Here is a 144,179-nt window from a genome sequence, read left to right on the forward strand (position 1 = left end):
CAAGACCTGCGAATTATCTTCGAACTACATTGGCACCAAACAGCAATAATTGAAATAGAGCACACAATATCCGAATATATACAAATCCTAAGAGGAGTGCGACAGGGTTGAGTCTTATCCCCGCTATTGTTTAATCTGTATTCGGAGTCTATATTCAGAGAAGCATGAGACGAGGACCAATGTGGAATTAAGATTAACGGAACCAGCATAGACAACATCAGGTACTCGGGGGTACAAAAAGCGAAGGCCTACGTTCATTTATGGGCGAAATAGGCTATAAATAGATAGATAATGGTTTTTGTAATGTATTTCCTTTAGTTTTTGGACTACAATATATCCTTGTTTCAGTTTTTTGATAAATTGTTATGCATTTCGTGTTTTGTTTTCTCTAAAGTGTGTTCCCATTTCCATTAATTTTTTGTTTTCTTTTTTTTTTGTCTACAAAGTTTATCAGCTATTCGTCTTTTATTTTCAAATACTATTTTTTTCTCTAGGTCGTGTAGTCCAGTATATGCGCTAAAGAAACTCGTACTGAGGAAAATTTTAATTATTTATTTTAATCATCTAAAATCGTCTATTTTTAAAAATTTACATACGGACAAAAACTAATGGCATCGTAAATAATTTTTTCTACGAGCGTGCAAAAATGTCTACTTTCGCGCCCGCATTTTAGTTTAGAAAGTTTTACTTTTCCGCACGCGTTTTATAGTCCGTTCTTTAACGGTAAAATATTGCAAAACCTCTAAATTTTAAAGAACCGCTTGGATTGACATGAAATTTGGCAACCATATTGCTAACAAGTCAAAGAAAAAAAGTGATATTGTGCCGATATGTGCTTTTGCCCTGGGGGTGGTTTTCACCCCTTCTTGGGGCTGAAAAAATATTCGTGCAAAGAAAGTCAGGAAATGGATAAACTGGCTAATTTTAAGTAACTTTTGTTCTATAGAGTTTTTTCACTAAGTCAATACTTTTCGAGTTATTTGGCAGTGAATATGTTCATTTTTTCAACAAAATAATCACGCTTTTAGACGGTTTTTCGCAAATAACTCAAATAGTAAGTATTTTGTCGAAAAAACATTCTTAGAAAACATATAGCCTGTAAAAAATTTAAAACAATGGTGTATACGTCATATCTCTACACCCCTACACCTCTCTACACCTAGTAGAAGCAGATATATACCTAATGAAAATAGGTTCATATTCGTCAAATTCCAAATGGAATACTTTAACGTGAAATAACCAAAAATGAAGCATATTTCGGGGAAAACTCATTACAACGTATTTAAAGTGTTTAAAAAAAGCTTCATTTTTGTTTTATAAAAAAAATTTCTAGCATCAAAATTAAACAAGTTACGCTCAAAATAAAGTTAGTCCCTTTTGGTTTTGGTAAAAAAATCGAGAGGATCACCCCTTAATTAGTATCTTAAATGAACTTAATCGTTATGACTTCACAAGTTTCTTGACTCGTGTATATATTGTTAATATGATCTGTAAGTTTCATCGGTTCAAAATCCTTATTATTGAAAGGGCTGTAGTTAAAAGGGGTTGAACGAGTCACTGATCACGAATGTATGCAAATTTAGAAACACCAAATCTTAATCAATTTTTGTCTAACAGAAAAACAAAAAAATACATGATATTCAGAAAAGCAAATCTGACTTTTTTTGTTCTTCGAGATTTTTGGTATCTCTAACAATTTTTAAGTTATTTTGAAAAAAAAACATATTTTTCAAAATTTTAATTTTTAGAAATTTTACTTTGAAACCAAATTTTTTCAAAAATAAGCACTTTGAATCGATGGAACTTACAGATCATAATATAAACACAGCATAAGTAAAATAATTTCTGGACCGGTAACGATTAATTTCATTTAAGTTGCTAATTAGGGGTTGGTCTTCCCGATTTTTTTTTGCAAAAACAAAAGGGACCAACTTTATTTTGAGCGCATATAACTGGCTTAAATTTAATGCTAGAAACTTTTTGTAAAAACAGAAATAAAGCTTTTTTTTAACACTTGAAAAAAGTTATAATTGGTTTTCCCCAAAAAGTGCTTAATTTTTTAGATATTTCACGTCGAAATATTCTATTTGAAATGTGGTGAATATGAATTTATTTTTCATTGGCTATAACTCTGGTTCTACAAGATCCAGAGACCTAACGCGTACACCATTTTTTTTTACTTTTTTATAAGCTATATTTTTGCTAAGAACGTTTTTTCGACAAAATACTTACTTTTTGAGTTATTTGCGAAAAATCGTCTAAAAATGTGGTTATTTTGTTGAAAAATAAACATATTAACTCGCAAATAACTCAAAAAGTGTTGACTTGGCGAAAAAGCTCTATAGAAAAAAAGTTACTTAAAATTAGTCACTTTACCCATTTCCGGACTTATTTTGGACATATATTTTTTCACCCCCAAGAGGGGATGAAAGTCACCCCAGGGCAAAAGCACACATCGGCACAATATCACTTTTTTTCTTTGACATGTGAGCTATAGGCATGCCAAATTTCATGTCAATCCAAGCGGTTTTTTAAAATTTAGAGCAAAAGCCGTGAAAGAATGGACTATTACTTTTCAGCACGCGTTTTACTTTTCCGCACGCGTGTTAATTTATATATGTTAATATGGCCTTAAAGTTATTATAATACATGCAATAAACTAATATTTAGATATTATTTACTAATTTAATTCAAATATATTTTATTGTGTTCATGTTTTAATGACGCCCGCTTCGCGTCGTTCGGCAAACTGCAGTCGCGTGCGGAAAAGTATGACTTTCTGCACTTGTTAGGAAAATAACTATTGTAAATAACTACATTATATCCGTACCTAAATATTTGCAATTATAGTCAAATATAAATTAAATAAAAACATTTAAAATTTTAGTTCTTTTCGCTTCATTATTAGTTTCAGGGTATAAAAATCTGTCAAATCTAAATATTATTTATATACTAAATATTATTTTCATATTTTTGTTTTTAATTTTTATTATAATTATATTTATACAGGGTGGGGCATTAGTGTGACAACGTCCAATTACTCGTTTGTCGTAAGAGATACGAAAAAAGTTATTTAAATAAAAGTTGGGGTACAGAGAGGACCATAACATGAAAATATTTTAAAATATACAGGGCCACCCGTACTGACAGGGTGACACAAACTTATGTTTTTCAAATAGAACACCCTGTATATATTTACATTTTTGGATTCTCCTCGGTACTTTCTTTTAAAAAATATAAGGTTTTATGATATTATACGAGGTAGTTTAAAAGATAATTAGTTTTTTTTAATTTCCTAGTAATATTCACACCCTGTAGAATTGTAGTGATTTGACATCAAAAGTTCTAGTTATTTTCAAACGATTTTTAATATAGTCTACTATTGTAAAACATTATTAATATAGCAAAACGTTTAATTTTAGTATACAGGGTTGGTCGAAACTCGGAATGAATATTTTCTAAGTTTTGTTAAATGGAACACCCTGTACTTTAGTATTGTAATGAATTGATATATTGTGGTACTTTTTTCTTTCTTAAGCATTCCCTATAGCTAGGTGCTTTAGTTTGTGAGTTATTCGTGACTCTTTAAGCCTAACATTCATCATCATCACTGGCTCGACAACCCTTTCTGGGTCTTGGCCTGTTCCAGGATTCTTCTCCATTCTGATCTGTTTCGTGCTTTTTTTCTCCAGTTTTTTATTTTTAAGATTATTATATCATTTTCTATTTTTTCTAAATATCTCAGCTTCGGTCTTCCTCTTGTTCTTTTTCCTACTGGTATCTGTTTGAATATTTTGTTTGGTATTTCGCCTTCTTCCATTGTTTCTACGTGTCCCATCCAACGCAGCCGTCCTATTTTAATGAATGTTATGATATCCGGATCCTGGTATATTTTGTATAGTTCAAAGTTGTACCTTCTTCGCCAAATTCCGTTTTCTTTTGTGCCCTTATATAGGTGTCGCAAGATTTTTATTTCAAAGGTGGCTAGCAATGTTTCCCCTCTTTTTTACCCCAAGCCTAACAATAAAAATTACGTGAAATTTTATTAGGTGGCCGTGAAAATATTCAATCAAAAATAATTACTCGAAAAAAATTCAGATTAATCTAGACTATTCCTTAATTTAATATTATTGGATGAGATATGAAAGTACCTACGTAGTTACGCTTGTTGATGCGTAAAATATTAATAAAAAGATACAATATTCTATCTAGTTGGGTATGGCACTAAATTTGCTTAAACATTTGACATTATGCTAGTTTTATCGTTCCAGTTGCTTTATTATCATTAACTAATATGAATTGTTCTCATGGTTTTAACGAAGTGTCTAGTCCGTTGAGACCGTTATAGTAAACTTTTAAAAGTTTCTCTTTTTTGTTGTCATCTGTCAGGGAGTTGCTGAAGATAAATTCTCATTGCTAGTAGCACATTTTTATTATACAGTTCTAGTACAAAAACCATATAATCAGATCATAGAACCCATAGTTGTTCTCAGTAGAAAAATTAATTCAGGAAAAATTATAGAGGAAACTTTACAGATACAAGTAGGGATTAAATCAGCTCTTAAGATAGTAGACAGAACATATCTGCTGCTGCTAGAAAATCAAGAAGAAAAAGAGAAGTTAATAAGAAATAAAAAAAACTAAGACTATAAATAAGAAAGGATTAACACAGACGATTATTTGACAATAATGGAGAAAATAATTTAAGAGCAAATAAAGGAAAATACACAATAAGCACGAAGAGAAGGTAAAACAGTAAAAAGGGGGTTTCGGAAGGTTACAATAGATGGCAGAGTATGGAGATGGAGCCGACCAAAAGGAAAGCTACACCCGCCAGCAAACTAGAGCTCAGCAGCATGGATGGATCAAGTGATGGTGAAAATATGACAATGAATGAGGACACGGAGAGATTATTAATTGAGGAAGCAGAAAAAGTAACTTAGACCAGTAAGGATCTGTGAAAAAACGTCCATTTTTGGATGTGAGAGGTGGCATTCGGATTTTTGCAGATAAAGTTAGGTGACACCTTCAGTAATAATAATTGACTTAGGCTCCTTCTCAAATATGCCCGGAATATTAATAAAAAAATTCAAATATTTAAAAATTTCAAAAAACGTCGATTTTTTCTGCTTTGTTTGCTTATAACCTTAAAACGATTCGTTTTGGACCAAAGTCGTAGAGAAATAAAATAAAGATAATTAAATTTTGTATGATATACAACTGGTCAAAAATGTCTTAACGTATTACCTTTTCTGCAATATAGCAATAAATACAAAATAAGGGGGCAAAATACGCCTGTTGTTATTCAATGTTTTTAGCCACTTTGGTGGCACTTAGAACCTTAGTAATTCACTTAGGAAATTCTTTGTAACATACTTAAATCGTGTAGTAAATTTAATTAAAATCGACCTAATAGATTTTGCATAATAAATTTGCAATCTAAATGTTTTTAAAAAAGTTCAAATTTTTTAAAATCTTTCTGAACAAAAAGTAGACCATTTAAAAGTTGGCTAATTTTTTTACATATAAAGAGGTGCTCTACCTATCCTATCTAATACACCTTACAGAATTAAAATCGGATTATTTAAGGGGCCTCAGCAATGTTTTAAACTTAGAAACAATTTTTTGGCTTATAAACAAATAGCTTTGTTTAATAAAAAAAAATCATTTTTAGCAATGCAAATAATTAAAACCGGTATAATTTGACTTAAACTTTCAAATGCTGTCAGCAGAATTGCTATTTTATTTTTTAATCAAAGTTATTCGCGTTCAAAAATTAAAATTTTTCGATTTTTTGAAAGTTCCACTGCGTTTATCTCGAAAACTATGCATCCTACGAAAAAACTTGGAAGAACATTTTTTGCTTAGAATTACCCAAGAAATACAAAAAAATGTTTTATTTTTCGAAAAATCGATGTTATGTAATTCCTCAAGTTCTTTGTTTATAAAAATCTTATCGACATCCGGATCAACTGTTACCCAAAAAATCGTGTTCTACGGGTCAAAAAATATATAAAAATCTTGGGTAAGTCCATCTAAATAAAGGAGCGCGTAGCACCCCCTCCTGGCCACAGCACTAATTTGTTTATAAGCCAAAAAATTGTTTATAACTTTAAAACATTGCTGAGGCTGCTTAAATAATCCGATTTGAATTCTGTACAGTGCATTAGATAGGTGGAGTGCTTCTTTATATGTAAAAAATTGACAAATCTTTGTACGTTCTGGTTTTTGTTGTGCAAGATTTTAAAATTTTAATTTTTTAAAAAAAGTTTGATTGCAAAATTATTATTCAAAATCTAGTGAGTCAATTTTAATAAAATTTGTTGTACGGTTTTAGCACATTACAAAAATTTTCTAGGCGAATTAGGAAGATTCCAAGTGTAACCTAAGTGATGGAAAATCATTGAATAATGACAGGCTTGTTTTGCCCCCTTATTTTATATTTATTGCTATTTTTCAGCAAGGGTGATAAATTAAGACATTTTTAACCAATCGCATCTGATAGAAAATTTAATTTTATTCTTATACGACTTTGTTCCAAAATGAATCGTTTTAAAGTTATAAAAAAATAGAAAAAAATCGATGTTATTCGAAATTTTTAAATATTTGAATTTTTTTATTAATGTTCCGGGCATATTTGAGAAGGAGCATAAGTCAATTATTATTAACGAAGTTATCACCTAACTTTATCCGCAAAAATCTGAATGCCACCTCTCACATCCACCTAAAAACAGATCCTTACTCGTCTAACTAGAAATATAGATCATCTAAACTCAGTCCGAATAGGTACCTGGAAAGTGACGAGAACGTGTAACAAACCTGGAAACAATCGGGATAATAAATTAAAGAACTGCGGTCATGAACAGAAGAAAATGAAGGAAAACAATGGAGAAATTCCAAGCCATGGGCCTTTAAGCCTTTAAGATAATGCAGACAATTCAGTTATTTTAAGTGATGACCTGAATAGATTACAATGCCTTTTAAATGCCATTAATACAGTGGTAAGAGAGTTTGGCCTAAATATAAACTGTTAAAAAACAAAGTACCTACATGGTGTTTAGCACATCAAGATTGACGGATATTTGTTGATGGTCATATAATTCAAAGAGTTCCCAGTTTTAAATATCTTTGGTGTCATATTACTGAACAACTAGATCAAGATAAAGAGATAAAATATAGAACCGAGATAGGCCGCACAACATTTTTAAAAATGAGGTAGATCTTCTGTAAGGATAACTTGAAACTTGAACTTCAATCTACTAAATCTTCAAACTTCAGAACTTCAAACAAAACTACAATCAACTATTTTCAATGGGAAATAAGCTACAATTTTACCAAAAGAATGATTTTATTAACAAAAAATACAAGATCCTTTGTAAAAGGTATATTTAAAAGACCCCACTAAGGGTTACATCACAAAACAAAACGTTTTCGGATTAATAGGTAATCCATCATCAGTATTAAGCCCTAAAATAGTAAGTATAACCTAATTAATAACAGACAATATTATAAAAGTTGACTAAGGTTAAGAATTGACAGAGGCCATAACTTACAATAGCATGCATGCGTGAGCCACCAAAAAGTTATGGATGAAAACCCTTTAAAAGTTTCAAGATTTTAAATGATACTACATTATTATTATTACAGATGGATGTTGCAAATATTCCTGGACATAACCCAGGGCAACACAGGACTCTAACCCACGTGGATGTGATATGCAAGGAATGAACCTCACATATTGAAAATTGAGTGTCAACTGAACTGAAAGGTGAAAGGTGAAAGAGCTTGAGAAATATGTCAGTGACAGATTGTCAATGCGACGTTATGAACTATTTTGTTACTTCAGCCAATGAATTTAAAGTTTATGTTGATGTTAAAAATAAAACATTATCAAATATCCATATATTGGTGTTAGAAATATTCGAACATAAATATAAAATTGTGAAATATAATGTGATCATTAAATATATGAACATGACCAATGATAAATAGGTACTAGGAGTTATGCAGTCAGCAACACATTAATTAGGATCTTACAGAAGTGGTAATATACTTAGAATTGTTAAAATGCCTTTTACTAAATGCGTCTAGAATCTAGAATATCAGAATTTGTTTAATATGTACATAAATGTACAATTCTAAGTTATTGATTAACGTGCGAGTGTTTTGATGACATAATTTAATCTAATTTGTTGATTATCTATAATACTGGTGGTTATACTTACTATTTTAGAGTTTTGTGATGTAACCCTTATTGGGGTCTTTAAAATATACCTTTTACAAAGGATCTTGTATTTTTTGTGATTTATGATATACAGCCAGCTACAGGAATTTTATTTTCCTCTCGGAATTTTATGATTTTATTAACGTCTCGACTCCCAAGTCGGGTGTCGTTGTCAAAATACAAAATAATATTTTGACAACGACACCCGACTTGGGCGTCGAAATGTTAATAAAATTATTTTTTGGTAAAATAATGGCTTATTTCCCATTGAAAATAGTTGATTATGAAAATGCCACAAGGAAATAGTTTCAGAACAACATTAAATGTTGCATTTGGTCAGTCCTCTTATACGGTATCGAAGCATTGACATTACAAATATCTACCATTATTCGTTTGGATGCCTTTGAAATGTGGCTGCACAGACGTACACTAAAAATGCCATGGACGGCTATGCTGAAAATGTGGCAGTCCTTAAGAGAGCAAACGCTGCTCGTGAGCTGATTGATACTATAAAATGTAGAAAGATGTCCTGTTTTGGATACGTAGTAAGGGGAGACCGATATAATATTCTTCAACTTATGATGATGGGTAAAATCGAAGAAAGCAAAGAAATTGATAGAAATAGTACATTCCTTCACGGTTTTTGCGGTAAATTTTAAAGAACCGCTTGAATTGAGGTCCGTGAATTTAGCCCGAAAAAGTCGGGAAAAAAATGTGATAAATGCTATTCAATTGACCATAGATTGTCCACGTTTGTCCACCATGTTATTTTGTTAGTCCACCCATCAATTTTTTTTTTTATAAACAAAATTTTTTTTTCGGGCTTACTTCACAAATCCACAAATTTTCGAAAATTTAAAAAAACTCTCGCTATATTGTTTGTCCATCGTTTGTCCATGTTTGTCCACCACATAATTTTTTTGTCCACCGACTGATATTTTTAAAATAATTTTTTTTATATAATATATTGCTTACGGATCATAGGACAGTACCGCTGAAAAAGTACTTCAGACATTAGAATGAATGTTTATGCGGGATCAGAATTTCAACTACCCATTTGTCCACACCCTCGCAGCGTTTGTCCAACCCCTTAAAGTGCAAAACAACCCCCTTAAAGACTTTAATTTATTTTTTTTAATTCTCAACCCGGGTCAAACTCACGTCCGCTTAAAAACGCATTTAAACGTTATTTCGGGTTCAGAATCCCAACTACCCGTTTGTCTATTCCTCCGCTGCGTTTATACAACCATGCGAGACGACCTCCCTGGAGATTATAATTATTTTTTTTTATTCTCAATTCGGGCTAATTTCACATCCGTCTAAATGCGTATTTAAACGTTAATTCGGGGACAGAATCCCAACTACACGTTTGTCCACCCCTTCGCAGCGTTTGTCCAATCCCTTAAAGTGCGAAACGACCCCCCGCAGATTTTAATTATTTTTTTATTTCTTAATTCGGGCTAAATTCACGTCCGCTTAAAAACATATTTACATGTTATTTCAGGTTCAGAATCCCAACTATCCGTTTGTCCACTCCTTCGCAGCGTTTGTCCAACCCCTTAAAGTGCGAAACCACTCCCCTGTTATTTGTAATTATTTTTTTTATTTCTTAATTCGGGGTAACTTCACGACCGCTTAAATGCGTATTTATTCGTTAATTCGGGGACAGAATCCCAACTACCCGTCTGTCCAACCCTTCGCAACGTTTGTCCAACCCCTTAAAGTGCGAAACCACCCTCCTGCAGATTTTAATTATTTTTTTATTTCTTAATTCGGGCTAACTTCACGTCTGCTTTAATGCGTATTTAAATGTTAATTCGGGTGCAGAATCACAATTGCCCGTTTGTCCAACCCCTTAAAGTGCGAAACCACCCCTTGTTAATTGTAATTTTTTTTATTTCTTAATTCGGGCAAACTTCACGTCCGAATTAAATGCGTAATTAAACGTTAATTCGGGGACAGAATCCCAACTTCCCGTTTGTCCACCCCTTCGCAACGTTTGTCCTACTCCTTAAAGTGCGAAACCACCTTCTTGCAGATTATAATTATTTTTTTATGTCTTAATTCGGGCTAACTTCATGTCCGTATTAATGCGTATTTAAACGTTAATTCGGGTGCAGATTCACAACTACCCGTTTGTCCAGCCCCTTAAAGTGAGAAACCACCCTCCTGCAGATTGTAATTATTTTTTTATTTTTTAATTCGGGCTACATTCACGTCCGCTTAAATCGGCATTTTAACGTTAATTCGGGTGCAGAATCACAACTATCCGTTTGTCCAATCATTCACAGCGTTAGTCCAACCGCTCAAAGTGCGAAACCACCCCTTGTTAATTGTAATTATTTTTTTTATTTCTTAATTCGGGCTAACTTCAGGTCCGCTTAAATGCGTATTTTAACGTTAATTCTGTTGCAGAATCACAACTACCCGTTTGTCCAACCCTTCACAGCGTCTGTCCAACCACTTAAAGTGCGAAACCACCCCTTGTTAATTGTAATTATTTTTTTTTATTGCTTAATTCGGGCTAAATTCACGTCCGCTTAAATGCGTATTTTAACTTAAATTCGGGGGCAGAATCCCAACTACACGTTTGTCCACACCTTCAGAGCGTTTGTCTAACCCCTTAAAGTGCGAAACCACCCCGTGTTAATTGTAATTATTTTTTTAATTTTTTAATTCGGACTAAATTCACGTCCGCTTAAATGCCTATTTTAACGTTAATTCGGGGGCAGAATTCCATCTACACGTTTGTCCACACCTTCACAGCGTTTGTCCAACCGCTTAAAGTGCGAAACAACCCCCCTGGAGATTGTAATTATTTTTTAATTTTTTAATTCGGGCTAATTTCACGGCCTCTTAAATGCATATTTAAACGTTAATTCGGGGGCAGAATTTCAACTACACGTTTGTCCACCCCTTCACAGCGTTTGTCTAACCCCTTAAAGTGCGAAACGACCCCCTGGAGATTGTAATTATTTTTTTATTTCTTAATTCGGGCTAACTTCACGTCCGCTTAAATGCGCATTTAAACGTTAATTCGTGGACACAGTCCCAACTTACCGTTTGTCCACACCTTCACCATCTTTGTCCAACCCCTTAAACTGCAAAACGACCCCCGTTGAGATTGTAATTTTTATTGTAATTCTCAATTCGAGCTAACTTCACGTCCGCTTAAAAACACATTTACATCTTATTTAAGGTTATGAATCCGAACTATCCGTTTGTCCACCCTTTCGCAACGTTTGTCCAACCCCTTTAAGTGCCAAACCACCCTCCTGCAGATTGTAATTATTTTTTTATTTCTTAATTCGGGCTACTTTCACGTCCGCTTAAATGTGTATTTTAACGCTAATTTGGGTGCAGAATCATAACTACCCGTTTGTCCAACCCTTCACAGCGTTAGTCCAACCCTTTAAATTGCGAGACCACCCCTTGTTACTTGTAATTATTTTTTTTATTTCTTAATTCGGGCTAACTCCACGTCCGCTTAAATGCGTATTTTAACGCTAATTCTGGTGCACAATCACAACTACCCGTCTGTCCAACCCTTTAAAGCGTTGGTCCAACCCCTTAAAATGCGAAACCACCCCTTGTTAATTGTAATTTTTTTTTGTTTCTTAATTCGGGCTAACTTTACGTCCTCTTAAATGCGTATTTAAACGTTAATTCGGGGGCAGAATTCCAACTACACGTTTGTCCACCCCTTCACAGCGTTTGTCCAATCCCCTAAAGTGCGAAACGGCCCCCCTGGAGATTGTAATTATTGTTTTATTTCTTAATTCTGGCTAACTTCACGTCCGCTTAAAAACACATTTACATGTTATTTACACATAACACACAGCGTTTGTCCAACCCCTTAAAGTGCGAAACCACCCCTCTGTTATTTGTAATTACTTTTTTAATTTCTTAATTCGGGCTAACGTCACGTCCTCTTAAATGCGCATTTAAACGTGAATTCTGGGACAGAATCCCAACTACTCGTTTGTCCACACCCCCGAAGCGTTTGTCCAACCCCTTAAAGTGCGAAACGACCCCCTGGAGATTGTAATTATTTTTTTTAATTCTCAATTAAGGCTAACTTCGCGTCCGCTTTTAAATGCTTATTTAAACGTTTATTCGGGGGCAGAATGTCAACTACCCTTTTGTTTACCCCCTCGCAGTGTTTGTCCAACCTCTTAAAGTACAAACCCACCCCCTTGGAGACTTTTTTTTTAATTCTTAACACGGGCTGCTCGTCCGTCCCCTTAAGGGGAACGGAGCGAGATGCAAAATTCTGTCGCATGTCAGAATTTTCAATGTGTTTTAAATGTATTCATTTTTTTTCGAATCTTGGAAAACTAATAAGTATTTTTTTTAAATTTAAACGCAGAATAAAAGATTACTTTTCTTAACGAGGCAGGGCCGAAAGTCCCTTAGAATAAATAAAAAGATTCTTTTGAATGAAATATTTGGAATTAAAAATCACACTAAATTTTCTCTTTTATTTTCACCCCTCTAACTTAGCGGAAGTGAAGTTAGCCCGAATTCAGAATTAAAAAAAATAATTACAAATTCCAGGGGGGTCGTTTTGCAGTTTACGGGGTTGGACAAACGTTGTGACGGGGTGGACAAACGGGTAGTTGGAAGTCTGGTCCCCGAATTAACGTTTAAATACGCATTTAAGCGGACGTGAAGTTAGCCCGAATTAAGAATTAAAAAAATAATTACAATCTCCACGGGGGTCGTTTCGCACTTTAAGGGGTTGGACAAACGCTTCGGAGGGGTGGACAAACGAGTAGTTGGGATTCTGTCCCCGAATTAACGTTTATATACGCATTTAAGCGGACGCGAAGTTAGCCCGAATTAAGAAATAAAAAAAAATAATACAATCTGCGGGAGGGTCGTTTTGCACTTTAAGGGGTTGGACAAACGCTGCGAAGGGGTGGACAAACGGGTAGTTGGGATTCTGTCCCCGAATTCACGTTTAAATACGCATTTAAGCGGACGTGAAGTTAGCCCGAATTAAGCAAATAAAAAAAATAAATACAAATAACAGGGGGTGGTTTCGCACTTTAAGGGGTTGGACAAACGCTGCGAAGGAGTGGACAAAGGGATAGTTGGAATTCTAAACCTGAAATAACATGTAAATGTGTTTTTAAGCGGACGTGAAGTTAGCTTGAATTGAGAAATAAAAAAAAATTACAATCTGCAGCAGGGTGATCTCGCACTTTAAGGGGTTGGACAAACGTTGCGAAAGGGTGGACAAACGGGTAGTTGGGATTCTGCCCCCGAATTAACGATTAAATACGCATTTAAGCGGACGTGAATTTAGCCCGAATTAAGAAATAAAAAAATAATTACAATCTGCCGGAGTGTGGTTTCGCACATTAAGGGGTTGGACAAATGTTGCGAAGGAGTGGACAAACGGGTAGTTGGGATTCTGTCCCCGAATTAACGTTTAAATACGCATTTAAGCGGACGTCAAGTTAGCCCGAATTGAGCAATAAAAAAATAATTACAATCTGCGGGGGGTCGTTTCGCACTTTAAGGGGTTGGACAAACCCTGCGAAGGGGTGGACAAACGGGTGGTTGTGATTCTGCACCCGAATTAACGTTTAAATACGCATTTAAGCGGGCGTGAAGTTAGCCTGAATTAAGAAATAAAAAAATAATTACAATCTGCGTGGTCGTTTCGCACTTTAAGGGGTTGGACAAACGCTGCGAAGGGGTGGACAAATGGGTAGTTGGGATTCTGTCCCCTAATTCACGTTTACATACGCATTTAAGAGGACGTGAAGTTAGCCCGAATTAAGAAATAAAAAAAAATAATTACAAATAACAGGGGGGTGGTTTCGCACTTTACGGGGTTGGACAAACGCTCCGAAGGAGTGGAGAAACGGATTCTGAACCTGAAATAACATGTAAATATGTTTTTAAGCGGATGTGAATATAGCCCGAATTAAGAAATAAAAAAAATAATTACAATTAACGAGGAGTGGTGTCGCACTTTAAGGGGTTGGGCAAACGCTGTGAAGGGTTGGACAAACGGGTAGTTGTGATTCTGCACCCGAATTACGTTAAAATATGCATTTAAGCGGACGTGACGTTAGCCCGAATTAAGAAATAAAAAAAATAAATTAACAAGGGGTGGTTTCGCACTTCAAGGGGTTGGACAAATGGGTAGTTGTGATTCTGCACCCGAAATAACGTTTATATACGCATTAAAACGGACGTGAAATTAGCCCGAATAAAGAAATAAAAAAGAATTACAATCTCCAGGGGGGTCGTTTCGCACTTTAAGGGGTTGGACACAAGCGTTGAAGGAGTGGACAAACGCGTACTTGGGATTCTGAACCTGAAATAACGTTTAAATGCGTTTTTAAGGGGACGTGGATTTGGCCCGAATTGAGAATTAAAAAAAAATAATTATAATCTCCAGGGAGGTCGTCTCGCACTTTAATTGGTTGTATAAACGCAGCGGAGGAATAGACAAACGGGTAGTTGGGATTTGAACCCTAAATAACGTTTAAATGCGTTTTTAAGCGGACGTGAGTTTGACCCGGGTTGAGAATTAAAAAAAATAAATTAAAGTCTTTAAGGGGGTTGTTTTGCACTTTAAGGGGTTGGACAAATATAGCGGGAGTTATTTTAAATTTTCGAAAATTTTTGGATTTGTGAAGTAAGCCCGAAAAAAAATTTTTGTTTATAAAAAAAATTGATGGGTGGACTAACGAAATAACATGGTGGACAAACGTGTACTATCAATGGATAATCGAATGGCATTGATCACATTTTTTTCCCGCCTTTTTCGGGCTAAGTTCACGGACCTCTTGAATTGACATGAAATTTTGCATACGTATAGCTAACATGTCAAAGATAAAAAGTGATATGGTGCCGATATGTGCTTTTGCCTTTGGGGTGAGTTTCACCCCATCTCGAAGGTGAAAAAATATGTGTCCAAGATAAGTCTCGAAATGGATAAACTGACTAATTTTAAGCAACTTTTGTTCTATAGCGGTTTTTCACGAAATCAAAATTTTTCGAGTTATTTGCAAATGAATAGTTCATTTTTCAACAAAATAACAACGTTTTTAGACGGTTTTTCGCAAATAACTCAAAACTTAAGCATTTTGTCGAAAAAAATATTCTTAGCAAAACTATAGCCTATCAAAAAGTGAAAAAAACGGCAAATTATGAAGCATTCTTGGGACATTACAACATTTTTAAAGTGTTTAAAAAAAAAGCTTTATTTCTGTTTTTATAAAAAAAATTCTAGCATCAAATGTAAGCAAGTTACGCTTAAAATAAAGTTGGTCCCTTTTGTTTTGGCAAAAAAAAATCAGAAAAATCACCTCCCAATAATTGGGAGTTGCTAATTATTAGCAACTTAAATGAAATTAATCGTTACCGCTTCACAAGTTATTTTACTTATGTTGTATTTATATGATCTGTAAGTTTCATCGATTGAAAGTGCTTTTTTTTTAATTTGGTTTTAAAATAAAATTTTAAAAAAATTTTATTTTGAAAAAAATGCTTTTTTAAAACTTAGAAATTGTTAGAGATACCCAAAAACTTAAACAATAAAAAAGTCAGCTTTACTTTTCTGAATATTTTTTATTTTTCTGTTTTTCTGTAAGACAAAAATTGGTTAAGATTCGGTGTTTCTAAATTTGCATACACTCGTGATAAGTGACACGTTCAAGCCCTTTTAACTACAGCTCTTTCAAAAATAAGGACTTTAAACCGATGAAAATTACAGATCATATGATCAATACGTACGCGAGTAAAAAACTTGTGAAGTAGTAACAATTAAGTTCATTTGAAATGCTAATTAGGGGGTGATTTTCGCAATTTCTTACCAAAAAGAAGGGACCAACTTTATTTTGAGCGTAACTTGTTTACTTTTGATGCTTAAAAATTTTTTTAATAAACAAAAATAAGCATTTTTTTAAACACTTTAAAAAAGTTAAAATGAGTTTTCCCCAAGAAAGTGCTTCGTTTTTTTGGTTATGGCACGTTATAATATTCGATTTGGAATTTGACGAATATGAACCTATTTTTCATTAGCTATACCCCTGTTTTTACTAGGTATAGTGACGTAATATATACACCATGTTTTTCACTTTTGTACGTGCTATATTTTTGATAGGAATTTTTTTCTAGGCCAAATACTTACTTTTTGAGTTATTTGCGAGAAACCGTCTGAAGACGTGGTTATTTTGTAGAAAAATGAACATATTCACTCGCAAATAACTCGAAAAGTATTATTTTGGTGAAAAAACTGTATAGAACAAAAGTTGCTTAGAATTAGTCATTTTATCCATTTCCGGACTTATTTCGAACATTTGCATAGGGCAAAAGCACACATCGGCACAATATTATTACTTTTTTTCTTTGACCTGTTAGCTATGTGTATGCCAAATTTCATGTCAATCCAAGCGGTTCTTTAAAATTTAGAGGTTTTGCAATATTTTACCTTTAAAGAACGTACTGAAAACAGGCCTTTTGGTTGAAGAATATCAGTGGACAGGAATAAAGAAAGCAGAGCAACTGTTTATAATAGTTCGAGACAAAGACAGTTTTGTCATGTTAATTGCCAACTTTAAGCGTACTTGATAGGGCACGTTGAGAATTAAGTTCCTTACTGTAATTTTTTAGTTGCGATTAAACAAAACTTTTTTGAATGATTAAACGTTTCCGTATTTTAAGTTTATCTATTAAAATTCTTATTGATAAGTAAATAATAATAATAGTGTATTTTACTAACGAATGTACCTACTTAAATATGACATGCATAGTATCAGTGGACTGACGATGTTTCTATAGATAATATCATTGAAGAATATTTAAAATTTCGGTTGACTTAAAATGTTTCTAAACATATTAAGAAATGTGATCTACGTGAGTATATTTCTGCTTATTGTAGGTAAGTGAAAAAAAGTTTGTAGTTACCTATATTTCCTGATTAGAAATTTAAGAATATTTTATTTAGCTAGTTAGTTCACCCATAATAATTTGTACTCAAGAATGAGTTTTCTCATCTTTCTATATATTATTTCTGGTTTTATTATTTTTAAAAACGTTTTCTAGGAATCGCTTCGTTCTTGTTTCATATTTTTCTACTTGGAAAGCAGTGTGCTCTTCCGGCTCAGAGCCGGAGTACCTCAAGGAAGTGTCTTGGGACCGATATTGTACTGCAGTCATAGAATCCATCCTGACACATAGACATCCAGTCAAACAAACCTAGAAATAGTGCAGAGATTTCAGAACAAATTCCGTATAACAATGCTGAATGCCCCCTTGGTACGTGCCAAACTATGTGATAGAGCAAGACCTCAATGTTCCATCCATAAAAACAGTAATAACAGAATATTACAAAAAATATTCCAAAAGACTAGAATCTCATCAAAACGAGTTAGCCAGCTACCTCACTGATGATCATAATGATGTACGATGCTTGAAGAGATTTAAAATATTGGACCTAGCAAGAAGATTCGAATAGCATGTGATAGTGATAACTAAACTTTTACTAACTTTTTGTTCAGTTTAATTTATGTAAAGAGGGTGATCACTGGATCTCCCTCTACGGGTCAAATTTTCAATTTCTGTCAAATCATTTACCTATGGTTCTTAGTTAAGGCCAGATTGTAAACATTACAAAAATTTTAAAAAAATTATCCAGATTACTTTTTTTGTCGGAAACTTTTACGATATTTTATTGGGTATTCTGCTATTTGGGGTTGAACCGAATCCAAGAATCCATACATATATCATTAAAATCGGTACAAACGTTCTTGAGTTCTAAGTGGTGTAACTATAACTTTATAATAGTCACTCTAAATTTTCCTGTTATTAAACATTAAATAAATTATCAAATATGTTTCAGGGCTATCTTTGATTAAACAACTAGCGGAAGAAATTTTTATAACAAATAAAAGTATTGGATCAAGAAACTCATACGGCTATTATCAAAAGAAAATATCGTTCCTTGATGATGATGGAAAAGTAGCTTATGGACTCTTCGAATCTAATCATTCAATACTAGATCATTTAGAAATGGCTGTCTTTGATTTCAATAGAAAATTTCCGGCTGTAATAAATATGACATTTTCAAGTGGTTTAGGAAAAATGGTTTTTGGATTCCGTAGGTCAAATATGGTATTTACTCTTTACACAAGGTAAGAAGTTATCTTATAAGTTTAAGGATATACGTTATACAGTGTGGAAGGCACTTATGGAATAAAATTATTTCTGTCTTTGCCTTAAACAATTATAGAAAACGCTGAGACCCGTCGATTTTTATATATAAATGTGCGCTTTTTAGATATAAATTGGACCCCGTTATGCAACAAGGAAACAATTGACATTAAGTTAGTTTGGAGATATTCAAGAAAAACGTTTTATTTGTGTAAATAAATTATTTGGATATAACAATAATAATAAACGACACAAAAATAAACACTTTTATTATAACTTATGGCTATTAATGCAATAATAAAATAAATAACTGAAAAATTAACTCCTATGGTAGAAAAAAAAATCAGTTGGTTCTTTGTTGTTATATGTTACAGTAACAATCCACGTCAGGTTCGAAATCTGTATTTCTGTTTAATCCATTTATATCCTCGATTACAGTATTATCTGCTATACAATTTGTATAAGAATCATGGTGTCCTGAAATAAATAAACATAACTTGTATAGTTTGTCAGTTTCTGAAGTTTTTCTTCGGAAACTGACTTTCCTTTAAGCCGCAATGGTTCTAAATACGTGACAAACTGTGACCCAGTTGAAGGTTCTCTTCCTGTTCCCTTTTTATGTTTACCTCTTTATTGTCTTTATACTCGTCATTGTCTCGGTATATACGTCGCGTCGTCTTAAAAAATAAGGCTTACCTTACATAATTTAATTTCTTTGGTTTTAAACCAACTTATTGTGTCGTTGCTCCTACCCTTTTTTTAACAAGACCCCACTTCTTGAGCTTCACGGCCTGCCTTTCTACGAGCTGTAAATGAAAATTTGATTTCTTGCTTACCTGCGTACCTATATTTCGCAATCATATACGCATAAGGAAGCGGTTTTTGTCTTCTGTTGCTTTGGTTAAATCAAGTTTCATTTGTTTTCTTCGTGATTCACCTTGTTCCAAATGAAATCGCTGTTTTCTAACAACATCCTATTTTTCATTGTCTTTATTAATCTCTATTTTTATTTTAATGGCATAAAGACATTTATTTCCGGTGTCTTTTTTGGTCTTTGATCTACAACAAGGAACCAAAGTTACTTGGTTCGCCATTGAAAACCTGTACAACCGAATTTATTAATCTGCAATATTATGGTTCTATCGTCCAGTAGATGGCTGTGAGGTAACAGAACATTTGGTTCTTTATTGCAGAACGTGAATCGTATTTATTTACAGTCTGTACGAACCAATAACTCCATTTTCGAAAAAATGTTAGGTGGTTCCTTGTTTCATAACGAGTTCCAATTATATGTACGCAAGCCTAGCATAGTACATAAGCTTTATTTTTAATGGAACACCCTGTAAGGTTTTATATTTTTAAAAGCTGCTTAACAAGCTGATTTCAATGTAGTTTTAGTATGAATAATTTATTTAAAAAGTTCAACAGGCTTTGGAGGCATAGGGCTAAAAATACAATGGATATAATAAAATAGTACAATAATATAATATTGTATAAATAATATAAATAGTCTGTGGGAATTTTTTGTCGATTCTTCTATCAGGCGCGGCCCCCTATGAATGGGGGATGCTTTCTGGGTATTCGTAGCGCCAATACCCAGAGGGTAGCAGGGATACTTGCCGTGGAACGAAAACTGACACCTGGCAGTAGGTATAAAATGCACACCCATTAATATAGAGAATTTTGATTTATGTTTAGGATCGCTGCCTGGGGATCGCCAGGGCCCGTCTGGAGCCGGCGCTGGACGTGACAGCATGCGGGACGTCGGTGGCAGGGTATTCAGGAGGCGGGCCCCTGTCATACAATCAGCTACAGCCCAACCACAACCACAACCACAAACGAGCCAAATAACAACAAGAGATCCACCCGCCGAAGGTGCTGCGCTGGACTATCAGCAGGCGCTCACTCAAGCGGGACGACTGAGGCAGCGCATGAAATAGACTGCGCCCATTAACGAAAACATTTTGCGCTTCTATTACAAGGTGACAAACCTCGGTCAAGAAACAATTGGCTACCGACAACAGCTGTATGCCGAATTTTGCAGGACGTACCCAGATATTCAAGTATCGGATCAACGAGTATCAGACCAATACCGGGTAATTCTAAGAAACAACCTAATCCCAGAGACCAGACACAATGCCATCAGAAGCGAAGTCGAACGAGAGATTCATATCCAGGGGCTAATGAGACCCGTGATGAGCAGATTCCTGAGCTTCCCATCCCAGAAACTCAACCTGATGATATACAGCAGGAAAACAACGAGTTGCGCGGTACAAGAAATTAATGGAACAAACCCACTTAGCAGACCACCACTACCACGAATAAACTCTTGTAAGAAACTAGGTGCGCTGTTACAAATTGTGAACACTGAAGTCCTACCCAACTATGTCGTAGAAGCTCACACGTTAGAATATGTGCACATGCTAATCTACTGTGCAGCAACAGCAATTGCTAATGTAATGGGCGTTAAGATCAGAACACGACGGGGTACTAATAACGAAAGAACTGGTAACAGAATTGCACCCTGGGAAAAAAGACTGCTCGGAAAGATTAAACTAATACGTAGGGATATTGGTATAGTCACAGAATACATACGAGTTGTAACAAGCAGAAAAGTCATCAGGAGAGATAAAAAATAATGCTGACTACCGCAAGACACTCAAGATATGATCCAGAAAACAACACAGCCCATCAGTGTCTGTATACATTAAAACAAAAACTCTCCGTTTATTCAGGACGACCAAGGAGGTACAAAGTTAGTAACAACCGCAAAAGCGACAATACTCTTTTTGAGAGTTCTGAGAAGGCGTTCTATCGAAAACTCAATTCCACTGTAGAACGTGTCGATAAGACTTACCCAAGTCAAGAAGAAATTCATGAGTTTTGGGGAAATTAACTTTCCGCACTGCTCTTAACAATAATGCTGGATGGATAGAAGATACGACACAGAACTGCCAGCACTACATTACTCCCCTTTACGAACTCTTTGCTACTGAAGAAGTCTCAAATATCAGCAAAGAGCTTCATAACTGGAAATCTCCTGGACCAGACGAAGTTCAAAACTTTTGGCTTAAAAAGTTTTGGAGTGTTCATGAATGCTTATCAACACTAATTAATCATGTTTTTCAATATTTCAAATACGCAGGATATACCATCATTCCTAACTCAGGGAACCACTTATTTAATACCGAAGGATCAAAATAACACCCAAGATCCAGACAAATACGGCCCAATTACCTGTCTTCCAACTGTGTATAAATTGGTCACATCCTGTGTTGCCCGGCGTATCTACCAACACTGTGCTCTGAACCATATCATAGAGCCTCAACAGAAATGATGCGCTAAGGGTTCCATGGGTTGCAAAGAACAACTCATCATCGACTCAGTCATTTCTAACCAGGCATATTCCAAAAAGAGGAATCTTTTTACTGCCTTCATTGATTACAAGAAAGCCTTTGACTCAGTTCCGCATGAATGGCTTATAGATACATTGAGAATATATAAAGTCGATGATAATATAGTGACCTTTTTAGAGTATATAATGACAGAGTGGAAGACTAGAATTCACCTTCAAATACCTGGTGAAAATAACATCGAAACTGAAAATATCGCAATCAGGAGGTTCGTTGAGTCCTCTATGGTTCTGTCTAGCTATGAACCCACTATCTCAGCTATTGAACTCCACAGGCGCAGGTTTTAGCATCAAAAATAACAACAATGTCGTGGCGAAGCTTAATCATTTATTGTATATGGATGATATGAAATTAATGGCTTCCACTCGAAACCAACTCGATGAGATACTAAAAACTGTTGTAGAAACTTTTTCTAATGATATTAGTATGCAATTCAGACTAGACAAGTGCCGTATTTTAAATAAAGTCAGAGGATAAGTACAGCCCGGAGGATTCGATATGCAAAATGACCAGAACATCGAGGCCATGGGTGAAAACGATATGTATAAATATCTTGGAGTACATAGAAAATCTTCAGCGAAAAGTAATAACGCACCTCACAAAGGCACAAAAACACCATCCCAAAAGAGCAGTAGAAAGAACGACATTACTACGGAATTTAGGAGCAAGAGGACTTATGGATATAGGTGAGCAATTAGACAAACAAATTGCTAATTTAAGAAATTATTTTCAGATGCAGGCTGAGACATCTACTCTACATCGCGCTATCTGCGTAGTAGATGATACAACACCGATCAAACTGAGGGAACCAGAAATGCACATAAACCACCTCACTAAAGACGAAAAAGTGCGCACCTGGATGGGTAAAGCTCTGCACGGGCGACATCCCAATGAGGTCAGCTAAGACTATGTCGACAATATAGCGTCGAACTATTGGTTGACATCAGGAAAGATGTTCCCTGAAATGGAGGGTTTCAGAAGTTACCTAAAATATGTCATCAAATACCCTCAGGTTCAAAACGACAAATGTCGATATGGATGCCACGCCCAAGAAACCATCCAACATCTTACAGGGGGCTGCCAGGTTTTGCTGCAACTGAATACAAGGAAGGCATGACGCAGTGGGAAAAATCCTTCATCAAGAGATAGCTATCGAGCTGGGACTTCTCCAAACGAACCATCTCCCGTATTATCAATACGTCCCTGAAAGTATGCTTGAGGATGGCAGCTACAAGCTATACTGGGACCGCACTGTGCTCACAGACCAAACAGTGGCACATAATAGACCAGATCTCGTACTAGTAAATAAATTACCAAGACAAACAACACTAATTGATGTGGCGAAACCTAACAACAATAATCTTCGTAGTAAATTTACTGAAAAGATCGCCAAGTACAGAGATCGGGAAATTCAAATACGAAGGCAATGGAGAATTCAAAGTACCCAGACGATACCGATTATTATGTCTACTACTGGAGTCATTACGAGGAACCTCCTCGAAAGCATAAAAAAGCTGGGTCTGAATGAACAACTTTATAAGACGATGCAGAAAGCTGTACTACTCGCGACAGCCAGAAGTGTAAGAAAATTTTTGGGAGATACACCTGCATTCCAAGTCACCCAGGGCTCGATAGCACGGAAAGAGTCCCACTAGAGTTCAATCCTTTTGATACCGTAGGTATCTGGGATGAGTCAATTTTCCCCTTAGAGGGAGTGTGAGCCGTATGGCTAAATCTGGATAATAATATAATACTATATGTATTTTACAACACTTGTATCAAGTAGGGTGGCTTCTTGTTTAATCATGCTCCTTGCCTACTAAATCGACTTACAATTCTCCTCCACTTGTACCTGTTTGTAACTCTTTCTTCCCAACCAGTAACTCCCTCATTCCTGATATCTTCCTCTACGCTATCAAACCATCTTTGTCTGGGTCTTCCTTTCCTCCTTTTCGTGATTGGGCCCCGTTTTAGGATCATCTTTGGCATTCTCTTCCTTTCCATTCTAATCACGTGTCCCATCCATCTCACTCTCTGTGCTTTTATGAAGCGACTGATGCTTGTTTCGTTATGCAGTTCTTCTAATTCCCTGTTTGTTCGTCGTACTCAACCTTCCTCCCTGTTTTCCCTCTATATATAGCTCTGAGCATTTTCCTTTCCCATCTTTCCAATTTCTCCGTATTTGTTTTTTTCACTGTCCATACTTCGCTACCATACGTCACTGTGGGTCTTCTTACCGTTTTATATATTATCCTTAGCTTCGTTTTTCTCGATACATATTTGGATTTTATCAGTGGTTTTTGGTTTCCCATCTTTTTATTTCCGTGTGCTAATCTCGCATTCAGTTTTTTCCAACTGCTTAACCTGTTCCCAGCATCTTATCTATTATGAATAATACAGGGTGAAATTGTGAAATTATAGGTACATTATGAAAACTACTTATGAAATAAAATTGTTTGTGTCCTTATTTTAGAAAATAGTAAAAAACGCTGGTACACGTCAACTTTTAAATTTAAAAGTGCTCTTTTTAAACCTAAAGTTAAATTTACATGGTGATTCACGAAAGTTTAGCGTAGTCCATCATCTTTATTTTTAATGGAACGCCCTGTATATTTTTATATTTTTAAAAGGTTCTTAATAACCTGGTCTTAACAAACTATAATTACGTAGAGTCTATTATGAATATACAAGGTGAAATTTTGAAATTATAAAATAAATTTCGCCAAGATACTAAAAACAAAACGCAATATATTGATAGGTGTACTTACTTTAGAAAATTGATGTCGCTATTTTAGCTAATTTAGAAAATAATACTCTTGGATTTATTTAAAGAGGTGGCCTTCTAGCCTACTCCACTGCGACTTTTTCAGATCTATTGCGGTCCTCTAGACCTAGATGACATTATCTATAGAATAGAATAAATAGAATAGAATAGAATAGAATAGAATAGAATAGAATAGAATAGAATAGAATAGAATAGAATAGAATAGAATAGAATAGAATAGAATAGAATAGAATAGAATAGAATAGAATAGAATAGAATAGAATAGAATAGAATAGAATAGAATAGAATAGAATAGAATAGAATAGAATAGAATAGAATAGAATAGAATAGAATAGAATAGAATAGAATAGAATAGAATATAATAGAATAGAATAGAATAGAATAGAATAGAATAGAATAGAATAGAATAAAATAGAATAGAATAGAATAGAATAGAATAGAATAGAATAGAATAGAATAGAATAGAATAGAATAGAATAGAATAGAATAGAATAGAATAGAAATATGATTTATTGTCACTGAAAATTTTTACAATCTTATGGACAAAGCTTACATTCAGTCAAAAGAAAAATAATAGAAAAATAATAGCAATAGGTAACAAATAACAAGTACAATTTACTAAAATTAGATAAATCTAGCCTGACCCTTTTTAAAAAGTCTATTAGCTTTGAGACTGAACCATCCATGTAGCTATTTGCCGTTGGACTTTCTTCTCCTAATGCAAAGAACCGCACATTTGCCAGACTGTCACACTAACATAGAATGTGCTCTGCTGTTTTTTCTTCCAGGTGACATAATCTGCACAAGTCATCATCTGACAATTCCATCAGATTTAAGTGCCTATTCAGCTTACAGTGCCATGTTAGCAGACCTACTATTGTTTTGATTTTTTCCTTCTTCTTCTTTTTCTTCTTCTTCTATTAGGACTATGTCCTGTTTCTTCTGTTAGAGTCTCAGATGCGATCCAGAGCTCCAGCTCTCGTACCATCGTTTTTTGGGTCTTCCTATGGGTCGCTTGGTGTTGGGCTTCTGTGTCTTCGCCCATTGCGCCATACGTTCAGGGTCCATCAGATCTACGTGGTCTCTCCGCATGCGTCGTCGTATCTCACTACGTCTTGAACGCCTAGCTCTCCCAATGGGTCTTCGTTTCGTATTCTATCTCTGAGTGTGGTACCTCTTATGGATCTTAGGGTTTTCATCTCTGTTGTTCTCATTATTTGTTTGGTCTTTGTTGTCTCGGCCCTTGTCTCAGCTGTGTATGTCAGTACTAGTCTAACACATGTCTTATAAATGCGGACTTTGCTTTCGCTGCTCATATATATTTATTCCGCCAGATTATATCCCTCAGGAAACCAGATCTTCTCGCTGCTTTCGTTGCCTGCTGCTACTTTATTCCTGTCTTTGCTTATTAGGTCTGCCGTAAATTTTGACAAATGTTCTGTAATGAACTGTTTCGTCTGTCTTTGTCCTGATGAAATCCTCTACCATTCCAAAGATTTGTGAGCTACCCAATTTCTTGTAGCCGTTCTTGTTACTGCTCTTGCAATGCCGCAGTTGAGCATTGATGAACCTTGTTTGGCCATTTCATCTGCTGGTTCATTGCCCTTATGACCCAAGTGCCCCGGTACCCAGGCTACCGTAACCTTGCTACGGTCTCCTAGTTTATTTAGGCCACACACACAATCCCATACTAGCTTAGAATTGATCTATACAGAACTGAGTGCTTAAGCGCTACCTGACTATCTGTGAAGATGGCAACTGTAAGCAACGTTCTTTTCTACATTTGTATTTCGTCCACGCAGTGATGGATTGCCGTTATTGGCATTCTTTGATAGACTTACCGCGAAATGTATTCCTTTATTTGTCCCTATTCTGGCTCCCACACCTTCCGATGTTTTTGAGCCATCAATGTACCATACACCTGGCTTATACAGAGAGGAGCTAAATTATGGAATAAATTCATTTTCTCTAAAATGGGCGGTTTTTGAGATAAATCCCGAATCAGGTCGATTTTTATTTCTAAATCAAAATTTTTTGACATATATAAATATGATATTAGTGATGCCATCCATCTGAGTGTGATGACGTGATCGATAATTTTGTTAAATAGGAATAGAGGTCGTGTGGTAGCTCATTTGAAAGGTTGATGAATCCTCTATTCAGTAATATAAACATTAACTCATTATTTATACAGGGTGAAGAAAAAAATAATTTTTGAAATAAATTAATTAACGCAAGAAAAAGAATATATGTAATTTATTTACCTTAAAATACATTTTACTGCTGTCAGACTAAGTAATAACTAGTTATCTATTAACATCGGCGTTTAGCCTTTTCAATTTTACAACACTATAATGTAGACTAAATTATAATCACAACCGTTGTTTGGTTCTGGGGCTAGTTAGCAAGTATATATATATTTTTTTTTTTATTTGCCAAGTGCTACAATCTGGTCTTTGACCAATGAGTAACTTTTTATCTATCCTATCTTACTAACTACTTAATATCTAAGAGTCACTATCTAAGAGTCACCTTTTGATGTCTTCTTAGTTGTCTTTATTATTACTGGCGCACTTTTTGATTGCGCACTATCACACAAAGCGCTGCTTTTCACTTTATCACGCACTACACCAACACGTTGCTTGCACACTAGTCGCGCAATGCTCCGCTATTAGCTTTGTCGCACACTACACCAACTCGTGAGGTTTGGTCCTCTTCAGTCTTCTTTTCTGGTTTGAGTTGTCCAGGAGCTGGATGGCCTCAATATTTTCGTGGAGAAGAAGTCTTTTTTCATTACTTTCTGCGTGTTTTCGGATTTCTTTGTCGACGGGCTCCATTCGTAGATCCTTGTGGATATCGTCATTACGGATGTACCAGGGTGCGTTAACTATGCCCCTTAATACTTTGTTTTGAAAAGTTTGTATTATTTTCAAGTTTGTCTTTTTTGTACATCCCCACAGTTGGATACCATACGTCCATACTGGTTTTATAACTTGTTTGTAGATTAGCATCTTGTTATACGTTGACAACCCTGAGTATCTTCCCAGTAGCCAGTACAATTTTTTATATTTAATATTTAATTCTTCCTTATTTTTCTTTACATGGGCTTTCCAGCGAAGCTTCGTGTCTAGGGTTAAGCCCAGGTATTTGGCTGTGTTGGCATACGGAATGTCTTGTCCATTAATTTTTATTGGTGCGTACAGAATTTTTTTATTAGTGAAATCAACATGTACTGATTTGCTTTCATTCAATGTAATCTTCCACGTCTTAGTCCATTTTTGGAATTTGCTTATCGCATTTTGTAGTTTATTGGCTGTGTTGGAGAACTGTATTCTCCACCCAAAATAAACTCTATTTCACCAACAACAAATTTCCGCGCCGCCTCTGTAACAACCATAAAATAATTCCATTACGCAGTGCCTGAAGAACTCTTCCAAGAATGTTACTCTCCGCCTTCTTTTTACACAAAGCACCCCCAACGGAAAGTTTTGTTAACGGGATGCAAGGGTGCAACAGTGAGTCAACTATCGACACTTCTTAAGAACGCACTTTTTCACTACGCTTGTTCGAAGAGAATTCTTCACGCGGCAATTAGCAAAAAGCCGGTACATAAAGTGTAAAATTATGTGTGGTGGCGTCTTTCACGGATAGTTGTAACTCAATTGTTCACATGTAAAATTCTATTTCTTGCCCTTTTTCAACTTCATTACAGTCATAGCAAAATAGAAAGTGTTTTATTTACATAAACTATTCAACAGGCCAGAATTACAGCATCTTACGGTTCATTAAAAGTTCTCCTCTTAGCTATCAAAGGCTTAGCGACACATTGAACTTACTGCAAGTGCAAAACGCTGGAAAGAGACATTGGAACTACTCCAAACTCTCCATGGAGGAATGTTGAACACCGGCGTCCCTCCATTTTGGTCCTTCGAGCCGGATTTTGTTTCTAAGAGCCGAATTTGGCCCTTAGAGCCACATTTGATCCATCGACCGAACTTTTCTGGCCTAAAAACACTCAATTCAAGTTTCTATCTAATTCTATTATTTGTTAAAAAACATTTCTGGCTAATGCCAACTCTTTCTAAAAGACATTAAAAGTGTCGCGTTTTTCGGATATTCTCGTCGAATAGGCAATAATTCCAAGAGACAAAGTGATTGCGTTATTTATTCTACGGACAAATAAACATTCTGTGAACAAAAACAGTGATAATAGTTTACTTCAAGAAGTGGTGTTCAAGGACTAGCTGATTCCAGGAAAAGCAGCCCACATTCAAGTACCAAGAGCCCAGGGGTGACGTACAAAATAAACTTTTCTATATATGTAAATTCAAAAAGTTAATTTTCAAAGATCTCTTGCGAAATGATACTCTAATAAAGTTAAACACTATTTAAAGAACTATTCAGGGTTGAATTTTTGGTTTAATATTGCATGCTTATTAAAATTCAAAAATAAATAATAATTTCATTCAAAAATAAACACATTAAAGTTATTACAATGAGCAAAAAAGGTTTAAGTAAATTATTAAACAAAAAGCATTCAATTCTAGATTCTGTTAATAGAATTCAAACGTGGCTAGAAGCAAACCACCACTCAGAAAAAGATATTTTCTCATTTAAAACAAGAGAAGGTCGCTTACAAGACCTGTTCTCTGACTATAATAACGTACAGGATGAAATTGAATTCCTGGACGATTCTCAAAAATGTGATCGTGCCATATTTGAAGAAAATTATTTTGCGGTTCTGTCAAAAATACAAAGTTCGATTAGAGCATTGGATATTACCAATACAGGGAGCGTCGCTGCCGCTAAGCAAGTGGCCGTAAAGCTCCCGGAAATAAGCATATGCAAATATTCCGGGCAAATAGGGGACTCGAAAGTTTTTTTGAGCTCTTTGACACACTGATAATACAAAATCAGTCCCTTTCTGACATCCAAAGGTTTCTTTATTTGAAAAGTTACCTACAGGGTGATTCTCTTAAGTTGGTGGATTCTTTGAAAGTCACAAATGAAAATTTTTTGATTGCTTTAGATATTCTAAAGAACCGCTATCAGAATAAGGTCACAATCATAAATTCTTACTTAACAGAAATTATAGACATTCCTACACTGAGAAACAGCTCACCGCAAGCCCTTAGAAATTTTCTAACTACCGTAACAAAAAATATGCAATTGCTAAAAAATTTGCAATTTTCAAGTGCAGAGCTCATTGATATAATTTTAGTTTTCCTGCTAGAAAGCAAATTAGATTTTTCAACAAGGAGACTTTTTGAAACGGAGCGAAATCATTCAGATGTACCAAAATTAGATGTTTTTCTTAAATTTCTTGAAAAAAGGTGCATTGTTCTGGAAAGCCTGGAAAATACAAATCCTAGGCAAGCCAAAAACGTAAAAGTTTCACATCATGCATCCAGTAATAACACATCAGAGGACTCAGATAAAAAGAATACGTCAAATAATTTTGTTTCTGACTTTAATTGCATTTTCTGCAAAAAGCAAGGTCATAAAATTTACAAATGTCACTTTTTCAAAAACATTCAGCATGATGACAAAATAAAATTCGTGAATTCAAAAGGTCTCTGCGTAAACTGCCTAGGTAGGCATAATTCTAAAGATTGTTCATCAAAACATGTATGTACCGTTTGTAAAAGGCGCCATAATACAATTTTGCACATTCTGGCACCAAATAATAATTCGGGTAAACATAATACTTTTTCTACGACCCATAAAAATGAAAGTCCGTCCACTTCTACAAATTCAAACAATTACGAACGCGAACATTCGTCAAATTCAAACTTTCAAGGTCCTTCGTTTGAAGGGCAAGAACCGTTTACAAATTCCTTTTCTGCTTTGTCCGTAAAAAATTTAAACATACTTCTAGCTACGGCCAAAGTAACCATTTTCGACAAAAACGGGAAACCTTTAACGGCCCGATTGTTACTCGATACGGGAAGTCAAAATAGCTTTTGTACCCAGTGTCTCGCTGATAGGCTGGGCTACAAGCCATATGACATATCTCTAAACATTTCTGGCTTAGGCCAAAGTAATTCGGTTTCAAAAAAGATGGTTAACATAAAAATGCATTCTAACTATAATAAAAAGTCTTTCAAAATTTCATGTGCCATCTTAGAAAATATTACTTGCAATCTTCCACAGTTCCGCATTCTTACAAAAAAATTACCAATTCCAAGGGACGTTTTTCTCGCCGACGATTCCTATCACAAACCTAGTCAGGTAGACATCTTCGTTGGGGCTGATTTGTACTACGACTTAATTCTTCCTGACATAATTCCTCTGGGCCCTAGGCTTTCAATTTTGCAGGCTTCTCATCTGGGGTACCTAATAGCCGGCGTGATTGCTCCTCACTTGACGGCACCTACAGTAGCAAATAATGCTTCTGGAGATGTTGCTCTACTTTCTACGTGTAGCACGGACGAGCTGCTCACGAAATTCTGGAACATGGAAGAACTTTCTCAAAAACCTATTCTGTCGGAAGCTGACGAGCTGGCCGAACAAATATTTCAAACTACAACAAAGATCCTTGAAAATGGACGCTTTGAAGTAGATATTCCATTAAAAAGTGCACAAGAACACCAATTACTGGGTGATTCATTTTCTATAGCCAAACGGCGTTTTCTGTCGCTCGAAAATAAATTCCAAAAAGATAAAAAATTATTTTTCGAGTACAAAAATTTCATTGACACATATATTTCTTTAGCGCATGCTGAATATGTACCTCTTTCGTTCGTAAATGAAAATTCGGACAAAAAATATTTTATTCCACATTTATGTGTCATCAACGAACAAAATAAAAGTACAACTTTGCGTGTCGTCATGGACGCTAGTTGTAAAAGCTCTACAGGAAAAAGTCTGAACGACATTTCATTAAAAGGGTATCAGGTTCAACCCGATTTATTCGACATTCTGGTTCGTTTCAGGCAATACAAATTCATATTTTCCTGTGACATTCAAAAAATGTTTCGACAGACGTGGATCAACAAAGATCAACGCTTTCTACAAAATATTCTGCGGAGGGATGATACCCACGATTCTATAAAATGTATTCAATTAAATACTATCACATACGGGACGAATAGCGCCCCGTTTCTTGCGACGAGAGTCTTGCAAGAAATTTCAAATAAAAATAAAGTTCAATTCCCATTGGCCTCGCATTTTCTCGAAAACCAATTCTACGTAGATGATGGTTTATGTGGGTCAAATAATATTCAAGAATTGCTCGAAATACTTCAGCAATTAAATTCTGTTCTAAACCGCCATGGGTTTACTTTACATAAATTCCATTCAAATTCATCCATATTCCTACAACAAATCAACCCAGAACATTCAAAAAATACTACTCAGGAATATGACCTAAATTTCGATTCCACTTCCAGTAAGGTTCTAGGCCTAAAATGGGACCCTGCGGAAGACCAAATAACAATTTCCGTCCCCGAAAATAATTTCTGCCCACCAGTAACAAAAATAAAAATCCTATCTGCGTTAGCGCAATGTTTCGACCCTCTGGGACTCATCAATCCGTTTATTGTTAAAGGCAAAATGCTTATGCAGAAACTCTATCTGCAAAAAATTCACTGGGACACAGAAATTTCGGACAAAACTATTCTAAACGATTGGAACAACTTTCTACAGGACTTGTCACAATTAAAACAATTAAAAATTCCTCGTTTCTATTTTTCTGAAAAAATAATTCTGAAGGTTGAGCTTCATGGATTTGCAGACAGCAGCATGGCAGCTTATGGCGCATGCGTATACCTAAGAACTTTCTATTCGGATGAGACCATCTCTTGTGCATTAGTTTCTTCCAAATCAAGGATAACTCCGTTAAAGACGGTAACACTTCCTAGGCTTGAGCTGTGCGCAATGGTTCTTCTTTCAAAACTTGTTGCAAAAATAATTTCTATCTTTGAAAATCAATCTATAAAATTTCATTCAGTCAGCCTCTGGTCAGACTCCCAAGTAGCTCTGTCGTAGTGTAAATGTCATCCAAGTCGGTGGTCGGTTTTCGTGGCTCATCGGGTAGCTCTTGTCCAAGAGTTGACTCAAAACTTTACATGGCTTCACATAAAGTCTGCGCAAAATGCCGCAGACCTTCTTTCTCGAGGAATGTCTGGTTCTGAAATTCTCAATAGCGACTTCTGGTGGCAAGGTCCCAAATGCTTGCGAGATAAAAATTTCAATATTTCCAATCTAGTAAATGACAGAGTTCTCGAAAACCTGCCCGAGGAAAGAAAAATAAGCCTCGTGGTAAATTCTAATCTGGAAAATTTCTGGATAAAAATTTTCTCACGTTTCTCAAATATTTCACGCTTAAAACGTACAGTAGCGTACGTATTTCGTTTTATTTCTAATTGTAAAAAACAAAAAATTTCTGAACCTCTTTCTGTTGCGGAGTTAAATTATGCAATGGATTTCATCATCAAGCAAATACAGGGTGATGCATTTTCAAAAGAAATTTCGGCGCTTAAAAATAACAAATTTATTTCGAATAAAAACTTCATGTCACTAAAACCATTTTTAGATTCTTCTAATTTTCTCAGAGTTGGAGGCAGACTTACGAACTGTCCCGACATAGACTATTTGCGAAAACATCCGATACTGCTTCCATCCAATAATCCTATCGTAAATCTTATCATCAAAAATGAACATCTCAGATTGGGACATGCTGGTGCGCAAACAGTTCTCTCAAATCTTCGTTTGAAATTCTGGGCTCTCAATGGTCTAAAGGAAGCAAAACGAATCATTCGCAACTGCACCATATGTTTCCGATTTTCGTGTGCTCCTGCACAACAGCTTACGGGTAATTTACCTGAAAGTAGGTTGTCCATTACAACAAGACCCTTTCAAAAAGTGGGTGTAGATTATGGTGTACCCTTTCTGTTAAAATCTTCTTCACTCCGAAAAGCGCCAAAAATCAAGGCATACATAGCCATTTTCGTGTGCATGGTGACCAAAGCTGTGCACATTGAGGTTGTTTCTGATCTAACAACTTCTTCCTTTCTATTAACACTTAAGAGGTTCATTTCCCGACGTGGTAACCCAACCGTCATTTACAGTGACAATGCCACATGTTTTTCTGGTGCAAGAAACCAACTCTATGACTTATACAAATTTTTTCAAAATAAGTCTAATTCTCAAACCATTATGGAATACCTTTCTGAAAATCAAACCTCATGGAAGTTTATCCCCCCTAGATCTCCTCATTGGGCTGGGCTCCGGGAAGCTTCAGTAAAAAGCGCAAAATATCATATGCGTAGGCTAATAGGCTGTTCTTCTTTCACTTTCGAACAGTTTTACACTGTCATGGTTCAAATTGAAGCTGTGATGAATTCAAGGCCTATCTGTTCCATGTCCAGCGACCCTTCAGATTACACCTTTCTCAGTCCTGGGCATTTTATAATTGGCTCCAGCCTGTCAGCGCATCCTGAGCAAAACTTACAAAAAATTCCGGAAAATAAACTATCCATGTTTCAGCAAATTGCAAAAATACAACAAAGTTTCTGGAAAAAGTGGTCGGTTGATTACTTGAACCGGTTACAAAATTCTCCAAAATGGTCCCGACCAAGGGAAAACGTAAAAGTCAATGACTTAGTTCTTCTGAGAGAGGATAATGTACCTCCTCTAAAATGGCCTTTAGCACGGGTAGTTGATACAATGCCCGGGCAAGATGGCAAAGTCAGAGTGGTCAAGTTGAAGACCATCGATGGTCAATTCACAAGGGCAATCTCTAAAATTTCGGTTCTCCCTGGCCAAGATACAGAAGAGTAGGTTAGACCACAAGGCTCTAACGCCGGGGGGAATGTTGGAGAACTGTATTCTCCACCCAAAATAAACTCTATTTCACCAACAACAAATTTCCGCGCCGCCTCTGTAACAACCATAAAATAATTCCATTACGCAGTGCCTGAAGAACTCTTCCAAGAATGTTACTCTCCGCCTTCTTTTTACCCAAAGCACCCCCAACGGAAAGTTTTGTTAACGGGATGCAAGGGTGCAACAGTGAGTCAACTATCGACACTTCTTAAGAACGCACTTTTTCACTACGCTTGTTCGAAGAGAATTCTTCACGCGGCAATTAGCAAAAAGCCGGTACATAAAGTGTAAAATTATGTGTGGTGGCGTCTTTCACGGATAGTTGTAACTCAATTGTTCACATGTAAAATTCTATTTCTTGCCCTTTTTCAACTTCATTACAGTCATAGCAAAATAGAAAGTGTTTTATTTACATAAACTATTCAACAGGCCAGAATTACAGCATCTTACGGTTCATTAAAAGTTCTCCTCTTAGCTATCAAAGGCTTAGCGACACATTGAACTTACTGCAAGTGCAAAACGCTGGAAAGAGACATTGGAACTACTCCAAACTCTCCATGGAGGAATGTTGAACACCGGCGTCCCTCCATTTTGGTCCTTCGAGCCGGATTTTGTTTCTAAGAGCCGAATTTGGCCCTTAGAGCCACATTTGATCCATCGACCGAACTTTTCTGGCCTAAAAACACTCAATTCAAGTTTCTATCTAATTCTATTATTTGTTAAAAAACATTTCTGGCTAATGCCAACTCTTTCTAAAAGACATTAAAAGTGTCGCGTTTTTCGGATATTCTCGTCGAATAGGCAATAATTCCAAGAGACAAAGTGATTGCGTTATTTATTCTACGGACAAATAAACATTCTGTGAACAAAAACAGTGATAATAGTTTACTTCAAGAAGTGGTGTTCAAGGACTAGCTGATTCCAGGAAAAGCAGCCCACATTCAAGTACCAAGAGCCCAGGGGTGACGTACAAAATAAACTTTTCTATATATGTAAATTCAAAAAGTTAATTTTCAAAGATCTCTTGCGAAATGATACTCTAATAAAGTTAAACACTATTTAAAGAACTATTCAGGGTTGAATTTTTGGTTTAATATTGCATGCTTATTAAAATTCAAAAATAAATAATAATTTCATTCAAAAATAAACACATTAAAGTTATTACAATGAGCAAAAAAGGTTTAAGTAAATTATTAAACAAAAAGCATTCAATTCTAGATTCTGTTAATAGAATTCAAACGTGGCTAGAAGCAAACCACCACTCAGAAAAAGATATTTTCTCATTTAAAACAAGAGAAGGTCGCTTACAAGACCTGTTCTCTGACTATAATAACGTACAGGATGAAATTGAATTCCTGGACGATTCTCAAAAATGTGATCGTGCCATATTTGAAGAAAATTATTTTGCGGATTCTTCTTTAAATTCTTTTATCTCTCTTTTTAGTTGTTGGGTGAGATTATTTACAATTGTTTTATCTTGAGGAGCTCTACTTTGGAACCATTTTCGTCTTGCTTTCCGTTTTTCGTATACCAGCGTTCTAATTTCTGCCGGGTAGTTGCATTCTTTTAGGCGTCTTTTGATGTCTGGAGTACATTCCCAAGATATTCTTTGGATGTCTTTATTGAATTGGTCAACTTCTTTTTCAATGTCTTTTACGGTTCTAAGAGAAACGTTTAAATTAATTGTTTCTTCTAGCATTTGTCTGAAGCTTATCCAGTCGGTGTACTTATTAGTTAGCGAAGGGTTATTTTCTTTATATATTATGTTTTCGCTTAGTGTTAGTGTTATTGCTGTATGGTCAGAACATAACTTATGACATTCATCTATTTTCAGGTAGTTTTGCGATATATTTTTGGTTATGAAAAAATCAATTAGGTCAGGTATCTTGTTGGGGTCAGTAGGCCAATAAGTTGGCTTCCCTGTTGACAAGGTTATGGCTCCGTATTCATTCACAGCTTTTAAAAGTTCTCTGCCTTTTGTTGTGGTTAACCTTGAGCCCCAGTGGGTATTTTTAGCATTATAATCGCCTCCTACTATAAATCTATTTCCCAGCTCGGTAAAGAGGTCAATATATTCCTCCTTACTTATTGCATGTTTCGGAGGACTATAGATTGCTGCCACTATCAGTGGGTATCTAAGAGTTCTAAGTGTTACTGCAGTTAACTGCACTTTTTCTGTTACGTAGTTGGCTTCTTCGTAATGTTGTAAATTTTCTTTAATTATCACTGCACTTAATCCTTTTGCATTATTATCAGGATGAATCGCATGATAGACTCTATAACCGTGAAATTTGATAAATGAGTGTTTAGTAAAATGTGTCTCTGAGATGAGGCATACATCTATATTTTCTGTCTGTAGAACTAATTGAAGCTCCTGCTGGTGGTTCAGGAGTCCGTTTGCATTCCACACTAGTACCTTAATTGAATTAATATTGTTTCGATTTAGGTATAGCTCCTTTGGCACTATATTCTAATCTTTTTAGCCTCTCATCCAGTGTTGTTATGATTTGTTCTTGATTTTCTAGCTTCGCTAATATGAGTTGCAGACTTTGTTCGATATTATTAATTCGTTCCTCCTTTTTGCCACTTTCCTTTTCGTTGTTTACTGCATTGGCAAATGTTAGATTTTCGTTAACTTGCCTGCTTACTGAAGGATGTTTATTAACCCCCTTTTTTTATCTATTGCTCTATTCCTCATGTTTTGTAATTCAATAGCCACTTTACAGCCACGATAGTTAGCTGGATGCTCTTGTCCACAGTGTACGCATTTAGGTTTGACATCTTTTGATTTGGTACACTCCTTAGTATGATGCTTCCCTGTGCATTTGACACATCTCGCTTGTCTGGCGCAAAATTTTTGGGTATGCCCATATGCCTGGCAATTTTTGCATTGAGATATTAATTTTGAGGATTTAAATGGTTGGATTTCGACTTTACATTGTAGTATATGCTGTATACTATGTATTTGATTTATATCTTCGCTATTGTCAAAAGTCACTATGAACATGTCAAGTGGTTCCTTGGTACGCCACTTAATTTTATTTATAGCATTCACTGCTTTAAAACCTCTCCTTACCAATTCTTCAATTATGCTGTCTGGTTTGCACGAATGCGGGAGATATTTGACTATTACCTTAATTGGTCGGGTTCTTTTATCTTCGTATGTGAACCAACTGTGTGGTGTTTGCTCTCGTAGTATTTTTGTCACGCCACGATACGTATCCGCATCGTTGGCTTTAATTTTGAAGTTCTCTTTATTTACCATTTGGATTATAAATTTATTTATACCTATTTCCTTTGTGAGCAGTTCGATAAATTTATTATATTCTTTAATTCCTTCCACTATTATTGGTGGTGGAGGTTGGACTTTTTTTTGTTTAGGTTCAAGCCTATTGGTTATTTCTTCATTTTTTGTAGGAGTAGGTGGAGAAAATGAGGTATTCATGATTTTCCTTTTTTTGCCTGTTTCTTACCCTTACCCATTCTGTTTCTTTAGCCAGTTCCTCTTCATCAGTCTCGTATTCTTGCCTGGGAGGAGGCGTTGCCTCAGTATTTTTAGCGTTATTATTTGATTGATTGCAAATCTGTTTGATTTGATTTTCTAGCATACTTATATGTGTTTGCATTTGCGTGATCATACTATGTAGTTGATCTTTTTCATTGCTGACTTTTACCCATTCTGTATATAATAATTGTTCGTTTTGGAAACGTTGACAATTTTCTGGAAATAAATTATTATTTTGTTGCATTAAAAACGCTTCGTTTATTGTAGTCGGTTGCATTCCTCCTGCAGCCATATTTATATTTTATTCTTTATCCAAACACGGTTAACCTGTATTTGTTTTGAATTTAACTTTAATCAACATTTTCGATAAATGTAATTCTTAAATTATATTATTTAAAATAACCACTTACCGACCTGAATCGAGTGGTCCACAAAAAGAAGTTTCTGTCCAAGTAGTAGTTAAGCACTTAATGAGTTTTTAATTTACCGCACTTAAACTACAATAGTTTGTAAATTTCGCGTATGAAGAATTTTTGCCCACTTCGACAAAAGGCGCAGATTTCTTCTTAAAAACACTATTATTTAGTTTGTTTTATTATAATTAATAACTTTAATTTAAAGTCTAAATAATTGTTTCATATCACAACAGATTTATTTTAACACTTCAATTACAGCAAGTATATATGAATTCACTGATGATAGACTCATAGGTCCGAAAACGTTCTAAATGAACATATTGTATTCAATCCATTGGGATTTTTTAAGAATTTAGTAAATTTTACCTATTTACAGGAAAATGGTTTTATTCATGAGTTTGTTTAACTATATGGTGTGCAGCCAACCCAGGAAACTAGCCGTTTTTAGTTTAATTATAACATTATTATAAGAATTTCGTTACGTTATATCCGTCCCGTAATGTACAGTATGTCCCCGCAAGTTGGAACCATATGGAAAACTTTTTTATTATTAATTTTACCAAAAAATTTATTCTTCATAAAAAGCTCTGTATGGTCTAAAACCTATTATTCAACCATCGGATATCAAATTTATTGAATATTATACGAGGTATGTCAAAAAGTATGTATTTCGTTCACGAGTAAAGTAGCATTATTTTTCACAATATTGAAATTTGCTATTATGAAAAGTGGTTTGGAATTAAGAACTATATTCTAATATGCAATTACTTCCTTCTAAGTGAAAAAAAAAATTGAAAAATTATGAATTATGAAAATTATGGATAACCAACTAGGATACTTCAACTAGAAGGATGTAATTGAATATTAAAACATAGTTTTTAATTTTCAACAACTTTTCATAATAACAATTTTTGATATTGTGAAAAATAATGGAATTTCTTGAGTGAAATTCATATTTTTTTGACATACCTCGTATAAAATTTATAAAATGTGATATAAGATGGTTATATTTTAGGTTTTAGACAATTCAGAACATTTTATAAAGTATACATTTTTTCGTATATGTTGTAATAAAATAATTATTTTAATTAAAATTACTGAACGTAATGTTGGATATCCATAATAATTTAGAAAAATTTTCAATTGTTTTTTAATTAGAAGAAGTTAATTACATATTGAAACATAGTTTTTAATTCCAAACAACTTTTCATAATAAAAATTTTCAATATTGTGAAAAATAAAGCTACTTTACTCTTGAGCGAAATTCATATTTTTTGACATACATCGTATAATATTCATAAAATTTGATATCTGATGGTTGGATCTTAGGTTTTGGACCATGCAGAGCTTTTTATGAAGAATAACTTTTTTTCGTAAAATTAATAATAAACAAGCTGAAAATGCGAGCATTATCATAACGAAAACTTTGTTTATTTACGTACAGTCGGAAAAATGAAAGAATACCCATGAACCAACATATTATAAAACACGCTGTATTTTCCTGTCACCGTGTTACAAAGAAAATTGTCCAGTGTAAGTACATGTAACAATAATTATACATGTACTTGCGCTGGCCAATTTTTTGTGTGACACGATGACAAAAATATACAGCGTGTTTTATATGTTCGTTCATGGGTATTCTTTCATTTTTCCGACTGTATTTAAATTCATAATATCGAAAATTGCTATTACGAAAAGTGGTTTAGAATTAAAAATTATGTTTTAATGTGCACTTATGTCATTCTAATTGAAATGTTGTTAACTATAAAGATACTTTACTCGAAACTCATATTTTTATATACCTCGTATAAAATTAATCGAATTTGATATATGATCATAAATCATAAATCTTAGACCATAAAGAGCTTGTTATGAAGAATATCTTTTCTTCGTCAAATTAAAAATACAAGAATTATAAATGAAAATGCTGTTGGTATCCATAATTTAGAAAAATCTTCAAATATTTTTTCCATTAGAAGAATGTAATTTCATATATCAGAACATAATTTTTTATTCCAAACAACATTTCATAATAACAATTTTCAAATATTGTGAAATATCGGTAAATCGGCTCTAGGTATTGCAGGAGCGGCAACGCACGAACAAACAGGCATTGCGAATTTATAAACGAAACGTTTTCGTTGAAAAGTTTTCCATATGGTTCCAACTTACAGAGATGTACTGTATGTTTTAAACATTCAGTTAAAATTTTAGGGAAAATCTTAATGGCACTACGTTGAAAACCGTCCATGATCTACCTGCAAATTTTACAAAATCAAAACGGAATATATTTGTCACTCATGGCTGGATGAATAGTGGTGCTTCTCCAGTTTGTCAAATGATTAAGAAACAATTGCTTGAACATACTGATAGTAACATATTTATCGTTGATTGGGGCCCGGTAGCAAGTAAGCATTAGAAAATTTATTTTTATTTTTAATTGGAATATTCATTTCGATCTTAATCTGGATTAAACGGTATTTTATTTTATGTTTAACTAATTTTGTCATTGCATAGCAAATAACTAATAATAGGGGGGTTAATATAGAACGAAAACTTGCATTGTTTCGGAAAAATTCAAACAAGCTTATATTTTTTAAAACTTGTTTTTTTAGTTTATATCTATGTTAAAGTAAAATGTTCTACTCACAGATTTAGGTGCTAATTGTTTATTAATTGTTTAAACAATAACAATTATTTTGTATAAATAATTTTAAAAATATCGTTGAATTCATCATTTTACTTCGGTCAAAAATGTTCGATTTTGTTTTTGATTGTGACATTACAATTTGAAAATAAAAAAAACTTTTTTTAGCTCTTATGAAGTATGTCTGCGTAACTAGGAAACATATGGGAAACTTTTTTATTATCAATTTTACGCAAAAGAGTTATTCTTCATAATATGCTCTACATAGTCTAAAATCTAAAACTCAACCCTCAGATATCAAATTTTATCAATTTTATTCTTCTAATTTTAATTTTAATCATAATTACGACACTAGAAGAAAACTTCATGACTATGTAAAAATTATTAGTAATTTTAAATCAATTATTTAATATTTAATTATTTACCCGAAATTTATAAAATATATTTGAGAAAAATAAACTCATTCAACATGATTAAATCCATTTTTAAAAAATTTATTAAGAACACTGAAACTGAATTTTTGAATGCGATCTTTAATTAAATTTATAATATAACTACTAATATATAATATATATTTGTTATGCATTATGAGTTGTTATGCGTTATGTATTATTAATTTTTAATATTTGTTATGCGTTTTTGTATTGTTAATGTTTAATATTTGAATAATGTAATCCCTGAGCACAACCTTTGGTTCTTCAGGGAATTTCTTCTTTTGGTTTATTTACTATTTATTTATATGTGAAAATATTTAACTTAAAATTAATTTGTAATTATGTTAGTATTGAATTATTCTATTATAATATTGTTATATATGAGAGCATAATGAGAAGTAAATAAACATTATTATTATCCAGATTTAGCCATACGGCTCACACTCCCTCTAAGGGGAAAATTGACTCATCCCAGATACCTACGGTATCAAAAGGATTGAGCTCTGGTGGGACTCTTTCCGTGTTGTCGAGCCCTAGGTGACTTGGTATGCAGGTGTATCTCCCAAAAATTTTCGTACACATCTGGCCGTTGCGAGTAGTACAGCTTTCTGCATGGTCTTGTAGAGATGTTCATTTAGACCCAGCCTTTTTATGCTTTCGAGGAGGTTCTTCGGAATGACTCCAGTAGTAGACATAACAATAGGTATCGTCTGGGTACTTTGCATTCTCCATTGCCTTCGTATTTGAATTTCTAGATCTCTGTACTTGGCGATCTTTTCAGTGAATTTACTGCGTAGATTATTGTTGTTAGGTATCGCCACATCAATTAGTGTTGTTTGTCTTGTTAATTTATTAACTAGTACGAGATCTGGTCTATTATGTGCCACTGTTTGGTCTGTGAGCACAGTGCGGTCCCAGTATAGCTTGTAGTTGCCATCCTCAAGCATACTCTCAGGGACGTATTGATAATACGGGAGATGGTCCGTTTGGAGAAGTCCCAGCTTGATAGCTAACTCTTGATGAAGGATTTTTCCCACTGCGTCATGCCGTTCCTTGTATTCAGTTGCAGCAAATGCCTGGCAGCCCCCTGTAAGATGTTGGATGGTTTCTTGGGCTTGACATCCATATCGGCATCTGTCGTTTTGAACCTGAGGGTCTTTGATGATATATTTCAGGTAGTTTCTGGTTGGTATAACCTGATCCTGAATGGCCAGTAATGAACCCTCCGTTTCAGGGAACATCTTTCCTGATGTCAACCAGTAGTTCGACGCTATATTGTCGACATAATCTTGGCTGACCTCATTGGGATGTCGCCCGTGCAAAGGTTTACCAATCCAGGCGCGCACTTTTTCGTCCTTAGTAAGGTGGTTTATGCGCAGTTCTGCTTCCCTCAGTTTGATCGGTGTTGTGTCATCTACTGCGCAGATAGCGCGATGTAGAGTAGATGTCTCAGCCTGCATCTGAAAATAAGTTCTTAAATTAGCAATTTGTTTATCTAATTGCTCACCTATATCCATAAGTCCTCTTCCTCCTAAATACCGGGGTAATGTCGTTCGTTCTACTGCACTTTTAGGGTGGTGTTTTTGTGCCTTTGTGAGGTGTGTTCGTACTTTTCGCTGAAGATTTTCTATATCCGTTTTTGTCCACTTAACAATACCAAATGAATAGCTAAGCGCGGAACAAGCGTAGGTGTTTAGTGCCTTAAACAAATTTTTACTGTTAAGCTGTGACCTAAGCAGCTGTTTTACCCTTCTTATAAACTCAGTAGTGATCTCAGTTTTCATTTGCTTATGGTCAATTTTCCGCGCCTGCTTTACTCCAAGATATTTGTACATATCGTTGTCGCCCATGGCCTCGATGTTCTGGCCATTTTGCATATCGAATCCACCGGGCTGTACCTTTCCTCTGACTATATTCAAAACACGGCACTTGTCTAGACCGAACTGCATACTAATATCATTAGAAAATGTTTCTGCAATTTTTAGCATCTCTTCTAGGTGTTCTCGAGTGGAAGCCATTAATTTCAAATCATCCATATACAACAGATGATTGAGCTTCGCTACCACAGTATTATTGCTTTTAATGCTAAAACCTGAGTCAGTGGAGTTTAATAGCTGGGAAAGGGGGTTCAAAGCTAAACAGAACCACAATGGACTCAACGAGTCTCCTTGAAATAGGCCCCGGTTGATTGCGATATTTTCGGTTTCGATATTGTTTTCACCAGGTATTTGGAGGTGAATTTTAGTCTTCCAATCTCTCATTATATGCCTTAAAAAGGTCACTATGTTATCATCTACTTTGTATATTTTCAATATATCTATTAGCCATTCATGCGGTACTGAATCAAAGGCCTTTTTATAGTCAATAAAAGCAGTAAAAAGGTTCCTTTTTTTAGTGAATGCCTGGTTAGAAATTACTGAGTCGATGATAAGCTGTTCTTTGCAGCCCATGGAACCCTTAGCGCATCCTTTCTGTTGAGGCTCTATGATATTGTTTAGAGCACAGTGTTGGTAGATACGCCGGGTTACACAGGATGTGACCAATTTATACAAAGTTGGAAGACAAGTAATTGGGCGGTACTTGGATGGATCTTGGGTGTTATTTTGATTCTTGGATATTAAATAAGTAGTTCCCTGAGTTAGAAATGATGGTAATTCCTGCGGATTAGAAATAACATGATTAATTAATGTTGATAAGCACTCATGAATACTCCAAAACTTTTTAAGCCAGAAATTCTGAACTCCGTCTGGTCCAGGAGATTTCCAGTTATGAAGCTCTTTGATGACATTTGAGACTTCTTCAGTCGTGAATGGTTCGTAGTTAGCAGTGACGTAGTGGTGACAGTTGTGCGTCGTATCTTCTATCCAGCCAGCATTGTTGTTAAAAGCAGCTGGTGTGGAAAGTTGATTTCCCCAAAACTCATGAATTTCTTCTTGGCTTGGGTAAGACTTGTCGACACTTTCTACGGTGGAATTGAGTTTTCGGTAGAACGCCTTCTCAGAGTTCTCAAAAAGTGCATTGTCACATTTTCGGTTGTTACTAACTTTATACCTTCTTAATCGTCCTGAGTAGACGGAGAGTTTTTGTTTTAATGTATCCAGACACTGTTGGGCTGTGTTATTTTCTGGATCGTATCTCGAGTGTCTTGCAGTGCTCCGCATTATTTCTTCAGCTCTTTTAATGACTTTTCTACTTGTAACACCTCTTATATATTCTGTGACTTGACCAATATCCCTACGCAGTAATTCAATTTTTCCGAGAAGTCTTTTTTCCCAGGGTGCAATTCTGTTACCAGTCCTTCCGTTATTAGTACCCCATCGTGTTCTGATCTTAACGCCCATTACATTGGCAATTGCTGTAGCTGCACAGTAGATTAGCATATGCAGATATTCCAATGTGTGGGCTTCTACGACATAATTGGGTAGGACTTCAGTATTCACAATTTGTAACAGGGCACCTAGTTTCTTACAAGAGTTTATTCGTGGTAGCGGTGGTCTGCTAAGTGGATTTGTTCCATTAAACTCTTGTACGGCACGAGCCATTTCGTTCTCTAGACTATCGCGCAACTCGTTGTTTTCCTGCTGTGTATTGTCAGGTTGAGTTTCTGATATGGGAATCTCAGGAATCTGCTCATCAAGGATTTCATTAGGGACTTGATCTAAAAGTAGCTCTTGGTTATTAATCTCCCGTTCGACTTCGCTTTTGATCGTATTGCGTCTAGTCTCTGGGATAAGGTTGTTTCTTACGATTACCCGGTATTGATCTGATACTCTTTGCTCCGATACTTGAATATCTGGGTACTCCCTGCAAAATTCGGCATACAGCTGTTGTCTGTAGCCGATCGTTTCTTGACCGAGGTTTGTCACCTTATAATAGAAGCGCTTATTATTATTATTATTATTATTATTATTATTATTATTAATTGAAAAAAATTTGCAAATGTTTCTCGTATTACGGATACAAACCAGGATTTTATTACAATTACGATAACTATTTTATTATTAATTTTACGAAAAAAAGTTTTCCTCCATAAAATGCTCTACCTGGTCTAAAATCTAAAATGCAATCATAACGTTTTGATTTTTTTCAATTTTATACAAGGTATGTCACGAAATATGAATTTCGCTTAAGAGTTAAGTTAATACCTTTATTATAGTTCACAATACCTTAACTAGAAGGATGTAACTGAATATTAGAACATAGTTTTTAATTCCAAACAACTGTTCTTAATAACAATTATTGTGAAATATAAAGGTAATTTACTCTTGAAAGAAAATCATGTTTTTGACATACCTCATACAAAAATAATAACGTTTGACATCTGATGGTGGCATCTTAGATAACATACAATGCAAATACTTTTATGAAGAATAACTTTTTTTCGTAAAATTGATAATAAAGGATTTTTCAATAGGTCCTAAGTTACGGAGACATATTATTGTATGCACAAGAGCTCAAAAAAATGTTTTTAACATTTATTATTGTTTAAGCTTGTTATTAAATGTATTTTAAGTAAGTTGTACAGAAAAATGGTTTTATGACTTTGTATAAACATTTTTTTAATTGATAATTTTCGGTTTTCTTTTACATTTTTTTTTCTTTCTTAATTTTCTCAAGAAGATGTTGTTTATTTCCGTTCTAAAGTAACATAGTTCCTCTTAAAGTGGTAGTAATTCTGAAAAACTACAAAGTTTTCAAAAATAATATTTTTTGACACGGATCATTTGAATTTAATTTTTGATATTCTTTTTGAATGAAACATCGTTTAGCAAGATGTTTGAACAGTAAGTTGTGCATAATTTTAGAGTTTTATAGGTAAAATTGTATTAGTTACGCATTTTTAAATTATTTTAAAAAAAAATCATGTAAGTCTCATTTTCCTCCCACACCGTACTTATACTCATATGTTTTTTTCTTTTTATTACAACTATAAGATAGCTTTAATGTTCTTCTTTCATTTCCATTTTGTAAAGTTTAATTTGATCAGTCAGTTAAAAAATTATCACGCGCTGCGTCGAACGCTTCTATACAGTGCGCCAAAGTTTGTAAGAGGGGTGACTTGAGCGTTATAAATAAAAAATTACAGAAAGTTGTAATGATATAATGCCCATAGCTGGCGATCGGCAGGTCAACCGTAGATGATCGAAGGAGTATCCATGTTACTGCATCCCCTCTACATACCCCACTAGGCGAACCGAAGGAGAACTGGCGCGGAGAGCGTATTTAAGACGAAGAGGAAAATCATAAAATCAGTTCTTCTTGACGGAGTGAATCAATGGCAGAGATGCGACGGGTTGAGTTGGGACTCTGTCGAGATAAATGCCTCAGTATTAACGTGGCGCTCCTCCGTAACCGTTACCGCAATGAGCGGTATTGTCCAGTGGCCACCTCCGATCTGGAGAGAACGATCGAGCGACTGTGTGTCGCTGTTTGATTGTTATCGTATTGGATTGAAATGCGATAATCTCCGAGTTTGGATGGGTAGATATATTGATTCCGTGGAGCGTGATTGCTGTTGTATATAATATTTGGTTGTGTATTATATTATGATCATATTGTTATTATATTTTTCTGACCGTAATAAGTATGATGTTATTTTCCCTTTGCAGATGATAGAATTAAATTTTATTTTATTTATTTCGAATTGTATACCAATATATTTACTTTGGTTTTAACCTGTGTTTTACTGAGTCTGTCGTCCTGAAAGAGCTACCCGTTACAAATGGCGCCCGAGCAAAATAAAAGCTACCAATTTGTAACTACCCATTACAAATTGGCACCCGAAAAAATTACTTTATAAAAGTAAACGTCACCAATCGGCAGCAGGCAAAGACACAGGCTCAGTAACTGGCGTGGATATACAGGGTGAGGCAGATAAAGGGCCTATTAGAAATATCTCGAGAACTAAAGCTAAGAGAACAATGAAAATTGAAATACAAGGGTTTTGAGCTATAAACTATTTAATGAAAATATTTTGGTCTCTTTGCTACTTCCGGTTATACCGTAAGTTGATTGTAACTTCGTTTTTTTTTAATGGGACACCCTATATATTTTTACATTTCTGGATTCTCCTCGATTTTATCTTTCTTAAAATTTAAGGTTTTGTAATATTATACAGGGTAGGTTAAAAGATAATAACGTTTTCTTATTGATTTCCTAGCAACATTCACACCCTGTAGGATTGTAGTAGGTTGACATAATAAACTCTATTAATGTTCAAATGATTTTTAATATAGTCTACTATTGTTAAGAGTTATTGGTATAGTTAAATTTTTCATTTTAGTATACAGGGTTGGTCGAAACTCGGAATGAGTATTTTCTGAGTTTTCTTAAATGGAACACCCTGTATTTTAGTATTTTAATGAAATGTTATTTTATGGTAATTTTTAATTTCTTAAGCATTCCCTATACCTAACTGCTTTAATTTGTGAGTTATTGGTGATTCAGGCTAAACATTAATTGCAACACAAAATAGGTGAAATTGTATTAGCCTGGCCGTGAAAATATTCAATCACAAAAAATTTTTTGGAAATAAATACATATTAATCTAGACTGATACTTAAAATTGCCAATAATGGTTGAGGTATCAAAATACCGTTGAAGTTAAGATTGTTGGTGCGATTAACAATTAAGCACAAATTAAAGCAGTTAGGTATAGGGAATGCTTAAGAAGTAAAAAAGTACCATAAAACATCATTTCATTACAATACTAAAATATAGGGTGTTGCATTTAAGAAAACTCAGAAAATACTCATTCCGAGTTTCGACCCACCCTGTATACTAAAATTAAAAATTTAGGTACACTAATATTTGTTAACAATAGTAGACTATATTAAAAATCATTTGAACATAAATAGAGTGTCAAACTACTACAATCCTACATGGTGTGAATTTTGCCACGAAATTAATAAGAAAACGTAATTATCTTTTAACGTACCCTGTATAATGTTACAAAACCTTATATTTTAAGAAAGAAAAAATCGAGGAGAATCGAAAAATGTAAAAATATACAGGGTGTCCTATTTAAAAAAACGAAGTTATAAACAACTTCCGGTATAACCGGAAGTACCAAATCGATGAAAATATTTTCATTAAATAGATCAGTCTTCAAAACCCCTTTATTCCAATTTTCATAATTCAGTTGCCTTTAGTTCTCGAGATATTTTCTAGGCCCTTTATCTGCCTCACCCTATATAGAACCCGTTCAAAGATAATTGAGTTTCTTTGTTTTTAGATTCTAAAGGAACCTAACCGAGAATGATCAGAACCGAAAGTAAACCGTCGCCAATGCAACGAGCAGAAAGGATGCGACCATCTGCTGTAGAAAAGCCTTGGCACACTGTCCCAATGAAATTGAGGGGATCACGCCCAAGATCTACAGAAGGAAGCACCTGCTAGCCAGTAGTCCGAGACCAATTCAACGAAGAACCGAATCGCCGAAAAAGACGACACTGTTTATGGGACCGCGACGTGTAGAAAAGAGACGTTTGTCAAAGAAATTACCTTAAACCGTCGACGATGAAACCAGCAGGGAGAATGTGACCATCTGATGTAGAAAAACCTTGGCACACTGTCCCAGTGAATGGATTTGAGGGGACCACGCATAAGATCTACAGAGAGAAGCATCTTTTTGACAATCATCCCAGACCAGTTTGCGAAGAAATAAACGACAAAAAGAATATGCCTTAAAAGTAAATCATCGCAGATGCAGCCAGCAGGAAGAATGTGACCATTTGCATGTCACACTGCTTGGCACACTGTCCCAGTGAATGGATTTGAGGGGACCACGCATAAAATCTACAGAGAGAAGCATCTTTTTGACAATCATCCCAGACCAGTTTGCGAAGAAATAAACGACAAAAATAATATGCCTTAAAAGTAAATCATCGCAGATGCAGCCAGCAGGAAGAATGTGACCATTTGCTGTAGAAAATCCTTGGCACACTGTCTCAATGGATTCTACATTTTTTTTTTGTTTTCCAAAGAGAAGGGGGTGTAATGATATGATGCCCATAGCTGGCGATCGGCAGGTCAACCGTAGATGATCGAAGGAGTATCTCTGTTGGCGCATCCCCTCTACATACCCCACTAGACGAAACCGAAGGAGAAATGGCACAAGGAGCGTATTTAAGACGAGGAGGAGAATCATAAAGTTAGTTCTTCTTGACTAAGTGAATAAAAAAGGGCTGAATGGCAGAGATGCGACTGGTTGAGTTGGGACTCTGCCGAGGTAGGCGCCTCAGTATTGATGTGGTCTTGGCGTAGATTCAATTTTAAAAAAATCTTTATAAAAGGTTATTTGCGAAAAATTTTCTGAATTTTTCAATTCAAAATCGGATCTAAGCTGGGCAAAAACTGATGAAGAAAAATCAAACACATTAGCACCACACCTCGCCCAGGTATTTAGTCTACATACAGAAGTCAATGCTGAAGATGAAGAGGTATACACATTTCTCGACGCTCCTTGTCAATTATCACTACCATTGAAACCATGTACACCAACAGAGATCAGGAAGGAATGCTGAAGATTAAGAAGTATACACATTTTTCGACGCTCCTTGTCAATTATCACTACCACTGAAACCATGTACACCAACAGAGATCTGGAAGGCGATAAATAAAATAAACCCTCATAAGGCTCCAGGTTATGACTTAATTAATGGTGATGTACTTAAGCATTTGCCTAGAAAAACGATAGTCCTGCTAACTATTGTATATAACAGCATGATAAGACTGTGTCACTTTCCTATTCAATGGAAATACGCACAAATATTTATGATTGCGAAACCGGGCAAACCGCCTACAGAACCTTCCTCCTATCGTCCTATAAGCCTTCTACCAACAATGTCAAAAATTTTCGAAAGACTTCTCTTAGTCCGAATTTTCGAAAGAATAAACATAAATAACATAATACCTGACCATCAATTTGGCTTTCGACAGAACTACTCAACAATACAGCAGTGTCATAGGATTGTAAATTATATATATATATATATATATATATATATATATATATATATATATATATATATATATATATATATATATATATATATATATATATATATATATATCGGGTGTTCTACAGCATTCGCCGTTTCCCGCATCCTATTCGCCATGCTTTTCGGTCACGAATATCTTCCTCGTTGAGTTGTCTACTGTTCATTGCTTTCTCTACATCTTGTATCCATGTTCTCTTCGGTCTGCCTCTTTTTCTTCTCTCGGGTGGTACATACTGGATCATTTTCTTGGGCCATCTTGTTGGTCCCATTCTCTGGACATGCCCGTACCATATTAATCTTTTTTGTTCTATTCTGTCTATAATATCCTTTTCTACTTCCATTCTTTCTTTTATTTCTTCGTTTGGGATATGCTGCAGTTTAGATATTCTGCAGCTTCTTCTAAGCGCGTCCATTTCTAAAGCTTGAAGTCTTTTATTTTGTCGGTCTTTTACTTCCCACACTTCCGAGTTGTACAGGACAATTCCTTCCACGATAGTTTGGTAGATTTTTTTCTTTGTCTGATTTTGCAGTCCTGTACTCCACCAAATGCCATTTAGCTGTTTTATAGCTTTTCTTCCTTGGCTTATTCGATATTCTATATCTTGATCGCATGTGGAGTTTTTGTCAAAAATTGAACCTAGATATTTAAATTCATCACATCCTTTTATGTATTCCCCTTCTAATTCTAAGTCTTCAGTATCACCTCCGACTACAAGGTATTCAGTTTTCTCCATGCTCATTTCCAAACCCCATTTTTGGTACTCCTCTTTCAATTTTCTAATCATGTAACTGGCGTCTTTATCAGCAGCAATCACAACTTGGTCGTCAGCAAATAGCAACGTATACAAATAAGAATCTCCTACTGGTATCCCCATTGTTTGGCATTTCCTAGTCCAATATTTTAACACATGTGTAAGGTAAATTTTAAATAAAGTGGGCGACAGACAGCATCCCTGCAAAAGGCCTTTCGAAGTTTCAAAGGTATTTGAAAGTTTCGTTCCAATTTTAATTGCTGTTGTTGCATTAGCATAGAGATCTTTTATTGTTTGGATGTATTTTCTATTTAAAGTGGTTTGTTGTAATACCTCAAACATTTTTCCTCTGGGAACGGTATCGTATGCTTTTTTTAAGTCTACAAATACCATGTGAGTTTCTAGATTTCTAGCAGAACGTTTTTCTAGTAATTGCCTTATGCAGAAAATGTTATCTGTGCATGATCTACCTGCCCTAAATCCACTTTGTTCTTCGGAATCTTGCCACTCCTTTTCTATCCGTTTCTTTATTATTCGTCCGTACAGTCTTCCAACTGAGCTGGTCACACTAATGCCTCTGTAATTATTACAATTTTTTCTACCACCCTTTTTGTATATAGGGGTAGTTATGGAGTTTTTCCACTCAGAGGGCACGCCACTATTGCCTGAAAGGCATCCGTTGAATATTTCAACTAAAATTTCTTTTGCCTGTGTCGTGCTGTGCTTAATGAGTTCAATTGGAATACCTCCGGGACCAGGAGCTTTATTGTTTTTCATTTCTCTTAACGTTAGTTCTAGTTCTCGAATAGTTATATCTTCTAGTTGTTCCAGGTTGTTTGGGGCGATGATGGTTTGCCTTACATATTCCTGTCTATTCTCTTGCAATAGGTTTCTAAAGTATGTTTCCCACTCATTTACACTTATAAGGGATATCTGGCATCTTTCTTGTACGTTTTGTCTTGTATTTGATATTGTTCTCCAAGCTTCTCTGCTTTTTGTTCCTCCCATAAGAGTGTCTATTTCTTCACATTTCTTCAGCCACATATTTTCTTTGGTTTTAATCACTTCTTTTTTTGTTTCCATTCTTATTCTTGCGTAGGTTTTTCGGTCTTCTGAGCAATTGGTACTGAGCCATTTTTGATATGCTTCTTTTTTTTCCCTCGTCTTTTCTTTTAAAGAATCTGTAAACCAAGGGTGATTAGTGTTATTTGAGGATTTTATTTGTGATTGTAAATTATATAAAAGAAATTTTAGATGGAAATAAAATGTGTGCGGCAGTATTCCTTGATGTTTAAAAGGCATTTGATAAGGTGTGGCATAAAGACCTATTGTATAAAGTGAAAAAGAATATTCCTAATGAAATATACCTGATACTAAAATCATATCTGAGCGAGCGATTTTTCCAAATTAAAGTAAATACCTCACTTTCCAAATATCATCCTATACAATCCGGAGTACCTCAAGGTAGTGTCCTCGGTCCCTTCCTTTATCTCCTTTACACTGCTGATATACCTGCTGATAATGACGTTACTATGGCCACATTTGCCGACGATACAGGAATCCTTACATCAGACGATAACCCAGATAGAGCTTCTAACAAACTGCAAAACTATTTAAATTCACTTCAAACATGCTTAACAAAATGGAAGATTAAAGTAAACGGTGAAAAGTCTTCACAAATTACGTTCACAACAAGAAGGATCGACTGTCCACAGGTTCATATTAACAACATTCCTATCCCCTTAAAATCAGATGTCAAGTACCTGGGACTCCATTTGGACCGAAAGCTGACATGGAAGAACCATATCAAACCCAAGAAAGCTCAACAAAATTTAAAAGTTAGACAAATGTATTGGCTGCTAGGTAAAAGATCCCAGTTATCATTAGAAAACAAAGTATTATTATACAAAATTATACTAAAGCCGATATGGAGTTATGGTATAGAGTTATGGGGCTGCAGCAAACCGAGCAACACTAAAATACTGCAAACTTTTCAATCAAAGACGCTGCGCATTATAGCGAATGCACCATGGTACGTTTCCAATATAACTATCCATAATGGCCTTAGGATACCATTCATCGAAGATGTTATTAAGCTACAGGCAAACAAAGCCCAAGAAAGAAATTTCGCCCATGAAAGTCAAACTACTTAACAACTCTACCAGCCGCCACTTGTGGGAAGAAGACTGAAAAGGACAGTGCCAGAGGACCTAACTGATTAGGTGTATTGGAGAACCATCGATGGATGGTGCCCAAAGCATGCCAGGATTCAAGACTTTGCTACTATTTGCTAAATACTCTGTGTTGTAATTGGAGTAGATTGTAATTTTTGCACTTAATAAAATGAAAAGAAAAATAAAAATTTCAATGGTTAGTTGTTTCTAAAATTTATATTTTCGTAGGTATTTGAAAAAACAAATCATTTTGCAGTTCATTTGTTTAAAAGTGAAGCACACATTTTTCGAGCAGAACTTTTTGTTGTTTATTAAACATTTCTTAATAAAATTACAAAAAGTTCTATCTTGTTTAATATTTTCCGTAAGCAAAAACTCCGTTGACTTTCCTATAAGCTTAAAAAACTATTTCTGCAAACCTCATCCCTAAGCTAAGCTAAACGATAAGCTCTATACCTTAATTATAATTTTCTTTACCTTATTTTCTTCGCCAAAATTCTAAATAAATCAATGGATGATTAGAGCTGCATCATGGTCGGTCATTATATTACTATATATTATTTATTGACTTATATTAGATTTAGATTGCAGTTGTCGTTTACACTATTGATTATATACTTTATAAAGAAACTACTACGTGAAAGGGATTTTATTGTTTAATAAGTTCAATTTACCCTCAAATATGCAAAAACCATTGGAAGAGCTATACCATGGTCAGTCATTAAATTATTATATTATTTATTGACCTATATTAGATTTAGATTGCAGTTGTCGTTTACACTATTGAATATATAATTTAGAAAGAAACTACTACGTGAAAGGGATTTTATTTTTTAAGAAGTTCAATTTACCCTCAAATATGCAAAAACCATTGAAAGAGCTATATCATGGTCGGTCATTATATTAGTGATATTACTATATATTATTTATTGACCTATATTAGATTTAGAATGCAGTTGTCGTTTTACACTATTGATTATGTACTTTAACTAGCGTTTTTTTAACTAGCGATTTTCCCCTTCGCTATGCGACGGAAGATACAATCTATTGCCTCTACAGTCACTGCACTAATTTTTTTCTGCCTCCCTTAAATTTTTATGGCACTCTCCAATTTTTTCCGACTTACTCCAATTTTTCCTTACGACCTCTAATTTTTTCTGTCCCTCTCTAATTTTTACTGACATTCCCTAACTTATTTTTATTATATACAGATATAGATTTCAAAAACGAAAGAAAATATATAACGGTGCGTGTTACTTGGTGAGTGCCTAAGGAACTGACTACTACTTATAGCGCAATATTACTATATTATGTAGGTTAATAAAATTCTATCTCTGCTTGTTACTGAGTTGTAATATTTTTTATAATCTAATTTTTTTCTTGAAAAATTTTGTTTAATGATTGCAGCAATTTTCAAAATATATAATATGGAATTTAATCATTATTTACAATTATTTCATTATTACCTACAGTCCCTGGTCATGGTCATATTATTATGACCACCTATGAATTTTTATAAAAAATCAACTATTCCACAAGTACATTTTGTTTACAGATGATTTTTAAATTTAATTTTGTTATGTAATGTTAATAATACCATTAACTATAATATATTTAATAATAAACAGCAATAAAATATTTGAAAGTAATACATATGTATATGTAATTTTTTAATATTTTATTGAATTAATGACCTTAATCCCGTAGAAAATATTTGGGAGCTTTTAAAATGCTAAATTTTCAGTGAAAAGTCACCAACAAATTTGTTTCGATAAAAGAACTAATAATCATTTGAACCACTATGACAAATTAAAGCAAAGTGCATTTAACTGCATTCAAAGTAAGCCAAGGCGGGGACTAGCGGTAATCATAGTTAAAGGGGGCTCAACAAAATATTAAAAAACTATAAATATATGATATTTTCATATGTTAATTGCTGATTATTATTAAATATATTATACATAACAATAAAACAACAGGCAACAACCACTGTCAAATTACATACTAACAGTAATCGCATAAAAATAGAACGGGGGGTTAGACAAGGAGACCCAATGTCACCTAAACTTTTTAATACGGTCTTAGAACATGCTTTCAAGAGTTTGGATTGGATGACAAAGGGAATAAAAATAGATGGAGAATACCTAAACAACTTACGTTTCGCCGATGATATAGTCATAGTAGCTGAGGATCTAGGTATGGCAAGAGAGATGGTACAAGAACTCGTTGTAGCTACAGAAAATGTAGGTTTAAATATAAACATCTCGAAAACAAAAATAATGACAAATTTGGTACCCAACCAGAACATCAGTATTGGTGGGAAGGAAATAGAACTCGTAGATAGATATAAATACCTGGGACATGAAATTACGATTGGCAGGGATAACCAGACTCATGAGCTGAAGAGAAGAATCGGTCTTGGGTGGGCAGCATTTGGAAAACTGAGAGAAACTTTTAAAAGTGAGTTACCCACATGTCTAAAGAGAAAGGTATTCGATCAGTGCGTCCTCCCAGTCTTGACGTACGGATCAGAAACACTTACCTTAACTAAAGCCTCGGCTACCAAACTAAGAGTCACGCAGAGAAGAATGGAGCGGTCAATGTTAGGAATAACTCTGCAAGACAAAATCAGAAACGAAGAAATCAGGAGAAGAACAAAGGTGACTGACGTCATCGAGAGGATAGCCAGGTTGAAGTGGAGATGGGCAGGACACGTAGCCAGAATGACAGATGGGCGATGGACGAAGAGGTTATTGGAATGGAGGCCAAGAGAAGACAAGAGAAGCGTCGGTCGACCGCCTACAAGATGGACTGACGACTTAAGAAAGGTAAATAAAAACTGGATGAGGGCGGCGCAGGATAGATGGGGTTGGAAACGAGGGGAGGAGGCCTATGTTCAGCAGTGGACTTTTGAGGCTGGATGATGAACAATAAAACATTTGAAAACACAGCATATTTAAATATTTTTTAATATTTTGTTGAGCCCCCTTTAACTTTGAATACCGCTAGTACCGGTCTGGCATACTTTTTTTTTGTTTTGCTTTAAGGTAAAATCCACACAGCCAGATACAAATTTTGTAAAAGAGAAGGCAAGGATTTGACACAAGGATTACACTCTTCCCGCCCAGGGGCCGATCAGGGCATTTTATAAACGATCAAAGGTAGGCCTCGGATAGATAAGGTATATATATATATATATATATATATATATATATATATATATATATATATATATATATATATATATATATATATACATTAAGGAAAGACATAAGGTAGCAGCAAAAGGTACTATTAAATTTGTATTTTTGTTATTCTGACGAAATATAACAGACAATCGTAAATTTTTTTCTGTTTAAAGCAAGAAGATACATTATGTTATATGGGCTTTCAATGTTCAATTGTAGAAGTTTTCTGAACAGCTCATTGGATTGAGCCCTATATTTTTGGCAATCAAAAAATATGTGGTCCAGGTCACCGATTTTATTACAAACTTCACAAAGATCACTCTCAAGTATTTTGATTTTATGTAAGTGTGCTGGATAACATGCATAACCAAACTTCATTCTACTAATAGTGGTTATGCTTTTGCGATTGTAATCGAACTTATTGTACCAAGGTTTTTTCCTCAATTTGGTTTCTATTCTGGTGTAACGTGTTGGATTTGTAGAGGTGTATTCTTGCCACAAGTAGGACCATTTTCTCATCATTTTATGTTTTGATATGTTTATTTGTTCATCTGTAGTTAATTGGCAATTTATCTGTTCCCCCATTTCCATGTTTCTTTGGCAATTTTGTCTGCAATTTCATTGTTTGTTATTCCTACGTGTGCTTTAACCCAGAAGAATTTTATAAATTTATTTTGATCTTGTAATTTTTTAATAATTGTTTGAATGTTAAAGATAATATCATTTGTTGTGTTTGAGTTGAATTTTAAGAACTGAAAGTGAATCGGAGAAGATAATGGCATTATGTTCCTCTTCCTGTTGTACATATTCTAGTGCTTTTAGAATTGCTATTGCCTCGGCTTTGTAGATAGATGTATTGTTATGTAGCTTATAGTGTTTTTGTATACGTTTAGGTATTACGAAGGCACAACCTGTGCCGTCAGTGTTTTTTGATCCATCAGTGTATATTGTGACATAGTTTGGATGTTGGTCTAAAATTTGATTAATAACTATGTTATTAGATGATGCTAATTCAGAGATGCTAATTCACATCACATACAACAAAGTGAACAAAGTAATCGATCTCTACCTTTGTTTGTGGTTGTAGGGTCACGTTTCTTAATGCTTCACAAATAGGAGGAGAGTTCTTATGTATCCAAAAAGGCTTAGTTAAGTCGTATTCGTTTAACTTGTATATGCTACTAATGAATGGTGAATTTTCCTTTAGTGATTTAATAATCATTTTTTCAGCTAAAAATGATCTTCTCAATTCTAATGGAGGTTCGATTGCTTCAGCTCTTAATGGTTCAACTGGTGTAGATTTCATTGCTCCCAGACATATTCTAAGTGCTTTGTTTTGTATTATGTCCAGCTTACGTAGATTGGTTTTATTGGCCGTTCCATGAAGTGTACAACCATAATCAATTATTGATCTTATGTAAGCTCTATAGAAAATTAGTGCTGTTTGAGGTTCTGCTCCCCACCAAGTTCCCATGATGGATTTTAGGAAGTTTAGTCCTTTGTTACATTTTATCTCTATTTGTTCAATATGTGGTTTCCAGGTCAGTTTTCTGTCTAATATAACTCCTAAGTATTTGGCATTGGTATCCACTGGAAATTCTATTGTATTTATTTTAATTTTCTGCATTGGTTTCACATTATGCCTGGTGAAGATAACGACTTTGGATTTTTCAGCGGAGATTTGTAGTCCTAAATCATTTATGGATCTTAAAAAGAGTTCTGTGCTGGAGTTTAAACGATTGATGCATTCATCGAGGTGTTTGCTACGTGTATAAACAACAACATCATCGGCATATTGTATCATAGTTGCTGTAGATATGGAGGAGTGTAAATTATTGGTATATATATATATATTTAAGAGTAGTGGTGCAAGAACAGATCCTTGTGGCAACCCTAAATTTGCAGTTTGGTATTTCACTTGACAGCCATCACATCCTCTGAGTCCTACTTGCCAGTTTATATACAATTTGCATATGGTGTTAGCAACTTCTTGAGGTATTTGTAATTGTGTCATTTTTTCCCGTAGAATAAACCAGTTGACATTGTCATACGCACCTTTAACATCTAGAAACATCATGCCATTTTAATCATTTTCAGTTAAACATATTTGTATGTCTGTAACTAAGTGTTTCACCGCATCAATGTTGCCAAACCCTTTTTTAAAACCGTATTGTGTGGTTGGAAGAGAGCCAGTTGTATTTAACCACCATTCCAGTCGGTTTTTAATTATTCTTTCAAAAATCTTGAGTATACATGGCATAAGTGCAATAGGTCTATATGAATCGCATAAGTGGGGGTTTTTGTTTGGTTTGTGTATGGGTATTACAATAGTCTTTTTCCATTCTTCTATACATTCCCCATTAATCCAGATGTCATTTAGGATTTTGATTAGGAACATCTTGGCATTGTTTGGTAGTTGGTATATCATAGGATATCTAATATCATCATAACCAGGTGATGTATTCTTTCTATTTTTTATGTTGTAGTTTAATTCTGGCAGACTGATTGGTTCACAGAAGATTTTATGATTAGTATTATTTTGTTCTTGTTTTGTAAAAATGTGTGATGTATCATTCAAGGCATTAGCTGGCGAAATTTTATCTAGAAATTGTTCTTGCCATTCATAATTCCCCGATGTATTAACTTCCCCAGATCTTCTACTCATTTTTCTGGCCTGTGTCCATATATTTGTCAATAGTGTATTTTTATTTAAGTTTTCACACCAGTGCTGCCAATATAATTTGGCTTTATATTTTAAAAACTTCTTGGTTTTTGAATTTTCGTTTTTACATTTCATATAGTTTTCCATGGTGCTTTGTTGCTTATATGTTTTGAGCATTTGTTTTCTTTTTTTAATAGCATCTTCGCAGCTTTGATCCCACCATGGTGGAAGAGAGGTTTTTTTGCTCATTTTAAAAGGTTGGTAGATGAGTATGGAGGCATTGGCTGCCTTATTTATCCCCTCAACTAATAAGTTGTACTTATGTTCTACGTTGTTGTTATTTTTAATGTATTGTGAGAAGTATGTATCCGCAATTTCTTGATATAAGCTCCAATCTACTTTATTTAGGTTCCATTCTGTTTTAGGTTGTATTTTGATGTCTCTACTTTCTATTCCTTTATTAATTTCTATAATAATTGAAAAATGGTCTGAGCCCAGTACATCAGGAAAAGTTTCCCATGCACAATTAATTGCTATGTCTGGAGTTGCAAAAGTTAAATCCACGACTGAATTATTCCCATTATTTGTGAACCTTGTGGGGGCTCCGGTATTTAAAAGTACTAATTCTGTGTTGTCTGAAGCGGAAATTTTTTGCGTGCTTTGCTGTTATTTTTGTAAGATCCCCATGTTTGATGATGCGCATTGAAATCTCCTCCCAACTGTTGTTCGTATATCTGGTGGGCAATATATCGAGAAACATGTTAGTGTTATTTCACTGTTGTCCAATATCTGTATTCCACATATCAAAATATTGTTATTAAAATTTTTTGTAATTAAAATTTCTTCAAAACGAAATACATTTCTGACAAGGATTGCGACACCAGCATAACCATCATGGCGATCTTTACGTATAATTTTAGAGCCTTTGAAATTATATTGTTTATTTGGCTTAAACCATGTCTCTGAAATTAAGGCAATATCAATGATATTTTCATTTAAACATTTAACAAAGCTCATTTTATTAGCTACAGCCGATTGCGCATTCCATTGTAAAATCTTTATCTTATTTTTTTATTTTATTATCCATTATTTAAATTTGTTATATTTAATAAATTTATCATATATGTATGCTCTATCTAATCTTTCTAAATCGTTAAAAGAATCAAACTCTTTGAGTACACTTTTAAAAAAATTGAAAAACATATTAATAAATTCATCTGTGTTAGGATCAGAATCGGAACTGTGTAAAACATTTGGTGGCAGAGGGTTTTTTGGTCCAAACTGAAAAGGGAACATTTCTTCAGCTAAAGGAGATTGGGCTTTCCTCTTTTTAAATTGAGAAGAAGTTTCAGGTTGACTTGGTATTATTTTTTGTGTTTGTTGTGGAATACTGGATGTGGATGGTTTCGAAATATTATGTCTGACATTGTTTTGCCTTGGAAGAGGTGGAAAACTTTCGTTATTTATCGTACCCAATGCTTCAAACCTATTCGTTGTAGTAACATCAGATGTATAAGATCTTTTAAGACTGTCCTTTGCTTCCAAAAAAGTTAAATTGTTTTCTGCCATGTGTCTTTTAATTTCGTATTGTTCTTTAAATTTTGGACACTGTTTGGATATGGATTTGTGCTCAAAGTTTTTACAGTGTATACAATAACTGTCTTGCGGGTCTCTACAGTTATGATCATCGTTTTTCTCTTGTGAGCAGTTAATACATCTCGTTTTTGTACTGTTGCAATTACGAAAAATGTGTCCATGATGCAAGCACCGGAAACATTGGACAACTCTATGCACATACGGTTCTACGGAACAGGCCACGCTGTTTACAGTTGAGTCCGCGACTCTTTACCCGAGCGTCATCATTTAAAGCATACAAAATAAGTCGGAAATTTATTTCACGCAACAACAACTGACATAAAGTGGCTACTGTTCCGATTACGGGTTTTATTATAAAATTTGACGTTATCAAATATATAGAATGTCAAATGTAAGTTTTGCTTCAAAATTTTTGTGCAGAATTACAGCTGTATTTGAAGTAGCCTAATAAATTATTTTATTATTATTGATTAATCAATAAATAAACAATTTTTAAAAAAATTCAATAACATATTTTATTTTTGTTATTTTATTCACTTTGACGGAAATCTAAGCACAGTCATTTCTTTACCGTGTGAATGACGATAGCTTTGTATGTTTTAAATATTAATTGTCAAAATATAATTATTTACCTTAAAATTTCAAAGCCCAATATAAAATTAGTTGTGAAAACAACTGTTTGTGTAATATCAAGAAACTTCAAATCGCAAAAATTCGACAAAAACCGCAAAAAATTCAACTGACTGACAGCCACAAAATTAAACAAAGCAGAAACGTCAAACAAATTGTGCTTAAAATATGAAAACATACCGAATCGTCTTTTTTTGTACCTATCTCTTTTCAATGCACTGACTCTAGATGGTTCATAAAAATAACATGTGTTTTTACTTAATAACAAACGTCAGCACGTCATATCATGAGTTTCATGCGTGGAAGAGAATGATGCTAGATAAAAAGTATGTGTTTTATCTCGCCAGGTATTAATGACGCACGGGTAAAGACTCGCGGACTCAACTGTATACAGTGCTAGTCAAAAGTCCGTACCCCCCCTCGTATCTTTTGAACGGTTATACCTATAATAGTGAAATTTGGAGATAGGAAATAAACGGACGTAAGCTTCTTAACTAGTCATGACAGGTGACGTAATAGTGACAGATGACTTTACAGCGCCACTGTGACAGATAATTTTAAATGGGACCTTATGGCAAGTGACACCTCGTTTGAAAGGTATTGAAAATACCTATTCAGTCATACTAATATTGTTTAAGTTTAAGCTAATTTTGACGAATTAATGAAATAAATATAAAATTGTAGTTTCATTTAATTAATTCAAAATTCAAAATTCCGCCTATGATTACTTGTCAAAAAGGTTGACGTTGACGTAAAAACTACTAGAGAATCGAAAAACGTCAACTTTTTTGGCGTCAACAAAAAAACCATAGGCGTACATTTGAAGTTTTATTAATTAAATGCGAAGCTACAATATTATATTTATTTAATTTATTCACTAAAATCAAAATCAACTAAAACACAAAAAAATTAGTATGGCTGAGTAGGTATTTTGAATACCTTTCAAACGAGGTATCACTTGCCATAAGGTCCCATTTAAAATTATCGGTCACAGTGGCTCTGTAACGTCATCTGTCACTATTACGTCACCTGTCATAACTAGTTAAGAAGCTTACGTCAGTTAATTTCCTCCATCCAAATTTCACTATTATAGGTAAAACCGTTCAAAAGATAAGAGGGGAGGTACGGACTTTTGACTAGCACTGTATATACATATCTAGGTAAAATGTTGCCTTCATAAGTAAGTAATACCATTTGTCTAGGTACATAGGCTTTTTCTCCGTTTATATCAACTTTCCTTTTGAGTCGAGTGACTTGTGTTACTGATATATTGGATATTATATTTTCGAAAAGATATTCCTCACTGAAAGCAGTATCTACGTTTCTTATAATTGCTTTTCTTTGTAGCAGGTTATTTGGAATGTATGCTTTTAGTTGTTACTCTTTTAAATTCTCATTCTTAACTAGATAATTTGCATCTTTGGGGCTTTTAAGTTGTACTCTTACCCTATTTTTTCCTACTCGGTCAATGCTAAGAATGTTTTTAATTCCTAATTTTTTATGAAAAAGGTGACCTACCTGCATAGGGTGAATTTTTCCAATCTGCTCCGCATTTATTTTCTCAATGAATACATATACCTTATCTGTATAGAGATACCCTTTTTGTAGATTGAACAGCTTGATTTCTTTTTCTGGATCTTTGGTCTTTTCGCGTTCTTCCTCCTGGTCCATGTTTTGGGTTTCTCCTTTATCAGGGGGAGAGTTTTCACCCATTATTGTAAACTCCCACCATAAAAAAACAAAACAAAAACAATAAACACTTCACAACACTGGCACAGATTAACCCAACACAGATGCGAAAGCTATGCTATGATGCCGGTACAAAAACTGGTAACCTTGAAACTAAGTAGCACAGTTGTTGTGCCGGTATTTGCACCAATACAATTGATAACTTACAAAATAGTTCATTTGGTCTATAGTACTTACTTTTACACCTGATTTGATATTTACTATATTTACACTAAAAATTAAGACAAACAAAACTTAACAAAACATTGGTCATTTAATAAATTTATGTGTTAAACGAAAAAGGAAATCAAAATACAATAGGTAATTTGGGAATTCTAGGTATGTCCTTAACAAAACAAGAGAAAGTTAACTAACTGTTAGAAAAGTGACAATCGTTAAAGATTTATACATAAATGGTCATTTATTCTGTGTATATTGAAAAATAATAAAAAGTTGCTTGGAAGTGAACACGATATAAATATAATAGGGTAATTTGGGAATTCTAGGTAGGTACAAAACAAGAGAAAGTAAACTAGCTACAAAACAAAGTTTTGTCCTTAACAAAACAAGAGAAAGTAAACTAGGTATTAGAAAAGTGACAGTCGTTTGGTGACAGTAATTTGCGAATTCCAGGTATGGCCTTCGAGAACAAAACCAGATAAAATGTTGTTAATATAATAATTTTCAAGTTCCAGGTTATTTAATTATATAATCAAATTTAATTATATAAACAACGTTTAGTTGGTAAATAAAGAATTTTTTTCAAAAAGTGATAAGTTTTGGGCCCAAAAAAGTATAATGTGAGAGCGAATTTTTTGTATTCCTGAGAATATATTCTGGCCTTTGGGACTTCTTTCTGCAAGAGTGCCTGAGTTTTTACAATTTCGGCCAATGATTTATTAAGAAATTTGTCACATAATTTTTTAAACTGCTCTAACTCTTGTTTTGTACCGTTTTGTTTTTTACATATTTTTCTATTCAAAAGTTTTCTTTTTAAAAACCTGATTTTACATTTCAGTTTTTATTCACGTGGCAAGTTATACATAAAAGATGCTGGTGTTTGTAATGATACTGAAGGTGATAACTGGGAAACATCTTTTGTAATTCTTGTAGAAATGTGTCCATCTTTTTCCTTACTGGGGCTGATAGAAACTTGTTTAGAGGATATTACCTGTAAATTTTCCGCCGCAGGCGTTATTCTATTAGAGATATTCTATTATTATATTCTTATCTGAAAAATCATATCTTTTTATTATTGAAATTATTGATACTTACCTAATTTTTTACCTGACAATATTTGAACTTTTTTCGGCGGCTCCTCAGATGTATTCGCGCAGATATCTTTAGATTCGGTAAAAATTGAAGGGAAAGAATTGTCATAAAAGAGTTTTCGTCGTGAAGATGAGCATAAAAATTTATTTTCAAAATGCTTTTCACAAATTCTCTATCTAGTTAAATCCTCCTCTAACAAATCTTGTCTTTTAGTAGCTTTTAACCATAGCTCACTCCTATAACATGTTTTTAAATAAAAATTTAATATCTTGTTAATATCTCTTTTATTTTTTAAGATTATTTTGACTATCTTCAATAACAGGGCGTTATTCATTCTTACTAGTAACTAAAATTTACTGTTTTCAAGACAGGATTTTTTTCATACATATCAAAATATTTCTTGAAAAAATAATATTGGAACTATTTCTAACACACATAGCTTGAGTAACCATTTTATGTAAGTTTCGAGATTAATATAATTAATATGCCGCTTAATCAGTATTTAGAAAGTAAATCAATTTATTAATGACACTACATACCTTACTTCATCCTTTGGAAATCTAAAAAATGATATTTCTTGACCCGTTTTAGATGAACACCCTTCACAAATACACGTATATCCAACCAATTTTAAAAATATAACAAAACTATTTAAACACACTTGATAAATAGAAAAAATTCCCAATAATCAGCCGGTCAATTTAACACTACAATAAGCGCATGTACTGTCGAGGTTATTCAGGAACTGACAATAAGCTTAAGCCTACATACTAAGCGAGGTACTAAGCGACTACCCTTTTGGTAACTCAAAGTGGGAGGAGTTTACCAAAACTCGGTACCAGAGTTATCGCCAAGGTTTCGCATCTGTGTTGGGTTAATCTGTGACACTGGGTTTTTATTAATTTAGCCCGGTATGAAATTAGTTTATTATTAATTGTCACAAAAAACTTGTCTTAATCACTACTTAAGCGCCTGTAATTATACGTGTACTCGATATGAATGATCGTACAAGACTGTCTGGCATACTTCGAATGCAGTTAAATTCAGTTTGCTTCAATTTGTCATTGTGGTTCCAATGTCCAATGATATATTAGTTCTTCAATAAAAACAATTTTTGTTTGTGACCTTTTCAGTAGAAATGTCTGGTTTTAAAAGCTCCCAAATATTTTGTATGCGATTAAGGTCAGGAATTCAACAAAACATTAAAAAATATATAAATATGTAATATTTTCCAATATTTTATTGTTGTTTATTGTTAAATACATTATAGTTAATGTATAATATTAACATTACATAACAATATTAAATTTAAAAATAATTTTTAAATGAAATGTATTTAGTGAAATAGTTGATTTTTATAAAAATTCATAGGTGGTCATAATAATATGGCCAGGGACTGTATAATATTTATATTTAATTATTTAATTTTAAACTTAATAAAAACTATTTTTTTATTAAGGATACACCATTTTAAACTACAGAAAATAAGCTTTTTTTCTTATTTTGCAGTGTATACATACACGTAAATGTACAAGGAACGAAGTTAAAACGGGAAGCTTAAAAAAACGTAGGTATAGTCGGTTCGATAAAATTAGACACAACTGGCTGGTGATTTTAGTATGGAATTTTTTTGTTTTTGGCCAATTTTGCTAAAATTGGCAAAATTACTAACTATTTAGTAATTATTAACTATTAGTAATTCTTTTTTTGTAAATTTTACAGAATTGGCAAAATTACTTACTAAAATCACTAGGTAGCATGTTGTGTTTGAGTTTAGCGAACCGACTATAATAGCAAAAATCGGTAAGTGTAGAAAACTTTGAAAAACCATATCTTCCTTAAAATTGGTCCTAGAATCTACTATGATACCATTTTATAGATACCTAATTGATTTTTCTTTCTATTAAATGTACGTATACCTAAACACATTACATATACCTTAAACAGCGTAGCAAAAAGCTATAATACAATGTTTACAAAAAAATGTCAAAGAAATGATGCGAGTGGTGAACTTGTTTGTATATCTTGTATCTGAAGGAGATAGATATTTTCTTTTCTGCAAAGCAATACGTATACCTCATTTGAAAGAAAAATGTATGGGTTATATTTTTGGTTATGGGGGATTTTTCGTGTATTTTTGCTTCGTTTTTTGAATATATATATATATATATATATATATATATATATATATATATATATATATATATATATATCTCTGTAACAAAAAATTATTTTTAGTGTAGAAACTGATATTTGGATAGGCAATTTAACTTTGAACAACTCTTCTGTAGATGTATCTGTACGAAAAGTGCATATAATTCATCTATATTCACCCTAGTGCATAGGGACTGATTCACCTTTCTCAAAAACGCACCATTTTAAATAGAAGTTTTCCGCGGTTTCCTCATGAATTCATTGAACATATGACAATAAAATGTCTGTAACGTTGTAGTTTCTTTTCGCACTCCTTTTTTTTACATAATCATAGCCTATTAGCAACAATGGTCTTTGCTCATTTTAATTTATTTATTCCAGAAATAGTAACCTACCCGATTCCTGCAGCTGGTGTTAGAGTCATGGCATTATTCTACTCAGATTTTATTAATGATTTAATTGAAAAGATTGGAGTGCACATTCACAATATTCACCTTATAGGCCACAGTCTTGGTGCACATCTTTCTGCTTTCACAGCACGTCTTATTAATCGGGGAAAACTTTCTAGAATAACAGGTATGTATTGATATATTTAACGTATCACTTATTAAAATTATAGACCATATACAACAATTGAAGACATAAGTGGATAAAGGTCATATGTCACATTTTTTGAGAAAATTGCTTTATTAGGTTTTTGTTCTTCTAATATGTTGTTTTACCTTTTAAAATTTTAAAATAACCTATTTTTAGCTAAATAAAAATAACAGGAAGGTATTAAAGCAATATATCCCACTAGATTTTCGAATTCTAGTGGATAAAGATATTACGTCCAAGATCGCATTTGGACATAATACCTTTATCCATGTGAAATGTTTAAATATGGAGAATTTTTTATACTACTTTGAAGATATAAGAATGGACGGATAAGAGTGGACGAATTTGGCTTCTATCTCTATAAGACATATTATACATATACCTTAATGACTACATGACATTTCAGCAAGTAGATTTAAGAAAAAAAAGGACAGCACATCTGACCACAACTTAATAAAGACCAAGAAGACTGGAAAATAAAACTGTTAGTTTGAGTTTGGAAAAACTGGGAAATTTAAAGACCGAATAAAATTTATTCCCGAAGAGTATAGATGGTTTTGTGAAAACGCGATAGAGGAAAATAAAAAAAAATCCCAAAAAGAAATGAAGAACCTACTAAAAAATATATTTTTATTAATTTTACAGTTTCTATCGCAATTTTTTTTGAAAATAAAGGCCCATTTTTGAAATTTAACTCTTTTATCCACTTAACCCTAAAATGTTTTAATTATTTTTACTATGTGGATAAAGGTAATATGTCCACAAAATTTAAAATATTAGGCTTAAAATCAACGGCGGATCCAGCAACCTTGCAAGGAGGGGGCAATGAAATAAAAATTTTCTCGTCACTCGCGTACGCAGGATTCTTTTTCGGTATGGGCTGTTACTTTATTTTTCTTCATGTACCATGTCCTTTCAGAACGTTGGTTACTATCATATCTATCTTAATTTTATTCACTGCCACCCTAAATCAACCATGAAGTGCTTTTTCGTCCTGGACTGCGTTTGCCTTCTATTTTCACTTGCATAATATTTTGTAGCAACCTATATTTGAAACTTCTCATTACATGTCCAAAATACTCCACTGTTCTCTTATTGATGCCATCTATAATCTCAGTAGTCTTGCTGAGACGTTCTAGTATTATGGAGTTTCGAATCTTCTTCACCCAAGATACATTTAAAATTCTTCTATAGAACCACATTTCGAAAGCCTCAAGGCGATTTAGGTAAGTAGATCGATTTTATTCACAGTCCAAGACACGACACCATACAGTAAGACCGAGAACACGTACTTTAGAGAATGAATTCTGTTTTATGTTTCATTCCGTTATTCAGTTGTCAACAGGACACAAAACTTACTATTTATTTTCAATCGTAATTATCTCTTTCTTAAGAAAAATGCGACACCAGGTGAAGTCTCAAGGAGGGGGCAATTGAACCCATTGACCCCCCTTGGATTCTTTTAAAGTAACCTGCTTAAAGTAACTTTTTTTAAATTCAATTTAAAGTGCGAAAAAAGTACCTTCAAATACCTGTTTAAAAAAGTGTATCTATGCAAATTTATAAAATAAATAGCTAACTTGGAACAAAAGACACTAAAATGCTCATTACTCAAAAACATTATTTTGTGACATATGACCTTTATCCACTTATGTCTTCAATTATACAACTATAGATTAATATAATAATTCTATTAATTAGTTCAAGAGAATAAATAAATAAATAGGAATTATCTCAGAGTTTCTTAATAACTTTCCTATGTATCTACACTCAGCAATACAATTACAATGAGAAAATTCTCTGTAAAATACGAAGCTTTTTCAACGCATATTGGGTTCACCCATTTTACAACATTAAAATGTAAAATCCTTAAATTATCCATGTCTGTCTGTCCGTCCGTAAACACAATTCCTCTGTTATTAGAACAGATAGAATTAGAAATGAGTTGTCGAAAAAGAGCTTATAACCTGGAAATGATACTGTCACGGTCCCAAGCCAATCCTGCCAATTCCGGAAGCTTCTACCGTCGAACTGTCTGACCCTTTCTGTAGGCGAGACAAAAAGAAACTTGTTTTGTTTACAATCGGCGTTTCTAGAAGGCCATCGACAAACCTTTTTTTTATTGTTCTTTAAATAATATTTACCTTTCGATTTTTCTGGAAATCAGTAGACTAATTGTACATAACTATATAAATAGACATTTTTGGAATTAGAGTTGGAGTTGTGAATTTAAAAACGTCGGTGTAGTTTGATATGTAACGGGCGCGGTATATTTTGAATTTGTAATAATTCGATAAATTATTAGATCTACTGTAATAAATAAAGTAGATATCGTAGTTTGTAAAAGGAAGGATATAACTTCAGCGTTTTTCATTTGTTTAGATGTAAGTTATTAAAAATAAATAAAGTCAACTAAAATTAAATATTATTGCCAAAAAGAACATAAACTAGATCATAGAACAGTCAAGTCGTGTAACAATACTCTTATTCTTCTTTAAGTGCCGTCTCCCAATTGAAGTTTGGATATTATCACTATATTTACTCTATCTACCGCTACTTAAAGAGTTATATACAACTGCATTTAAACCAGTCCCTTAAATTCTTTCTACCAGGACATTCTCCTTCTTCCTATACTCCTTCCAACGCTTATCTTTCCCTGTATGATCAGTGTTAGCAGTTCATATCGCTGTCCCCTCATTACGTGTCCCAGTATTTTAACTTTCTTATTTTTACTGCGTTTGTATCTTCGAGTTCTTTGCCCATTTCGCAATACTTCCGTGTTAGTTATCTTCTGTGTCCATACTATTCTAAGCATCCCTCTGTAACACCACATTTCAAAGGGCTATAAAAATGATACTATGTATAAAGGTGGGACATTTCACCTCAGGCTTCCGGTTCAAGAGTTGCAACCGGAGTATTATTGAACGATCCTTAGTAAGACGAGAACAGATATGTACTTCCGGTTTTATATGACTTTCCGTTAAAAAGTAACCGGTAGTGAAAGACATTATATTCACAGGAATAGTACATGTACTATTTGTGTGAAAATACATCACTTATAAATATTGGAAAGTCGACCTCAAATATTTATAAAATTTAAGTTGATGTCAATTCCGTTTAAAAAGTTACTACCGGAAGTTTGGCAAAGATAACCCAACATTAGTGAAATTGTATATTAGTTGACGCAAAGTTATACGAAGGGTTAAAAAAATATCGAATATCACGTTGGATGAAATCCTAGGACTTACGAAGTCCAGAAGCTTGTTTGGTATATAGTATGGTATAACTAGACCCAAACCCAGACATCCAAAGTGAAAGTTATCCTTCCACACTATGGTCCACATATTGTTCAGCAAAAAATTACACCATTTTGAGCGTCGGGTTTGGGGTTCAGGTGGGGGAGAAGTCTGCAAATTAGTGGTTTTTTACGTTATTCGTCAATATTTCTAAAAATTTGCGGTTTATTGTGAACAATGTTCTATCCAAAAATGTTCAACGTTGAATTTTAAACAAAAAAGGTCCTACGCATAATCCTTCTAAAATGAACGGTTTAGAAGTTATGGAGGTATTAGTGTAGGAAACAGAGGTTGAACCTTGCAAAATGGACACAAGTCTGGTTTTATTTTTTTTCTGGCATATCAAGGGGTGCTTATTATAAGACTAACTTTTTCTGAAAAAATTTCGCCCCGGAACCCTCCTTTTCACCCCTTTAAAGGGGGTAATTTGTGGTTTTTGCGGAACGTAGCCCTTCCTGTACCTTTTATAAACAATTTCTTTTATAGAAATATGAAGAGGACTATATTTTCTACGATTTATTTCCAACAGCATCTCTCTAACATCCGCCGTTTAGCAAGGGTGGCGCCCCAAAGTTGACAAGTTTTTAAAAAAGATGTTTTTAAAAAAAATATATATTTTTCCCTAACTGTAACGGAAATTAAAAAGAAATTCTGCGGAAATTATTCACAAATTAATAATTGATTTTTTGGTATAGGTTTCACTGAAGGGTAATTGCCCTTTTTTTAATTACAGGGTGTTACATTTTAAAAAACCCCTTTTTATACCATCTGAACCGTTTATGCTAGAGTAATAAGACTTTCAGCGATTACCCATGTACTGGTGTTATTTACAAATTTGTATAACGCACCCCATTATTCCCCGAAACCACCTCAAAAAAAAAGAAGAATTAATAAATAAAGTGATTTTCTTGGAATCCTTCACACTCAATGCCCTTCATTAATATGCTTCATATATCATTTTGTGCACGTTATTATTACCCATGCATGGACACTAAAAGCGATTTCCTAGTGCAACCCCTGTAGCCAAAAAAAAAAAAAAAAATGGTGGGTTGAAATTTTCTTTTGTTTTTTGCTTTTTGATCTATATGGGCATATGCTTCATCAATAGTGCTTTTCGTAAATATATATGGTTATTGCAACATCCCTGCGGAAACCAACCCTATCCTTGAAAATATACTGCAGAAACTACCCCTATACCTTGGCGAGCATGTTTTTACGATTTTCTCATTACCTGTTCATTTTTTTTAAACAAAACTTATACAAGGTTAAAGACCACTATTTACTCTAAAAATTAGGTCCCATTCATTTTTTTTCGTATAAGCAACCGTTACGGCACAGTGGCGCCGTAAACCTCATATATGCTTTGGCGGGCTCCAGTTTTGTTTTTTTTTTTCGTCATCTGTTCGTTTTATTGATAAAGTACTTATGTAAAATAAAACAACACAGTGTAACCTATAAATCATGACCTATGCACATTTTACATTCTTTGCTCCCCAAAGCCACAGTGGTGGCCCAAAATAAATTTTTTCATATTTTCGCCACCTACACGCATTTTATTGCGTTAATGCTACCTTAATAGCACAATATTCACCCCTAAGTGGTCGCTAAGCAGTGACGGATCCAGGGAGGGGTGATGGGGGCGATCACTCCCACCCCTCTCAAACCAAGTGATATTATATTTGAAGATTATAAAAATATTCATTTATTTTTATAGAAATACTTATATTGTATTAATATTATTTTTATAAGAATGACTTTTTATGCTCTAGCGACAGTGGCGGATCCAGCATCGTTAAGAGGGGGGTGCCAATTGGTTAAATTTCTATAAAAATAAATGAATATTTTTATAATCTTTGAATATAAAATCACTTGATTTGAGAGGGGGGAGGTGATCACCCCCATCACCCCTCCCTGGATCTGCCACTGCTTAGCGACCACCTAAGGGTAAATATTGTGCTATTAAGGTAGCATTAATGAAATAAAATGCGTATAGGTGGCGAAAATATGCAAAAATTTAATTTGGGCCACCATTGTGGCTTTGGGGAGCAAAGAATGTAAAATGTGCATAAGTCATAATTTGTAGTTTACACTGTGTTGTTTTATTTTACATAAGTACTTTATCAATAAAACGAACAGATGACGAAAAAAAAACAAAAACTGGAGCCCGCCAAAGCATATATGAGGTTTACGGCGCCACTGTGCCGTAACGGTTGCTTATACGAAAAAAATGAATGGGACATAATTTTTAGAGTAAATAGTGGTCTTTAACCTTGTATAAGTTTTGTTTAAAAAGAATACATAGGTAATGAGAAAATCGTAAAAACATGCTCGCCAAGGGATAGGGGTAGTTTCTGCAGTATATTTTCAAGGATAGGGGTGGTTTCCGCAGAGATGTTGCAATAACCATATATATTTTTGAAAAGCACTATTGATGAAGCATATGCTCATATGAATCAAAAAGCAAAAAACAAAAAAAAATTTCAACCCACCATTTTATTTATTTTTTTTTTGCTACAGGGGTTGCTCTAGGAAATCGCTTTTGGTGTCCATGAGTGGGTAATAATAACGTGCACAAAACGATATATGAAGCATATTAATAAAGGGCATTGTGTGTGAAGGATTCCAAGAAAATCAATTTATTTATTAATCCTTCTTTTTTTTGGGTGGTTCCGGGGAAAAAATGGGGGTGCATTATACAAATTTGTAAATAGCACCAGTAAATGGGTAATTGCTGAAAGTCTTTTTACTCTAGCATAAACGGTTCAGATGGTATAAAAAGAGGTTTTTTAAAATGTAACACCCTGTAATTAAAAAAAGGGCAATTACCCTTAAGTGAAACCTACACCAAAAAATCAGTCAATTATTTGTGAATAATTACCGCAGGATTTCTTCTTAATTACCGTTACAGTTAGGGAAAAATATATATTTTTTTAAAACATCTTTTTTAAAAACTTGTCAACTTTAGGGCGCCACCCCCGCTAAACAGTGGATGACAGAGAGATGCTGTCGGAAATAAATCGTAGAAAATATAGTCCTGTTCATATTTCTATAAAAGAAATTTTTTGTAAAAGGTACAGGAAAGGCTACGTTCCGCAAAAACCACAAATTACCCCCTTTAAAGGGGTGAAAAGGGAGGTTCCGGGGCGAAATTTTTTCAGAAAAAGTTAGTCTTATAATAAGCACCCCTTGATAAACCAGAAAAAAAATAAAACCGGACTTGTGTCCATTTTGCAAGGTTCAACCTTTGTTTCCTACACTATATATAATTAATCCAAAAAAAGGCCTAACAAAATAACAAAATATCAGTTTTCCTCGAACACCAAATTGTTCTATATAGTTCACATATTGTTCAGTAAAAAGTTACACCATTTTGAGCGTCGGGTTTGGGAGGAGGGAAGGGGAGAAAACGGTAAATTAGTAGTTTTTTACGTTTTTCGGCAATGTTTCTAAACCTAAGCGATTTAGCATGAACAATATTCTGTACAAAAATGTTTTACATTAAATTTGAAACGAAAATTTACTGTTAGAAAGATATTTATGCGACATTGTCCATAGAAAGCTCAGAGTGGGTTTCTCCGTACCAGAGATTTATATGGCCTAGGCATGTAGGAGCCTTTTGAAGGTGGTGAGGTTGACGTTCCTACAAGGGCTTATCAGTAACATACCACCGGCCATTGAAATAGCAAATTTTATTTAGAAAACACAATCTTGTTAAAAAAATTAGTTTCCTCAGTAATAATATTATAATTTCCCCAATAAATATAAAAAATATGGAAAACCTCCACTTTGCCCCCTCCGTAACTCCGGAACCGTTAATTTTAGAACAATTATGCATAGGACATTTTTCATTTCAAATGTAATCTAGAACATTGTTGTGTAGAATATTGTTCACTAAACCGCATAGTTTTAGAAATATTGACGAAAAACTTAAAAACTACTAATTTACCGACTGACTGAAAGAATAATCTGAGAATGGAAGGACACTTACAATATTTTAAAATTAATAGTATCAACATTGTACGCAACCGTATATAGTCCAGAAAGCGACTGCGCATCCGCTAGGAAAAATAATTTAATTCGGATTTTTTGCACAATCTTACTCAAAAAGGACCCCTTTTTTACAAATTTGCATGTTGCCAGGACCAAAAGTTGGTCAAAAATTTTTTAAACGTTTTTTTTTTGTTTTTTTCCTAAAATTATTTTTTTTGCATGGAACAATTTTTTTTGGGTTTTTTGGATCATTCCAAACCGAAAATGTCTTTAGTGACTTTTCTCTAAAGTTGACAGTTTTTGACATATAAGCGATTAAAAATTGAAAAATTGCGAAATCGGCCATTTTTAACCCTTAAAAACTATGTGAAAAACTGAAAATTTGAATGTTGCCAAGGTAGGTAGATATTCTTTAAACATCGATTGATGAAATCCCGAAGAGTTTTTTGCAATATAATATCAAAAACCCCTTTGTTTTTTAATTGCCAATCAAGCGTGCGCGACACTATTTTCCACTGTTGCATGTGTATACAGTATGGTGCAAATGAAAGGAATAAATTCGTTATTTCGTAAACCGGCGACTTTAAGGAAAAAACCCGAAACAGTTCGATTTTTATTTTTAAGTTATGATATTGTGGCATATATAGTATACTTACTAGTGACGTCATCCATCTGGGCATGATGACGTAATCGATGATTTTTTTAAATGAGAATACGGGTCGTGTGCTGGCTCATTTGAAAGGTTCTTTAATTTTCTATTCAGTAATATAAACATGTACATAATTATTTATACAGGGTGTCCAAAAAATTTTTATTAAATTAAATCATTTGGCAAATTGACAAAAAAATTAAATTATTGGACACCCTGTATAAATAATTATGTAAATGATTATATTACTGAATAGAGAATTGAAGAACCTTTCAAATGAGCTAGCATACGACCCCTATTCTTATTTAAAAAAAATCATCGATTACGTCATCACGCCCAGATGGATGACGTCACTAGTATACCATATATGCCACAATATCATAACTTAAAAATAAAAATCGACATGTTTCGGGATTTTTCCTTAAAGTCGCCGGTTTACGAAATAACGAATTTATCCCTTTCATTTGCACCATACTGCATACACATGCAACCGTGGAAAATAGTGTGGCGCACGCTTGATTAGCAATTAAAAAACAAAGGAGTTTTGAATATTGTATTGCAAAAAACTCTTCGGGATTTCATCAATCGATGTTTAAAGAATATCTACCTACCTTGGCAACATTCAAATTTTCAGTTATTCACATAGTTTTTGAGGGTTAAAAATGACCGATTTCGCAATTTTTCAATTTTTAATTGCTTATATGTCAAAAACTATCAACTTTAGAGAAAAGTCACTAAAGATCTTTTCTGTTTGGAATGATCCAAAAAATCTAAAAAAATTTGTTCCATGCAAAAAAAAATTAAGGAAAAAAACAAAAAAAAAACGTTTAAAAAATTTTTGACCAACTTTTGGTCCTGGAACATGCAAATTTGTTAAAAGGGGTTCTGTTTGAGTAAGATTGTACAAAAATGCGAATTAGAATATTTTTCCTAGCGGATGCGCAGTGGCTTTCTGGACTAATACAATTATGTAGAAGCCTTAACTTATTTTGGTTGTACAAGCGAACCGATTGTATAATATTAGCTAAAAAAAATAAGCTGTTTGGAAAAGAAAAAATATATGTTTCGCAAAATTAATTAGTAAATAAGACTATTACTATTAAATCTGTTTATATTCTATCATTTTCTAGGATTAGATCCGGCTCTCCCTTCTTTCACAATAGTACCTGATGATCATCTTAATATCTATGATGCAGAATTTGTAGACATTATACATACTTGTGGGGGATTCTTGGGCATTAAGAGTCCAATAGGGCATGTCGACTTTTATCCAAATGGAGGTGGTCCTCCTCAACCTGGGTGTTCCCAAGATTGGCAGGTAATTTTTATAATTGCAGTGTTTGGAATATTGCCAGATTTACCATTTTTATGATATCGTAAATCACTTTCGTTTTTTAAATAAAACACTCTGTTTTATTGTTTTATTATTATTGGCCTTCTTACTTCTATACGAGTTCAACCATATGTGACACTTTGTATTTTATCGACGTTAACCAAGATTCTAAGTTAAATAAATAAAACTTCTCAGTAGGTACCAAATAGTTTTGAAGTAATTCAGTTAAAATAGAAGTGCTGTGATTTTGACATTAATTCATAAAACTAATAGTACTCTGGGCTAATTAGCAAAATACGAGGAAATGTTATTTACCAGCAAATTTATTGCTGGAATCGAATCTTATGATAATGTATATTAATAATATAGGTATGCAAAGTCCGCAGATAGTGTGCTACTTTTTTATAAACAAAATGGCGCCCGAAAATCGTTTTTTTTTCAATTTTTGCTCTATAACTTCAAAGATTTTAACTTTACACCAAAAACATCCAAATAAAAACTCACCGCAATTAAATTCTGCATCGAGTCGTTTTTTTTTCGATTTACTTGGACGAAAATTGTTCCCGAAAAATGCGGATTTTTCCAACAAAATCTTTAATTTTCAACTAAAACTTTAGATAAGTAATTGTTTATCAATAAATAAATAACTTCATAATATAAAAGCCCTTTTCGTACAGATTATAATTCCAGAACCCGATAGAAACTGAATGAACAATTTAGCAACAATTGAATTGTAAATTAAAAATTTACGGTCGCTATAATAACCACAATAATTATTATACATAAGAATAACTATGATTTTTGTAAAAAAAGACACTGTACCTATCTAATATACTTTACAGAATTGAAATTGGACTATTTAAGCGGCCTCAGAAATATTTTAAAATTATAAACAATTTTTTGGCTTATAAACAAATAGAATATCTCGGGAAATATTAAATTAAATTAAATCATGAAAACGGTACTGGAAAAAAAGCGGCAGTACGCTTCTTCTAAAAGAAAAAACCTTTAATTTTGGTAAGTGGTTCCTCAGGTACAACCGGTCAAAGTTGACCGGCATTTACGGCAAAGACATAAACAATAAGATTATAATTTTCAAATCATCACCTTCTTGTTTCTGTCCTCTTTGTCGACACCAATTTTCATATCTTTAAAGTACTTATAACATATATTATTATAATAAAAACTATCGATATTACTAGTGAAAATTGCCAAAAATAGCAAAATTCCAAAAAAAATTAGGTTGGAGAAAATGTAATCTCAAAGTTCAAAATCGGTATACGTTAAAAAAAATGCATTTTCTCGGCTTCCCATGGAGCAATTTTCTTCATTCTTTTTTTGTTCACAAGTAACTCGAGTAGAGCCATCTAACTAACGTATTATTAAATGTCAAACTTGCTTTTGTTTTGTTATAATAAATTTATTTATTTATTATAACAAAAGTTTTTAATTTGTTTAATTAAAGATTGTTTAAATAATTATACAGCTTTTAAATGAGAATATTTGTATTTTTAACGTTAAAAGGTACACTTGTAGTAAGTTTATCTAAAAAAAAGTCTACAACTGAAAAAAGTATGTAGTTTTCTTTTCTTATAAATAAATTAATCTATTATAACAAAACAAAAGCAAGTTTAACATTTAATAATGCGTTAGTTAGATGGCTCTACTCGAGTTACTTGTGAGCAAAAAAATAATGAAGAAAATTGCTCCATAGGAAGCCGAGAAAACGCATTTTTTTAACGTATACCGATTTTGAACTTTGAGATTACATTTTCTCCAATCTAATTTTTGTTTGAAATTTGTGCTATTTTTGGCAATTTTCACTCGTAATATCGATAGTTTTTATTATAATAATATATGTTATAAACGTTTTAAAGATTTAAAAATAGGTGTGGAGAAATAGGAACGAAATAAAAAGGTGATGATTCGAAAATTATGATCCTATTGTTTATATCTTTGCCGTAAATGCCGGTCAACTTTGACTGGTTGTATCTAAGGAACCACTTATCATAATTAAACGAACGTGTTTTTTGGAAAAGAAGCGACCTGCCGCTTTTTTTCCAATGCCGTTTTCATGATTTAATTCAATTTAATATTTTACGAGATATTTTATTTGTTTATAAGCCAAAAAATTGTTTATAATTTTAAAATATTCCCGAAGCCGCTTAAATAGTCTAATTTCAATTATGTAAAGTACATTAGATAGGTACAGTGTTTTTTATACGAAAATCATATCATCATCATTCTCTTTGCCTTATCCCTATGCGGGGTCGGCTTCCCTAATTGCATTTCTCCACACAATAATTCTACCTTGGGTCATATCAATGTTAATCCCCTTTACCAACATGTCCTGCCTTATCGTCTCCCCCAGGTCTTCTTTGGTCTTCCTCTCCTACTCCTTCCAGGAATCTGCACTTCAGCTATTCTTCGTATTGGGTGATTAACGTCTCGACGTTGAACATGACCAAACCATCTTAACCTATGCTCTATCATTTTGGCATCAATTGGTGCCACACCTAGTCTTCCCCTAATATACTTATTTCTAATTTTATCTTTCTTTGTCACTCCACTCATCCATCTAAGCATTCTCATTTCCGTCACATGCATTCGTTTTTCCTCTTTCTTTTTCACTGCCCAACATTCAGTTCCGTACATCATAGCCGGTCTTATGGCTGTTTTATAGAATTTTCCCTTCAGCTTCATTGGAATTTTTCTGTCACACAACACACCACTCGCTTATTTCCACTTCATCCATCCAGCCCTAATTCTACTGCATGCATCTCTATCTACTTCTCCATTACTTTGTAATACCGATCCTAGGTACTTAAAACTATTGATTTTCACGATCATTTCACCATCCAAAGATACCATTTTATTTGTAGTAACTCCATCTTTAAATGAACATTCCAAATACTCTGTTTTTGTCCTAATAAGTTTTAAAACTTTTTCCTCCAGAGCTTGTCTCCACTGTTCCAGTTTTTGTTATAAGTCTCTTTCACTATTTCCTATTAACACTACATTATCAGCATGCATTAGGCACCATGGAATGCTACCCTGTAGTATTGCTGTTTTTTGTTCCAAAACTAATGAGAATAAATAAGGACTAAGCACCGAGTCTTGGTGCAATCCTACTTTCACCTGAAATTTATCAGTCTCTCCCACACCTGTTCTAACATTAGTCGTTGCTCCCTCATACATATCTCTGACAATCTTTACATATTCGCCAGGGACTCCTTTCTTATTGAGTGCCCACCACAGAATCTCTCGAAAAACTCTATCATAGGCTTTCTCAAGATCAATGAATACCATATGAGCGTTGGTTTCTTTAGTCCTGTATTTTTCTATCAGTTGCCTTACAATGAAAATTGCATCTGTTGTTGATCTGCCCTGCATAAAGCCAAATTGATTATCGGATATTTCGGTTTTTTCACGTATCCGTCTATCAATTACTCTCTCCCATATTTTCATGGTGTAGCTAAGTAGTTTTATAGTTTGTAGTTTGTACATTGTTCCATTGTTGTATGTCTTCCTTGTTTTTGTAGACAGGTACTAATATACTGCTTCTCCATTCGTCTGGCATTTGTCCAACTTCCATAATTCTATTAAATAGACCTGCTACCCAACTTATTCCTGTCTCTCCCAATGCTCCCCATACTTCCCCAGGAATGTCATCTGGTACGACTGCTTTTCCTTTCTTTATTTTTTTGGAGCGCTTGAGCCACTTCCTCGTTTGTTATTCTGGTAATCATTGCTTTTACTGTCTCCGTTAACTCAACAGGCTGTCTGTCAAATTCTTCGTTTAATAAACTGTCAAAATACTTTCTCCATCTCTTTTTGACATCCTTTTCGTGAATTAGTATTTTATTATTTTCATCTCGGATACATCTAATCTGATTAAAATTTTTTTATACGAAAATCATAGTTATTCTTATATACCATAATTATTGTGATTATTATAGCAACCGTAATTTTTTATTTAACAATTCAATTGTTGCTATATTGTTCATTCAATTTCTATCGGCTTCTGGAATTATAATCTATACAAAAAGAGCCTTTATATTACCCAGTTGTTTAATTATTGCTAAACAATTAGGTACTTATCTAAAATTTTAGTTGAAAATTAAATATTTTGTTGGAAAACCGGCATTTTCCGGGAAAAAATTTCGTCGGAGTTAATCAGGAAAAGCACGTCTTTATGCAGAATTTAATTACAATGAATTTTTGTTTGAGTGTTTTTGGAATAAAGTTAAAATCTTTCGAGTTATAGAGCAAACATTTGAAAAAACACGATTTTCAGGCGCCATTCTGTTTATAAAAATAGTAGCACACTATCTGCGGACTTTGCATACCTATATTATAAATATATACAATCATAAGATTCGATTCCAGCAACAAAATTGCTGGTAAATAACTTTTCCCAAAAATGGCCTATTCTCCGAAAATCTGCCCAGACTATATATTGACGTTTATTGAAAAATTTTGTAACTAAGTTAATAACTAAAATTGGCAGTTTCTTTTGTTTTTAAAAGCTCTATAGTAAAGTCGGTTAAGAGGCCACATCAGCGCCAATTTTTGGCAACAGTGCGTCGGCAGTATTTGACACTATCTAAGATGAAGGCTCAATATTGTGACCCATACTCATACGCACGCTAATTGAAAGTAATAGAAAACAATTTTATTATTAGTAAATAAATATTTATAAAAATAAACCAAAATAGGTGAAAATTTTATGTTAACATATGTATTTGCACCAAATAGTAATAAAATGATAATGTCTTCTTCTTCTTCTTCTTTAAGTGCCGTCTCCTAATCGGAGGTTGGATATCATCATCACTATCTTTACTCTACTTACCGCTGCTCTGAAAAGTTCCATCGAACAGCATTTAAACCAGTCCCTTAAATTCTTCAACCATGATACTCCCCTTCTTCCTATACTCTTTCCGCCTTTTATCTTTCCTTGTATTATCAGTCTTAGCATTTCATAATGCTGTCCCCTCATTACGTGTCCCAGATATTGTCACTTTCTTATCTTTAGTGTGCTTATTATTTCACATTTTTTGGCCATTTCTCGCAATACTTCCGTGTTCGTTTTCTGCTGTGTCCATACTATTGTAAGCATCCTTCTGTAACACCACATTTCAAATGACTGTAGCTTATTTAAAAAATACATACTGCTGAAACACCACATTCATTTCTTCTTTTAATCCAATTTCGTATCCAGAAACGACGTTGTTTATGTTCTTTATTTCGTCTTAACATAATTTTCCTGAGTTGCTGGATCAGTAAACTACTAATATAATAATATTTATACTTTTGCGTATAATGAGACTTGGCGCCGTTTTATTAAAACTGCTTTCATCAATTTTGTTTGAAATGTGTGAACAAAAAACTTGACCGATATTATTTGATCCATAAAAGTTGATCAACTAAAATTTAACTGTGAGAATGCACCTTAACGTTAGTTTGAAGAACATAGTATAAATGTTGTGAAGGTTTTCTTGTAAATGTTTCAAATTATGACAATATTGAATGGAAAATAAAGAAAAATAATAAAATGTGTGTGTACTTTGTACGCATGTAAGAAGTTATACTTCTATTATTATGATTTTAACGAAATTAATATACTTAACAGGTTATTTGTATTTCATTTAAATATTAAACTAACTTTTTTTACCTAACACTTTTAAAAAAAATATTAAAACGATACCAAAAATATAAAAAAAAAAGAATATGAATCGTCCGGGATTTGAACCCGGGACCTGTTGATCTCCGGTCACACGCTCTACCACTGACATATTTAATAGACCAAGTGGTATACAAAGATACTTTAAATATACTATCCCAGATTTAGCCATACGGCTAACACTCCCTCTAAGGGGAAAATTGACTCATCCCAGATACCTACGGTATCAAAAGGATTGAGCTCTGGTGGGACTCTTTCCGTGTTAGCGAGCCCTAGGTGACTTGGAATGCAGGTGTATCTCCCACAAATTTTCGTACGAATCTGGCCGTCGCGAGTAGTACAGCTTTCTGCATGGTCTTATAAAGATGTTCGTTCAGACCCAGCTTTTTTATGCTTTCGAGGAGGGTCTTCGGAACGACTTATATAGTAAGTAAGTTCGGAATAGTAAGTTACTTATATAGTAAGTATAGTAAGTTCGGAATACTAAGTAAATATACTTACTATTATTATTATTATTATGCAAGTGTGGTCATATGTGGTACACATGGGCTGGCAAGAAATACTTGACTAATTTTATTTCGAACAACCCATGTGCACCTTATATTTATTATGTCTCATGGTACAGAGATTCAATAATAAGCGTCTTTATTAGCAACATTTGTAGTTTCCAGATAACTATCTTCACTAGTGGCATCACTGGATTGATCAAAATTGGAATCGTCCAACACATTTTCCGACTCACTGTCACTTTCAAAAAAATCGCTCTCTTCTAAAATTCGTTTAAGTTCATCTTCACTTAACCCTTTGAGGTCGTTGTCATGTGATACATGACACCATTACAACTCGAATAAATTTACTAACAATTTTGTCCACAGGTCGCCTGGCATGTCGTACATGAAAATCATAAAACACGGATTTAGTCGTTGGCATCTCTAGCATGCCGTAAATCTAAAGTCATATAACTCGTTAAGCATTTAGTAGATGACAACTTTAACGGGATATTTGAATTGCTGGGTAAATTTCGGTTGAGAATCGCCCATATCAGTTTTTCGGCAAATCCTGGTAATTGTTTTGAATCTATTTATGTTTGACCGTGCACGTGCTAAACATCATTCCATTTCAATTAAAGATAAGTGTTTATATGGAGTTCTGTTGATTTTATAAAGATTGTGTTAATATTTTTAACATGAGTACAAGAAAATATTTAACTCAGATAGAGTTAGAGGCCATATAGTCTAAGATACGAATATAGGTCTATCTGTACCCATCTGCTTGCCGGATGAAACATGTTTTGTTCAATTCTACCAAATATAAATATTTTAGAACAAATAGAAAAAAAGATAGAGCTATTTTAAATAATGCTGTTAGAAATATTAGATTGATTAAATGGCTACAACGACCTCAGCGCACTTTCATGTGTCAAACAGTGACGAGTAGTTCAGTAGGCATGTAATATATGCCAACGACCTGTACGACACTTTACTCGTCATCGCACTCGACCGCAAAGGGGTAACTTTTGTTTATTTTTCCACGATTACTCATTTTACGCACTACAATAATCTTTATTTTGCAAGCCAACAGCACGTGTAAATGATAAAGTGATAGGCAAAATAGCAGACCTGTATTTACTCACAAAATGATGATAATATCGAACCATTGTCCACGGGCATTCTAGAGAACCCGTAGGCCACGTCTTTTAATCTGCTTCTATATCTGCGGTTACGATAGGTACACACCGAAATGAACAAGGAAAAGTTTTGTGCCCATCAGTGGGACACATGTGTTGAACGGAAATCTTACTACTGTGCCCACGGGTGGTGCACATGGAAGCTAAAGTGTTAAAATGTTCCTATATATGTATATGTATCGGTTTTAGAACGTCTTTCGACGTTGTCCGATGCCTAACTTCCACGTCCTTCTATCATCCCATTGGTCCTCTCTAAGATCCCTTGCACTCATTGCTTTGGTTACCCCTTCTTTCCATGTCTTTTTTGGTCTTCCTCGTTTTTTGCGGTTTGGTGGTACCCACTGCATGATCTTTTTGGGCAATCTTCTGTGTCTTCTATTCTTTGAACATGACCATACCAAATCAACTGTTTCCTCTCAATGTCTGTTGTTAAGTAGCCATCTATTCCTATTCGTCGTATTACTTCCTCATTTCGAACTCTTTCCCTACGGGATATACCTAACGATCTTCTAAACACATCCATTTCTACAGCATCTAATTTTTTTCTGTTGTTCTCGGTTATTCTCCAAGTTTCTGCTCCGTAAAGTAGGCTGCTTTTAATAAGTGTTTCATAGATACTGTATTTTCGCTGTATTCCTATTTCGGAGCTCCAAAGTATTCCATTTAGGCAGCCAATTGTTCTTCTAGCTTGTGTTACCCTTTTCTTTATTTCCTCATCGTCTTTTCCCGTTCTATCGAATATTACTCCCAGGTACGTGTATTCACTACAGGATGTGATTTGTTCATTATCCTCTAGTACGATATTGGATAACTCAGCTCCTATGGGTAGGTATTTAGTTTTTTCCACATTAATTTCCAAGCCCCAGTGTTCATATTCCTCCTTTAATTTTCTTGCCATATACTGTAGGTCGTCTTTATCATTAGCTATGATCACTTGATCATCATCAAATTGTAAGGTATATAAACAAACCTCTCCGAGGTCTATACCCATACCGTGGCATTTACGTTTCCACTGGTTTAGTGCTTTTGCAACATATATCTTAAACAAAGTTGGTGAAATACAGCAGCCCTGGCGCAGACCCTTGTTAACTATGAACTTTTTAGATAGTGTGTTGCCAATTTTTACTTGTGATGTAGAATTTTCATATAGATTTTTTAAGGCGTTGACTAGAGTGTAGCTGATGTTAGTTTCTTGTAGTGATTTCAACAATTTAGTCACAGGAACGCTGTCGTGTGCTTTGAGGAGGTCAACAAACATGAGATGGGTCTCTTGATTGGTTGCTGATTTTTTTTCAATTAATTGTTTTAGGCAGAAAACATTATCTGTGCAAGTCCTTCCAGCGCGGAAACCAGCCTGTTCTTCTTCTTCTTCTTGTTCCGTATACTCCATCTCAATGAGATTTCTAAGAATGCGCCCGTACACCCGGCTTAGTGTACTAGTTACCGATATTCCTCTGTAATTTGAGCAATCCAACTTATTTCCTTTTTTATGAATGGACGAAATATAAGCTACTTTCCATAAACTGGGTGGTGTGACACCGTTTATATATTTGTTCATACACCAAGTAAGTGCTTGAAAGAGTTTATCTGTGCCACATTTTATTAATTCGGCAGGAATATTTTCTGGCCCTGGAGCTCTACCATTTTTTAGTTCATTTACAGCTTTCTTCACCATATCAACTCCCACTACTATCTCTTCGCCTTCAACGAATACTTCTGTTGGTGATTGGGTGGTATGTTCGGCTCTACTTTCTGTTAGCAAACTCTCGTAGTATTCTTTCCATTTTTCTGTTGATATTAACTGAATAGAAGTAGTATTTCTTTCTGTGTTCTTTATTTTGTTTAAAAATTTCCATGTCTCTGAACACTTCCTTCCGCCTATATAAGTGTTGATCTCTTGGCATTTCCTATCCCACATTTCTTTTTTTGCTGCTGTTACTGCTCTTCTTGTTGTTCTTCGTAGGTCCAAATATTTGTCTTTGTCTACTTGATGTTTAGTACTTAGCCACCGTGCGTACGCTTTCTTTTTCTCTATTATTAGCTTTTGTATGTCTTCGGTCCACCAAAGCTTTTTACTTTGGCGTTCGGATTTTAAACCAAGCGCTTCTTTTGCGGCTGTTTGCATACTGTCTATTATATTTTTGTACACTTCTTCCACGGATACATTTTTGATTATATCTTCTAATTTTTCATTTAGTCTTCGTTGATATAGTGTTCTCGTACTTTCATGTTGTAAGCTGTCCAGGTTGTAATTTGTTGTGTTAAAAATTTCTGTGACTTCAGGTGGTTCTTTTGTTTTCTTGGATCTAAACGGAAAAACTATTTCGGACTTTACCATAAAGTGATCCGAATCACATGATACTCCTCTATATACTCTTGTATCCATTACTTGTAATGTTGTCTTTTGTTTTGTAATCACGTAATCTATGATCGATTTTAAATTTCTGGTTATCTGAATCCACGTATATTTGTGTATCTCCTTGTGTTTAAAAAACCCGTTTGTTATTTTTAGCTGATGGTTTTCGCATATTTGAATTAATCTTTCACCATTGTCATTTTGGGTTATTTCTCCATGTGGACCTACCACTTTGTAGTTTACCTTCTGTCCGACTCTACTATTCAGATCTCCTGCTATGATCACTTCCCTAGTACTTCCAATTTTAGTAATTTCGTCATTGATTTTCTCAAAGAATTCGTCTTTAACAGCATAAGGCTGATCAACAGAGACTGCATATATACCGAGAATAGTGACAGGTTTTTGGTTAATTGCCATGTTGATTCTTATGATATTTTCATCTACGGCTTCAAAATCTGTTATTTTGCGTTGATGTTTTTTATGTATCATTACGGATACCCCTCTTTTTGCTCGCTGATGTTTCTCAACCCCACTATATATTTGTACGTAGTTCTTCAATATCTCTGTACCACATCCTTTCTTCTTTGTTTCAGTCAAGATAACTATGTCCATGTTCAATTTGGTAATTTCTTGGATGACTTTTTCCACCTTTCCGCTAATGCTCTGTACATTCCAAGTGCCAATGTTCATTGTCCATTTTCGTAGCTGTTGTCGTTGTCTGTTTAATCCATCCGAAGCTCCGAGGCAACTTTTAGGCTTTTTGGTAAATGCGGTTTTTTATAAGTGACGGGGAACCAACCTGACGTCTCAACCCCCAACCTGGAGGACCAGGTAATTTTAAAATGTTCCTAACTACATAAAATCGAAAGTGTTATATACGCTTATTCTTCTTAAAGTTCCGCTCCTATCGGAGATTGGAAATCATTCTGGCAATTATAATTTTGTTGGTTACGCGCCGGAATAGTTCAATTGAGCTGCATCCAAACCATTCACGGAGATTGCGTAGCCACGAGATTTTACGTCTTCCTACGCTTCTTCTGCCTTTGATTTTACCCTGCATTATATTCCTTAATTGTTCGTATTTTTCACCTCTCATGATGTACCCCAATTACGCTACGCTAGAACTGGTAAAAATAATAATCAAATGGAGATGTTAATAACAGTACAATGTAAAGCGTATTTAAAAAAAATTAAAGTAACTAAGGATACCAGAACAATGGTAAATCTTCCGACATTACAAACAAATTTTATGTGATTTAGATTTAATTGTGAAAACTAATTTTTTTAGATGATGGATTCATGCAGTCATGGTAAATCTTATGAACTGTTTGCTGAAAGTATTTCAAATAAATCTTTGTATAAAGCAATACAATTAAATGGACCTAACGAAGAATGTAATTCTATACCGATGGGATATTATGTTCCGCCCAATACAAGAGGAATATATTCTTTATTAACCAATTAGCTTTAAACATATAACTCATTAGTAAAGAATAAAATAGTTAAAACAGATAAAAGCACTTTTTTGTTCTTTTTTAGGTATTTATTTATTTAGCGTGTGGACTTTTACAGTACGATAAATTACCAGAGAACGGCAGTTCTCGCCAGTGGCGCACACCTGTACCCCCCACACGCGACAATATAGGTATATACACGAAATTTTCGATTTTCTAAATCTGACTGAATTGAAAATTGGCCCAACTCCCATCTTAAAGTTCAGAAAAACACTCACCTACTCATATGTCAACCATCCATTTTGGTCCAAGGGAGTGGATTTTACGGCCCTTCCTATTTAGGGTCTGTTTTTTGGTCTCGTCCCCAAAGCTCCCATAAACTTCGAAAATTTAACTCCAACCTTTGCGGTTTCTAATAGAAGCGATCATTATCTTTCCAATGCATGTCTAATTTTGAAAATCGGTTACACCGTTCAAAAGTTACCGAGCTCAGAAATATGAGTCAATTTTTATTTAAAAAAGGGAAAATGTTTGTGGATATGTATGTAAGTATGTATTATTGTGTTTTCAGTTTATCAATCAAAAGCAAAATGAAAATTAAATTAAATTTTTTTTAATAACGCGGGCACATAAATTTGATACACCCTGTATATTGAGCTGTTTTAAAATTTATTAGAATTTAGTGAATGTAAATAGATTTCTCTTTTAACGAGCTTTCCGAGGAACCATTAAAGACTTTTGTGAATAATTAAAGTGAAAAGAACTATGTATTTAGATTTAAAATGAAAAAAAAAATGTTTACTGTATAGGTGATTATCAATTTCTTGAAATTGATAATTGAAAAGAAAGTTGGAATTTTAATATCTTCATTTCAATACGAGTATATGTGGGAGAGTTTCTCCGAAAGTAATTAGGATTGTCGGAACAAATTTGAGGGTGACTGTTGTTTGTCAAATGGAAAAGTCAATGGTCTGATTCTTGGAATATGGAAGGGGAAAAGATGGATTGGATGATTGAGAGAGAGTGAAAAATAATTCATTATGTTGTTGGCAGCGAGAAGAAGCGGTTTTCGACGTGTTAAGTGGAGTAGATAGTTAGCATATATCAGTGGCTGGTTGATAGTGGAGAATAGTGTTGAAAAGTGGAACGAGCGACAGATCAAATCGAGACGAAATACCTCTTTGATTCTGTAGTATTGTGAGAAGGAGAGCAGAGAATTTTTGGAGTTTTGTTTGAATCGAGAACGTGTCAAAGAAACACGGTTTGTTGGAGAATTAGTGCTGGTATGCTGACAGTTTTGAAGCTGGACAACGGAGAGAGGCTTTGATGAGTAGCCTTTAACATAATCAACGAGGGAGAGCTGTTTGGGGTCACGAGAAGACATCCGAGTGAGGGAAGCAAAAGGTCAGTCAATTTATGTGAAAGAGATTTTTATGTTCGGGAAATAAATTTTTGAGTAAAAAGCATATGAATTAAAGTTCCAATATTTCAAAATATAAATAGTAAATATAGGTAACCTTGCGAAGACATAAATTTGTTTGGTTTAGTTTGTTTTACCAAAGTCATCGGGAACAAACCGATAAATTGTTTTTTGTAAAGATAATAATTTTAAGTGGTATAAATTTCATTCGGACATCTGTGTCCACAGGTTTTTTAGATTCGATAGTTTTCAGAGTATTAATTTGATAAATAAAAGACAATTCTGTATTTTTATTTTAATAATTTGCTTTATTTCTTTTCCCTATTTTCTCCCGATTAGGATCAACTCATAGATACTGAACCCACGAGAGAAGATAAATATAACGTAAGATAATTTGGTTTTTTTCTTTTTTTATATATTAAAAGGCAGCCTGAGATTTTTTATTCAATTTTGATATATGATTTGCGACAATTAAATGATTAATTAAATAAATAATAATCAATATAAAATTAATAAGAAGCAGATCACAACAACATGGCGAGCCAACGTTAGGGCATTAAAGTATCTCTGGTTGTGAATTTGAAGGGAATAGGAAACGGAAAAACAGGTGAAGGAAAATTTATTTGCCCGTCGGAAAAAGTTGATATATTTAAAATTTTTGAAATATTTGTGTGACTTAATTTTTTATCTAGGTACAATTTTACATATTTATTTTATTTTTGATTGATTTGAGATTTGAAATATTTAAAAATTTGTGGGATAAAGTGATTATATTTGGGGAGAGAAAAATTTTCGTCTCGACAGCATACAAGGTATTTTCGAATTTCATATTAGGCGGGGATAAATTTTAACTACATGTCGATAACAACCAGAAGCAAAATCAAAGAAAACAAAAAACAAGAACATTTGGAACAAGAAGAACTTATAGAACAAGAAGACATTTTCGAAACAACAATCATGACATCAGAAAATCAGGAATTATCAGGAATAGATAAATTATTACAAATGATGCAACTCCAGTCACAAAGAATGGAACAGAAAATGGATGAAACACAACAAAAACTGGATGACAATCAAAGAGAAACAAAACAAGCAATGGATGAAGCAAAAAGGACAATGGATAAAAATCAGGAGGAAACAAAACAAGCAGTGGATAAAAATCAGGAAGAAACATCAAAGAAAATGGATAAAGTGGATCAAAAAATGGATGAATCACAACAAAAAATGGAACAAAAAATGGATGACAATCAATAGGAAACAAAACAAGCGATAGAAGAAAACAACAGAAATATAGAGAGTATCAAAAAGGAAATGATTAAAAAAATCGAAGAGATTGCAGAAAAGAGCGAGAAACAGGAGATAGAGATTAAAGAAATCAAAATCAAAATGAAGGAGATAAACAATTGCCAGAAAAAGGAACTAGAAAATTTGGAGAATAAGTTGGAAAACAAATTTGAAAATGCTTTACAAGAGGACAGACGAGAAATAAAAAGACAAATAGAGGAAATCAAGAATCAAAAAAATTCCGGAGAAAGAAGGGAAACGATTATCCATAGTACAGAGGATGTGAAAATAAGATTTGGCGGGGATGTAAAAAAATTACACCCAGTAATTTTCATAAACAATTTGAAAAAGAAAATACGACACATCGGTAACTTCGAGACAGCCAAAGAAACGATAAGGAACCATCTTAAAGATGAGGCAAGTTTATGGTTCGATAGCAAAGAAGAAGAATTGGACAATTGGCATAAATTCGAACAAAAGTTCCTGAGTTTTTTCTGGGGAAAAATACAACAGCTAAAGATAAACAAGGAATTGCAAAATGGGAGGTACCATGATAGAATGGGTATTTCAGAGATAACATGTGCACTACAATTATATAATAATGCAAAACATCTACAGTACAATTATTCATCCGAACAGTAGAACTGATAGCCAGACATTTTGAAGATACCTTAGAAGATCACATAACTCTACAAAACTACAAAGATATCGACAGTTTGTGCCAATTTTTACAAATACGAAAAGCAAAAATGAGGAAAAGAGAAATAAGAAGATCGCAAAAAAGAAGAAGATCTGTCAACCTAGAATATTTGACAAAATTTTGATTAAGTTTTAAGTTAAATTACATAATGTTAATTGCCAAAAATAATTAGGAACATACTTTATTTATTTACTTTTTACATGTACATGTAAGATTTAGCTGTTAATAATCATTTCTGCCTGTTCAAAATGTAAATATTCCATTGAAGGTGAAGATAAACCCTTATACTGTGACTGCTGCCGTGTAGTGTTTCACTTGTCAGAGGGTTGCTCAGGCCTCTCTAGCTCAGAAACAAGGGCTGTGGTTCTACAAAAAAGAAACCTTCTCTATCTTTGTGTTGAGTGTCGTAATGCATTTAAATCGGCGCCCATGGTGGTCAGGATTGTCCAGGAACTTCAACAAGAGGTGGTTAGTCTTAAAAAGGAGATTCAGGAGTTAAAATCTTCCCCAACACTAAATACTGATGCAGTTTTTGAGGAGCTAGAAGACAGGAGCCGGAGAGCCAAAAATATTATTATATATAATGTACCTGAAAACCATTCAAATGATTCTAACATCCGTGCTGAACATGATAGAAATGAGGTACGTGGTGTTCTCAATAAAATTGGTGTAACCAACAGCACCTTTAAAGCCTTTCGTCTTGGTCGACTAGCGGATAAAACAAGACCTCTTAAAGTCGCATTCAATGATTCAGCCCTTGTTATGTCTTGTTTAAAACAACGCAGAGCCTTAATGGGTTCAAAGCTGCGTATTGGAGCTGATCTTACCCTATTGCAACGTGAGAAAGTGAAGGTAGTTTATCAGGAATTGGAACACAGGAAAACACAGGGTGAAACGGATTTGATGATCAAATACTTTAATGGGATGCCAAGAATCGTCAAGAAATTCAATAATTCAAAAAACGATCGTTGAGATTATATTTTCAGAATGCTGGGGGTATGTGCACCAAACTTCCGAATTTCAGACAGGCTGTACTTCTTTCTAGTTACGATATTATTGTTATCATTGAAACATGGCTTACTTCTAAAATCTTAGATGCTGAATTGGGTTTGGGTGACTTTAATATGTTTAGGCATGATAGAGACACTCAAACTAGTTCGAAGACTCGTGGTGGTGGTGTCCTTATTGCCATCCATAAGCGTCTTCGTTCAATGATGGTTAGGCCCATCGATTCCTCTGTGGAACATGTGTTTGCACAGGTAATGTGTTCTACTAAAAAGTTAATCATTGGTGCTGTGTACTTTCCTCCGCGGTCATCTGGGTCATTATATGAGGAGCATTCCACCTGTATGTTGGACTTAGCAGATAGATTCAGTGACTGTGAGTTTTGTATTTGTGGTGACTACAACCTACCTGAGGCATCCTGGTATAATCTCAATGATGGTGTAACAGTTGAGTGTCCGCAACACTATTCAGCAAATATTATTTGTACTTGCTACAATTTTCTTAATATGTCACAAGTAAATACTTTGCCTAACCTTAATGATACATTTTTAGATCTAGTTTTCTGTACGCAGAGGGATGCAGTTGTGTCGATTTCTACTGATATTCTATTGAATACTTCTCAGCATCATTCAGCTTATACTATATTGTTACCAGCAGCTAATTTAAATTTGTTTCTTAAATATGATGTCTTTTATCATGATTTTAAAAAATGTAATTATCAGGTTTTAAATGAACATTTAGCATCAATTCCTTGGAATGAGGTATTAGATGTATCAGATATTAATTGCTGCATAGATAATTTTTACCATGTTTTATATGACGCCATCAGTATGTTTGTTCCTGTCAATCGGTTTAAATCATTGAACTTTCCTGTTTGGTTCTCACGAGAATTGATTGAACTTGTCATACAGAAAAAAATAGCTCACCGGAATTTTAAAGCATCAGGCAACTCATATGAGGAATTTTCAGTGCTAAGGGAAAGATGTAAATCATTACAAGCAGTATGTTATAAAAACTATTTAGAGAATATTCAAGCAAATCTTTCAAGCAATCCCCGCTCTTTTTGGAGACATGTTAATGCTACACGTGGGTCTAACACTTATCCTAATGTGATGTCTAATGAAGGTGGGGATGTAATAGCTCAGTGTGGTGAGGAGATAGTCAATCTATTTGCCAATTATTTTTCGGGTACATATAATGATAGTGAGTATAATTTACCTAACTTTGAATTAGACTACAGTGTTGATATCCAAACTCTGGAATTTAGTCTGACTGATGTTTTTGAGGGAATTATGAGATTAAAAACTACATATTCTTCAGGGCCTGGTGGTATACCTGCAGCACTTATTAAGAACTGTGTGTTTTCCCTTTGTAACCCTTTACAACAAATTTTTAATTTATCATTATCATCATCTATATTTCCACATTATTGGAAAAATAGTTTTCTTACACCTATCCATAAATCTGGCAATCGCGAGTGTGTAAATAATTATAGAGGTATAACTATTCAATCAGCAATCCCAAAACTTCTAGATAAATTGGTATCGATGGGTCTTACCTGGGCTTGCCGAAACATAATTATTGATGAGCAACATGGTTTTTCTAACGGAAAGTCAACTGTAACAAACCTTGTCAACTACCAACAATACTTGTTGGGTGCATTTGAGAATAAGATTCAGGTCGACAGCATTTATACTGATTTCTCAAAGGCATTTGACAGGGTTAATCATAACCTGTTGGTTCATAAACTTCGTGCATCTGGCTTTGGTGAACCCATTGTTAATTGGATTAAAAACTTTTTGATGGGTCGTACACAACAAGTTCGTATCAACAATTATGTTTCTAAAGAATTCCATTGTTGTTCTGGTGTCCCACAAGGGTCTCATTGTGGTCCCTTGCTCTTTAACTTGTTCGTTAACGATATTGGTAAGGCTATCAAAAACTCACACTTTCTACTATTTGCTGATGATCTTAAGTTATTTCGTTACATACAGGATATATCAGATAATGATCTCCTGCAAGATGATGTTAAGAGGATCGGAACGTATTTTCGGCTGCAATGCTATTCAAATGGGGATTCATTTTTTTCAAATCCTGAGAAAACTAATAAGTATTTTGGAAAAATTTAAACGCAGAATGAAAGATTACGTTATTAGCGAGGGCCGAAAGTCCCTGAGAACTTCTACAATGTTTATTTTAATAAGTTACAGGGGTGAAAAAACTAAGAGAAAATTTAGTGTGATTTTTAAATTCAAATATCTCATTCAAAATAAACTTTTTATTTATTCTAAGGGACTTTCGGCCCTCGGTAATAATTTAGTCTTTCATTCTGCATTTAAATTTTTCAAAAATATTTATTGGTTTTTTCAGGATTTGAAAAAAATGAACACAATGCCGTGGTAATATTTTCCAAATCTGTCTTTGTCTTACAACGCACTCAACCGAATATAATATTGTCAGCATATATTGTCAGTCAGACACTGACAATCAGTGACAATTTTAAATATTTGACATTGCATCGGGAATATTTTGAGAAATTGATTAAATATTATTGATATATAGTGTATTTGATAAATAATTGATTTAAGACGTGAACTTAATAAAAAGTTATTTATTGTGTATTATTTGTGAAAGATCCAAGCAGAGAATACATCAGATATATCCTGTGATCCAAGTATTTTGTTGTTAGAGATGTTCAAAATTGTAAGCGTTCCAAAATAACAACATATTATTAAAAAATCACTTTAACACTTTTCCTCTTTTCTCGATTGATTATTAGTTTTTGTTGTACAAATAAATTATTACAATCACTGAAAACATAGTTAGTGAAAAAATTATCACATTTATTAACTGAATTAATAATTTGCAATTATAAAAATAACAGTTATCCAAGAACATTCAAAAGCCATCTCTTTAAATTAATTATGACATTTTCAAGTAGAATGACATTCTAGTAATGTTTACATATCCACACCAGTGTGAATTTTACTACACGTAATTTGCCGTGTAAAGACAGAAAAAGTAGGGATACACGTAAAATATTTGCGAATTATGTACCCATAGCCTTAATAATATATGTTTATGGTCGAAACAAAATGGTTTAAGCCTAAACCCGACTAAATGTTCTTGTATTTCATTTGGTCGTATAAATAATCTAACAGCTAATAGATATGTTCTTAATGATGTACTCTTGGATTCAGTTACTGAGATTAAAGATTTGGGTGTATTATTGGATTGTGCATTGACATTTAGAAGCCATTATCTTAAAATTAAGGAAACAGGATTTCGCAATCTTGGGTTTATTTATCGCAACAGTCATGATCTCTCACCTACTGTATTCAAATTACTGTACTGCTCTCTAGTGCGCTCAGGACTTGAATACTGCTCTGTTGTTTGGTCTCCGTTTCATCAAGTCTATATTGATGGATTGGAGAGCGTTCAGCGGAAGTTTCTAAGATCTTTGGCTTATAAAGCACATACTAATATAAGATATACTGAAAATTTTGTCATAGATTATTCTGGAATAATGTCTCAATTTAACATTGCTACACTGAAGAACCGCAGGTTGAGAGCTGATATGTTGTTTTTATTTAAACTTCTAAACAATGATATTAATTGTCCCTCGTTGTTGGATAATGTGTACTTCAATACAATTCATAGAACTCGACACACTGCACTCTTTCATATTCCTTTTCATAGAACTGTGTATTCTCGTCATTTTCCCTTGTCGAGAATGCTCAGTTTTTGCAATGATATGAAACTTGATCCATTCTGTCTAGGCATTAATGACTTCAAGAGGCAACTTGAGAATGTAATGAGTTAAATATGTGATATTTGTCATTTTCTAACTGTGATTTGATATATGTACTGTGTTATTTTACAAATTTTATTGGTTAATTTTCTTATATTCATTGTTTTTTATACATGATCTTACTTATTCTATTTTTTTTTGTTTTTGTATTTTGTAAATGGTTCTACCGTAGAAATAAATAAATAAAAGAAAATTATAGACAACGCGAAAATCAAGACTATAGAGATAGAAGACAAAACTTTCGGAGAGACTATACAAGAAGAGAATTTATTCCGAGGAGTGAAAACGAAAATAGAGACAATGGAAGAGGAAACTATGAACAAAGAAATCGGCAATGGAACGAAGACAGATACCGAGAAAACCAGAATAGAAATAATACACGCACAAATCAAGGAGACAGAAATGATAATAGGAGGAATGAACAGGAAAATCGTGGAAACCGATACGGGTCCAACAGACCGAGAGAAAATAGAAGAGCGGTAAACAATACGCAAATAGGCGAATATGAGGATGAGAGACAAAGCGATGAAAGAATAAGCGAAGAAGAACAGCAATCGTTTTTTCACGAAGGCGCTCACTAAAAACAAAAGAACAAACAGGAATTTTTTGTCAACCGAAGGAATTTATTAAATTAGCAGGAAATAATGATAAAGGAAGTGGATATAATTTAAAATTTGTAGATGGTTTTATAAATGAGAAACCGATTAAAATTATGATTGATACTGGTTCAGAAATTACTTTGATTAACAGGAAGATAATAGAAGAGGTTGATTTGACGAATTTAATTTACAAAATTCCTAAGGTAACTTTAGTGGGCGCAAATAAACGGACTTTGGCGACAATCAATGAAGGAATACAAATAAAGGTTCGATTGGGGAAGAAATTCTATGCACTACAATGTGTTATAATGCCAAACATGATGCATAATATGATCGTAGGAGTGGATGAATTGTCAGAAAAGCATGTGGTGATAGATTTCAAAAATAACACGATGAAAATCACAGATGGAAAAGAAGAAGAACCTAACATTCTGGAAATGGACAAGGAACATGAGAAACGGAAAAAGGATAATGCAGATAAAAAACAAACGGTGGAAATGAATTTGGCAATGAAGCAGGGACAGAGAAGAAAGAGGAGAAAGCAACAGAAGATAAATAAAAACAATGAAGCCTGGGATTCCTCAAAAAAGGAGATGAGCCCAGAAGAAGAAAAAGAAGAAAAAAGAGTGACAAAGGAAATTGACGATTGTGATTCCTCAAAAGATGAGATGAGCCCAGAAGAAAAAGAGATCAGAATAGAAAAAGAAGGCGGAAAAGATACAATTGAAACTGCGGTATTTAAAGAGGAAGTATGCAAAATGGAGAAGACAGAATACACAATAAACATGTGTAGAGAATTGAGGGAATGTGAAAATTTAATAAATGAAGAAAACAGAGTAGCCAAAAAGTATGGAAATTCATTTGAAACTAAAGACTTAGGAAATTTTCGATCGAAAACTTACCCTATCCCATCTAAGTACAGACACTGGGATAAAGAAAGCAATTGTTTTTCAGGTGGGACTCAATATTTTGACACAATAGAAAAGTGTTGTTGTCGAGAGAAAATCATATTTTTGTTGCACTTATTAATACTGATTTTATCTCAAAACAAGGCGGGGATGTTATTGTGTTTTCAGTTTATCAATCAAAAGCAAAATGAAAATTAAATTAAATTTTTTTTAATAACGCGGGCACATAAATTTGATACACCCTGTATATTGAGCTGTTTTAAAATTTATTAGAATTTAGTGAATGTAAATAGATTTCTCTTTTAACGAGCTTTCCGAGGAACCATTAAAGACTTTTGTGAATAATTAAAGTGAAAAGAACTATGTATTTAGATTTAAAATTAAAAAAAAATGTTAACTGTATAGGTGATTATCAATTTCTTGAAATTGATAATTGAAAAGAAAGTTGGAATTTTAATATCTTCATTTCAATACGAGTATATGTGGGAGAGTTTCTCCGAAAGTAATTAGGATTGTCGGAACAAATTTGAGGGTGACTGTTGTTTGTCAAATGGAAAAGTCAATGGTCTGATTCTTGGAATATGGAAGGGGAAAAGATGGATTGGATGATTGAGAGAGAGTGAAAAATAATTCATTATGTTGTTGGCAGCGAGAAGAAGCGGTTTTCGACGTGTTAAGTGGAGTAGATAGTTAGCATATATCAGTGGCTGGTTGATAGTGGAGAATAGTGTTGAAAAGTGGAACGAGCGACAGATCAAATCGAGACGAAATACCTCTTTGATTCTGTAGTATTGTGAGGCACCCTGAGATTTTTTATTCGATTTTGATATATGATTTGCGACAATTAAATGATTAATTAAATAAATAATAATCAATATAAAATTAATAAGAAGCAGATCACAACAGTATGTATGTATGTATGTATGTATGTATGTATGTATGTATGTATGTATGTATGTATGTATGTATGTATGTATGTATGTATGTATGTATGTATGTATGTATGTATGTATGTATGTATGTATGTATGTATGTATGTATGTATGTATGTATGTATGTATGTATGTATGTATGTATGTATGTATGTATGTATGTATGTATGTATGTATGTATGTATGTATGTATGTATGTATGTATGTATGTATGTATGTATGTATGTATGTATGTATGTATGTATGTATGTATGTATGTATGTATGTATGCATGCATGTATGTATGTATGTATGTATGTATGTATGTATGTATGTATGTATGTATGTATGTATGTGTGTATGTATGTATGTATGTATGTATGTATGTATGTATGTATGTATGTATGTATGTATGTATGTATGTATGTATGTATGTATGTATGTATGTATGTATGTATGTATGTATGTATGTATGTATGTATGTATGTTTTTTTTTGTAGAGGTAGGAAATACATTTACGTATCATCAGGACTAGGTGACCAGCCTGGTATGTCGGACTTGTGAGTTACAATACCGACTAAAACCCGTCCCCTTTCTTCTGCCTCTGTTTCCCCCGCGGACCTACCGTGAGGTATTACTGCGCGGGGGGAGGATCTAGATTTTATTTTATTACTCTTTCTTCATGTTGTCAAAGTTTTCTTCTAATGTATGTATGTATGTATGTATATATGTATGTATGTGTGTGGAAAAGTTAAACCGATCTGAATTTTTTTTTCTGGGTTTGAAGAGGGGGTGATGGCCGATTCAGAGCCGGTGTAGTTTGTGAGTTTTGACTACCCATAAGCCAGCTATAGAACTTGGTAGGTACAAAACGGCATATTTTTTGGCGGTATATATCTGCGGTTCAAGAAGAGACAGGAGAAAAGTAAATACACCAAATCAATAACGTTGAGTTAAGCTTTCAAATGGTGTCTAATCTGTCAGGATCAGACATACACACGGCTCAGTATAGCCGAAAAACTGAAAAAGTAAACTTTGAAAATTTTGGTTTTTCGACAATTACTCAAAATTTCAACTTACGAATTACGCCAATAACTGAGCGTTTGTAGAAGGACTCTAGACGAATCTAACGGTATATACCTTATATCCAAGAAAATTCGAATTTTTAAGATACTACTTGTAAATACGTTTCAAACTCATGTTTAGTGAACAAAATCGGTTAAGCCGTTTAGAAGTTATTAAGCTACAAAAGTATAATCCAATTAACGATTATTCGGCAACGGGCAATCCGAGTTCATTTACCGGCCATCCCAATATTTTTTTCAATCTATTTCGAATAGAAAAAAAAATCTAGTTTACATTCGATGGACATAATTCGATGTACATTCGGGAGATAATGCAACAAAGGCGACCATTTATAAAGCTTAACGTGTAATCGAGAAACATTGCATTCAACTTTATACATTTAATTTATAAATAACTTCGAAAAACTCCTGATACAAGAATAAAAAACCGCTAGACGCCGTAAAAATGAGTGGCTCATACAATATTCCATCTGCAAAAGATCTGATATGAATATTACTGATATTTTAAAATAAAACTAGAATTTTGTTTTTCATCAAAATGAAAATACATTTTCGCGCCACGTAATATTCATATCAGATCTTTTGTAGCTGGAATATTGTATGCGCCACTCATTTTTACGGCGTTTAGCGGATTTTTATTCTTGTACATATATACAGGGTGTTTGGGAAAGAATGCGCGATAGCTTAACCTTAGATTCCTGAGCTTAAAATAGGTCGATTTAAGCTAACTTACCTTAGTACGATAGTTGATAATAACCGAAATAGAGGGTGTCAAAGTTAAACTTTTATTTTATTTTTTCTTGAATATTTCCTGACAGACATGGGATAACAACACTAAATTTGGTAAGCTGGGGTTTTTTGGGGTGAGATATCTAAATTCACCACCAAAAATGATGTATTACCCAGAGGGCGCCACATACGTCTTTCATCGTTCATTTAATACGTTCAATTTTTTATCCCCCACTCTACATTCTTTTTGAATCAAAACTTTTATTCTATTAATATTTTTACTTAAAAAAGGTAAACTACATTCATCTTGCTAAACTCAACTGTTTTCGAGATAAACGCATTTAAAGTCATCGATACAACATAACTTTTTGCATAATATTTTAGTTAGATCCGAAAAATAAAGAAACCATAATAATTGTGCCAAATCTCATATTTATGTCATTGCATCGCAAATTCCATTTGAAGAAATTTGCGATACATTTTTGGAAATTGTTATGGTTTTAAGTTATTTTTCGGGTATAACTAGAATGAGAATATGCAAAAAATTATGTTGAGTGTTGAGTTGAAAATGATTGAGTTTAGCGAGATAAATATATTTATTATACCTTTTTTAGGTAAAAATATTAGGAGAGTAAAAGTCTAAATTCAAAAAGGATGTAGAGTGGGTAATTTAAAAAAAAAGAATGTGTGTGTACTTTGTACGTACGTAAGAAGATATTCTTCTATTATATAATAGGTAATTTAAACGAAGTAAATATACTTAAAAGGTTATTTGTACTTATTTTATTTAAAAATCAAACTAACTTTCTTATCTGCCACTTTCAAAAAAGAAGAATATCTTCAAAAATTATATAATAATATACTTACAATCATAAAATCTATAAAAAAAATAAAAAAATAATAACTTGCTTGGGTTCGAACCCACTTCACGTCTACCGCGCCGTACGAAAGTTGACGGCATTTCAAACTGCACCACATTCGCGTGTATGTCATATGGGAATATACACAAACTAAACGTTTAAACCTTAAATTTATATGAATTTAATAAAATTATTAGTTTGATTTTTGTCGAAATAAAATACAACAAAATATAGAGTAAGAAAACGATATATGAGATGAAGATTTGTAGAAAGTTTGTTCGTAATCAGATTAAGTAAATTAAAGCATTGCCTACTCATAGGTAACTACATTATTTTGTTTACATTTTCCAAATAGATAGGTATTGAAACTATTAGGTATTTCCAACTGAAACATTTAGAATTACGTACCTGCGGCTTTTCAAAACTATTTAAAAAGTCACTATAATTATAAATTTGATTTTATTTCTGTCCACACATCAATAAAAACTAATATTATACAATATTTTTGTTTACCGATAACCTCCATATCGAACAATTATTGACAGATCATTTCAAAATTTCAACACCCAATCAGAGCCCGTATAACCACTAATACCATATTGTCGGTGTGCGCATGCGCGGGGATCAATCAAATTTTACCCTCAAAAAGCCGCGCTTACCAAATTTCGTGTTATTATTCCATGCCTGTTAGGAAATATTCAAGAATAAATAAAATAAAAGTTTAACTTTGACACTCTGTATTTCGGCTATTATCAACTTTCGTACTAAGGTAAGTTAGCTTAAATCGACCTATTTCAACCTCAGGAATTTACGGTTAAGCTATGGCCCATTCTTTACCAAACACCCTGTATAATATATTATGTTCCAGTTTGATAGCTATCTCTTGATGAAGGAGCATTCCGACTGTGTTATGCCGTTCCTTGTATTTAGGTACAGCAAATGCCTAGCAACCCCCGGTAAGATGTTGGATGATTTCTTGGGCTTGGCATCCATATCAGAATTTGTCGTCTTACACCTAAAGGTCTTTGACAAGATATTTTAGGTAATTTTTTAGTAATGAACCTTCCATTTCAGGGAACATCTTTCCAGATGTCAAACAATAGTTCAACCCTACATTGTCAACATAGTCTTGGCTGACCTCATTGGGGTGTCGCCCATGCAGAGGTTCGGCCATCCAGTTGCATATTTCATTGTCCTTAGTAAGGTGGTTTATGCCCATTTCTGGTTCCCTCAGTATGCGCATCTACTGCGAAAATAGCGCGATTTAGAGTAGATAGCTCAGCCTGCATCTGAAAATAAATTCTTAGATTAGCAACATGTTTATCTTATTGCTCAGCTATATCCAAAAGTCCTCTTCCTCCTAAATATCGCGGTAATTTCGTTCATTCTACTGCACTGCGAGGATGGTGTTTTTGTGCCTTTGTGAGGTGTATTTGTGCTTTGCGATGAAGACTTTCTACATCCGTTTTTGTCTACTTAACAATACCAAATGAGTAGCTAAGTGCAAAACGATTCTAAGTCAAATGCTCGAACTCAATTGCTCGAAAACAATTGCTCAAAATCAACTGCTCGAAAATCAATTTATCGACATGAAAATTTATTGAAATACAAATTGCTCGAATAAAAAATAAAATTATACATATATTCAAATAATATTTATTCACAATAGTGCAAAATATGTACTTAAATATAAGATAGATACTTTTAATATGACAAATAAGTGATATTCCACGTATATAATCGTATATAATATCACAAGAGAGAAAATTTTGCCGGCAATATTTTCGACTGGTATGAAAGTTTGTTGCCTGGCAATTTTCGCGAATTAAATTTTGACTTAAATCACGAGACGTCAGTCGAGTGATTTTGTCAAAATTTCATAATACTCTGGGGTAATTAGCAAAATACAAGGAAAAGTTATTTACCAGCAATTTTATTGCTGGAATTGAATCTTATTATTGTATGTATTAATAATATAGATATGCAAAGTCCGCAGATAGTGTGCTACTTTTTTTATAAACAAAATGGCGCCCGAAAATCGTGTTTTTTTCAATTTTTGCTCTATAACTGCAAAGATTTTAATTTTACACCAAAAACACTCAAATAAAAATTCACCATAATTAAATTTTGCATAGAGACGTGTTTTTTCCGATTTACTTCGACGAAAACTTTCCCCGGAAAAAGCGGGGTTTTCCAACAAAATCTTTAATTTTCAACTAAACTTTTAGACATGTAGGTGTTAATCAATAATTAAATAACTTGGTAACGTTAAAGCCCTTTCCGTATATATTATACATCCAGAAGTCTATGGAAATTGAATGAACAGTTTAGCAACAATTAAAATGTTAATTAAAGATTTACGGTCGCTATAATAACGACAATAGTTATGATGCATAAGAATAACTATGATTTTTTCATAAAAAGACACTATACCTATCTAATGTACTTTACAGAATTGAAATTGGACTATTTAAGCGGCCTCAGGAATATTTTAAAATTATAAACAATTTTTTGGTTTATAAACAAATAGAATATCTCGAAAAATATTAAACTAAATTAAATTGTGAAAACAGTATTCGAAAGTCAGCGGCAGGATGCTTCTTTTAAAAGAAAAAACGTTTAATTATGACGAGTGGTTCCTGAGATACAACCGGTCAAACTTGACCGGAATTTACAGCAAAGATATAACTAATAGGAACATAATTTTCAAACCATCACCTTTTTATTTTTGTCCTCTTTCTCCACACCAATTTTCATATCTTTAAAGTCCTCATAACATATATTATTATAATAAAAACTATCGATAATACGTGTGAAAATTGACAAAAATAGCAAAATTCCAATCAAAAATTAGGTTGGAGAAAATGTAACCCTCAAAGTTCAAAATCGGTATACGTTAACAAAATGCATTTTCCTTCATTCTTTTTTTGTTCCCTAATAACTCGAGTAGAGCCATCGAACTAACGCATTATTAAATGTCAAACTTGCTTTTGTTTTGTTATAATAGTGTAGCGTGATTAGTGTAATTACTTCTAATTACAATAAAACTAGCGGTTCGTAATTTATATACGACTTTATTTATATAAGTTACAGACGAATTTATCTTATACACTAAACTTATTCACAAAATATGCCCGTATTTATACCCAGTTGTTATTCTGGAACAATCGACTCCCATCTCGAGCTATCGGCTTGTTACGCCTACGTGACGTACCTTCCAGAATTCTCCGGCGAGGCCTAGCACATCCGATTACGTCATTCTCGAGGTGTTTACTGTTATACGGGGATCGGCCAAGATTTCTCTTCCGCTACACTGCTCCCCTCTTAAGATCTGAGCGTCTCGATCAGCAACTCTAAATGAAGGCCCAGGATGGCGGAATCTACACGACTCTCCAGCTCTGCATACACCCTTCAAGAAGAAATAACAGTCTACTGTCTTTGAAGGGTACGACATCTTCGGGTTCATGCAACACACAGTGATTTGTACACCAGTTCCTCTGAAGACCACTTCAAGCATGCTTCTCACAATCTTCCAATCCAGATTTTCTACTGCATGGCCTATTTTTGGTAAAGCCAAATTTTTGATGTCATAATTACACACGATTTTCTTCAAATTAGTTAGAGCACGCCATATGTTCTCGTAGCTTGGCGTGTCCGTATAAGACTTTCTGGTCACCATATACAGCAAAGATCGAGGACCATCTTCCAATCGCAGTACTCTTCCAATTTTAGGCTGCTGATTTCTTAACTCGTCCAGGCGGCCGAACTTTCTATTGAATACGGACGATATTCCTTTAGTCATCTCGAGGTCTTGGGCAACACAGTGGGCCAGAGAGACGTTTTCTGGAACAACAAACAGATCTTGCTGAACTTCTGTGGTCACGCCGAATCTAGCACTCTTTCTCGCTGCGTAATTTGACATAAATTGATTAAAACTTGGCTGTGCGACATCTTTCATCTCCTGTTGGAGGACTCGTGCTTCTTCTATTTCATTTGAGCCAGCATATGGTGCAAGACGATTTATGTGAATAACTTTTGGTTTACCGTTTGGCAACTTCTTAATTCTATATATTACGTCATTTATTTTCTTCTTAACTTCATATGGACCTTCCCATTGTCTTTGCAGTTTAGGACATAAGCCTCGACGACGTTGCGGATTATAAAGCCAGACAAGATCACCTACTTCGAAGCTTTCATTCTTGCATCGAGAATCATATTGATCTTTCATTCTGTCACTGGCTATCTGGATGTGTTGTCGGGCAAGTTCATGAATGTTGTTCATTCGTAATTTCAGGCGGTCAACGTAGTCTTCGCCTGCAACATGTTCCTCGGAAGGTCCGCAGCCAAACTCTAGGTCGCAGGGCAACCGAACTTCACGACCCAACATCAGGCAGGTTGGTGTTTGACCTGTAGTTTCATTTACGGCCGAGCGGTAGGCCATCAGGAATAAATGAATGTGTTGGTCCCAATCTCGCTGATGTTCAGATACAACTTTGGACAAGTGTTTACCCATCGTTCGGTTCATCCTCTCGACCATCCCATCTGATTGAGGATGCAGGGGTGTTGTTCTGGTCTTATTGGCACCAATCAATTTACAAACGTTTTGGAAAAGAGCTGACTCAAAGTTTCGCCCTTGGTCGGAGTGGATCTCCAAGGGAACACCAAATCGGCTGAAGAATTCTTTAACAAGTACCTCTGCAACGGTAGCAGCTTCTTGATTTGGTAATGCATAGGCCTCGGTCCATTTCGTAAAATAATCCATGGCTACCAGGATGTATTTATTTCCAGCATCAGTTTCTGGAAATGGACCTGCAATGTCGATTGCTACTCTTTCCATAGGACTGCCAACATTGTACTGTCTCATGGGTGCTCTCTTTTTACCAACTGGACCATTACCGGATGCACACAGTTGACATTTCTGGCACCATCTTCTTACATCATCTTTACAGTTCACCCAATAGAACCGTTCTCGAACCTTTTGCAGAGTCTTCGTAATACCAAAGTGTCCACCTGATGTACCGTCATGCAACTGACGCAATACTTCTGACACTTTACTTTTAGGTACAATCAACTGAAGCTTAGATTCTGTACCATCATCGTTCTCAAAGGTTCTGTACAGAAGATCATCTTTTAGTATCAGGCAATTCCATTGGCTCCAGTAGGCCTTGACTTCCGGACTACATGCACTAATGTTTTGCCAACTAGGTCTCTCACCTCGACGCATCCAATCCAATACTCTTTTTATACATGGATCGTCTTCTTGGGCTTCTTGTAACTGTTGTGGCTGCCATTGCTCATTAACGACGGTAGTTCGTCTCACAGGGCAAAGCTGTTCATCTACTTTAAGCCGGTGATTACAACTTTCACTGCATGGCCGTATCGAGGAAGCATCTGTATTTGAACCAACTCTTCCAGCCCTCTTCATGCGTCTCTTCGGCATCGTGTCACGAATCACCCTCCGTACCATTTCCACCAAACGTTCATCTTTTCTCTTATCGCCTTTTTCCACGGTTATTACTCGATTGTTTCGTGAAGCTTGGCTAGCTGCTTCGTGTTCCAAGGCAATAGCAAGTGCTTCATCTAAAACTTTCGGCCTTGCTAGTCGTAAAGCTTTCTGTAGTTCATTATCTTTCAGCCCATTGACGAAGGTATCTACTGCAATTTCTTCTAAAACGCTGTCTGGCACCTCTGGATAAGCCAACCGCACCACACGAGCCACATCTGCTTCAAATTCTTGCAGATTCTCACTTGCTCGTTGACTTCTACTTCGCAGTTGTGCTTTGTATACTTGTTGTAGATGGGCATCTCCATAGCGTTTTTCTAGACGAGTGAACAAGGTCTGGTAACAATTTTCTTGACCCTTGGGAATTGACCTTAATATATCTGCAGCATCACCTCGTAAAGCAGCAGTCAAGGAAACAGCCTTTTCCTGTTCGGTCCAATGATTGGCGGTCGCAATAGCTTCAAATTGTCTAAGATATATGGACCAAGAGGACTTTCCATCGAATGGTGGTAATTTGAATCTCATATTATGCGACGTTTCGTCTCTCGGTAGTTCATCTTTCACTACAGGATCTAAAGCTACTGCATTAACTGACGGTTGCACTTTTGTATCGGTTATCATGCTCTCTAATTCTTTGATCTTCTCTTCTAATTGTTCACGGAGCTGTTTTAGCGAGAGTTCTTCTAGCAACATCTTTAGTCGGCACACACGTACTTTTCACAATGTCTTTTAAGTCTTTCCGAATACCGAACAATCAACGCACTCCGGTTATTCCCGACGAATAAAGTTCAAAAGTCTTTTAAAGTCTCTCTGTAATTCACTTATTTATATCGCACTAAGTTTACCGAACACCGACACCAACTGTAGCGTGATTAGTGTAATTACTTCTAATTACAATAAAACTAGCGGTTCGTAATTTATATACGACTTTATTTATATAAGTTACAGACGAATTTATCTTATACACTAAACTTATTCACAAAATATGCCCGTATTTATACCCAGTTGTTATTCTGGAACAATCGACTCCCATCTCGAGCTATCGGCTTGTTCCGCCTACGTGACGTACCTTCCAGAATTCTCCGGCGAGGCCTAGCACATCCGATTACGTCATTCTCGAGGTGTTTACTGTTATACGGGGATCGGCCAAGATTTCTCTTCCGCTACAATAGATTAATTTATTTATAAGAACAGAAAATTACATATTTTTTCCAGTTGTATTCTTTTTTTTAGATGAACTTACTACAAGTGTACCTTTTAAAGTTAAAAACATAAATATTCTCATTTGAAAGTTGTATAAATATTTAAACAATTTTTATTTAAACAAATTAAAATATTGTGTTATAATAAATAAATAAATTTATTATAACAAAACAAAAGCAAGTTTGACATTTAATAATGCGTTAGTTCGATGGCTCTACTCGAGTTACTTGGGAACAAAAAAGAATGAAGGAAATTGCTCCATGGGAAGCCGAGAAAATACATTTTTTTAACGTATACCGATTTTGAACTTTGAGGGTTACATTTTCTCCAACCTAATTTTTGATTGGAATTTTGCTATTTTTGGCGATTTTCACACGTATTATCGATAGTTTTTATTATAATAATATATGTTATGAGGATTTTAAAGATATGAAAATTGGTGTGGAGAAAGAGGACAAAAATAAAAAGGTGATGGTTTGAAAATTATGATCCTATTGTTTATATCTTTGCCGTAAATTTCGGTCAACTTTGACCGGTTGTATCTCAGGAACCACTCATCATAATTAAACATTTTTTTCTTTTCGAAGAAGTATCCTGCGGCTGTCTTTCGAATACCGTTTTCATAATTTAATTTAGTTTAATATTTCCCGAGATATTCTATTTGTTTATAAGCCAAAACATTGTTTATAATTTTAAAATATTCCTGAGGCCGCTTAAATAGTCCAATGTCAATTCTTTAAAGTACATTAGATAGGTATAGTGCCTTTTTATGAAAAAATCATAGTTATTCTTATGCATCATAATTATTGTCGTTATTATAACGACCGTAAATTTTTAATTAATATTTTAATTGTTGCTAAACTGTTCATTTAATTTCCATAGACTTCTGGAATTATAATATATACGGAGGTCTTTTACGTTACCAAGTTATTTAATTATTGATTAACAACTACTTAACTAAAAGTTTAGTTGAAAATTAATGATTTTGTTAGAAAAACCCGCTTTTTCCGGGGAAAGTTTTCGTCAAAGTAAATCGGAAAAAACACGTCTCTATGCAGAATTTAATTGCGGTGAATTTTTATTTGAGTATTTTTGGTCTAAAGTTGAAATCTTTGGAGTTATAGAGCAAAAATTGAAAAAAACACGATTTTCGGGCGCCATTTTGTTTATAAAAAAAGTAGCACACTATCTGCGGACTTTGCATATCTATATTATTAATATACACAATCATAAGATTCGATTCCAGCAATAAAATTTCTGGTAAATAACTTTTCCCAAAAATGGCCTATTCTCCGATAATCAGCCCAGACTATAAGCGAAAATTACCAAAAGGCAACGAACTTGAATGAAACCAGGAGAAAATTTTGCCAGAAATAATTTTCTCTCGAATGATATTCGACAAGACTATTTCACGAGACAATTAATGCACTATATCAACGAAATATAATCTTTATTTATTTGTTATTACTAAAGACCGGATTATATGTTTTTTGCATATCGATAACCATCAAAGATACAATCAAACGCTTCAGGATGTGGACGAATTATGATAATTAAAGGCGTTTGACACTAATTTAATTTTACATATTTAGAATATTTTCTGTTTTTTAACATATTTTCGACCGTTTGACATATTTTTAACATATTTTGGCATATTTTTAACATATTTTGGCATATTTTGACATATTTTTCGCTGTAAACAGCTTGACACAGTTAACCATGTAACAATGGTTAGGTTTATAAATGATGCATTCATGAACTTTTTCCTTCCCGACATTGTTCCAGCTAACAAAATCTTGCTTATGGTTTCCGATGCTGCGTCATACATGGTCAAATCTGACCAACAACTAAAAGTTTTATATCCCAATTTAATTCATGTGACGTGTTTGGTGCATGGTTTAGACAGAGTGGCGGAAGAAATTCGAAATTCATTTCCTACATTTAATAGTTTAATTAGCAACGTGAAGAAAATATTTGTAAAATCGCCTTTAAGGATTCAGATATATAAAGAAAAATTACCAAATACTCCTTTGCCACCGGAGCCTATAATCACAAGTTAGGGAACATATTTAAAAGCTGCCTGTTTTTATGCGGAACATTTTCTCCCTATAAAAGAACTAATTTTATGTTTTGAAGAAACAAATATTGGTGCGATTTCAAAATGCAAATCAAGTTTAGAAAACAGATCACTGCACAATGAGCTTTGTTTTATTAAATCGAATTATGAATTTGTTTATAAAACCATCCTCAATCTTGAAACTGAATCGTTTCCACTACAAGAGTCCCTTAATTTAATTCAGAAATTTAAGGAAAACGCTGAAGAAGTTTCTGGAAGAATTGGACAATCAATAAATAAAAAATGGATTGAAACTTTACAGAAAAATAGTGATTTAAAATTATTATTACAGGAAGCAAACCAAATTATTTGTGGCGATTTTGATGTCAATACCAATTTAAATGCGGAGATTGTTAATGTTTGCACCAATCACATCAGTTGATGTTGAACAAAGATTTTCAACATACAAATTACTACTAACGGATAGGCGGCATAATTTTACTATTGAAAATATTTAAAAACATTTGATTGTGAATTGTTTTTATAAGAAGGAATAAAATGTAGAAACGTAAGTAATAGTAATAGGTACTAAATAGGTATACATTCGTATATTTAGGTTAATTTTGTCAATATATGTACTTACCGTTATTTAATAAAACTTTTATACATTTTTTAATGCATATTTTCTTGTTACTTTAAAATGTTTTTCACATATTCCACATATTTGGAACATATTTTAAACTTTTAGGGAATATTTTCAACATATTTTACTCATATTTCAGACATATATATGCACATATTTCAGTCAAATCAGGAACATATAATCCGGTCTTTAGTTATTACCATACACTTTCGTGACGGATCTGTCATAATTTTGTCGCTGAGATTTCACGTCGTTAAGCAGTTTTGTCAGTAGGAATCGAAGCGTTGTTATGCCGTTTTATCAGTTAAAGACAGTCTAGTGAAATAGTCCCAGATATTAATTTGTGGTTCATAAGTGTTTATTGAACGTCCACCTGAGATTGTTCGCCACTTATGTACTGTTCAATTTTTAGTTCATTTAAAGTTTGTTGTCGTTTTAGTGCGGAATTAAATTTCCACAAGTTTGGATGGTCAGCACTTAAAAATACATTAATTATTTGGAATCCGCGATGCCAACCTTTGATAAAATTGTAGGTAACGATTTTGGTCATTCCCTGGTATTATCATATTTAATATCATAATGAGAATAAGTCAAAACCGTTATTTTTCTTATTTTTTCCAATAGACAAGGCGAAAACGGCGGGTTCGAAGGGAAAAATATTCCCATAAATTTTTTTTGCATAATCACATTCGTGAGACATCCCAGAATAACGTTGAAGAAGTCGCCCACGCGAAAAGCGGGCCAATTTTTTTTTAACAATTTTTTTTTAATCAAACTGCAAGAATCAATATTTTTGGCCCGAACAATTTTTTCTTTCATTTTTTGAACCATTCTGGACAAAAAATATCTCTTTTAATTTTTCTCTAAAGTTGATCGTTTTCGACTTATAAGCAATTTAAAATTGAAAAAAACGAAGAATGGCGATTTTCAAGGCTTCATAACTAGGTTAAAAGTTATTATTATGAAAGTCAATATATGACTAAATCAAAGTTTAGAGCCCCTCCTACAAGATCCTGAAGAAATTTTTGTCATTATTTTATTACTAAGCTGTTATTTTTAAGTAATAATAATAAGTGCCATGCACGTGTGCGGCATCTGTAAATGCTGAGTGCGAGAGAGAAGCCATTCCAGCAGTCCAATTGTGCATCTTACTCGCACTCACATTTACAACCGCATCAATACGATCTAACCGCTCATTATTATTTATTAAAAATAACAGCTTAGTAGTAAATTAATGACACAGATTTCTTCAGGATCATGTAGCGGAGACTTTAAACTTTGATTTAGTCAGTTTCTGACTTTCGTAATAATAATTTTTAACCGAGTTATTAAGTCTTAAAAATGGCCATTTTCGCGTTTTTCAAATTTTAAATTGCTTATAACTCGAAAAAGATCAACTTTAGTGAAAAATTATAAGAGACCTTTTTTGTCCATAATGGTCCAAAAAAACCTAAAAAAAAAATAGTTCAGGCCAAAAATATTGATTTTTACAATTTGATTAAAAAAAATGTTAAAAAAAAATTGGCCCACTTTTCACGTGGGCGACTTTTTGAACCTTATTCTGGGATGTCTCACGAATGTGATTATGCAATAATATCTCATGGGAATATTTTTCCCAACAAACCCGCCGTTTCCGCCTTGTCTACAAAGTTCAAAGGTATTTTAGATTTCGTTTTATTCGAGCAATTTGTATTTCGAGCAATTTTCATGTCGAGCAAATCGTTTTCAAGCAATTGATTTCGAGCAATTGATTTCGAGTAATTGCATTTGAGTAATTCGCTTGTTTCACACACTAAGAATTTTGACAGTGCGACGATTGAAATGTACGTAGTGGCTCGAGCATTCATATTATGGAATATTTCTCCCTTCACCGAACGTTTCAAGCGGTGAAAGGAGAAAGATTCCATATGATTGCTCGAGCCACTATGTAGGTACATTTCAACTATCGCACGGTCAAAATTCGGACAACTTGTATGTTAGTGCACCCTATGTAACTTACAGCTGAATCTTATGTTTGTGCGTCACAGTGTTGCCATACTTTTTTCTTAATTTCTTTCATAATTGCAATCAATGTATGTACCTACAAGAATAATAGAATAAAAAATGTATAAACATTCTCAATTTCTTTGCAAAACGAAAATGCAGCAGCTGCATAATACTCTGGTTAAAGCGGAGAGTGCAGGAAGAGTCTATACCGGTTTCGGAGATCTTTTTCCCCTCATCAGTAAACCCATATCCTCTTCTCTCCGCTTTAACCATTTACCATAGCTTAGGGCCTTCCCGAATTGCAAAGAAAGAAATGTCACGGATGAACTAGGGCCATCTACCGGAAAACAAACTAAGTTATCAATCGAAGCAGCGCAGAAAACGACAATAAATATCGCCTCCGTACCACCAAATTGACAACAGGTGGAATACTTTCTTTGGTTACACCTCCTAAGACTTTTACAATTTATAAGTCATACAGGTGCCGAGAAAATTAAGATGAGAGAATTTTAAATAATTCACAACTCATCTACTCAGCATGGTAAAGCTCCAACAAGAAAGATTCCTTAATACTCAAAAGAGTAAATGGATTAAAAATGTATAAACATTCTCAATTTCTTTGCAAAACGAAAATGCAGCAGCTGCATAATACTCTGGTTAAAGCGGAGAGTGCAGGAAGAGTCTATACCGGTTTCGGAGATCTTTTTCCCCTCATCAGTAAACCCATATCCTCTTCTCTCCGCTTTAACCATTTACCATAGCTTAGGGCCTTCCCGAATTGCAAAGAAAGAAATGTCACGGATGAACTAGGGCCATCTACCGGAAAACAAACTAAGTTATCAATCGAAGCAGCGCAGAAAACGACAATAAATATTGCCTCCGTACCACCAGATTGACAACAGGTGGAATACTTTCTTTGAAAAGAAAGGCGATATTTATTGTCGTTTTCTGCGCTGCTTCGATTGATAACTTAGTTTGTTTTCCGGTAGATGGCCCTAGTTCATCCGTGACATTTCTTTCTTTGCAATTCGGGAAGGCCCTAAGCTATGGTAAATGGTAAAAGCGGAGAGAAGAGGATATGGGTTTACTGATGAGGGGAAAAAGATCTCCGAAACCGGTATAGACTCTTCCTGCACTCTCCGCTTTAACCAGAGTATTATGCAGCTGCTGCATTTTCGTTTTGCAAAGAAATTGAGAATGTTTATACATTTTTAATTCATTTACTCTTTTGAGTATTAAGGAATCATTCTTGTTGGAGCTTTACCATGCTGAGTAGATGACTTGTGAATTATTTAAAATTCTCTCATCTTAATTTTCTCGGCACCTGTATGACTTATAAATTGTAAAAGTCTCAGGAGGTGTAACCAAAGAATGTATTCCACCTGTTGTCAATCTGGTGGTACGGAGGCGATATTTATTGTCGTTTTCTGCGCTGCTTCGATTGATAACTTAGTTTGTTTAATAATAGAATAATTTTATAAGAACGTTTAAATTGAACCCAACTTTGAAAAAATGTGGAAACTTTGGATTATCCACGTCCGTATGTCCGTCCGTCCGTATGTCTGTCTGTTTTTTAAACTCAACTCCTCCGTCATTATACCAGGTAGAATGACAAATGAGGTATCAAATGAAAGCTTATAATCCAAGGATGATACTAAAGGTGAGAAATTTGACCTAGGCTGTCTGTTCGTCTGTCCGTCCGACCGCGAATATAACTCCTTCGTCACTATACCAGGTAGAATGACAAATGAGGTGTCAAATGAAAGCTTATAGTCCAAGGATGGTACTAAAGGTGGTAAATTTGACCGTCTGTCTGCCGTCCGACCGCGAATATAACTCCTCCGTCATTATACCAGGTAGAATTACAAATGAGGTACCATCTCAACTTTAGTACCATCCTTGGATTATAAGCTTTCATGTGACACCTCATTTGTCATTCTACCTGGTATAGTGACGGAGGAGTTAAGTTTATAAACAGACAGACAAGACTAACGGACGTGGATTATTCAACATTTTCATATTTTTTCAAAATTGGTGAAAACAACAACATAAAAAACTTTACTTACTTACTAAAACTATTTTTTTAATGCAACTTTACGTAGTTTTAAATTTACCCCCCCCCCCCGTTTGGGGTTGTGTTTGGCATCATTCGATAGATTTTTTTAAAATATTGAGCACGTATTTTTTATTTTTCGATCTGTCGTTCATTTCGCGAATTATTCGCTTTTTTCTTGTGAAACTTTGTGACGACCCATTTCCTTACGTCCCGCACAAATCATCAGATTTTTGAAATATACACTTACCTTTTACATGTACTTAACTTACACATCTTAATCTGATTATTTCGAGTTTTTCTAAGGATATTTTTTTTTCTGTCCCCCTTAACGGACTCAACTGTATTAAGACCCAATATATGGTAAAGGTACATTTACAGGGTACAAGATTTCTCCCCATGTGATAATCTAATGTGCTCGAATAACTACAAAAATCCTCGCTTGGGCTCCCCTACCATTATTATAGGTCTGGATCCCGCGTATGAAAAAAAAGTGGATTAATAGCAAGCTGAAAATTTGTTAATAGCTTAAGGGTGTCTAGTCGGATAAACTTTGATATATGGGAACACTGGAACGGGGGCAGTTTTAATTGTGGAACAGGTTAAAAATTAGGAACGGTCAGACCACGAAAACGGCACATTTATTTTGTCCGACAGAACAGACTTAAACTCTCCGAACAGAGATTAGACTCTCATGCAAATGTCAGACTGCTATTTATCACCAAATGGGCGTTTTAATGAGTGGAACATGTAGAATATGTCAAATGACAGGTGAAGCGTCTAATGTCTTCTGATTGATGAGTAATGGTCGCTGGGTTTAATTAGTTAGGTAGTAGAGACAATGGACTGTTTAGATTTGTAGAGATAAGATATATATGGGCATTTAGTATAGCAAAAATGAATAAATGTGTGTGTTTGTACGCAAATGTGAAGAAGGTGACCTGGCTATATGTTCATAAATTGTATCAATATTAGAGAAAATATCGCACCTACCTCTAAAATGGGTGTAATTGGCCGGTATCTCCAGGAGTGGAGAGCATCTCCGTGACGGAACGACCACCCGGGTGGGGAACTAGGCAAATGTGTCACGTTCGACGTAGAATTTCGTACTGAGTTGAGTTTTGTCTTCCTTGTTCCTTGGCAAGGTTCAGGGACCGCCCTCTCGGGGTAAAGAAAACACATGTGGTCCCTTGAAACACTTTCTAGCCCGATACATGTGCCAAGCAAACTTTTGTCAAAATGAGTGCGTTTTCTCTTTCAACAAGAAAATATTTATGAACAGCCAGTGGTGTAGCAAAGAAGGATTTAACTATGAAATCTATTATATAAAATGGAGTTAAACTATGTATATATTTATTATAAGAAAACTAAGAGGGTATTTGTTATTACATAATTAATTAGTCATATGCTTAACTATAAAAAACTAATAAACTAAAATACTAAAATACGTTGCATACTTTCCCAAACATTCTCCCCCTCCAAAAACGAATGTTTTTAAGAACGATTGGAAGTATAAGTATAAAGATGAACATGAAGAGATAGAATATAACGTAGTTAAGAGATAGAATAAAAAATGGTAAAAGATATAGAATAGTAAAAATAGTAAAAGAGTTAGAATAGTAAAAGTAATAAAACAATAGTAATAAAAGAATAGTAATAAAAGAAAAGTAATGAAAGAGGTAGTATAGTACAGGAATGCACTGAAAACGAAATATGACTCCGTAAGCATACCTTGACCACCGAACGTCTGAGGTTGCCATGCATGGATGAACAAGCGCGTCGGACGCCGTTAACCGAAAAGGATATCTGATCCAATCGATTGTCAGGATAATACCGTAAGGACGACATATTGATTGCCAGATGAGCTGTGGGCGTATTTTGACCACCGAACGTCTGAGGTTGCCATACATGGATGAACAAGCGCGTCGGACGCCGTTATCCGAAAAAGATATCTGATCCAATCGATTGTCAAAATAAGACCATTTTTTCCTACATAAATTTCTATTGATTGACAGATAACCGTGGGATGCGAAAGAAAGAAGAAGAACCGCATCGAAAGCTCTACGAGGGGTCGTAGGTATTAGAAAGAAAGTGTTCGACGATAGCCGATAAGTAATAATAAAGTGATATTTCGACGTGGACCACGGTAGAAAACTGCCAATTGTAGGGAAAACCTGTAACAGTTGTGCCGGTGACCAACCACGACTAACACAATCTGCGAGGTTTTGATGAGATGGCATTTAATGCCGAGAAAAACATGAGATCAGTCCTTGTATGTGGTTTATGATTGACAAGAAAAGAATTATGCTAAATAAACAATTGTGAAATTTGACCAAACGTGAAGATTGGACGAAAAACTCGTTGACAAAATGTGACATGGACGTTAGGAGTGCCAAGAGCTCCAACCCTGCTATTGGCGATCATGTAAAAGAAGGCACTAGAAATTTGGCACATACAAGTACAATCTGACATGTTAATATAAATAATATTGTTGTAGCAGACATTTGGCCAGTAAAAGACACTGAGAAATAAGCCAAGAGGATAAAAAAAAGAAAAGACGTCAGTCGTACGGCTCCATTACAGGAAAGTACCTTGATAATGGACGAATTCCTCCTTGGCAAACGAAAAGAGAAAAGTGTCAAATTATCTGAACCAAAGTCGCTGAGTACGCCGGGGTAGATTTAGATGGTTGCTTGCTGCGAATCATCGAGCTTTAGAAGCTGAATAAGCTCTAACTGTAGAGAGCGAGTAGATGAAAGAGAATCACTTCCTAGCAAACCATGACTGTAGAAAGTAGCGATAGTGTTAGTGACGCCGTAGGAGAATGTGATCCTGTAGTAAACGAAAACTCTTGGAGTTTTGTAAAGTAAGAAAATATGAAGACGTGACTTGATGCAGACACGTGGAGAATATTCTCTGTAATAAACGAAAACTCTTGGAGTTTTGTAAAGTAAGAAAATACGAAGACGTGACTTGATGCAGACACGTGGAGAATATTCTCTGTAGTAAACGAAAACTCTTGGAGTTTTGTAAAGTAAGAAGATATGAAGACGTGACTTGATGCAGACACGTGGAGAATATTCTTGGAGAGGTTTACAAGGAGCCGATCTCCAGAGAACTCTCGAATAGTTCCAAAATTCCTTGTTAACGTTAATTTATCGATACCTTTGATTTATGTAGCAGATGAAGAAGTAATGAAAATATCGAAAATTAAGTAACAGAGGAAATGCCCTTTGAGGACTAGTATAAAAGTGGTATGTAGAGACACACCTCGAACGTCATATTACGTAGATGAACGTCGAAGCGAGAACGAATTTTGGATGTAAGTAACGAATTTAATAATTTGTTGTATAAAAAGCTGCTCAAGGAGCTGTGTAAATAAGTAATTAAGTAACTAAGTAAGTGGACACCTTAAAATCGTATTCAGGAAACGGTGTCATATGCAGGGAAGAACTAAAATTATTCTTAGACCCGACATGTTTCTCTATGAGATTTCCTGAAAGGGTTTCCTAGCATACAAAACGACTATATGCCGGAAAGTAAGTGAGTATGTATCGAAAAAAAATAAGGAGAATCATGTTGTCGAAATTATAGAGTACCATAAAAACCTTCGTGTTGTCTATTGTAAATAAAGTAAATAAATAGCTTAGAGAATATCTTCATAAACTTGATTGTGCTGGGACAAAAACTGCAGATTTAGATATGTTTTCGACTTTCTGAAACCTTTGTAGAAGCAAAGTGCAAAAAGCAAGTGTAAATGTGAAGTAAAAAGAAATTGAAAGAGCCGTAGAGACTGGCTCCTATAGAACATTACCGAAAATCGTTTCTAAGGCCACAAGTTGATTTGGTTCGCAAAGAATTCGATCAGAATGTAACAGAAGAAGAACCAATTCAGGGATAGAATCCAAATAATTTAAGAAGAAGAACGTGTAAGAAAAAGTATCCGTATAATACCAGATTGAATAAAAAATAATCACTTAAAATCATATAGCACAATAAATAATAACCAATGTTGTATTATTAAACAATGAATGATAAAAATATAATAATAGGAAAATCAAAATGTTTATATAATCAAATAATTATATTATGTAATGTGATCAAATAAAATTGTTAAACAGTATGAACACACTTAATTATGTAAATTAATTAGATATAATTTTAATATGAATAGATTTTTCGAAGGACCGTTTAATTGATATTAATATATTGATGAAGTAAAACAAAGGATGAAATAACTATATTAATTAATTAAAAATGAAAATCCTGGCTCGATAGTAACCAAAATGAAGCGTCTAATGTCTTCTGATTGATGAGTAATGGTCGCTGGGTTTAATTAGTTAGGTAGTAGAGACAATGGACTGTTTAGATTTGTAGAGATAAGATATATATGGGCATTTAGTATAGCAAAAATGAATAAATGTGTGTGTTTGTACGCAAATGTGAAGAAGGTGACCTGGCTATATGTTCATAAATTGTATCAATATTAGAGAAAATATCGCACCTACCTCTAAAATGGGTGTAATTGGCCGGTATCTCCAGGAGTGGAGAGCATCTCCGTGACGGAACGACCACCCGGGTGGGGAACTAGGCAAATGTGTCACGTTCGACGTAGAATTTCGTACTGAGTTGAGTTTTGTCTTTCTTGTTCCTTGGCAAGGTTCAGGTACCGCCCTTTCGGGGTAAAGAAAACACATGTGGTTCCTTGAAACACTTTCTAGCCTGATACATGTGCCAAGCAAACTTTTGTCAAAGTGAGTGCGTTTTCTCTTTCAACAAGAAAATATTTATGAACAGCCAGTGGTGTAGCAAAGAAGGATTTAACTATGAAATCTATTATAGAAAATGGAGTTAAACTATGTATATATTTATTATAAGAAAACTAAGAGGGCATTTGTTATTACATAATTAAATAGTCATATGCTTAACTATAAAAAACTAATAAACTAAAATACTAAAATACGTTGCATACTTTCCCAAACAACAGGAATTATGACAAGTGATAAATAGCAGTCTGATTTTTGCATGAGAGTTTAATCTCTGTTCGGAGAGTTTCAGTCTGTTCTGTCGAACAAAATAAATGTGCCGTTTTCGTGGTCTGACCGTTCCAAATTTTTAACGTATTCCACAATTAAAACTGCCCCTGTTCCAGTGTTCCCATATATCAAAGATTATCCGACTAGACACCCTTAAGCCATTAACAAATTTTCAGCTTGCTATTAATCAACTTTTTTTTCATACGCTGGATCCAGACCTATTATTTTGACTCAAATATGCGTGATGCCACCAAATACAGATTTTGTAACTATATGTAGAAACAAAAATATTGAATTGTCAAATTTGACGCATTTGCTTATTTTTGGCAGTAATTTTGGTATTTTCTGGTGTTTTCTGTGATTTTAATCATTTTAAAAGGCAAAATTACCTAATTTAATCATGAGTGATGATGAGTGTTCGATTCCTGGTACCCCTCCAGAACTGATGGAAGTGGTGAATAATGCTTCATTAGATTTATTGCTAACAAAATCCAGAAACAAATATAACTATTCATAAAACCGTTTCATGGACTATCGTAAGAATAAAAATGCAAGTTCTTTCTCAGAAACTGTTGTAATGGCATACTTCTTGGAGCTTGGTTCCAAGGTGAAATCTTCAACTTTGTGGGCGAACTATTCAATGTTGAAGGCAACGCCTTTTTAATGTATTTAATTATTACATTTCTGGTTTCAGACTATTTTATAATGTGTTGAAATTAATGAAAATATTATGTGTTGGTCTTTAATAAATTTGTTCTGAATCTGCTGTGTGGAATAGCTATTTGTATAACAAGGGAGGAAAGTGCTATTTTTCCTCCCGAGAATGAACTTCGACGCGTAGCGGAGGGTAGTAATCATTCAAGGGAGGAAAGGGCACTTTATTCCCATGTTATACATGATTTTTCCACCTTCCTCAAATAACAAGTCATTTGTTCATTTTAAAATAATTTATTTATGTAAATAACTAACAAATTTTATTAGAGAACTAAAACTAACAAGTAGGTATAGTATAACTGTCAACAATCAGATATAAATCAAATTATGAATGTAAACATTGTTAAATCAAAATAACAATTTTCTGTTTTTGACCATTCTCCAAAATAGAGGGTTTTCTAAAAATAAGTGTTAAAATGTACAGATACTTACGTAATAGAAAATAGAATATTGCAAAGGATGTCAATAAGTTTTTATCAATGACATACCATGACGTCACTTTTACTTTTATTCCCTATGGAGGAAAAGTACTTTGTTTCTCTAGGGAGGAAAAGTACGACTTTGCTCCCTATAATCAGGTCAGGAAATGTATACTTTCGGTAGAGGTAGGTGGAAAAAAATATTTCCTTACAGTAAGGCAAGAACATTTCCGTACAGATATATTTCGTTTCCATGCAAGGGCTAAGTATAAGGAAATATCGAACGTTTTGTAACGTTACAAACGTCACATCTTTGCTATTTTATTTTTAAATAGATATTTTTATTCTCTCTTCTGTATTAATTCATTATTAATAATTTTCTTCTATTTGTTTTACCTTTTTTCCCGTTAAAAATTGGTTGGCGCCCTCTTTCGTTATTTATAGGCATATCTCAACATTCTTGTTCTATCTCAGCGTTCACATTCTTATTCAATCGTTCTGTGATTCATGACAGTGATGTCGCACTGTCGTTTCTCGTTTCAAATTTTAAGCCCCCACTCACGAAGTCTGTCAATGCCAAGTGAAACCCTTCCTCTTTGTCAAAATAAATGAATATTTTTTCTGTTTATTTTAAAATCTACTTAAGGCAATGTCTTGCCTCATAGCCACATTTTCAAACAGACGTTCTTATTTGGGGTAAGTGCTCAATCATAACTGTACAAATTTTTCTAAGCCTATATCCCTAATCTTTTTTATGTTCCTATCTAACCTTACTCTCTAGTTTCACACCTCATGGTGATTTTTTCATATTATATTTCAGATTATATTTTCATATGTATGTAGTAATCCACAACTACTTAACTACTAATATTATTTATTGCTATTAATTTTGTTTAAGCTTGCTTCTGCAACATTTCTGGATTATTTCTTGGAATGGCAAGGATATCTTTCATTTTTTTCTTGGTGTCTCATATAGTTGTATGTATTCTAGTTTTCTGGACAAATAATAAGCTACACACCGAACAACCCTTCACCTAGTGGGAGACTCCCCGAAACTGGAGCCCCTAATGTCGCCACCGATGCATCGATGCAGCAGTAACTAGTAGCGTTACCAGGTGTCCCGATTTGCGCGGGACGTCCCGATTTTCAGGGGTCTGGGGACGCGTACCGATTTGTACCTGATCGGGACACTAAATGTCCCGATTTTCACCCACGAAAACCAATTTCAGGACGACTTGCAGTGAATTTTATAACTATGTTATAAAAACAAGGCACTCCTAAAAGCGGTAAAATCGAATGAAAAATATAATTTTAATAAAAAATAAATAATTTACCTAATCTACGATTTTTTTTGTAATTTCGTCTGATTATTATTATTATATAGGATTAAATACAGATTATAGAAACACCTTGTAGTCCAGTAAATGAACGGGAAATACGGCGATACCGTGTAATTTTCAGGATCAACTCCGAATTGTATGAAAATTTGGACGGCTTGTGCCGTTAGTTGCTTTTACTCGGGGGTGACATTCACCCCTAGCTGGGGGTGAAAAACCGCGCGTTTAAAATAAGTCCGGAAATGCATAAATTGACTAAATTCTAAGCAATTTTATTTCTACAGAATTTTAACTTAGTTAATACTTTTCGAGTTATTTACGATTGAAAATGTTTATTTTTCGACAAAAAATCACGTTTTCAGTCGATTTTCACAAATAACTCAAAAAGTAAGTATTTTATCGAAAAAACTATTTTTTAGCAAAAATGTAGCTTAGAAAAAAACAAAGAGAGCTGTGTATTCGTAAAGTCTATAGACCCAGCAAAAGCAAATTTGTAGCTAATGAAAAATACGTTTCCATTCGTCAAATTCCAAATCAAATATTTCAACGTGAAATAACCAAGAAATGAAGCACTTTTCGGGAAAAAACAATTAAAACTTTTTTATTCAAGCTTTATTTTATTGTTTTAAAAAAGTTTCTAGCATCAAAACTAAGTGAGTTATGCTCAAAATCAAGTTGACTCTTTTTTTGGTAAAAAAATTGTGAAAATCTCCCTCTACTTAGCACCCCAAATGAAATTAATCGTTACCGCTTTACAAACAATTTACTTTTCCTATGTATTTTTGAAATGATTAAAAGGGCCTGAACGAGTCACTAATCACGAGTGTATGCAAAATATTAACAGCCATATTTGAACCAATTTTTGAAAACCTACCTACTTTTTACTCCTTGAGATTTTTAGTATCCCTAATACTTTTTAAGTAATTTTTGAAAAAAGGGCATTTCAAATATTTTAGAATTTCTTTTTTTACTATAAAACCAATTTTTTTCAAAACTAAGCACTCCCAAAAGGCAAACCTTACAGATCGTATAAATTATAAACATATAAAGTAAATGGTAAAGCGGTAATGATTAATTTTATTTATGGTGCTAAATAGGGGGAGATTTTCACCATTTTTTTTACTAAAAAAAGGAGCCAACTTTATTTTGAGCGTAACTCGCTTAGTTTTAATGTTAGACACTTTTATATAAAACAAAATTAAAGATTTTTTTTAAACACTTTTAATATGTTTTGCCCGAAAATTGCTTAATTTTTTGGTTATTTCAAGTTGAAAAATTCGATTTGGAATTTGACGAATAAGAACGTATTTTTGATGGGCTACAACTTTGCTTTTACTGGTTTTATAGACTTTCTGAACATACAATTTTTTTGCTTTTTTAAAAGCTACATTTTTGCTAAGAATATTTTTTTGATAAAATTATTCGAAAAGTATTGACTTAGTTTAAAAATTATATAGAACAAAACTTTTTTAGAGTTAGTCAGTTGATCCATTTTGAGACTTACCTTAAACGCCCTTTTTTCACCCCCGAGAAGGGGTAACTGTAACTGTCACCCCCCAAGTAAAAGCAACCAACGGTACAAGTTCATCTTTGAAGTAGACAGTAAGTAGAACCTAAAACCCGAGTTAGGGTTGTCCCGATCTACAACCCTAAATCCCGATTTGTTTTTGCTTATGTACCGATTAAAAACAAATCGGACCTGGCAACACTAGTAACTAGTCACCTAGAAACCAACCAACACCTTTAGGCCTGGTGGCCAGAAGATCCACGTCGCCAGAGCCCGTTGCAGAACAACAGCAAGACACCAAGAACCCGCAGACAGATACCAAGTGCCATCGATAAGTATAATCTCTGACCTGTATAGTTTCGGCAAGGTCTTATATATTATTCTTTAATACATTCATTATTATGTCTTTATGAAAAATAAACATTATTAGTTAAATATTATTGTTTTATTTGCTCCATTCTGGATTTTCATTGTTCATATTTTTGATTAGGACAAGGTGGACTCACAACTTGGGAGATTGAGCTAGTCTAGGGTAGAAGATAGCTATCGTAGCAGTTTCTTTCAAAAATGTTATCGAAAATGTCTAAGTTCCTGACTGATTTTCGGAAAAATATATTATTTATTATAAGTGAGTACAAAATTTGTAGATTGCTATTAAGGTTAACGTTCAATAAAACCAAAACTATTATTGGCCATGTCTTAATGATTTCCATTTCATGTTATGTTGGGCAGAGCAAATGACTAAGTAACTCGTTAATTTAAGTGTTCGATTAATTTTTTAGGAAAATTATCTACTTGAATTCTTAAGCTCCCATTAATACAATACAGTAAGTCAGTAAGTATTAGAACGTTTCTTGAGTTAGTTATAAAATGTTTAAGAAACTGATAAAATTACTGTTTGGAGAAATACAAACCTACGAAGGTAAATTACTCATTAAATTTTGTGCTTTATTAGCCCTGGATTGCTACAATTATTTTCTAAATTCAATCTGCTACATGAGGTACAGTAGTACCCCAAATAAAATCGACCTAAAAATATTTCTATATGTATATTTAAAACGTGTGAAAAAAACAATCTGATAACATGCAAAGAATTTATTTTGTATACAAAAATAATTTATTATATTATTGTCCACAAGTTGGACATATTTTAACTTTCAAACAAGGTTGGGGTACAAGTGTACCCCTAGGTAGCATTTCAGGGTTAAACTGCTCGTCAAAAGTTAGGGATATAGAAAAGTATGCTCATTTTTATAGTTGATTTTTTCGTGAACAGATTAACGTGAACACAAAAACAAGTGAACACGGCCAACAGAGCAGCAGGATGTCTCAACAACACAATCTGGAGAAACAATACCTCATAATGGAAACGAAACCCAGGATATATAAATCAACAATAAGACTGATAATGACCATACACAGTGGAAACAAGAGCAGATACGGCGAAAACACAAAGACTGCTGAAAACAGCAGAAATGAAAGTCTTACGAAAAATAACAAACCAAACTCTAAGAGACAGAGTAAGAAGTGAGGAAATACAAGCGAGATGTGGTATAGAAGAAATAAACATGTGGACCAGAAGAAGAAAAATAGCATGGAATCAACACATAGAAAGAATGACATAAGATGGAATACTTAGTACGAATAGCAAGATATAAATCGCCAAATGGAAGAATTTCATTGGGACGACCGAGGAAAAGATGGTCAGACAATGTCAATTATTGAGGCTAAAACCGAAATAAAACAGGCATTAAGCCTATTTATAAAGTAGGAAGAAAAAGAAGAAGAATATTCGGATTCCGTTAATTATTTTTATTATTTTAGATTTTTCTTTAGTATTTACACAGTTCCACAAAGCTTTACTTCATTTTTTTTATACTTATACCGGGATGAAGAAAATAAATGTTTTTCTTATGTTAAGTTTGAGACCCCCTGTAGGGTACTAGTCCAGTCCGGTTAGACGAATAACAGGCCTAACCTTGCATTAGGATCTGCTCCAAATTTTATTTTTCTAATCTTCGGGGGGGGGGGTCAATAGTAATGTAAATTCAAAATCTCGACTGAATTCAGCTGTTGCGTTAGCCGTAATCTTGATTTTAAACGAGAACCGTTTTTGCTCAATAGCTCCGCCATTTTCAACTTTTCGACAAACAGTATAACAACCAAAATTGTTGAAAATATGATTTTGTATCATTTCTATTCCTACAAATTTTTCGTGCCGTCGATATTTTCCGAGGTATGGCGGAAAATAGTTACAGTTAGAGCATAATTATTGAATTATCTGGTTTTCTATTTAGTTTTATTATTAGTTATATGTTATTAGACAAAAATGTTCTAATACAAAAATATAATTTTGATTTTCTTCACTTTTGTTAAAGTTAATATTTAAGGTAGTATGTATGCGGTAATGGCGCGAGCGTAAGACCTAATTGATTTTGTAGCAATTGTTTTTGTTCAATATCTACGCCATTTTCAATTAAAATTGTTCCAAATATGATTTCCTACAATTTCTTTTAAACAATTTTTTATGCGGTTGATATTTTCCGAGTCAAGTGGGAAAATAGTAAAAAGTGGTGGGGGGAGCATAATTACTGAATTGAATCTTGTTTCCGAGCTGCCCCAAATTTTATAAGTCTATCCTTTAGGGGAGATCAATAGTTATGTAAATTTAAAATCTCGACTGAATTTTGCGGTTGCATTAGCCGCCATATTGATTTTAAAGGAGAACCGTTGTTGCTTAATATCTCCGCCATTTTCAACTTTTCGACAAAAACGATAGGAACTAAAATTGTTGGAAACGCAATTTCCTACAATTTTTTTTCGACAATTTTTTATGCGGTCAACATTCTCCGAGTTAAGGGGGAAAATAATGGAAGGGGAGGGGAAGCAAAATTATTGAATTACCTCATTTATTATTAACGTTACGACATAATTGTAAATAAACAAACATAAAGAGAATTATATTTTATACAATTTTTGAAACTACCAATGAAACACCAACCAAACTAAGTACATAAAAGACATAAATAATAACTTATATGCATTAAGTTCACTTAATCTTATTAACTAGCGGGTTTTATTAGTTGAATTTGTCTGCCGATAATTAAGTTTCATGTCAGCTAACATATTTTAATATTTCAACAATTTTTTTTTAATTTTTTACCCTGCTGGGGGGAATATCCCCATTCACCCCCTCGTAGACCCCTCACTGGTTCTCTCGAAAAATTGTAGTAAATCGTAATTGCAACAATTTCAGTCCTTACACTTTTTGTCGAAAAGTTGAAAATGACGGAGATATTAAACAAAAACAATTGCTATAAAATCAATCAGGTCTTACGCTCGCACCTTTACCCCATACGTACTACCTTAAATATTGATTTAATCAAAAAAATTAAAGTTATCAAAATTTAAAAAATTTATTTTTCTTTATTTTTGTATAGATTAAAATTAGTTGTAAAACTAATAATAAACGAGATAATTCAATCAATCAATAATAATTATGCTCTAACTGTCACTAGTTTTCCCCCATAACTCGGAAAATATCGACCGCACGAAAAAAATTATAAATAAACTAAATTATAGAAAATCGCATTTTCAACAATTTCAATTTGTATACTTTTTGTCGAAAAATTGAAAATGGCGGCGATATTGACCAAAAACGGTTCTCGTATAAAATCAAGATGGCGGCTAAGTGTCAAATTCAGTCGAGATTTTAAATTTATACTACTATTGACCCCCCTAAAGATTAGAAAAATAAAATTTGGGGCAGCTCGTAATGCAAGGTCAAATGCTATCCCGACTGGGCCCTGTATGTATGAAATACCCTGTAGGTATGCGTAAGGAAGATTCTTAACATACACTGGCCAAACATATTAAACCAAGAGTTATGGACAAGAACTAACCAGGAAATGGAGTTGGATGCTGCACATACTAAGGAGATCTGAAACAGACCTAGCGAGGCAAGCCTTAGAGTACACACCACATGGAAAGAGAAGACCAGGTGACCCGTAGAAACGTGGAAAAGGAGTGTTGAGAAAGAAATTAATGCTATTGGGAGAACTTGGGCAGAAATAAAGATCTGTGCAAAGGATAGGGCAGAATGGAGGCAGACAGTTGACGCCCTATGCTCCACATGGAGTGAAGAGGAATAAGTAAGTAAGTAATTAGGGAGGACGATATACAAATGTGAGCAGGGCTGCTTTATCCATTAGACAATATAGGCAATTGCCTAGGGCGGCAAATTATGAGAGGGCGGCAAAAATACTGTACAAAAAATATTTGTATATAAAAATTGAAATTGAATAACATTTAAGTACATCGTACATCCATCAATGAAATACACTCCACCGGCACAAAAAACTGGCACCCCAAATAATGGGTCATTTTTAATGTCTTGTATTTCCTAAACCTGATGTTTGATTTAAGTAATTTTTTAATATGTTATAGCCTTATTCTTTAACAATATCGCTGTAATAATATTGTTGCTAGACAGTTACATTGTCATTGTGTACAGGGTGTACGAATCAAACTGTGTTTTTCTCTTAAATTTTGTAACACCCTGTGGAATGTTCTAGCTTTTATAAAATACTGAAATTAAAACCCAACTACAACCTCAGGTTTTCTTAACTTTCTGTTTTTTTGATTCATTCGCTTATGTTGGATAATGAAAAAGTTAGTCACTTTAACAACTACCCCTATTTTTCGTCAATACAGGGTGTTTTTAAATAAGTACGGCAAATTTTAAGGGGTACTTCTGCATGATAAAATAATGACAGTTTGCTTTATAAACGTATGCCCGCAAATGCTTCGTTTCCGAGATAGGGGATGTTGAAATTGTTCTTACAAACTGACGATTTATTTATTGCTCTAAAACAGTTTGTGATATGCAAATAAAATTTGGTAGATTTTAAGAGGTGTTATTGCGCATTTTTTGGCATACAATTAAGAATTTTATATTCACCATTGGCGTGCATACGGGATATATCTAGAATGTTTATACCCGTATAAAATTCTTAATTGTATGCCAAAAAATGCGCAATAACTACCTCTTAAAATATACCAAATTTCATTTGCATATCACAAACCGTTTTAGAGCAATAAATAAATCGTAAGTTTGTAAGAACAAATTCAACACCCCCTATCTCTGAAACGAAGCATTTGCGGTAGGGTGGCCCACATTATAATGTTAATTTTTCAAAGTTATATTAGACACCTGGGCACCCTCTAACTTTTTTACTTATAATATTAATAGTATTTATGCAAAATTTCAAGATGATATTCCATTTGGAAAGGAGTGCTCAAAGACATTTTATGTTGGGCATAATTTTAGAAAATCGGAATATTTGAGGGAATTAAAAATCAAGAAAAAACAGCTCAAAGTAAGTAAACTAAATGTATTTTATTTACAGTATAAAGGTACAATAAAACAATGCAATGATATTCATGAAAAGAATTTGCTGTGGGCGATCAATCCTTTGTTGATATTTTCAAACTATCGACGATCGCTTGTTTTGTAGTCTTTGTAGGCACCATCTTTCTGTTAGCTTCTATGGCCTGGAGAAGCACCTGCTTTTCATCTTCATCATTTGTTAACAGCTTATTAAACTCTTCAAACAGCTTTACTCCTCTTTCAGCCAAGTCATTAACAACTTTCAGATTTCTGATGATGTTTTGACCTTTGATATACTCTTGGTCATCGGTCCATTCATCTGGGTTTTTGGTGAAAAAATTGGTATTGATTTCCAATTTCTCAAGTAACTGCAGTGATCTTTTTGAAGCAAAATCAGCCAAACGCGCTTTCTCAGTTAGGAGTGCTGAATTGCCTCTCACTTTCCGTTCAGCAGGCTCACATTTCATTTTTTCAACGATTTCCACCTTATCATCAACAGATACTTTTTTTGAGAACAGACTCAAACCAACCAACTCATCCGAAAGATACCAAAGATGAGATTTGAAAGTCTTTTTGACAATTTCAGTTACTTCAGGATCAATATCATGGTACTTTGTCATATCATTCCACAGTGAGAGATCTGACCATGGAGCATTTGAAGCTAAAGGAGCTTCTACCCAGTACTTGACGTAGACAAGAACTCCAAATTTCACAAAGCGTTCAAGCTGAGCTTTCTCCCTTTGCGTTGTCACGAAACCACTGTCATCACGAAACAAATAGATTTTGATGCCATATAACAACTTAGCCATCCAACGGGCGTGGTGTACCGCACCAGGAGCTCTCCAATGAATTTTGGCTGGAGTGTGGCCTAAAGCAATTAAAGCCAGCTCAATCAACTCCATATAGTCATCCCGAGGCTGATTTTTGCCTTTTAAGGCAACTTGGAGAACATCAACTGCAGATTGTTTGAAATCTTCACTGCCAGGTATGTTTCCCAAAGACTGATAACTATCTTGTCTGATATATTGCCATGCTGCTTTGAATCTTTTGAATATAGGTATATCAGGTGAACTGGAGGGACCAAAACAGAAAGTAAATACTTTACTGAGTACAATCTCTAAAACATGGTGTCTGCATGCTAGCCATAACAATTCTCCTTCAACTAGGTGTTCAATCAGAACACAAGCTCCATTTTTCAACCCTGTGTTTACAGATGTTGTATCAAAACACATACCCACTACCTTTTTACCCAAACCCCATTCAGTAAGCTTTTTGTAAACAGCATTAGCTGAATTTTCACCAGTACCACCAACTAATTTTGGTACACCAAGCAATTTATCTGTATTGTCAGCAGGACAAGATACTATGACAGGCAAACGGTCTACCTTGTCACTTCCCAAAATATCAGGAAGAATTTTTCCATCCCATTGTACAATGACGGGATTATCAAAAGAGGTAGATTCTTTAATAGTTTGAAATATAGTTTTTCGTGCTTCCTTCCTTTCCCGTTGAATAGTGCTTCTTGAGAGCGGCAATTCACTGGGATCATGACCGAGAGCTGCTGCGATAGGAGCCATTAATCTTAAAGCTTCCCTATCAGAAACTTTGTTGCGATCCAATGTACTAACAACATGTGTGGAAAACAAACTTCTCTTTGCGATTGGTGGAGATGACAAGTCTGTGTGTGAATCTCTTTTGTTTCTTTGGGATGCCGAAGATGATGATGATGGTTTATACAGCTCTTCTTCTGATGAGCTGTGTTTTACTGGAGTACACTCATCTGATGAATCATCCTCTGAACTTTGGCAGGAAGCAGTCGGAGTCACCAGAATCGAAGCGGTTCCCTCTTGAGCTTTTTGAAGTCTTTTTTGTTCTTTTAACTTTCTTTCAAGGATTCTCTCCTGTTTTTTTTTATATTCCTTGTCTTCTGATGTTATGATCATTTTTCTGTCAGTTCTTTGATCTATTAGAAACTGTCTGTCCTCATCTACTTTACACATAACCAGGGCTTCACTGTGAGCAATATCAAAAAGCTGATCGAGCTGCTCTACAAACAGATTTTGTCTTTTGTTCTGGGCATCGGAGTTTCTTCCTTTATTTTTCTTTAGCATAAGCCATTCATTGTGTATTTTCTCAACTTTTTCAATACAATGTTTTTTTAATCTGGTAGGAATCGCAGCCTTTTGCCATACTGACATCACTTCTTCCAAGATTAAGTGGCTAGCATTCCTTATGGATTTTTTCTCGTTTAGGAAAAAATGAAATCTGAGAAGAACTTGCCTTACAGAAGGTAGTTGGTTCAACTGAGATATGGGTTCTAATTCTCTTATTCCAATTAAAAAAATATTTTCTGCTTTACGCGTTGAAGTGGAGGGCGAAGCCATGACTACGCACATGCACAAATCACAGTTCTTACTTTTGTTCACTTTTTGCACTTGACTCGTATTTTCTACTAGTAACAAAATAGTCTTTTAAGACAAATATTATCAGTTTTTATATATATATATATATATATATATATATATATATATATATATATATATATATATATATATCAATTACTTAAGTCTTTAAATGCACAATTTTCACAATTTCAGCATCTGAAACAAAAAAATAATGTAAGATATTAATTTTTGAAAATTCGACGAAATTGCGAAATTTTCAAAACTTTGAAGACTTTGAGCACTGCTTTCCACTCCACCTATGACATTGAAACTTTAGGGATTTACTTCTATTAGGCAAAGTAAAAAAATGAGAGGGTGCCTAGGGATGTTCTACAATTTTGAAATTTTTGGGCCACCCTAATTTGCGGGCATACGTTTATAAAGCAAACACAGTTTGCAGTTATACAGTTTATAAAGTCATTATTTTATCATGCAGAATTACCCATTAAAGTTTGCCGTACTTATTTAAAAACACCCTGTATTGACGAAAAACAGGGGTAGTTCTTAAAGTGCCTTAAAACTTTTTTATTATCCAACATAAGCAAATGAATCAAAAAGCAGAATGTTAAGAAAATCTGGGGCTATAGTTGGGTGTTAATTTCAGTATTTTATAAAAGCTAGAACATTCCACAGGGTGTTCCAAAATTTGAGAAAAAACACAGTTTGATTCGTACACCCTGTATACAATGACAATGTACCTGTCTAGCAACAGTATTATTACAATGATATTGCTAAAGAATAAGGCTATAACATATTAAAAAAATTACTTAAATCGGACATCAGGTTTAGGAAATACAAGACATTAAAAATGACCCATTTTTTGGGGTGCCCGTTTTTTGTGCCGATGTTTGTATAAGTGGACATTCATTTCTAGAAAACAAATTGCATTTTCTTAACACTATTCATTAAAAAAGGACAGAAGTTGTAAATTTAGGGATTATTGGACCGTCGCGTCGGCAGCACCGCAAAGGCGGCGAGCGCGGGCGCACTGTTCTATAATTTTTTTAAACTCAATCATTTTGGGTCATTTTCATTAAAAAATGTCGCCTTTTCGGACGGTTTTTTGCGGATACCTTAAAAACTATGCATCTACCGTAAAAAAAACTATATAAAACATTTTTGTAGCTTATGAAAAATTAAAGAGATTCGTTCCTTCATAAGTCTTCTAGTGATAACATAAAAAGAGAGAGGGTAGGTGGAAAGACATTTTTTGTGCACACTCAAATCGGTGTGTTCAACTTAATAAAAGAGAAATGGTCGATTTTAAGGGTATAATGCTATATCAATATCTTTTTTAAGTACTGCCTGAAAAGACCTTTAAAACGACCGCAATGTTAAATTTCGATTACATTCAAACTAAGCGAGATATAGTGCAACAAAAACGGATGACTAATTTATTTTAAGATGAAATGCGAATTATGCATATTTTAACCCCTCATCCACCAAATTTAAATGAATCGTTTTGGTTCTACCATACCTTTTACTATAGTGTTATTTCTATGTTCAACAAGTTGGACGGGTTTAAATGTATGGTTTTTGAACAAAATAAGATCACATTATAGAGTGTTTTTAAATTTTTTTAAAAATCTTCCTTTTTCTCCATGTAACTCGAAAATGATAATGAGATACAGTAATGAAAGAAAAATAAAATTGATATCTAAAAGAAAACCTACATTTTTGTAAGGTATTTTATAGATAACCTAAACGCAATTGACCTAAACGCGGCCCTGAATGTGAGTATACATCAAAATCATATTGTAGTCATATGTTTTGGGAACATTTTGTTATTTAAATGTCCCTGATATCTTTAGAAACAAAGAAAATAGACGGTTTTGTAGTTTAACATGTGTTTTAACCGAAAAGAAGTTTGAGGCACCTTATAGATAGGGAAAGGTACAAAGATACATCGATATTATGTTGTAGTCTCATATTTTGCGAATATTTTTTTTAGTTTCTCTGATATATTTAATAACAAAAAAATTAGAAGGTTTTACCCTTTAATACGTGTTTTAACTGACGACATGCGATACGTGAGGAGGACATGTCTTATCACACCGCTAAGATGAAATAAATTATTTTCTACGTATAGTGCGAAATAAACAGAATGTTTAACACGTTGACGGACAGAACGTCTATAGACGACTAATTTCCATTGATGTAATGTGACACAACGTCTATAGACGTTGCATTTTTCCCTATTCTACTTTTCAAAATACATAGTGTCACAACACTTGCTTATACATTTGACGCACTGCCCGTCAACGTGTTAAAGAAAAAAATCTATGTACTGTACCTCTCGCTCTTGAGTGGGAAAAAGATGGCGGCACGTGATACAACCACGTTAACGACTGAGTTAAATAAATTAAAGAAAAATGAACTAATCGACATAATTGTGACGTTAAAAGTACCAGTGAATGTTGCAAATCCACAAGTGATTACCTATATAAATAAAATTGGTGAATTTATAAACAGCAAGAGCGACAATAAATCTTATGATTTGGTAGATAACATAACCTGTTCTCACTTTGACACATTATCAGACAGGACCATTACCATTAAAAAGGAACTTGACGCTGTAAGTAAACTTACATATCATCTACAAAAAAGGTGCCAAGAACAAGAAGATCTAATTTTTCTCCTAAAACAATTAAAAGAGAATTCAGATTCACCAAAGATACATACAACGCCATCTACTAGTACTATTGCGAACTCCAAAACACATTATAAGACTAATTTAAATATTGCCGAAAAAAAGAAAGAAGAACACAAACAAAACTTTATGGGCAGAGCAGCAAAAAGTGAACTGGTTATTACTCAGAAAAAACCTGACGTAAATAAACAAGGGAATTCCCAAACAATAACAAAAACAGATGTTTCGAAAGGACTGCTTTTTGAACAAAACAGATTAAAAATGGATCAGTTCATTAATTTAGTAGAGGACGAAAAACTTACTAACGATGAAATACCTATAAATGAAGCAGAAAATGATCAAGAATGGAAAACTATGAGGCCTAGGCGACATCAGTTTAACGGACGAAGAAAAATTATAGTAGGTAGCAATAGAAATAGCGATGAGGTTAAGGGTGTTCCAAAAATTTCAACTCTACATGTTACAAGAATTAATAAAGAAACTACAACTGACTCTCTAACCCAGTTAATTAAAGTGAATTTTCCTGAAGCAACATGTGAAATGATTCAGTCGAAACATCCAACAATTTACTCATCGTTCAAAGTAAATATGTGTTCAGGGAACTTCAACAAGGCCATGAATCCCGAAGTTTGGCCTCACGGAGCTGTTGTAAGCCGTTTTTTTTACCACAAGAAAAAACAGACAAAAGAAGCTTAGTTTTTGATCCAGATATTACATTATTAAATATCCCAAGTGTTAGTCAGAAGACTGCTTTTAAATTGGATAAGTTAGAAGTATTCAATTCTCCTAATTTTGACACAGTTAGTAAAAATGCTTCAACTATCAATCAAAAAAGTTTTGGCTTACTCCATCAAAATATACAATGTGTATCAACAAGCATTGAAAAACTAGAGTTCTTCCTGCAATGCGAAGGTCTACATAATGTATGTGTCTGTTTAACTGAGAACTGGAAATCTAAAGAACAACTAGAACTATACCATATAAATGGATTTTCTCTGGCTTAATCTTTCTGCCCTGACCAAGGGGAACATGGAGGGTCTTCAATCTATATGAAAGAGGGCGTGATTTGGAAGGAACGTTCTAATATATGTTCTCAATCTGAGAAATATAATTTTGAAGTGAGTGCTGTGGAAATAGACTATTGCCTTTTTTTTTTAATTGTGTTGTGTTGTGTATTTATCTGCCTGGACGTGGCTATATTGATATTTTTATGTCAAAACTGGATCTAATACTTGATGTACTAGTCTCCGAAGGTAAGGCTATAATATTAACAGGTGATTTTAATATAGATTTCAAATCAAATTCACTAAGTAAGCAGAACTTGGTAAATGTTTTAGATTCTTATGGCTTAACCGTAACTGTGAATGATTATACAAGAGTAACTGCAACTAGTAAAACTCAAATTGATTATATTGCTACAAACATAAATCACCAACAAAAAACAATAGTTGGGGAAGGTTTTATCTCTGATCATCGTGCGCAATTGTTCCAATGTAGCATTAACACAGACAATGATGCCTATATATTCATCCGTTCATATAGTGAAAGGAACATAAATCGTTTTGTTCAAACCCTTGAGTCAACAAATTGGTCAGAGGTATTTAATACAATTTCTGCTGAGGATAAATCATTAGAATTTTTAAATACTATCCAAAATTACTTTCGGTCCCATTTTCCACTACTTAAATGTAAACCTAAAAAATGTACACGTTCGAATTGGTTTACGCAGGAACTGTACAATTTAAGGGATCAGCTAAAACTTTTAGAAACGATCTGTCAGCAAAATAGTAATCTTAGGCCAGTCCTTCATTTAGCAAAGACAGAATATTCAATTAAATTAAAAGCAGCAAAAAGTAGTCAATTCATGAGACAGTTAAACGAATCATCAAATAAAATGAAATGTATTTGGCATTTAGTAAACTTAACAGTCGGGAAACAAAACAACTCAAAAGTACCTAGTGATAATAATAATAATTTAGCAGACAAATTTAACCACCATTTTGTTGAAATGGCTCCAGTGTTACTTGCCGCTTTGGATCCTACTAAAATAGGTGGGTTTACATCAGCATCAAAAAACCGTAATAGTTGTTCTATGTTTTTATATCCAACTAACCCACAGGAAATAACTAGTATAGTCGGAAGTTTTAAATCCAAACACAGTTGAGGTTTTGATCAGATTTCCCCTAAGTTATTAAAACAATGCATTCACGCTCTCGCAGATCCACTGACGGATATTTGTAATGCCTCTTTTCAACAAGGAATATTTCCTAGTATGTTTAAACTATCTATTGTAATCCCTTTATTCAAAAGTGGTGATAAAGATGACCTTAACAACTACCATCCCATAAGTCTCTTATCTGTGTTTTCAAAGATAATTGAAACTCTGGTTTATACTAGAATAAACGCATTCCTAAAAAAGCATAGTGTCTTGCATAATTTTCAACATGGTTTTACATCTTCTAAGTCTACAACTACAGCTCTTGCAAATTTCGTCAGCTTAGTGTTGGATGCTTTGGACAGACGAGAGAAGGCATGTGGTTTATTTCTCGATTTGTCCAAGGCTTTTGATGCTTTGGATCATAATTTGTTGCTAACAAAACTTGAGAGGATTGGTATTCGTGGTGTAGTTCTAAAATGGTTTACTTCCTACCTAGAAAATAGAAGACAAAATGTAAAGATAACATCTAATGGACTTGTAAACGAATCAAACACATTGGATATCCATTATGGTGTCCCTCAGGGTAGTGTATTGGGTCCTCTACTTTTTATAGTATATATTAATGATATAGCTTTGGTAACTAATTCACTGAGTGGAGTTAACATCATCAGTTATGCGGATGATACCAACATCCTAGTCACAGCAACATCCGATCAAAATTTGCAAAATAAAACTACACAGATAGTATCCACCATCAACAGTTATTTCTTATCCAACAAACTAGTTTTAAATGAAGAGAAATCAAAGTATATGATTTTCACGTCAGAGAATTTATTAAACCATCAAGCCACTATACAAGCAGCAATAGATAAAACACACTGCACGAAGTTGCTGGGGGTCCTGTTAGACAGTAATTTTAAATGGTCAAACCACATTTCTAATTTGAAATCCAGATTAAGTAGCGCATGTTATGCATTGAGAATTCTTTCACGTCTCTTTAATACATCAATATTAAAAACAGTATACTTTGCCCATTTTTACTCAATAGCCAAATATGGCATTAAAGTCTGGGGTTGTACCTCTGAATTAGAGCAGATATTCGTACTTCAGAAAAGAGCTCTTAGGATAATTTATAAAATGCAATTTAGAGATTCTTGTAGAGGCATCTTTAGATAAAACAGTATTCTTACTATTCCTGGTCTGTATATATTTTCGTGTATAATGTATTTACATTGCAAAATTTATGAATTCAATAAATTTCAATTTAACCATGTTTATTCAACAAGATTCAGAGACAATCACTTTATGCTTCCACAACATCGTTCTGTTTTGTTGGAAGGTAGCACACATTATGCAGCCATAAGTTTCTTTAACAAATTGCCAATAGATATACGAATAAATTTACATCAGCCAAACTTTCGGAGGTGTGTACATCAATACATTTGTGAGCTAGAGCCATATTCTACAAATAACTTTTAAGTATGTTTTGTCATATTTATTAATTTATATACTTTTGTATGTCTGTAACTTTGACTTGTCTCATACATGTACTTTGTACAATGTCGCATGTGATGAATAAATGTGACTTGACTTGACTTGGCTATTTAAAGAGCCTGCACGTAGACACCAAATCCGTACTTACTCTTAAGAAAATTCCACTCCAAAACATTACAGAGCCTCCATTAAACAATCTCGTCTCTTTTATGTTGGGCTGTGCATGTTGTTTACCTGGACGACAAATAACTCTTACAGGTGTCGATAAGAACCGTTTACCTTATATGTGCCTTTCTGTTTGTAAAGTTTTGTTAACTGTTATTATTTATTATTAATTTAGTTTTGTTTCAATTAAAACACAATTAAAGGGTACAACCACCAGCCTTCTTTATTTCTATAGATATCAGTGACCTTCAAAAATCAAAATCTTCACAAAACATAAGACTAAAATACGATTCCGATGAATACTAGCATTGGTACCTCGTCCTCTATACGGGGTGTCACAAACTTAACATAAGAAAAAGATTTCTTTTCTTCCACTCAGTATAATATACCGAAACAAGTAATACATATACCGAAGCAAATGCCATATACTTACTTCGGAATTATCGACAGCATTCTCGCGGAAAGCAACCATGGTTTCTCAGAAAATGAAAGTCTGTTCTCAGTAACGGATGCCTTCAAGAAAGAAAATTAAGCATTTATGGCGGATGACAAAATCTACATCTGCAACTGACTGTAGCCAGGAACAATTTACAAACATGCGATGGAGACTCCGTTTTGTCACTACTCTAATCTCTCGGAGTGCTTCCAGTGGCATACTCAGAAGTATTAAAACTGATGCATATTTTTGCTACACTGCCTATCACCACAGCTGGAAGTGAAAGATTTTTCTCTGTGTTAAAAGGATTAAAAGGGTACCTGCAAAGTTCTACTGATGATGAAATATTGTCCTCACTTATGTTGATGGGGCTTGAAAGCGAAGAAATGAAAAAAATACCACTCGACCAAGTGGTGGATGATTTTGCTACAAGGAAACCACAACGGTGCCCATTACGGCACTAACGTGACATTGAAATGCACTACAGTTATTTTGTTTCATTAGTAATGAATCATTAGTATATATTATAAAAAATTAATAACCATTTTCACGGACTGCACGCTGGGGTTGGTTTTGGTTGGATCAGGGAGAGCCGCATATGTGCCTCCTGATGAGAGACTAATAAGTTTCGAAACCGGTAGAGGTGCTTGCAGCACTCTCTGATTGGACTAGAATATGGTTCGGCTGTATTTTCGTTTTGCAACGAAATTGAAAATGGTTATTCATTTTTGATTTACATTTACTCTGTGTGGAGTATGAAGGGAACCATTCTCGTTGGAACTTTACCGCGCTGAGCAGATGGGACGTGAATTGTAAATTGTAGAATTTCCTCATCTTCCTTAGTCTCAGCATCCATATGGCTTGCAAATTGTAGAAGCCTCGGAGGTGTAACCAGAGAAGGTTCCCATTGTTTTCATTCTGGTGGAATGTAGAATAGCATTATGTTGTTTTATATGCCATTAGAGTGAGGACTTAGTCTTTTTTATATATTATAAAGTTCATGTTCCTATAAACAAATCATCATAGTAAAAGAATTGATGTATTTTTTGTAAATTCCAATATTATAAAGAGAGGCAAATGTCCCCTTCTGCTCCTATCAAATGACGTCCATGGGCAAATCACCGATTGTCGGTTATCCCGTTTGTTTTAATTACAGTTTAATCTGGCAGTTATAACCTGTCTAAAAAACCGATGATTCCAAAAACTGGTGTTCAGTTTTCGGTTATATTTACATTGCACTTTAATATTATCTGTATCGACAGCATCGGCAGAATATATCGATACCAAAATAATTAATCGATATTATATAAACGTCGTCGGCGTGTACAGGTTACTGCGTAGAGGGATTAAATATATTATGTAGCTACCCGTGTTGAGCTGCCCCCCCCCCCCACTTGCAAAAATTAAAAAACAAATAGCGTTGATTTATGAGCTATTTATGAGCTTTCATATTCCGCAAATTAAAAATTTTGAGCTCGTTACACTGAGCAGGAATTTAATATTTTAGTGGGGGGGGGGGCTGACTCAGTCCCATCCACACTAGTTAAAAACAGGGACATTGAATCGATTTTTGCGGCAGAATTACAAGCTATTAATAAGCTCTTGAAATGATATAGTTTCGATTTTTGAGCTCATCCCCTTCACCCCCAAACTACCCTTTAATTAATTTAACTTAAGAGAGAAATGCTGAGAAAAATTAAAATATATCGTATCGCGGATATAATTCGTATAGCTTATATTATATTCTAGGAATAAACTCTTAAATCATGCGCATTTCGATTATTGAGCTACAACCCCTTCGCAAGAAAACCACCCCATCTTCCTGGATTAAGAGAGAGTTGTACTTAAAATGCATTAAATTAATTATTTGGCAACTACATATCATTTAGTAATTTATGAGCTCCCAAAATACGCGCATTTAGATCATAAAATTGAAATTCCTTTTGTATAGTACAGTCACTAAAGGTAAAAATGAACTATTACCTTAAATTTCGGTGAACCTTCATCGATTTTCACGAAAATTGGTGAGTGATTAGAGGATACCTCAAGAAACAAAGGTGGCATGGTGCCACCTTGTGCCTTTACCCTGAGGGTGGATAGCGTCCCTTCTCTGGGGCGAAAATTATTTTATTAAAAGTAACTCCACAAATTGATAGAAGGACAAATTATAAGCAAAATTTGTTATATAAAGTTATTAAAATAAGTCAATACTTTTAGTATGGTTTATTTAGTATTTTAAGTTATTAAAGATCAAAGATTTTAATCATTCGTGAAAAAAATGCATGTTTTAAAGCGGTTTTTCGTAGTTTATAATTTATAGTGGTTTAATTCGTATAGCTTTTGTTTTAAGAATAAACTCTTAAATCACACCCGTTTAATAATTTATGAGCTCGCCAAATACACGCATTTCACTTATTGAATTGCAATTTTCTTTCTATATAGTCTGGGCTGATTCATAGGCCTACAGTTTTTTTGGTGCCAAAGTATTTAGAGCTGATTTTAGGTATATTTGGGGTGCTGATTCCGAATATGGCTTCAGTTTTGCCCTATCAGCTCTACTTTTCAAGATAACATATGTCATGCTAGCTTTTATGCATTAAACTACGCATACGCTGTTATGGATATACTAAATTGAAATAAAAATTACACAATTAAAAAATACGTATATTCTAAGCCATTTAACTACAATAAAACCCTTTGTACAATGAAACAGATATACAGTTAGTTTTGAGAAAAAACTAACCAAATAGAAAAAAAACTTTACTTGACGTAACGAAAGCTTTGCTTGCGTGATTTCCTGGAATGAACTTTTAAACAGTCTCTGTTCAAACTCCAGCAAAAATCTGCCAGCATATGAGTGTCCCATTGGTAGCAGTTATTCATGATTTTTATATCTTGGTGAAATCTCTCACCTTGCTTCCTCACTTGTGTCACCTAAGTTTTCAGGGAAACGGTCCAGTTGGCTGTGAAGATAGTGGACTTTGATGCTCATATTATATCCAAGTGATTGGAAGTTATTCAGCAAACGGTTTACCAGCTCAGCATAGTTTTCACTTTTGTGATTTCCCAGAAAGTTTTTCATAATGTCCACAAATTAAAGCCAAGCTTTTTTCTCTGCCTCATTCATTGACCTCACAAAAACCGGATCCTTTGTAAGAAGTCTGATCTGTGGTCCATCAAACATTCCAGCTCTAAGTTTTTCCGTACTTATCTGGGGCAGCTTCCTTCCTATATAGGCAAAGCATGGTCCATATGAATCAAGTGCCTGAACGAATTGCTTTAGGCCTAACTTAATATGAAGAGGTGGTAAGATTATTTTCTCTGATTTGACTAAAAACTGGTAATGAACCGACTTCTTGCATAAATAAGGCATAATACAGTGAGAACAACAAATATACTGAGGAAGAAGTTTAATTAACAATGTATATGCCTTTAAATAGCATATTCTTCATTATCTCAAACATTAAAACTACTAATTTCGGAATGTGCCATATCCAGAAAACTAGAGCTGATACAAAGAAACGGAATCCATATTTCGATGTATCGCCCCTAATATAGTAAAAATCAGCTTAAGGATTCACGGCACCAAAACAAAAAATTTTTTCTGTAGGCCTGTGTATCGGAGAATAGGCTATTTTTGGGAAAAGTTATTTACCAGCAATTTTATTGCTGAAATCGAAGCTTATGATTATATATATATATATATATATATATATATATATATATATATATATATATATATATATATATATATATATATATATATATATATATATATATATATATATATTTATGCACAGATATCAAAGTGAGGTCCTGACATTACGCGCACTTAGTGAGGACCGGTAGAAAACGTAGACATAATCGTTTCAACTCTTCATAGTGACCTTGACAAGTAAATAGCAATTAAAAAATGACGAGTATACACAAAAAAAATTACGTATGTGTGCCCCGTATGGTTCAAGTATATTGCCACCCAAGTGAGGCCATTATACGCAGCTATTAAAGTGAGACTGTATATACTTTTTCGTTATGCGCACAAAATGAGGACAACTTTACGTGTATATTTCCTTACAGCTCATCAAGTGAGGACCATACAGTGTTGTCGATAAACATGAGATTAATCGTTTCTACTGCCTTTTTCTGTATAACACAGTAAGAATTATTATTGTTTCGATGTTTCAGTCACTTGTAGTTATAAGAAGGATGTGGACTCTTTGTTCTTGCTCGTACTGTTTGTTAATTTTATAACATTTTAGTACCTCAGCATTAAATCACGGTAGCCTTATCGGAGACTAGCGTTAATAAAGAAATAGTTTTATATTTTTTAATAATTTACGTTAAAGATGGATAGGAAAGCAAGAATTTTGAAAATAGCGTTAGTTGAGAACAATAATAATCAAAATGGAGGATACAGTGATAGTTCAGTTATGTGAAATTTATATTGAACTTAATATATAAATATAAAAACCCGACTTTTGATCTAAGGGGAACACAGTTTTTACGGTACATACATATCTGTCATTTGTCAACCCCCTCCCTTCCATTTCCCCCACCCCTTATTTTTAAATAGGGAAGAGGGGCGTGTGCTAGCTCATTTGAAAGGATATTCAATTCTCTATCCAGTATTATTAACATTGACATAATTATCTATACAGAGTGTATTTTAGTATAGGTACTGTTGCCCCTGTCGATTTTCATTTTGAAATGACAATTTTCCAACCTTAATTTTAGTATACAAGATGATTTACTTAATTTAATTAAACTTAATGTACCTTTTTTACTGACTTAATTTTACAGTTATTCCACTAGATGGCAAATACAGTGAATATGTGCATATGTTTTATTTCGAATAATCATTTTAAAATAGTTTTAGTTTTCTATTTTCTCTGAAAATTGTTGCAAGCTTCTTGTTCTTATACTTAAAATCATGTCACTACAAATTTATACGAGACTGCATATTAAGAGTATAGAAAGTATTATAATATATGACATACATGCTTTTTTCCATTTATTGAAGATATTTCACCTTATCCTGAAACAATGCAATGTGACCAAGTGTCCTCAACTAAAAAAATATATCCCACTATTTTGATATTAAATGTATAAGTAAAATTTAATAAAAAATTTTGGTCTTGGTAAAAGGTATATTATTTTAAAAAGCCCTATAGGGCTACAAACATCGAACAGAACGTTTTCGCTCTAAAAAGAGCATCATCATTGTTGCAAGAACATGGTGAGCCAACCAAAAAATACGAAGGTCAAAGCCTTTCAAAAATGGACTAAAAGTCACATCAAAATGCTAACATAGCAAATTCCAAAGGATGGATATAATCCCTAAGGATATGGCCCTAGGATAACATATGACTCCCACACGTTGTAAGTGGGTCAAAGGTAACAAATTAGGTCATTATGTTACAAGAGCTGACAGGCTTGTAACATAATGACCGAATTTGTTACCTTTGACCCACTTACAACGTGTGGGAGTCATATGTTATCCTAGGGCCATATCCTTAGGGATTATATCCATCCTTTGGAATTTGCTATGTTAGCATTTTGATGTGACTTTTAGTCCATTTTTGAAAGGCTTTGACCTTCGTATTTTTTGGTTGGCTCACCATGTTCTTGCAACACTGATGATGCTCTTTTTAGAGCGAAAACGTTCTGTTCGATGTTTGTAGCCCTATAGGGCTTTTTAAAATAATATACCTTTTACCAAGACCAAAATTTTTTATTAAATTTTACTTGTAATTAATGGTATACAGCCAGCTACAGGAAATTCTTCCTAGTGGATTATTAAATGTATAGTTTGTACTATAAACCGTATTGAAATAGATTGCAACATGTGTGTGTGGTTGGGATATTGACTGCGAAACCTAAGGCTTCATTCGCCTAATCATATTTACCTTTGATTCTTATAACAATAAATAAAATTGATTAACATTTTATATCAATATTATTAGTGTTTTTAAACAATATCAGTATGATCTATCAGTATGATAAAGTCAAGATAAACAATACTATAACAGAAAGCTTTGAGGTC

The 144,179-nt window shown here is 34.0% G+C and overlaps 1 protein-coding gene across 2 annotated transcripts; it reads left to right on the forward strand.

Moving 5' to 3' along the window:
• The first annotated feature begins 16,981 nt into the window (after positions 1–16,981).
• LOC126884057 (lipase member I-like) lies at positions 16,982–87,694 on the forward strand. Of its 2 annotated transcripts, none has more exons than XM_050649844.1 (6): positions 16,982–17,129; positions 18,090–18,381; positions 40,562–40,755; positions 66,968–67,162; positions 76,249–76,436; positions 87,466–87,694. In XM_050649844.1, exons 1-6 carry the CDS (start codon positions 17,072–17,074, stop codon positions 87,640–87,642), a joined length of 1,104 nt encoding a protein of 367 aa, XP_050505801.1. In that variant the 5' UTR covers positions 16,982–17,071; the 3' UTR covers positions 87,643–87,694. The 2 variants fall into 2 exon arrangements, with proteins under 2 accessions (XP_050505801.1, XP_050505802.1); XM_050649845.1 differs by having other exon boundaries at positions 17,004–17,104.
• The last annotated feature ends 56,485 nt before the right edge of the window (positions 87,695–144,179 follow it).

This window comes from Diabrotica virgifera, chromosome 4 (assembly GCF_917563875.1).
Source record: "Diabrotica virgifera virgifera chromosome 4, PGI_DIABVI_V3a".
In the NCBI taxonomy this organism is placed as follows: domain Eukaryota; kingdom Metazoa; phylum Arthropoda; class Insecta; order Coleoptera; family Chrysomelidae; genus Diabrotica; species Diabrotica virgifera.

Excerpts from the sequence above, each read along its gene's own strand:
- LOC126884057 (XM_050649844.1), top strand. The coding sequence starts at position 17,072 with ATGTTTCTAAACATATTAAGAAATGTGATCTACGTGAGTATATTTCTG. Across the intron at positions 40,756-66,967 it reads TGATTGGGGCCCGGTAGCAA|AAATAGTAACCTACCCGATT; the intron begins GTAAGCATTAGA and ends TATTTATTCCAG. Across the intron at positions 76,437-87,465 it reads GGTGTTCCCAAGATTGGCAG|ATGATGGATTCATGCAGTCA; the intron begins GTAATTTTTATA and ends TAATTTTTTTAG.